The sequence below is a fragment of the Crotalus tigris genome, unplaced genomic scaffold (genome assembly GCF_016545835.1).
Source record: "Crotalus tigris isolate CLP2741 ecotype Arizona unplaced genomic scaffold, ASM1654583v1 scf7180000024318.704991, whole genome shotgun sequence".
NCBI lineage: Eukaryota > Metazoa > Chordata > Lepidosauria > Squamata > Viperidae > Crotalus > Crotalus tigris.
In genome coordinates, this window is record NW_024100490.1 from 70,170 (window position 1) to 208,059 (window position 137,890).

At 41.5% G+C, this 137,890-nt stretch overlaps 1 protein-coding gene across 1 annotated transcript; it reads right to left on the reverse strand.

Annotated features, from left to right (window-relative positions):
- Window positions 1–41,072: 41,072 nt before the first annotated feature.
- On the reverse strand, window positions 41,073–111,880 carry LOC120299885 (cilia- and flagella-associated protein 299-like). The gene is made up of 3 exons (XM_039325164.1): window positions 111,688–111,880; window positions 102,714–102,844; window positions 41,073–41,205 (listed from the first exon to the last, which is right to left on the reverse strand). Exons 1-3 carry the CDS (start codon window positions 111,805–111,807, stop codon window positions 41,088–41,090), a joined length of 369 nt encoding a protein of 122 aa, XP_039181098.1. The 5' UTR covers window positions 111,808–111,880; the 3' UTR covers window positions 41,073–41,087.
- Between the last annotated feature and the right edge of the window lie 26,010 nt (window positions 111,881–137,890).

The following is a 137,890-nucleotide window of genomic DNA, read 5'->3' on the forward strand; positions in this document are numbered from 1 at the left end:
ACTGACATTCTATCTTTACTATTTTTATAAACAACTCAAGACGGCAAACGTATCTAATACTCCTTGTTCTATTTTCCCCACAACAACTCTGTGAAGTGAGTTGGACTGAAAAAGAGTGACTGGCCCATGGTCATCCAGCTCATTTTCATAGGCAATATTTGTGCAGCCATTTTGTGTATTATTACATACCCACACAGAACATTATTAAAGGCACACAGTGAGGGACGGTGTAATACATAATCTCCCAGTAACCAGTCACAGTTTTCATTCTTGCAAATTTTGAATAGGCACAAAGGCAGGTATAAATCAATTGATCTTGTTTATTCGGAAAGAGTGTTTATTCTGAAATAGGTCCTGTGGAATTCAACATGATTAGCTTCTGTGCAGAATTGACTGATAAATGCAATCCATTATATTTAAATTTATTCTGTTCAGGAAGTGCACAAAGCAAACTGACCGTGGGAGGTATATAATAAAATATAAACTAAATGCACAGAATGCAATTTACATAATAACAAAGGGAAAAAGAAAAGAGAATAAAAACACATGGTGACCATCCTTACCTCCAACTGTATCCATCCAACCCAATTATCCTAGGAAAACTGTCTCGTCTTCAGAGCTCCCCAAATGCTATTTATTGGGGGGCACCTCAGTTCAGAGGACAAACACTGTATATACAGGTAGTCCTTGAGTTCATTTAGTGACCGTTCAAAGTTACAACAGCAGTGGAAAAAAGTAACACATGACCCTTTTTCACAGTTACAACCTTTGCAGCATCTCCATGAACATGTGACCCCAAACTGGCAACTGGTTCATATGTATGATCATTGCTGTGTCCCAAGGATCACGTGATCCACCTTTTGCGACCTTCTGCCAAGCAAAGTCAAGGGGGAAGTCAAGTTACTAACTTGACAACTGCAGTGATTCACTTAATGACAGTGGCAGGAAAGATCGTAAAATGGGGCAAAACTCACAACAAATGTCTCACTTAACAACATAAATCTTGGGCTCAATTGTGGTCGTAAATCAAGGATTATCTGTAGTAGTAGGCTATCCTTCACCCAAAGGCTTTCACCATTATGATTACAGGCATTCCTCAACTTACAACCATTCGTTTAGTGACTGTTCAAAGTTACAATGGCACTGAAAAAAGATACTTGATTGTTTTTCACACTTATGACCATTGCACCCCCCCATGGTCACATGATCAAAATTTGGATGCTTGACAACTAGCCTGTATTTATAATGGTGCAGAATCCCGGGACCATGTGATCCCCTTCTGCAACTTTCTGACAAATAAAGTCAATGGGAAAGGGAGATTCAGGTAATAACCGTGTTACTGACAACTGTAGTGATTCAATCGATCAATCAATCAATCAGAATAGACTGGAAGGTCTTCTAGTCCAACCCCCTGCTCAAACAGGAGACCCTGTGACAAGAAAGGTTGTAAAATGGGGCTAAACTCACAACAGCTATCTCACTTAGAACAGAAATTTTGGTCTCAATTGTGCTCATAAGTCGACTATTACTTGTATTTAGATTTCTAAACAACTGCAGTTGTGCAACTCTCCGAGGTATACAAAAAACATTTTAAACCTAATCGCAAAACATCTGTGGCATAAGGATTATTGTATAATGCAACTTTCAATAGCCTAACTCAGGGGTCTTCAAACCTGGCCCTTTTATAACTTGTGGACTTCAACTCCCAGAATTCCTCAGCCAGTCTGCCTGGCTGAGGAATTCTGGAAGTTGAAGTCCACAAGTCATAAAAGGGCCAAGTTTGAAGATCCCTGGCCTAACTACACTAGTATAATATGTATTATAATAGAATAACAGAGTTGGAAGGGACTTTGGAGGTCTTCTAGTCCAGCCCCTGCTCAGGCAGGAAATCCTATAACGTTTCAGAAAAATGGTTGTCCAATCTCTTCTTAAAAACTTTCAGTGTTGGAGCATTCACAACTTCTGGAGGCAGGTTTTTTCCACTGATTAATTGTTCGAACTATCAGGAAATTTCTCCTTAGTTCTAGGTTGCTTCTATGCTTGATTAGTTTCCACCCATTCCTTCTTGTCCTGCCCTATTCTTTGTAGTAATTTTTCATTTCAAATTAACGGAATGCAACTATATATAATCACCTCTGTTTGTTAAATATTCCTATGCTGGGATGAATAATCAAAATGACCTTTTTGTAATTTGTCAGAAAGGAATTATATTGTGGAGCAAAGTCCACGAGAGGGTTAAAAACAATATGGCAGCCACAATCTATTTGGGAGGATAAGTCCTAAACTCTGAGGAAAAAAACACAAGCTCACCTGTCCAATCTAGCTTATGGTAGACTTTGATAAGGGCAATGTGAAAATTAAATGCTGCAAAATAACATTTTTACCGTTCCCCCTCAAAGTGCCTAAACAGCCAAAAGAAATAGAGAAAGATACAATAAGCGGGAAGTCTCCACTGAAGTTCATACATCAGGCTGTTATTGGTTTCCATCCTAAAATATCAATTAAATACCATTCTCTCTTAGCCAGGAATAATTCACTCTCCTGTCAGCATGCAGAAACTGGCAATTACACAGTCCACCTGCTCTTATGCATGACAATGAAATTAAAATATTTGGAGAATTTGCTCGGCCTCCCTTCTCGAAACTAGGCGGATTGTTCTGACAGAGAGCTACACCCAAGGCCACTGGGCCTGTTGGAAGGGGGAAAAACACAGCAGCCAGACGTTGGCCCTTTTGGATAAAAAATATTTTTATTTTAATTTTAATTTCAACCTCCAGTCAGGTGACATGGGTGCTGCTGCTGCAGCGATGGGCCTGCCGCCGTATAAAGAGCAGCGGGGGAAAAAATAGAGGCAAAGGATGCCCCCCTCCCTTGCAAGACACACAGATTGACCTCGATGGGCGAAAGGCAGAGCTGTGTGTTTATTCAGGTGCAACAATACAAATCATTGTGGGCTGCTCCGGCAATGATAAAACAAAGACAGCTCCAAAGAATGTGGCTCGCATGGGACTTGGAGAACTCCACCATGCGCACACTGTATTTGCAAGATCGAGTGACAGCCTGAGAGAGAATTATGGCTGGACGGGGCCCTTGAGCCTCAAGCTGGAGTGGCTGTTGGAAATGGAGAAGCTTAACAGTGCCACAGAGCCTAATTGGAAAAGGGGAGTTGCAGGCAGAAATAATGCAGGGGGCAGGGAGAAGTTGGGGTTGCCTGCAGGACGGATTCAAGGTCTCCTACATCTGTCTTTTTGAAACTTGGCAACTTCAGAATCAGAACAGAGCTTGAAGGGACCTTGGAGGTCTTCTAGTCCAACCCCCTGCGCAAGCAGGAGACCCTATGCCATTTCAGACGGTCTCTTCTTAAAAAGCTCCAGTGATGAAGCATCCTCAATTTCTGAAGGCAAAGCTGTTCCACTGGTTAATTGTCCTCACTGCTAAGTGAGACAGTTAATTTATTTATTTATTTATTTATTTATGAGACTTATATACCGCTTTAGTGCAAGCACTCTCTAAGCAGTGTACACCAGTAAGCAATGTATATATATATATATATATTTACATTGCCCCCAACAATCTGGGTCCTCATTTTACCTCCCCCGGAAGGATGGAAGGCTGAGTCAACCTTGAGCCGGTGAGATTTGAACCGCTGACCTGCTGAACACAGTCAGCTAAAGTGGCCTGCAGTACTGCACTCTAACTGCTGCGCCACCTCGGCTCTTTTTAAGTTAAGTGAGTTTTGCCCCATTTCACCACCATTCCTGCCAGCAGTGAATCACTGCTGTTGTTAAGTTAGTAGCACAGTTGTTAAGCGAACCTGGCTTCTCCAAAGGTCACAAAAGCAGGTCACATGACCATGGGGCACTCCAACCATCATAAATAGGAGTCAGTTGCCAAGCATTTGAATTTTGATCATGTGACCATGGGGATGCTTCAACCGTCCTAAGTGCGAAAAATGATCATACGGTAAAGTCACATTTTCCCGTCCCGTTGTAACTTAGAACAATCAGTAAATGAATGGTTGTAAGTTGAGGACTACCTGCATTCCAGGGTATGCATGCACCTAGTTAGCTCTATGAATGTATTCATAGGCTACATTCATAGGTATGTGCATATGTAGCTGCACTCCAGAAAAACGGCATCCATTTCTGGATCAGAATGTCCCACTGTAGATCACCTTTGCCTTGGTGTCATCCCTTTGAAATGGGTCAGGTTGGGAAAACAGGCCCCACAAGAAACACTAGAACAGTGGTTCTCAACTTTTCTAATGCCGCGACCCCATAATACAGTTCCCCATGTTGTGGTGACCCCCAACCACTTATACATCACCGGTGCCAGGGGCATGGCCAAAGAAAAGGGGGAAAAAATGGTGGACAGCCTTGTTTGGCGACCCCCGTGAAATGGTCGTTCGACCCCAAATGGGGTCCCGACCCACAGGTTGAGAACCACTGCACTAGAACCTTATTTTGTTGCTATAGAATCTAGGAACAGAACCTTGAGAGGTGGAGAACGTTCTCTGTCTCTCTTATACCAAGTAAGCCAATTTTTTTAATGCCTTCTTCCTTTCATGGGCTTAATTCATGTTTTGCTAATTGCTGTGTTTTTTCCCAAGGTTGTTGTTGTTGTTATTATTATTATTATTATTATTATTATTAATAATAATAAAGTTGGAAGGGACCTTGGAGGTCATCTAGTCCAACCCCCTGCTCAGGCAGGAAACCCTACACCATTTCGGACAAATGGCTGTCCAGTCTCTTCTTAAAAACTTCCAGTGTTGGAGCATTCACCACTTCTGGAGGCAGGTGGTTCCAATGGTTAATTGTTCTAACTGTTAGGAAGTTTCTCCTTAGTTCTGGGTTGCTTCTCTCCTTGATTAGTTTCCATCTGTTGCTTCTTGTCCTGCCTTCAGGAGCTTTGGAGAATGGCTTGACTCCCTCTTCTTTGGGGCAGCCCCTGAGATATTGGAACACAGCTATCATGTCTCCCCTCGTCCTTCTCTTCATTAAACTAGATATACCCAATTCCAGCAACCGTTCCTTATATGTTTTAGCCTCCAGTCCCCTGATCATCTTTGTTGCTCTTCTCTGTACTCTTTCTAGAGTCTCAACATCTTTGCAGTTCTCTAGGCTCAGGCAACGCTCATCATTGCAACATGAGTCTACTTAGGGATGCCCTTAAAGACCATGTGGAAGCTACAACTGGTTCAGAAAACAGTGATACAAGTAGTTATGGGCACACCTTGGCATACCCATGTAATACTCTCCAAAAAGCACTTACCACACGGTGGCCTTGCAGATACAATTCATGGTGCTGATGGCCATCTTATACAGCCTACATCAATCAATCGGAATAGAGCTGGAAGGACCTTAAGGGTCTTCCAGTCCAAGTCCCTGTTCAAGCAGGAGACCCTATACCAGTGATGGCGAACCTTTTAGAGACCGAGTGCCCAAAAACTGCCCCCCCTGCTCCACCCCCCTGGTCTGCCCCCGCTCTGCCTCCCCATCCCCCGCCCCACCTGCCTACAGGACCACTCACCGCCTCCAGGGCCCGCCGCAGATCACCCAGGCAGCCCAGCAGCACTATGGCAGCCATGCCCTCTGCCCACGCCCTGCAGCATCAACTGCGTGATGGGATGTGAGGGCAGAGTCTTGTCTACACTGTCTGGCTGCCATGTCCTTGGCTGTGCTGCTCTGTGTGGGCCACGCTCGGGGGCGACTCTCCTCCAGGGGGGCTGCTGGTGAGGAGGGGGTCATGGGCGGAGGCAAGGCTGGGGCAACGGCATGTGTGCCCACAGAGAGGGCTCCGAGTGCCGCTTCTGGCACCCGTGCCATAGGTTCGGCACTACTGCCCTATACCATTTCAGACAAATAATTGTCCAGTCTCTTCTTAAAAATTTCCAGTGATGAAACACCTACAACTTCTGGAGGCAGAGCTGTTCCACCGGTTAATTGTTCTCCCTGTTAGGAAGTTTCTCCTTAATTCCAAGTTGCTTCTTTCCCCTGAGACCTGGATGGCCTCCATCCTCCCTGCCTTTCAAAAGTCTCTGAAGTTCTGTTTCATCCTCCAAGCATTGGATCAGGAAATTTTGTAAGTCCCCTTCTATTGTTTTGTTTTTTTATTGTTCTCAGGTATAATATGCCTAACAGATGTTATAGTGTCAACTTGCTATTTCTTGCTCTTTATTATGCTGCCCTGATCATAGGATGTACAGGGCACATATAGTTTGAATGGAAGAATGCATGAGTAAATGCTCTGGAAAATGTCATTTTAACCATAGCTACTTTTAAGACCTCGGATGCTCCAAACGTCTGCATTTGAGGATAATGGTAGTCATTATTACCATTATTACATTTTCTGAATTCTCAAATTGCCTCACATTATTCTCAGCATGACATTATCATACAGGCAAAACACTGCTGAGTCAATTTTGCAAAATTATGTAGGAGACTGAGAGTGACCTAAAACAATTTATTCTTTTCACAGGGCTAAGTTTCAAACAAGGGCTATGATTCTCAGGTTTCATGCAATTAAGCCATTAAAGTATCAAGCTCTCCAGAAATGCTGCAATAATTTCTGCAAAACACACAAAGACACACACACACACACACACACACAAACCATAGTTGCAGGACCATGCCTGATCTATCATTATAGTCCATGGATATTTACAGCCACACAATTGAACTTGGAATATAGATTGTTTTAACAGAGTAACAGAATAGCAGAGTTGGAAGGAACCTTGGAGGTCTTCTAGTCCAACCCTACACCATTTCAGATAAATGGTTGTCCAATCTCTTTTTAAAATCCTCCATTGATGAAGCACCCACAACTTAGAGAAGCAAGCCATTCCACTGGCTAATGCAGTGGTTCTCAACCTGTTGGTCGGGACCCCATTTGGGGTCGAATGACCATTTCACGGGGGTCGCCAAACAACGCAGTCCGCCATTTCCCCCCCCCCCTTTTCCTTAGCTGTGCTACTCCCTTTTATTCTATTGGCTTTTGAAAGCCAATAGAATAGACTCTCTTGAATAGAGTCTAATTCTATTGGCTTTCAAAAGCCAATAGGAATTGTCCAGGCTGTCTCTGCCCTGCTGAGCCCGCCAAAAGTCCCATTCTGCAAATGGTGCTGCACCAGTTGAGTAGTCCTCGACTTACGACCGGTTGAGTAGTCCTCGACTTACGACCGGTTGGGGGTTGTGGCATTAAAAAGGTTGAGAACCACTGCGCTAATGGTTCTTGCTGTCAGAAATTTGTCCTCATTTTATCCCTGCACCTACAAATAAACATACATTCTTTCAGCACGTGGGAATTGACTGGACTATTTTCTCCAAGGATAGTACAAGATACATTGTGTTGTATGCCCTGGCAGCATCTGACACACGAGACTCTAGAAAGAGTACAGAGAAGAGCAACAAAGATGATTAGGGGACTGGAGGCTAAAGCATATAAGGAACGGTTGCTGGAATTGGGTATGTCTAGTTTAATGAAGAGAAGGACGAGGGGGGACATGATAGCAGTGTTCCAATATCTCAGGGGCTGCCAAAAGAAGAGGGAGTCAGGCTATTCTCCAAAGCACCTGAAGGCAGGACAAGAAGCAACGGGTGGAAACTAATCAAGGAGAGAAGCAACTTAGAACTAAGGAGAAACTTCCTGACAGTTAGAACAATTAACCAGTGGAACAACCTGCCTCCAGAAGCGGTGAATGCTCCAACACTGGAAGTTTTTAAGAAGAGACTGGACAGCCATTTGTCCGAAATGGTATAGGGTTTCCTGCCTGAGCAGGGGGTTGGACTAGATGACCTCCAAGGTCCCTTCCAACTTTACTACTACTACTACTACTACTACTACTACTACTACTTCTTCTTCTTCTTCTTCTTCTTCTTCTTCTTCTTATTATTATTATTATTATTATTATTATTATCATCGCACAGTCAGCCAGATGTTCAGACTGGATTTGGCATTTTGTCTACCTATCGAGTCCTTACCCAGGACCTGGGATAGGCAGATGTGGATGTTTGATGGTATTACAGATATCGTCGCAGGATGGAAGCAGTTCCTAGTAAGGCCGCCTTTTGCAATTGACTAATAGCGAATTTGTCAATGCCAATGGTGTTCAAGTGGTGCTCCAGTTGTTTTGGGATTGCACCCAAGGAGCCTATGACTATTGGTACTACCCTTGCTTGCTTTTGCCACAGTCTTTCTATTTCTATTTGTAGGTCTTTGTATTTTGTTATCTTCTCCAGTTCTTTCTCTTCTATTCTGCTATCTCCAGGCACTGCCACGTCCACTATCCAGACTTTTTTGTCTTTCTTATCGACAATTGTTAAGTCTGGGGTGTTATGTTGCAGGTGCTTGTCTGTTTGAATTCTGAAGTCCCAGAGCAGTTTAATTTTATCATTTTCTATGACTTTCTCTATTTTATGATCCCACCAGTTTTTGCTTACAGGCAAATGATATTTTTTGCAGATCTTCCAATGCACAAGTGTTGCTACTTTGTCATGCTGCTGCTTGTAGTCAGTATTATTATTATTATTATTATTATTATTATTATTATTATTATTATTATAATAAACAGGTAATCCTCAACTCACAATCACAACTGAGCCCAAAATTTCTGTTCCTAAGCAAGACAGTTAAGTGAGTTTTGCCCCCTTTTATGACCTTTTTTGCCACAGTTGTTAAGCGAATCACTGCTTGTTATTAATTTAGTAACACGGTTGTACAGTGAATCTGACTCCCCCATTGACTTTGTTTGTCAGAAGGTTGCAAAAAGGGATCACATGACCCCAGGACACTTCAACCGTCATAAATACAAGTTGGTTGCCAAGCATCTGAGTTCTGATCACGTGACCATGGGGATGCTGCAATGGTTGTTAAGTGTGAAAAATGGACATAAGTCACTTTCAAATGCGAATAAATGAATGGATGTAAGTTGAGGGCTATCTATACTTGGAAAGCTGAGCTTAAATGGAAACTGGATTGAAAGAGACAAGGAAACTCATGGGCATCTTGTTCATCTGACTTCTTTTTCACTGCGAGAATAATCTCTTATAAGACACAAGGGTGTAGCTAACTGAAGAGAGCAAACGAGCTCCAAATGGCCATCTTAGTCTCCCAATTTAATTCTTTAACTCTTTGTCAGAAAAAGAAATTTGGATTTGTAAATGTTTCGCAGTTGCGACTTGTCCACATAATCAGGAAAACAGGCATTTAAAATTTTTCAAAACATTTACATCTATGGGGGGGGGGAGAGGGAGAAATCTGCCGATTGTCCACAGAGAAAAATATACAGTATCTGGGCCTACAATTTTGCAAATTTTAACCTTTCCCCTTGCAAACGGTTCAGCATCCAATAATTAACAGAGAATTGATATCATCCACCTAATTTGTTGTTGGTTCGTGTAGAAATCTATTGAATCTTCAACTGGCTGTAAGGGCGCAGTTAAATCACCAGAAAATCTAAATGCCTCCCCACGGATAAGCGGAGGCAATCCGCATCAAGCTGAAGGCAAGACAAGAAGCAATAGATGGAAACTAATCAAGGAGAGACGCAACCTAGAACTAAGGAGAAATTTATTAACACTGAAAACAGTTAATCAGTGGAGGGTCTTGACTCCAGAAGTTGTGGCTGGTCCATCACTGGAGGTTTTTAAGAAGAGACTGGACAGCCATTTGTCTGAAATGGTACAGGGCAGGGGTCCCCAACCTCTGATCCGTGGACTGGTACCAGGCCGTGGCATGCCAGCAACTGGTCTGCACAAACAAGCAAAGCTCCATCCGTGGGGTGCAGGCAGCACACAAAACCACACACTCTCTGGTCCATGGAAAAACCTTTCTCCTTGAAACTGGTTCCTGGTGCCCAAAAGGTTGAGGACCTCTGGTATAGAGTTTCCTGCCTGAGTAGGGGGCTGGAGTAGAAGACCTCCAAGGTCCCTTCCAGCTCTATTATTCTGTTATATTCTGTTCTCTATAAATAAGCCAACAATTACAGTAAGTTAAAAGCACTTTTATCATTTAGTAACTCACAACCTCGCTCAACTCTTTCATCCCCATGATGATTAGGGTGTATGGGACTGACAGCAACATTCAGCTACTGTAAAGATAACCAAAGAAAGCCACCTTAAAAGGGTTTTCTGACCTTCAGCGCCGTAAAATGACATTCCACCAAAGGGTAGAATGAAGGACCTTTACAGTCTTAAAAAAATCTAGTGTTCTCAGCATTATTGCAGACAAATATGACCCATGCTGGCTCAAGAATTCTGGGAGTTGAAGTCCACGAGTCATAAAAGAGCCAAGGTTGCCTATCACTGACCTAGGGTGACAGTAGACCTGTGCAATTATTGGAACCTTCAGTGGGTCTCATTAAATTGTATTGTCATGTGGAAGACAATGAAAAGGAACCTCATGTTACCCCCAGTACTTTATCCAAAGACTCAGCAACAAAGCAGGTTTTCAACTTTTATTCTTTTGGTTTGCATGAAAAGCTTCACTCTCCCACATCCATTCTTGCTTGCATATCTAACCAATTTATTTAACTGGCCAGGTTTAGTCTGAGTTCCAGAGCAATCAAGGTGAGTCACTCATAATGCATCACCTCATTCTACACGATGGTTCCTAACTACTATAATTCCCAATAACCTCTGAGAAATTCTGGCATCTCACTAAGTCCTAGTTTATCCTCTTCCTAGATCTTTTTCATTTGAGATCCAACATCTCATCCATTTCACATGGGAACCACCTGTTGTTTTGGAAATCTTTCGCATTGTGGAAACCATCTCTCTCTTTCCCTGGTCTCCCCCCCAAAAAAAAATTGGTCTATCTTCTTAGAAGTCTTCATTCTGGTAATTCTCCACACCCTGTCTAAACTAAACTGATATCCATCAGGACGAATATTTCAATCTTTATGGATCCAAATAAACATAGCTGTTTTTATCCTTGCCTTAGCCAGAAACTACATATTAACATAGCATTAACGATATGGGGCGTACAACGTGGCATTATGTACTGGCAACAATATATTTGTCTATGATTGCACAATAACAAAAGGGAGAAATTGAAGTCAGCAACTTGGCAAAGTACTGTGGAGAAAAGGATCACATTTAGCCTCCACTCTGTAATGTACCTGAATATAGATAGTCCTTGACTTATGACCAAAATTTCTGTTGCTAAGAAAGACAGTTGTTCAATGAGTTTTGGCCCATTTTATGACCTTTCGGGCCACAGCTGTTAAGTGAATCACTGCAGTTCTCAAGTAGCAACACGGTTGTTAAGCGAATCTAGCTTCCCCACTGAGGTTGCTTGCCAGAAGTTAGTATTTGCAGTGCCATTGTAACTTCAAATGGCCACTAAATGAATGGTTGTAAATCAAGGACTACCTGTAGTGTATCCATGTTGCCCCTGAACAATTGGGGGCACGTATGAACTCTGTTTATTTTAGCACAGGGACAAATCTTTATATACGTCCACTTGCCAGGTTTCTTCACTCAGCAGAAATAATAGAAAAGCTCATTTTTCACAGATGAAGCCGAAACAACTGTTGGATCACTGTAAAATCGCAGATATACCTGACTATAAGTGCAACCCTGAGGACACAGGTAGACCTCCAAGTGGCCTCAATGACTTTCTAAAAGGATGTAAATGAGCAGCTGTCTGCAAGGAGTATAACTATATAGTCAGAGCTGAAGAAGCTTCTTGGACAAGAAGAGAAACGTCTTCAAAGAAAAAGCAAGAAAGTCCAGGTGCCTCTTGAAAAAGCATCTTTATTATGTATTATGAATTTCCAACTTTCCTCCCCGACATGTGTTTCAAATTAGCACCTGCATACCTCAGTTATTATATATATGTGTGTGTGTGTGTGTGTGTGTACACACACACACACACACACACACACACAAGAACATATCCAGCGGCACTGTGCTCTCCCTTATCAGATATGTGCAATATAACATAATGAAGGAGCAACGGATTGCAATTGGCAGGTATTCAGTTCCCCAGCTCACTGGGTCACGTTTCCCATCAGGCTAGTTTTGTGCTTAAAACAACAAGAACGAATAAACAGCTGGCTCGGCATGGACTGGCTCGTTCAGTTCTTCAAAATGCTGGAACTGAATTGGACATGCCTTCACATTGGCTTGGCGGGATGTGATGGCAGATCCAGAGGAGGAAAAAGCCATCCATGCAGCTAAATCAACAAGAGGTTTAGACCTGGCTAATTGATTTGTAGCATGCGTGGTGTGCGAAAGCAATACTTCACGGGGTGACTCAAGTCCTCTGTGTGTGCCTTATTTTGGTTGTCGCAATGGTCTGGTAAGAGAAGTTAGGATAATTTTCCTTCAATTTAACATAGGGCTTTGGGGAACTCCCTCTCTCTGAGCACAACTCACCTCACACAATTGTTGTTGTGGGAAAAATAGAAGGAGGAAGGTGCGATAGACATTAGCTGCCTTGAATTATTGGTAAAAAGAAGACAGGTAGTCTTCAACTTACAACCATAACTGATCCCGAAATTTCTGTTGCTAAGTGAGACAACTGTAATAATAATAATAATAATAGTAATAATAATAATAATAGTAGTAGTAGTAGTAGTAGTAGTAGTAGTAGTAGTAGTAATATTAATAATAATAATAAAGTTGGAAGGTCATCAAGTCCAACCCCCTGCTCAGGCAGGTAACCCTATACTGTTTCGGACAAATGGCTGTCCAGTTTCTTCTTAAAAACTTCCAGTGTTGGAGCATTCACCGCTTCTGGAGGCAGGTTGTTCCACTGGCTAATTGTTCTAACTGTTAGGAAGTTTCTCCTTAGTTCTAGGTTGCTTCTCTCTTTGGTCAGTTTCCATCCATTGCTTCTTGTCCTGCCTTCAGGCGCTTTGGAGAATAGCTTGACTCCCTCTTCTTTGTGGCAGCCCCTGAGATATTGGAACACTGCTCTCATGTCACCCCTCATCCTTCTCTTCATTAAACTAGACAGACCCAATTCCTGCAACCGTTCTTCATATGTTTTTGCCTCCAGTCCCCTAATCATCTTTGTTGCTCTTCTCTGTACTCTTTCTAGAATCTCAATATGTTAGGTGAGTTTTTCCCCATTTTATGACCTTTCTTGCCAGTGAATCACCGCACTTGATAGATTTAAGCAAATTCCTTTTCTTTGTTTTTTGTTTGCTTTTGTGTAATATCTAGAGTGATAAAGAATTTAAAACGTAAAATTTCAGGGTACGTTCATGCTAATTTTGCTTGTTCAAATAAAGTTATTTCCCTTTATCTTTAAGGTATGATTATTCTTCCAGGTATGTACATTCTGGAATATTATAATGACGTGAGAACCAAGTGAGGATTTAAAACCCCAATTTTAAAATCTGCTTTTAAGAATAAGCACTGAGTAGTAAAAAGGTAGACTCATGTTATTCTTTATTTTAGAGAAGATCAGGGTCAAAAAACGTACAATGTTAGCCTATCCTGGGATTTTTAAAAAAATTGTAGATGTTACGCATCATAGCTCAACTTCCCTAAATCTATATATTTTACAGTTCCCAATACTTCTAACCAGCAAGCTGGTTGGGAAGGATGGAAGTTGCAGTCCAACATATCTGCAGAAAAGACATTTCAGTTATAAAGTTGCAAGGTTTAGGTTAGTGAATTCCATGCCATTCTTCATCCAGTAATTTGAAACAGATTTTCTTGCCTTTAACCAGTACGCTTCAATTCAAGACATGTTCAAGTCTAACTGCTTATCTATCCAAGAACTATTCAAAGTTCTAAAACTTCCTTCCATCAGCACTTTACAATGTCAACTCAAGCACTTTGCAAAAAAAGGAGCAGGAATTTGCACAGATTTCATTCCCCCCCCCCTTTATTTCCTCCAAGGACAAACTCTGAGATATTTTGGATTAAAGATTAAACTTGTTCCCTTTCATCTGAGTGGAACACCAGCCAGGGCACGCTGATCATGGTGTTGTAGAATTCTGCCCAGCTGTTCACACTGTAGTAGGTGAGAGGACAAATTCTTTCAAGAAAGCCATTTCCAATCTCTTCCACATTGGAAGAGAAGAATGGAAGGATGGTTGAGAGATCCGGAAGAGGATCAGCTGCTTCCAAAGCACGGGCCAAGGGATGAATGGATTCATTAAGGAGCAACTAACAACTTTCTCCCCAAACTCCATGTTTACAATTCCAGTAGCCTGCATTTACATAATTGCAATTCTCTCCTAGCAAATATTTGGGCATGAGGTTTTCATGCCCAATTTTCTCAACAGCTGTGCTATGCTGCTGAAATCTGTGCTAATTATTTTGGACCCTGAATGGGAAAATGCAGGACATAGCTGGTTATAATTGTTACATCTTTAAATATTCATGGTCTTGGAAGACAGTGGAATTTGGGGAGGCTTTCCTTTGCATCTCCCCCCCACCACCACCTTTTGTTTTTTATTTGCTCTTGAAGAATGGCACTTGCAAAATATTTCCAAAGCCAAGACAGCTGCAGAGGCTATTCACCAGACCCAAACTGTCTGTTCAGTATCCTTCTTAGCTTTTTATAGGTTCACATTAAAAATACCATGAAATTTATTTCCTGTGATGATCCCAAAATGTTTGTCTAAGAAAGTCAACATTTCAGCAAAAAAAATTGCCCAAGAATGCGTGGCTTGGTTGGTTCCATTGGGTGACATAAAGTCACCTAGCCCTCAATTTGATTCAAGCTTCTCTCTTTTTCAATTCTTTGCATGAACTTAGAGTCACCTTTTGCAAACTCCATTGACCGAATCTACGGAAAATATTTGTGCCAGTGATCAAGACAAAGGAGCAGCCAAGCAGACACATAGGGGAGAAATCCAGATAGTTACTGGGGTCAGACAATCTTCTCAGGCCAAGTGGTTCCATTACTGCATACAAATCAGATAATTGCACATGTTGTACTGTCGATATCAAAAAATAAAAAAATATCCCCCACCTAAGATGACTCTTTCTTTTCCATATTTCTAGACAAAGACAGAATGAGAGAGGTTTTCTACAGAAACTATTTCAAACTACCTAACCCTCTGTTAGCAAGGCAACATTTTGCTCTTTTTAAAAGTTATTTTCATGGGCATATAAACCAGCTAATTGACTTTGGGCCAATCACCAGGAGACTGTGAGTTCTAATCCAGCCTTAGGCATGAAAGCCAGCTGGGTGATTTGGAGCCAGTCACTCTCCTTCAGCCCACACCTGGCTGAGGTGACAAGCTAGTTATAGGGTTTCCTGCCTGAGCAAGGGGTTGGACTAGAAGACCTCCAAGGTCCCTTCCAGCTCTATTCTATTCTATTCTATTCTATTCTATTCTATTCTATTCTATTCTATTCTATTCTATTCTATTCTATTCTATTCTATTCTATTCTATTCTAAGTCTAAGTCTAAGTCTAAGTCTAGTCTAGTCTGATTCTGATTCTGATTCTAATCCTATCAATTCCTGTTGCAACCAATGAATCAACATTTGATTGATCCCCCAAAAAGCAGACCCTGCACTTTCAGGAAAATGCCAGGAAGAAAAGAATAAAGACAGTCAGTGAGAAACAACATAAAAGCAAGCCTGCAAAGATCAAAGGATATATAGAAACAATCCAGCACATTCAAAAAGAGGGTTGACAGCTAGGTAGGGTAGAAAGGAATATATATATTCATTCTGAGGTTTTCGCGGGTGTTTATATGTAGGTCTTTGTTATTCGGGTTTTCTCCCGCGTAAAATTGGAAGTGTCTTGGTGACGTTTTGACGAAGTCCCATTCGTCATCTTCAAGGAGCACGAAGCTGAAAACACCAGCCTGAAGATGACGAATGGGACTTCGTCAAAACGTCACCAAGACGCTTCCAATTTTACGTGGGAGAAAATCCGAATAACCAAAGACCTACATATATATATATGTATGTATGTATATATACAGAGGATCTGAACACTTGTATTTGGACTTATATTCTTTTGATGATGCCCTCTTAACTTTCTTTAATAAAAATTACTTATCAGAAGTTTTTGCATTTTTGTGTGCCTGCCTAAGCCAATGCAGTTTGCTTTCTATCAGCTTAGTGTATTGTGGCAACCAGTCAAAGACTTACAGGCCAGGGATTTCACTTTGCTAAAATGTATACAAACCACTAATAGTTTGTGTACAACCCAGGCTTGGACTTGGATCAACAGACCAAGATCTTTGTCCTCACATGACCACTAAATGGGTTTGGGCAAGTCAGGCTTTGGCTAAGAGAACAAAATTTGGAAGGATGCCTATGGATTCCACCTTGAATTTACAGAAGAATGGTACCATAATAACAATAATATCAAGAACTGTATACAACTGATATCATTACTCAACCTGAGTAATAAGTGAACTCAATCAGATCTCCAGGATTAGATCACTGGATATTTTTTGATCTGGAGTCCTATGAGCTTAAAACAATATCAAACAAGTAGCACTAAGGATCACCACTTATATAACTCATAAAAGATGACGCAGCGGTTAATGTAGCTCCCTGTAAAACCCTGTCACTCTCATTCTAGTCTTGAGCAAAAGTTTCAGTGAGCGTTTTGGCCATGTGAAGAGGGATAGGTCAGTCCTAAATCCATTAATTAAAACGAACAGTAGGCCCAGAGAAAGAAAGATCATTTGAACCCAGTATCCGCTGGAAAAGTCCTGCTGTTCTCATTCCCATATCCATAAAAACAAGTCCAGCTGGGGGAAAAAAAAACCCCATTTTAAGAGTTTAAATTTTCTTATCATTTTAATTTTTGTTTTCACTTATAATATAAAATGCAAAAATACGAAAGCAAATAATAGAGAACAAAGGAAGGGAAGGGGAAGGAGAGTAGTGTGGAAAAGGGAGGGGGAGGAAAACAAAGGCGTTGATTTCCGACTCCCTCTGTTGCTGTAAAACAGAGCATTAAAATCGAACCTCAACTTTTTATGTTTCTATATCAACCAATCAATCTAATTAGTAAAACCCAAAACCAAAGTATCATTTCCACACACCCCCCACCTCAAGCACAAAGTCCAGAAGCGGTTTCCAAGTAGAAACAAAAGTACTTATATTCTTTTCTTTTATCAAAACACCATTTTAAGTTTTGATAATAGAGTTCCATTTTTTGCTTAACAACTACAATAAAGATTTGCAACACATGGATATCAGGATTTGATTGTCCATGGCATGGGGGAGACTTTTTTTTTTTTAAATGCAATGGTTAATTTTTTAAAAATAAACGTGAACGAAAGTCTACAGCAACATAGCAGAGATCATTTATCTACCATTCAAGTTTGCTGGAACCATATGGAACTGCTTTCCAAAACAGACATCCACAGCACAAACTGAATATATAAACAAGTGTTGCATCCAATTTCCACTCAAACTTTTTTTTGTCTCTGGAAGAACATCTGTAGCATCCTTCAAGCATCTTCTTACAATGTATGGCTGAGCAGCACAGCTCACTGGCAAGTTAGTCCTGCTGTAAACAGAAAAGCAATATTCCTAAGCTGTCAACGACGCTTCAGAGAGACCATGCAAAGCAGCTGTCATTCAGGATTAATAACTCGGTTAGACAGGGTACACAGATCTCACTCGAGATAGCCAGCAGGTTTTCCAAGGTCTTAAAGTTAAGTTAGAAAGTATTTCCCAGCAGCTGAATAAATCACAATATAGTCTGCATTCAGCCTAAGCCAGCTAGATGGTAACACCCAACTAACCTTGGCTAATCTGAAGATGGAAAGTCCTTGGATGGAAGAAATCTTAAGATCCTTAGTTACATCAGGATGGAGGGAGAGAGGGACAGAGGAAAAAGGGAGTAGAGGAAGGAAGCAAACAAAAAGCCTGGCAGAATGCATCCATGAACACCAACTGGCAGTCAAAAGGCATGATGAAAATGCTTTAATTTCACGACATAGTTTCAATAGGGAAAATGTGACAATCCTAGACCAGGCCAAATCCAAAAATGTCAGGGAATTTCTGTTGATCAGCCATTGATAGACACATAGACATTAGCAACATTTATAGATCATGCAAAAGAGACACTCAACCAGCCAGAAAGAGAAAAAAAGACTCCAGTAATTTTCCACCAGTAATCAGCATTTAGATCAGCATAGATTAGTTCTAAGGTCACCTTCAGACCAACAGTCAAGGAAAAGTCTTCATCATGGTTCAGTCCAAGCTGGGAATAAACAACATGGAGACTGCTTTAGAAAGAAGGTTGCAGTTTATTGAAGAGGAGAGCCAGACAGAAAGATGGTTCTGGAAGAAAAGAGAGTGAGCACATGTAGGGAGTGGGCTTTTATACCCTCTGGAGCCTTTTGTTTGGAGTTGTTCCTGTGGCATGAACTTTGACCTGAGTCTGAGTGTGCCTTTCTGGTATTCTGGTGGTGATGGGTTAATCCTATTATGTCCCAAGGGTCATATCTTGCTGCCCTGGGGCTGTGGCTGATGAGCGTTGGATTTTTGGTGTGTTGATTCTAGGGATCTTTCTTCCTAATCCCAGTTTCCTGACTCCAGTCTGACAAGATTATCCAATCTGCATTCTGCAAACTTGGTTTCTGTTTGGGACAGAGAGACTTGTGGGGGGGGGGGGTTTCTGCCTTTAAATTCTTTAAGGAAATATATTCTGCCTTTTAAACATTTCTTTCTCTGGTGGGGCGGGGCTGACTTCCCACAAAAGTAAACAATACCCCAATGAAGAAACTGCCAAAGAGCCATTTCTAAACAATCCAACCAAAGAATCCCTAAGACCACCCACCCACCCACCCAGACAGGCAAGACATCAGAATATAAACTGACAGCAAACAGTACCTCCTTACTAGCACTGATGATGTTACCTAGTTAGGGCAATGAAACGTCTGCAAGAAAACAAGCCAGCTCAGAGAGCACCAAGGATCCCTCATTTCAGCCCTGAGCTACAAATATTCCCCTTCCTTGAAACAAAAGCCTGCAAGCTACTTTTGTACAGGAGATCCTCAACTTGTAACTCCCTCTAAGCAAAAGAAATAATTGTTTGTGTTTTTTTGCTGGCTCAGAATTACAGAAATCTAGCCATTTCATTTAACAACAACAACAAAAAAAAGTGCCGGGGAAAACAATCCACTACAGTGAGGTCATCCTCACTTTATAACCATTCATTAAGCATGTAATAGTAGTAAAGTTGGAAGGGACCTTGGAGGTCATCTAGTCCAACCCCCTCCTCAGGCAGGAAACCCTACACCATTTCGGACAAATGGCTGTCCAGTCTCTTCTTAAAAACTTCCAGTATTGGAGCATTTACTGCTTCTGGAGGCAGGCTGTTCCACTGATTAAAGCGATCATTTGAAATTACAATAGTAACGAAAAACCTGACTTAGGACCGTCACAGCATTCCCACAATCACATGATCAAAATTTGGATGCTTGGCAGCCAGCATGTATTGATGATAGTTGCAGTGTCCCAGGGTCATGTGATCACCATTTGCAACCTTCCCAGCCAGCTTCTGACAAGCAATGTCAATGTGGGAAGCTGGATTTGCTTAATGACCAGATGATTCGCTGTAACAACTGCAGTGATTTGCTTAACAACCGTGGCAAAAAAAAGCTTGTAAAATTGGGCGTGATTCACTCAACAACCAGCCTAGCCCTGGGAATTTTGGACCCAATTCTGTTTGTAGGTTGAGGACTACCTCACAAAGATTAATATGTAATAAACAAGGACATACATTCAATTTTGCAGCTACTAAGATTGTTGGATGAGCAGGTACAAAAACAGCCAGGGAGATCATTGAAGCCTGGGAAACCGACCCCTTTTTAGTCAGCAGGAGTGCTGATTTACCACCAGCTTATTGGGTACTTAGGAGCCGAGGACTTGGCAGCACAAGGAAACAACAGCCAATCGCCAGCCATCAACACACCGATCAACCAATAGGAAGGCGCCGTATAAATACGACTCAAAGAATAGCCGAAAGCACACACTCTGCTAGAGAGAAATTCCCTGAGGATGGGTTCCAGCAAAAGTCCAAAAGCTCAGAAGAGCTGGTCCCGGTGACAGACCCAGATTGGTTCTTCCAAAGAATAATTTGTCCGAGTAAGGAATGTACATGCCCCAAAATGCAAAGATTAGAATAATCCTCAAGACGTACGTGTCGTTTTCTTGCCTTGCTCTTTGTTTTACTTTCCCCACATTCACTCCCACAATCAGGAGAAATCTTTGCAACCTCTCAGACTCATGACAAGGATGTAGCTTTAAGTAAAAGAAGATGAAATATTCTCCACAGGGCCTGAAATGGAACAACGCTGGGAAGTCATCTTCCATTTCAACTGTTAAATCTGATCTCTGAGTTGCACGAAGACGGGACTTATTATTCCCTCTACTGAACAGCTTCATCCATGGTGAAAATCACAGCTCCGTAGCCTCAAAACAAGCATAGCTATTGTATGACACAGGGTGACATGACAAGGAAAATAAGAAGCCTTGACAAGCCATTACCTTCCCACTGCCAAGGAGTTTTGATGAAAGAAGTCTGCCTGGTTTTCATTTCCACCTTCTAGCATGAATTATATCATATCCATTACTAGCTGTTGACAATGATTTTTTTCCCCCTTGCTTATAAAGTCCTGACATTTTACCTGAAATCTTATGCATGTTATAGGACAAAAAAGGCCACTGAGGCTGATGGGTGATTCTTGAAGAAAGATTCCAATTTGGCATTTAATTCATGGATGGATGGATGGATACATTTAGGCAAGAAAAATCAAAGGTACAAGTATAGTATAGGGGGTACCTTGCTCAATAGTAGTAACTGTGAGAGGGATCTCGGAGTCCTAGTGGACAGTCACTTAAATATGAGCCAGCATTTTGCTGCAGCTGCCAAAAAGGCCAACACAGTGCTAGGCTGCATTAACAGAGGGATAGAATCAAGATCACGTGAAGTGTTAATACCACTTTACAATGCCTTGGTAAGGCCACACTTTGAATATTGCATCCAGTTTTGGTCACCACGATGCAAAAAAGATGTTGAGACTCTGGAAAGAGTACAGAGAAGAACAACAAAGATGATTAGGGGGTTGGAGGCTAAAACATATAAGGAACGGTTGCTGGAATTGGATATGTCTACTCTAGTCTAATGAAGAGAAGGACGAGGGGGGACATGATAGCAGTGTTCAAGTATCTCAGGGGCTGCCATAAAGAAGAGGGAGTCAAACTATTCTCCAAAGCACCTGAAGGCAGGACAAGAAGCAACGGATGGAAACTGACCAAAGAGAGAAGCAACCTAGAACTAAGGAGAAACTTCCTGACAGTTAGAACAATTAATCAGTGGAACAACTTGCCTCCAGAAGTTGTGAATGCTCCAACACTGGGAAGTTTTTAAGAAGAGACTGGACAGCCATTTGTCTGAAATGGTATAGGGCAGTGATGGCGAAACTTTTAGAGACCGAGTGCCCAAACTGCAACCCAAAACCCAGTCATGCATCATCGGGTGCTGGGTGGGTGTGGCCCATTGGCTGGGTGTGGCCCATTGGGTAGGTGTGGCCCATTGGGTGGGCATGGCTGCGGTGGTAACAGCAGGCTGGGTGGGACTAAAAAGTTCAATCAATCAATTCCAAAAAGATCTTTGCAAGACCTTTTTTTTCCCCGCGAGAAGTTGAAATTGACTGACTGATTGAACCTTTTTTTTTTTTTTTTTTTGCACATGGCGGCGGAGGCCTAAAGCAAAAAAGTTTTATAAAACCGAGCTGAAGGCCTAGGACTGGGGCGATGGCGCGCGTGCCCACAGAGAGGGCTCTGAGTGCCGCCTCTGGCACCTGTGGCTGAGCAGGGGGTTGGACTAGATGACCTCCAATGTCCCTTCCAACTTTATTATTATTATTGTTGTTGTTGTTATGGATGGGGAGAGAGATACAGGTAGCTCTCGATTTACAATCATTTGTTTAGTGAACCACTCAAAATTCAAATGGTACTGAGAAAAGTGACTTACCACTATTTTTCACACTTATGGTCATTGTAGCATCCCCATGATCAAGTGATAAAAATTTGGATACTAGGCAATTGTCATGTATTTATGAATGTTGCAGTGTCCCAGGCTCATGTGATCCCCTTTTGTGAACTTCTGACTAGCAAAGTCAATGGGGAAGTCAGATTCACTTAACAACCATGTTGCTAACTTAACAACCGCAGTGACAAGAAAGGTCATAAAATGGGACAAAACTCACCTAACAACAACAGAAATTTTAGACTCAATTGTGATAATAGACAGGCAGACAGATGACACACAAAAGGTGCTTGACAGTAAAGGAGAGAACAGTTTTCTATCCCCCCCCCAAATAAAAACATAAAACTATATGACCAATGCAGCAATTGTGTAATTGTTTCACTTCACTTTATGTTTGCAAAATAAATTGATCTTGTTTTCTCCCTGTAATTTAAATGCTACAAACAACACAACTGGCTTTCTTTAAGGGAGCCTGTAGCAGTTATGCTTGGGAGATATCAGAGTATCTACAATCCATGGTTTTATTTTCTACTACACCTGAAATAGACAGATCAGCGTAGAAAGGAATCAATATCACCATTTAGGAACCAATCAAATGAATATAAACTGGCCTCTGGAGCTGGATGAATCAGGAAGATGTTCTTGATTATTCCTGACATGAACATCAAGCTCATAATGGCATCATGAAAAACCGGGTAATTCACTATATTGTAGAGCAATCTCTTGTCTTCTTCTGTGCTGCCTCTCATCCCCCTATTTCCAACAACTGGATAGTGATTGCCTTAGTTGTTGGACAGCTCCTGTCAAACATTGCAATGGACTCCAGGTCAAAGATAACAATACCATGTCCCCCCCCCCCAAAAAAGACCCAGTTGAAAAATAAGCCCTAGCATGATTTTTCAGGATTCTCATAATATAAGCCCCACCCCAAAAATAAGCCCGTTAAGATCGTCAGCCAGACGGATGCATTTAGTACCGTATTTCCCTGAATATAAGCCCTAACCAGAAAATAAGCCCTAATGCGTCTTATTTTCGGGGAAACATGGTAGTTCCAACCCTGAGCCTCTTAACCCTGAACAAATTAAAAAACAGGGAAGAAAAACCTGTTAGCTACAATAGCTATCAGGCCATCATGTTCTAGAACAGGGGTAGGCAACCTTGGCTCTTTTATGACGTGTGGACTTCAACTCCCAGAATTCCTGATTCAGCATGGCTGATTCAGGAATTCTGGGTATTGAAGTCCAGAAGTCATAAAAGAGCCAAGGTTGCCTACCCCTGTTCTAGAAGCATGACTGACTACAGAGAGTCCCCCACTTACGACCACAATGGAGCCAAAAAGTTCCATTGCTAAGCAAGATCGTTGTTAAGTGAGTTGTCCCGCCTTTTTTGCCACAGATGTTAAGCAAATCCCTGCATTTGTTTAAGTGGATCATGTGGTTGTTAAGTGAATCAGAGCCGCGCAACTGTCATAAATTCACAGCAGTTGTCACGTGCCCAAATTTTGATCATGTCTGCATGGGGATGCTGCAACAGTTCTTTAGTGTTGTTGTAACTTCAAACAGTCACTAAATAAACAATTGTAAGTCAAGGATTACTTGTAATGGAGAAAGGTGGACAGACAAAACTGGAAATAATCTAGCAATGAGAATGGAATTGTGACACAAGTAAGGCCTTGTTCTAAACACTGTGTAATCATGTATGTCAAAGAAAAAGATTGGTTGCAGGAACCCAAAGGTTCTGTCTTCCTTCAATATGTCTATAAATCACATATATATCACATTCCTTCAATATATCTCACTTTCTTTCATGTTATTTAATGATGAAGTATATGGATTTTGGATGCACAATGATGAAAGTACTTTGTTTTCTCAGCTTTCACGGATCAGAATCCAAAGCAAACTCAGCAAGATATTGTTGGAAAAAAAATTAGATCTATGCTGAACACCAGCCCATTAAACAAGAAGTGACTTGGCAATCAGCTGACAAAAATTACTAAGATATCCAGAATACCCAACTGTATGATTAAAGCAGAGACTCCAGGTGAGTATCAAAAAAATCCTAATAGGACCCAAAGTTGAGATTTGATGTGATCTACAAACTAAGAGATTAAAAGAGGGAAAAACTTCTATGGCTTTGAGAGAAATAAAAATTGAGGCAATCGTTTTAGCAGAAGTTCAAAAAGGGGGAAAAAATCCTCAGTGGGATTCACACAATTGCCACCTGCCAGAAATAACAGAGTTGGAAGGGACCTTGGAGGTCTTCTAGACCAACCCCCTGCTCAAGCAGGAAACCCTATACCAGTGGTGGGGAACCTATGGCACGCGTGCCAGAGGCGGCACTCAGAGCCCTTTCTGTGGGCACACGCGCCATGCCCCAGAGAGAGCAACTGTCTCTCTTCAACCAGCTACCCGCTAACTCGCCGAGGTCCCACATGGCCGGATGCATCCCAGCACCCATGCGCTCACTGGCCTTTGTGTGCAGGGGCCAATGGTGTCAGGCAGCAGCCGCCCCGGCCCCTGCCTCACCTTGCCCTGTGACAATGGCACCTCTGCCCTGCCTTGCCTTGCCTCACCCCGCAGGACAAGCCTCCTACCCAACGCCCCACCTGCCAGAGACCCCCTGGATCTCCCCCAACCCTGCCCGGCTCCCACAGACATCTCTCCCCAAAGCAACATCGAGGTGATCATGCCCACCTTGGCCACAGCCACCCAATCTGCCATGACCACCACAGCCACACCCACCCAGTGGGCCACGCCCACCTGGCACCTGGTGATAAATAGTTTGCAGTTTGGGCACTCGGTCTCTAAAAGGTTCGCCATCACTGCCCTATACCATTTCAGACAAATGGCTGTCCAGTCTCTTCTTGAAAACTTCCAGTGTTGGAGCGTCTACAACTTCTGCAGGCAAGTCATTCCACCGATTAATTGTTCTAATTGTCAGGAATTTTCTACTGAATTCTAGGTTGGTTCTCTCCTTGATTAGTTTCCCTCTATTGCTTCTTGTTCTGCCTTCAGCTGTTTTGGAGAATAGGTTGACTCCCTCTTCTATGTGGCAGCCCCCTAAATATCGGAATACTATTATCATGTCACCCCTAATCCTTCTTTTCACTAGACTAGACATACCCAATTCCTGCAACCGTTCTTCCTATGTTTTAGCCTACAGTCCTCTAAATATCTTTGTTGCTCTTCTCTGTACTCTTTCTAGACCAGTGGTTCTCAACCTGTGGATCGGGACCCCATTTGGGGTCGAACGACCATTTCATGGGGGTCGCCAAACAACGCAGTCCGCCATTTTTTTCCCCTTTTCCTTAGCTGTGCTACTCCCTTTTATTCTATTGGCTTTTGAAAGCCAATAGAATAGACTCTCTTGAATAGAGTCTAATTCTATTGGCTTTCAAAAGCCAATAGGAATTGTCCAGGCTGTCTCTGTCCTGATGAGCCCGCCAAATGTCCCATTCTGCAAACAGTGCTGCAAGTTGTCTGCAGCGAAGGCGACCTGTCTGGAAGCTTCCACCCCTCCCTGCTGAGCAACTACTAAAAATGTAAGTAAAAGAGGGCCAGGGGTGGGAGGTGGGACGCAGGCGGGCGCAGGGAGGGTTGCTCATGCACATGGGGTCCGGTGGGCGCCTTACTTCCCTTGGGCTGGGCCAGCTGGTGGCCCAGCCGGTGGTCGGCCTACGCCGTCTCTGCCGCTTGCCAGCTATACCTCGGCCGGTGCAGGGGGTGGCACCACGCATGCGCGGCACTCCTGGGAAGGGAAAGTCCTCGACTTATGACCGGTTGGGTAGTCCTCGACTTACGACTGGTTGGGTAGTCCTCAACTTACGACCGGTTGGAGTCGCGCCATTAAAAAGGTTGAGAACCACTGTTCTAGAGTCTCAATATCTTATATTGTGGCAACCAAAACTGGATGCCAGAAAGATGAACTCTTTGGTTCAAAAGCCTGAAAGGGTTGTGTGAACCTATTATGTGAAAAATATAAAAGCTAATAACCCAACAAGGCAAGTTCTGTGACAGAAACTCACCCATACATAGGACTGATTTAAGGTACAGCCGGCACCAGCCTAAACCAGGAACAGAAGGAAATCCTCTGGATGCTGAATCCAGTTCATTGAACTGCACTGCTTGTGATTCTTGAACCCAAACAGTGGCGTGTGAAGCTTGTTGATGCAACGGTTCCAATTCTTTCCATGTTTTCAGCTGGAAGCCCCAAAATATTGGATGGGACCAAGAAGTGTTGAGGACATCAAATGAGCATGAAGTACTTTTTGAACTGTTTTCCTCCTTCATTCCTTCCACTTCAGCAGCCATTTTCTTTCCAGGAAAGGAGAACAAAACAAAACCCAGCATATCCAACATGTTTTGAGCAAGAAAAAGGGGAAAGAAGATGTACAACGAGAGGGGAGGGGGGGAGTGAGGGAATCAAGGGCTGGCTGATATTTGGAACTGTTGCTTGTCCAGAAACTTGCCATCTGCTGGCAGATCTGGGTATTTTACCATTAACCAAAGTAGATCACGAACGAAGGCAAATGCCGTACCCATCTCCCAGGATATGTTGCAGGATCCAGTCTGAATCAGTCACCAGGACCAGAGGTGACCCACCCAGATTGGATCCTGCAAACTAAATCACACTGCAGTATATTTTATTCTCCAATCTCCCAGAAAAAAATTCTCAGAATAATTGATCCATTCCAGCACTGCATAACTTGATGCAGGCAAGTTTGCCCAATGCTAAGCCACAGTAGGGAAGAGATGGGAGAGAGATATATAAATTTTGCATTACTGGTAATCCTTGACTTACAGCCATTCATTTAGTAACTTGGAAGTTACAACAGCACTGAAAAAAAGTGATTTACGACCTTTTTTCACACTTCTGACCATTGCAAGGTTTGTTGTTGTTAGTTGTGAAGCCGTGTCCGACCCATTGCGACCCCATGGACAACGTTCCTCCAGGCCTTCCTGTCCTCTACCATCTTCTGGAGTCCATTTAAGCTCACGTCTATTGCTTCCGTGACTCCATCCAGCCCCCTCATTCTCTGTCGTCCCCGTCTTCTATTGCCCTCAATCTTTCCCAGCATCAGGCTCTTCTCCAGTGAGTCCTTCCTTCTCATTAGGTGGCCAAAGTATTTGAGTTTCAACTTCAGGATCTGGCCTTCTAAAGAGCAGTCAGGGTTGATCTCCTCCAGGACTGGCCTGTTTGATTGATTTGCAGTCCAGAGGACTTGCAGGAGTCTTCTCCAGCACCATAGTTCAAAGGCCTCCATTCTTTGGCGCTCAGCCTTTTTTATGGTCCAACTTTCACATCCATACATTGCAACTGGCAACTGGCCTGTATTTATAATGGTTGCAGTGCCTCGGGATCATGCAATCACTTTTGCAAACTTCTGACAGGCAGAGCTAATGGGGAAGTTGGATTCCCTCAACAAGTGTGTTACTGACTTAACTACTGAACTGATTCATTTAACAACGGTGGGAAGAAAGATCATAAAATGAGGCAAAACTCACTTAACAATAGTCTTCATTAGCAGCAGAAAATTTTGGGTTGTAAGCTGAGGTCTGCCTGAATTCTCCTTGCCAGTGTGTGTGTGCCTAGAATGATATTAGCCTGTTAAACAAGATGGACTTTGCAGGTCTAGGAATGGGTTCATATATTGGAGGGCCAGACGAGTCGAGGGCAAACCCCTTCCAGTGTATCTGCCAAGAACTTTGCAGACCTTCCCTTCCCACTTCAGTTGACAACCAGAGATTATATCAAGACATGGTTTTTTTTCTGTATACCAGAAATCTTTTCATGCAGAAAATTAGCTTAGCACAGCAAGGAGAGACAGGCAGGCAGGCAGGCAGGCAGGCAGACAGACAGACAGACAGACCGAGTCTAACCTTGTTGTATTCATTTTCTATATCTAGGTTTAGTTCTGTATGAAAAAGCATTTGTCATGAGATTCTCATTCCCTTCAGTCTGAAATGAAATATTCTAACCATGTGATTTCAATATTAGGTGGGTCCTAAATCTATTTCTAAACATATTTATCTCTCTTCAACAAGCTATGTTCAAACAGGAAGCTGCCCAATAAAATAGATTCCTTTAAAATCAAATTGTTGGCTGGAATGTTATAAAATGATAGTGCCACCCTCTATCAAACCTGGCTGCATATTTATAAAATGGGTGTAACTTGTAAAGTTCTGAGAAAACAAACAGAAGAAGAAGCAAGTTTCGGGGTGAAGGTAAACGATGCAATGAGCCCTTTGCCCCAACTGCAAGTCTTAATTCTTCTTGATTTTGCAACATGAGTAAGCTGGACAGTCATTTGTCTTGTCCTTTTCTTTAGGCAAACCCTACTTTAACTTTTCTAGATCTTTATTCCATCCATCCATCCATCCCTTTCTCTGTTCCCTTCAGGGCTAGCAACATTAACCAGAGCACAGAAAAGAAGTAAGAAAAAACAAGCCACATAAGTAAAATGCACAGAAAAAGACAAGGACATAGATTTAAAAAATGACTAAATTCACCGTTTGGCTTATTTTTAAAAACATAATAGCATTATTGAAAGCGGGCATTGGCCAATCAACCCTACAATAGCAAGAGCAATAGTTCTTGGCTTATATACCGCTTCACATTGTTTTACAGCCCTCTCTAAGTTTACAGAATCAGCATATTTCTCCCAACAATCTGGTTCCTCACTTTACCGACCTCGGAAGGCTGGAAGGCTGAGTCTCTATGGGATGGGGGGGGGAACCATCAGCAGGAAATAATTCTGCATGTTTAATAGGCCTAGAAATGACTCTGGTGGGGCTACATTAAAGTCCAGAGTCATGTCCATGATTTCAATAGATCAAAGACTGGGGTCAGGTGGCCTCCAAACGTGGCTGAGCCACAATTCCAAGCAGCACCAATCAGAATGGCCAACACTCCCGTATACTCGGCGTTCTTACCAGGGGTATCCACGTGGGAGGTGCAAGAGAGGACAAATTAATTATCATGCAAGTGCTGCAAGCCATCAGACATCAGGATGCAACTATATCCTAGCAGCATTGGTGTGATGACATCCTTGTCTCATCATTTGTGTTTTTTCTATAGGTGATGCTACCTACTTCAGTAACATCTGGAGATGTCCCCTGCTCCTGCCCATATTTTAACCTTTGGGAAGCTGTTGAGGGTCACTGATGAGTGGGCAGCCTTAAAAATCAAGGAGAGGAGGAGGAGGAAAAAGGGAGGAAGGGAGGAAGAGAGGAAAGGAAGGAAGGAAGGAAGGAAGGAAGGGAGGAAGGAAGGAAGGAAGGAAATGGACTCCTTACACAATCTCCAGTCAATTCAGAACTGCTTCAGTAAGGCTGTCCAAAGCAGGCATTTTTTACCTGTTTTTCCACTGTGTGCGTTGGCACAAAAATAAAACACAAACCTCATCTTCACATTAATGAGTTCTGACTGGCAATGTCTCCCCAGGAAAAAGAGCTTGCAGTCAAGGTGGGCATGTCAACAAAAATATCAACCAAGTGTGCAACTGCTTTTTTTTTTAAGGGCAAATTTCATGCTTGGAAACTTTTGGAAGGGAACTGAAAATAGAGCACCTGATATAACAGTGCCCTTTTACAAATCTTTACAGTGTGCAATACTAGAGTTTGCATCAGGAAGATTTTTCAGAGCTGGAAAAGCTTTTAACAAATCAAACAATGAGGTGGGCAGCATGGATTTGTTAAAAACAAATTTATTTATTTATTTATTTATTTATGAGACTTATATACCGCTTTAAGTGCAAGCACTCTCTAAGCGGTGTACACCAGTAAGCAATGTATATATATATATATTTACATTGCCCCCAACAATCTGGGTCCTCACTTTACCTACCCCGGAAGGATGGAAGGCTGAGTCAACCTTGAGCCGGTGAGATTTGAACCGCTGACCTGCTGAACACAGTCATCTAAAGTGGCCTGCAGTACTGCACCCTAACTGCTGCGCCACCTCGGCTCAAATCATGCCAAACCAATCTTATTTCATTCTTCGACAAAGTGACTAAACTAATAGACCAGCGAAACGCTGTGGACGTAGTATGCTTAGACTTCAGTAAGCCGTTTGATAAAGTAGACCACAACCTACTCCTTGATAAGCTAGAAAAAGGTGGAATAGACAACATCACCACCAGATGGATCTGTAGCTGGCTGGCAAACCGAACTCAACGAGTAGTCCTCAATGATACTATATCCACATGGAGAGAAGTAAGCAGTGGTGTACCATAAGGTCTCATCTTAGGCCCAGTACTCTTCAACATCTTCATCAATGACTTAGATGAGGGAATTGAAGGGGAACTCATCAAATTTGCAGATGACACCTAACTGGAAGGAGTGGCCAACACCCCAGAAGACCAACTAAGGATCCAAAAAGATCTTGACAAACTTGAACAATGGGCCCTATCCAACAAAATGAGTTTCAATGAGGAGAAAAGCAAAGTTTTACATTTCGGCAGGAAAAAAAATCAAAGGTACAAGTACAGATTGGGCAAGACCTGGCCCCAAAACAGTAACTGTGAGAGGGACCTTGGAGTCCTAGTGGACAATCACTTAACCATGAGCCAGTAGTGTGCAGCAGCAGCCAAAAAAGCAAATACAATCCTGGGTTGTTATAATCAGAGGCATAGAATCGAGATCACATGAGGTGTTAGTACCACTTTATAAAACCTTAGCAAGACCACACTTGGAATAATGCAGCCAATTTGGGTCACCATATCACAAAAAAGATGTTGAGAGTTTGGAAAAAATTCAGAGAAGAGCAATTAAGATGATCAAAGGCCTGGAGACTAAAACATACGAAGAACAGCTGCGGGATTTGGATTTGGCTAGTCTAAAGAAAAGAATAAATAGGGGAGACATGATAGCAGAATTCCAGTATTTGAGGGGCTGCCACAAAGAAGAGGGGGTCAGGTTATTCACTAAAGCACAGTGGGAAGGACGAGAAACAATGGTTAGAAACTAATCAAAAAGAGAAGCAACCTGGAATTAAGGAGAAACTTCCTGACAGTGAGGACAATTAACCAGTGGAACAGCCTGCCCCCAGAAATCGTGGGAGCTCCATCATTGAAGATTTTTAAAAAGAGACTAGACAGTCACTTGTCTGAGATGGTATAGGTCAGTGATGGCGAAACTTTTAGAGACCAAGTACCCAAACTGCAACCCAAAACCCACTTATGCATCGTTGGGTGCCGGGTGGGTGTGGCCCATTGGATGGGCATGGCCCATTGGGTGGGCATGGCTGCGGTGGTAACAGCAGACTGGGTGGGACTAAAAAGTTCAATCAATCAATTCCAACTTTGCAAGATCTTTTTTTTCCCCACAAGAAGTTGAAATTGACTGATTGAACCTTTTTTTTTTTTTTACACAGTGCCACCTCCGGCACCTGTGCCATACGTTTACCACCACTGGTATAGGTTCTCCTGCTTGAGCAGGGGGTTGGACTAGAAGACCTCCAAGGTCCCTTCCAGCTCTATTCTATTCTAAAAAGGGCAAGAGAAATGGTTAGGGGCTCCCTTGGGAGGACAGGCTATAAAAGCTGGAACTACTGAAAGGACTGTGTTGTAGACTGGAGATAGATGATGTTGTATCCCCCTTCCCTCTCTTGAGAGAGGGCTGTTCAGTTTTGATACAGATGGTCTCTTTGAGCCCTCTTTCAAACTAGCAGTCCTCTCTGTCCAAAATGTGCATTGTATTGCATATACCACATTGCTCAGTATGTGTCTGGCTGTTTTATCCTTGGGTTGGACAAGTTTCTGTCTTAGTGTATTCTTGGTTTTGAAGTGTGCACGTATGTTGTGTAAGCTAAGGATCCTCCTGAGTTTTTCCCATATCATCTCTGGGACATCGGAGTCTGATAATTTCAGGTTTTCTTTTCTCAAATATGGTTCAAGAAGCTTGCAAGTTCATTTCAGTTCAACTCTGCAAATCAAGAATCGACTGAAACGAACGTGTCCTAGCCTACTTTTTCCTTCAGGGAGCATGTTTTTAAAAAAATCATTTTTAAAAAGTCAGAAAAGGAAAACAAAATAACATTGGGTCAGGGGGAGAGAGTGGGAAGGAGAGAAAAGGAGAGAGATTGCAAGGAAAACATAATTTTTAAAATAAAACTTATAAACAACCTTCTGGCCAAGGTAAGATATTTGAGCTGGTGAGACGCCATTTTTTGTCAAAGCTCCTTGCTACCTCTACAACTTGAAGCAAGGAGAGGGGGAAGAGTTATTTATACACATTCCAGTTATTTCCAGGAAATACAAAGTTTAATTACATTTTACACTATGCGGAAAACTGGAATCTAGTCTATCCTTTATATTTCAGGCATAAAAGTTATTTGTTTGAAATTAAATTACGATTAGCCACATGACTGACATAAACTTTGCACGGAAATCATTCATTTCAGCAATATGAGTTAAATCAAAAAGGGAAATAAACATTTTGGGACTGTTTCCTTTTTTTCTTCTTCTGCAGCAGCTCCCATAAAAACTTGATGAAATGTGGAAAATAGCAAAACAACACAATGACACATCAGCACAATTTTTGCAATGTAACCTTTTGCTTTCAAGGCATTTCAGCCCAGGAAATTCTTGATGTTATATATAACCTGATTCACACATTCACTTTCTTCCCCCAATGCCAGCAACAGTAGTTCAATAGGAAGGCACTTTTCTAGACTTTCATTGACACAATGCCAAGACGATACTGCTAATCAGTTGTGAACACAGCGAACTTTCAACGATAAATATGAACATTGCGTAAAGTGAGAATTAAGAAGCATTTGACCAAATATCTGTAAATCAATTTATTAATTAGAGGAGAAAGGTATTTGTGAAATGCTTCTCTTCTGGTTATCTATGGTATGTTTGTGTTAATCCAGGGGTCTTCAAACTTGGCCCTTTTATGACTTGTAGAGTTCAACTCCCAGAATTCCTCAGCCAGGCACGTTGTCTAAGGAATTCTGGGAGTTGAAGTCCACAAGTCATAAAAGGGCCATGTTTGAAGACCCCTGCCCTATACCATTTCAGAGAAATGGTTGTCCAGTCTCTTTTTAAAAGCCTCCAGTGATGGAACCCATAAGACCCCTGTGTTAATTGTTTGATTAGACCACATATTATTTGGGAATAACTTAAATAAGGTAGATTTTGGATATACCATATAGTATAATAAACTGCACTCTTAATTTTTGATTCTTTACCATACCAACCATTTGTCTCACTACAACACCCTCTCCCATTATTTTTTAAATATTAGGGTACATAGTAGATTCCTTTATTTAATAATTGTAGGGCTGTTTACCCCAAAATATATTTATTTTTTAATGGAAACAAAAGAAGGCATTTCTTATGAATTTGAATTTTAAAATAAGACTGTTAGAAGACAACGCTAGGATTTTATATGATTATTTTATTTTAGGCTCTTTGCTGAAGAGGCATTTAATGCTGTGTTAGGAATAAGCTGCTGAAACACAATAAGCTGCTGAAAAAAAAATGAGATTTTATTTTTATTTTTAAAAAATCGGTAAATATTTAACTACCATCTGCTGAGATGATGGGTCCCAGCAAAGGGTCCCAGCAAACAGGCAGCTTTTTCAAAAGATGCCAAATATTTTGAATTTGAAAAGCATCTTAGAAGGGCGATCATTTTCATTCTCTATCTCTGAAAGTAGAACTCACAATTCAGCAACTACATCTAACACACTGGAAAGGCTACAAAATAGTCTCCGGCAGTTTAATGTAGCCATTCTTTATACAGTATCAAGGATTATATCTATCTCTACCTACCCAAGCTCAGACTAATCTTTTAATTATAGTTGTGGTTAAGCGCACAGAAGATTTAATTTAGATTATTTCCTAAACATTCAAGCAACATCATTGGTAATTTTCTCCCTTTGATCTTATTGCCATACAAATTCATTAACCGGTCAAACTAACAAATGAAAAGCTAGATGTCAACCAAAGATTCCACTAGCATTTTATTAACTCTTGAGATTGAAAAAGACTAATTACATCCATCTGCAAATACCCATCATATTATTCCTTTTAGGATAAGCAATGCAAACCAAAGAAATTAAAGGCCTGAGATAAGAACATGTAAAAGAAAAATAGATAACATTCGGATAGACTGGCACCATTCATTGGGTCCCCCCATATTTTTCTGCCCATGCTAATAATATACCTATATGTTAGCATTGTCTTCATACATTGCTTTCTTTCTCTTTAAATTCCTAACATCTGTCTTTTTTGAGACCTGATTAAATCCACCAAAACACAATCTTCTCAGCCTTCCCATTCATTTCAATCAATTCATTCCATCTTTGCATATTTGTTGTCCAATTTGTTCCACTTTTATTCTCTTGATATAGTCAAGCCACCTCAATATATTGTGTTCATACTGCTTATTCGCTTTTGCATTCAAATCCACCTTCACTCAGCACTAAGATACTTTTTATCCTATCTGACTACACACATCAAGAGTGTTCTGTTCCCACTGCAGCAAACTTACTTTTATGTTTCTCCGAGTATATACAATTTGATTAAATGGGGAGAAATGTACAGGAACTATTTTCCCTTCTATTAACAAATATTAATTCTTGGCAACAGATCAAACATTTTTCACCACCTTCCTGCCAACATTCACAAATCTTAAGCTTTTCCTATCCATTTTCACCTGTTTAGTTAACATTCTGCAAAAATACACACAGGTTCGTCAACTCGTAGTTTTTTCACCATTGAAAAAGAATCTATAACCAATCCTTCATTCTCTGTCAAACACAGCTCCCTAAGTTTCTGAGACATTTTCAGTCCTATCGCTTGTCAAATATTATACCATTGACTGCAACCATTTGGGCTCTTCGTCAACATGGCTTCACCAGCATACAAAAGTGCATGTAACTTTCACACATCTAACAAAGACACGTGTAAATTGACTGCATGCATTCTTTATATATTTAGCCATAAACCATTTTAAAACAGTGGCCCCCGACCCTTTGGGGACCAGGGACCGGTTCCGTGGAAAGAGGTTTTTCCGTGGACCGGAAGGGGAGTGGTTTCACGTACTGCCTGCATCCCGCGGATGGGGCTTTGCTTGTTTGCGTGGCCCGGTTTCTGGCCTGCCACGGCCGTTGCTGGTCCACAGATTGGGGGTTGGGGACCCCTGTTTTTAAAAACACCAAGAGACATCACACTTTTTTGCATTACTCTATGTCCTCTTCCGTACCATTTAGTAAGCATTCCATTTATTCTCACATATGCTTTTTATCCATTATACGCAGATGTTCCCTGACTTACTATCATTGGTTTCATGATGATTCAAAGTTATAATGGCATTTTTTCCAATCCCTCAGGCAATACGTTGTTTTCATACCGATATTAAAGAAGCTACCCAGATATTCCTTAAGCAAGCGGCTTCTATGGGAAGCCAGCCCCCCTCCCATAGAAAGAAATATTCTTGAAAATATTTAAAAGGGTAGAATATATTTCCCTAAAGGATTTTAAAAACAGAAACAACCCTGCCCCCAAGTCTCTCTGTCCCAAACAGAAACCAAATCTGTAGAAATGCAGGTGATAATCTTGTCAGAAAGACTGGAATCAGGAAACTGGGATTAGAAAGAAAGATTCCTAGAATCAACACCAAAAATCTAAGAATCATCAACCACAGCCCCAGGGAAGCAGGATATGACCCTTGGGACATAATAGGATTAACCCACCACCATCAGAATACCGGAAAGGCACACTCAAACTAAGGTCAAAGTTCATGCCACAGGAACAACTCCAAACAAAAGGCTCCAGAGGGTATAAAAACCCACTCCCTACATGTGCTCACTCTCTTTTTTCTTCCAGAATCATCTTTCTGTCTGGCTCTCCTCTTCAATAAACTGCAACCTTCTTTCTAAAGCAGTCGACATATTGTTTATTCCCGGCTTGGACTGAACCATGATGAAGACTTTTCCTTCAACACTTCCTTATAGGTAGTCCTTGACTTACCACCATTTGTTTGGTGACCATTCAAAGTTATAACAGCACTGAGAAAAGTGACTTAGGTCTGGTTTCCATACTTACGATGTTTGCAGCAGTCTCCATGGTCACGTGATCAAAATTAGAACGCTTGGCAACTGGCATGTATTTGTGATGGTTGCACTCATGTGATCACCTTTTGCAACCTTCTGACAAGCAAACTCAATGGGAAAACCAGATTCGCCTTATAACTACATTGCTAACTTAATCTGCAGTGATTTGCTTAACAACTGAAGGAAGAAAGATTGTAAAATGGGGCAAAACTCACTTAACAAATGTCTTACTTAGCAAGGAAATGTTGGGCTCAATTATGGCTGTAAGTTGAGGACTACCTGTATTTTAATCTTTCTCTAGTTATACCACTTACATCTGCAGCCTTATTATTTTCCAGGATTGTCACAGCATGTATAATCCTCCTTTCATCAAGTTTTTCTTTAATCCTAATATTTACTGTATAACATTAGTCTCGGTTCTATTATCACAATCCTTACCATGTAAATCTCTAAAGTACTCCTTCCAGCATTCTCTCAATTTAGTTTCATCCTAAATTCCACCGCTGTTATTTTTACTTCCATTCTCTTTGCTGGAGGCTCCTTGTTCTACTTCCTCACTAAAATTAATCATACCAAGACTAATTTTATGACTAAGGTCATAAAAGGGGGCAAAACTCACTTAACTGTCTTGCTTAGGAACAGAAATTTTGGGCTCAGTTGTGATTGTGAGTTGAGGATAACCTGTTTATAATAATAATAATAATAATAATAATAATAATAATAATAATAATAATACTGACTACAAGCAGCAGCATGACAAAGTAGCAACACTGGTGCATTGGAAGATCTGCAAAAAATATCATTTGCCTGTAAGCAAAAACTGGTGGGATCATAAAATAGAGAAAGTCATAGAAAATGATAAAATTAAACTGCTCTGGGACTTCAGAATTCAAACAGACAAGCACCTGCAACATAACACCCCAGACTTAACAATTGTCGATAAGAAAGACAAAAAAGTCTGGATAGTGGACGTGGCAGTGCCTGGAGACAGCAGAATAGAAGAGAAAGAACTGGAGAAGATAACAAAATACAAAGACCTACAAATAGAAATAGAAAGACTGTGGCAAAAGCAAGCAAGGGTAGTACCAATAGTCATAGGCTCCTTGGGTGCAATCCCAAAACAACTGGAGCACCACTTGAACACCATTGGCATTGACAAATTTGCTATTAGTCAATTGCAAAAGGCGGCCTTATTAGGAACTGCTTCCATCCTGCGACGATACCTGTAATACCATCAAACATCTACATCTGCCTATCCCAGGTCCTGGGTAAGGACTCGATAGGTAGACAAAATGCCAAATCCAGTCTGAACATCTGGCTGACTGTGCGATGATTGATAATAATAATAATAATAATAATGGACGTGGCAGTGCCTGGAGATAGCAGAATAGAAGAGAAAGAACTGGAGAAGATAACAAAATACAAAGACCTACAAATAGAAATAGAAAGACTGTGGCAAAAGCAAGCAAGGGTAGTACCAATAGTCATAGGCTCCTTGGGTGCAATCCCAAAACAACTGGAGCACCACTTGAACACCATTGGCATTGACAAATTCGCTATTAGTCAATTGCAAAAGGCGGCCTTATTAGGAACTGCTTCCATCCTGCGACGATATCTGTAATACCATCAAACATCCACATCTGCCTATCCCAGGTCCTGGGTAAGGACTCGATAGGTAGACAAAATGCCAAATCCAGTCTGAACATCTGGCTGACTGTGCGATGATCGATAATAATAATAATAATAATAATAATAATAATAATAATAATAATATAATAATAGTAAAAGTAGTACCAATAGTAATAGGCTCCTTGGGTGCAATCCCAAAACAACTGGAGCACCACTTGAACACCATTGGCATTGACAAATTCGCTATTAGTCAATTGCAAAAGGCGGCCTTACTAGGAACTGCTTCCATCCTGCGACGATATCTGTAATACCATCAAACATTCACATCTGCCTATCCCAGGTCCTGGGTAAGGACTCGATAGGTAGACAAAATGCCAAATCCAGTCTGAACATCTGGCTGCCTGTGCGATGATCCAAAATAATAATAATAATAATAATAATAATAATAATAATAATAATAATAATAATAATAATAATATTAGTCAATTGCAAAAGGCGGCCTTATTAGGAACTGCTTCCATCCTGCGACGATACCTGTAATACCATCAAACATCTACATCTGCCTATCCCAGGTCCTGGGTAAGGACTCGATAGGTAGACAAAATGCCAAATCCAGTCTGAACATCTGGCTGACTGTGCGATGATTGATAATAATAATAATAATAATAATGAAGTTGGAAGGGACCTTGGAGGTCATCTAGTCCAACCCCCTGCTCAGACAGGAAACCCTATACCATTTTGGACAAATGGCTGTCCAGTCTCTTCTTAAAAACTTCTGGAGGCAGGTTGTTTCACTGATTAATTGTTCTAACTGTTAGGAAGTTTCTCTTTAGTTCTAGGTTGCTTTTCTCTTTGATTAGTTTCCATCCGTTGCTTCTTGTCCTGCCCTCAAGTGCTTTGGAAAATAGCTTGACTCCCTCTTCTTTGGGACAGCCCCTGAGATATTGGAACACTGCTATCATGTCCCCCCTTGTCCTTCTCTTCATTAAACTAGACCAGGGGTAGGCAACCTTGGCTCTTTTATGACTCGTGGACTTCAGCTCCCAGAATTCCTGAGGCAGCATAGCTCAGCTTGGAATCTCTCCCTTTCTCCTCAGCATGGCTGGCTCAGGAATTCTGGGAGTTGAAGTCCACGAGTCATAAAAGAGCCAAGGTTGCCTACCCCTGAACTAGACATACCCAATTCCAGCAGCCGTTCCTTATATGTTTTAGCCTCCAGTCCCCTAATCATCTTTGTTGCTCTTCTTTGTACTCTTTCTAGAGTGTCAACATATTTTTTACATTGTGGTGACCACATGTTACTAATAAAACAAGTTGTAATCTATTCAGTTCCATTTACCCAATTTCATTAGAGAACACTTTACCCCTTTTATCAATGCTAGTAGTCCCTGCCTTAAATAGTTCCTTTATTGAGAGTTCAAAATTACAACTGCACTGAAAAAAGTGACATGGCCGTTTTTCACACTTACGACCAATGCATTATCCCCATGATCACATGACCAAAATTCAGACGCTTGGCAATTGACTCATATTTATGACGGTTGCAGTGTCCTAGGATCACGTGATCTCTTTTTGCAACCTTCTGACAAGCAATGTCAACGGGGAAGCCAGATTCATTTAACAACCAGGTTACTAACTTAACAACGGCACTGATTCACTTAACAACTGTGGCAAGAAAAGTCATAAAATGGGGTCAAATTCACTCAATAAGTGCCTCACCTAGCCACAGAAATTTTGGGCTCAATTGTGGTCATAAGTCGAGGACTGCCTATATATGGAAGTGTGTGCCAGGTTTGTTCTGGGAAACAAGACTGAAAAATCAATGTGAATATAATTTGAATCATTGATCATTTACGGTGGACATGTGATAAAACAAAGAAATATTGGAGTAGGATTCATATTTTAATGCAGGAAATTCTTAAAGTGAATATAAAGATTAAACCAGAAATTTTCCTTCTGGGTTTAATGGAAAAAGACTTGGAAAAAAATTGGGAACTCTGATTTTATACAAAATATGTTGACGGCAGCAAGACTACTCTATGCTCAAAAATGGAATTCTCACCATGGATGAATGGCTACAAAAGTTGATGGAATTAGTAGAGATGGCTAAATCGACTATTTGGATAAAAGGAAAGAATATATGCTGAGGAGAAAGGGAGAGTTTCCAAGCTGAGCCATGCTGGCTCAGGAATTCTGGGAGTTGAAGTCCATAAGTACTTTTGTTTCTACTTGGAAACCGCTTCTGGACTTTGTGCTTGAGGTGGGGAAAAATGATACTTTGATTTTGGGTTTTACCAATTAGATTGATTTGTTGACATAGAAATGACTAGTTCATATGACTATAGAAATGTAAAAAGTTGAGGTTTGATGTTGATGCCTTATTTTACTTATTTACTTATTTTACTCCCCCCCTCTTTCTTACACTTCTCTTTTTCCCTTCCCCTTCCTTTGTTCCCTATTATGCTTGCTTTTTTATTTTCGTACTTTATATTATAAGTGAATAAAATATTTTTTTAAAGAAGAAAGTACATGTAGAAAATTTGCAAGCCGTACTGATTCTTTACGTGAAAGTACTCTCCACGAATTATTTGAAGTACAAATGGGCAGAATTCAAATTTGACTGATCTATTTTGGTTGGGGTTTTAATGAGGCCCAACGATGCCCCAGTCGGAACCCTGAGCAGAATAAATTTCTAAGCAGATTTTCTAAAGGTTGGATTTCAGCACAAAAACACACCCGCACATCCAGGTAGCCCTTGACTTATGGCCACAAATGAGCCCGAAATTTCTGTTACTAAGCAAGACAGTGTATTAAATGAGCTTTGCCCCATTTTACGACCTTTCTTGTCACAGTTGCTAAGTGAATCGCTGTAGTTGTAACACTGTTGTTAGTTGATTGTGGCTTCTTCACTGACTTTGCTTGTCAGAAGGTCACAAAAGAGGATCACGTGACCCTGGGACACGGCAACTGTTCTAAATACATGCGAGTTGGCAAGGATCTGAATGTTGACCACGTGATCACGGGGATGCTGCAACAGCCGTAAGAATGAAAAATGGTCATAAGTCGTTTTTTTTCAGTGCCGTTGTAACTTCGTAATTCACCACCGTTAAATGACTGGTTGTAACTCGAGGACTTACTGTGCAATCTCTTCTCATGAAGCTGCATTGCTGGTGGCGCTTGTTTTCTTCCTTCCAACAGCCAAATTTAGGTAGCAAAAATATACTATACTGTTGCTAGGGGTTATTCCAAGGGGAGTTAGAAACGCCTCCCTATTTATCACAAACCCACTAGGCTATTTTAATAGAGCCCAAGCTATTTCCTGCCCATTTCTGAAGTTTCATGTACGATTTTGGCATGTATGTATGTATTCCCATGCAGATGTGTTCAGAAATATGGTCCGGTTTTACATTCTCACATTGACAGTTCATAATTCCAATACTCATCATAGAATTATAGATTTTTTTCAAATTTACTCACAGACATTTTCCCATTACGGTTGGCTTCCTCCCTCTCTGCCAAGGCTTTCAGAAAATTATCTTTCAGCTCCTTCCCAGCGCTCGACAAAATTCTAGAAATGAAAAAGCAGAGCAAGTTATTTTATTTTGCTTTCTTCTTGATTCAAACAACCCCCTAAGGGAAAATAAAAATTGATTAACATTTCTTGGCGGAAGATGCATCAACGCCAGGATTCCAAACCAAGTTAACGAATTTGGTTTTCACGTTGCATTGAAGCCTTAAGATTGTTTCTGGCATATGCCTAGCCGTTATAGTTACTATGCGAACTCAACCAAACATTAGAATTAAAACAAAGAAATGCTGACTGTAATATGTGGGACATCGATTAAAAGGGCTTTTCTAGATTTGCTTGATCAATAAACTTAATCCCTATTTCTTCTAAATAAGATTTTGCAAGCTGCACTTAGAAAACAACTGATCAGGTCACCCAAGTTATTGACTTATCGGTTTACACGTCCCACCTTAAACCATTCTAGGAAATAAAAATATTTTTAAAAACCATGAAATAAACTTGTTTTGTGAAGGAAAGGACAGGACTTTCTAAAGAGTTCCAGAAAATTGGCCCCTAAGTTTCTTCAAGATGAGTTTGGGTAGCAAAGTCCACTAATGCTTAGTTTAAAAAAAAAAGTATGTTTGTTTCATCTTAAATAGCAACTGACCATTTCGAATTCCATTTTTAAAAGGAAACCAGGCCGCTAAAGAACAGGATGGCTGGACACCCTCAAAGCTGACACCAGCCACAACATGGAGCAACTCAGAGAAGCAGTGCAAGATCAGAAGATGTGAAGAGATCTGGCCCATAGAATCGCCAAGAGTCAGACACAACCATCATTGGAGGACAATTAACCAGTGGAACAGCTTGCCACCAGAAGATGTGGGTGCTTCATCACTGGAGGTTTTTAAGACGAGACTGGACAACCACCTGTCTGAAATGGTATAAGGTTTCCTGTTTGAGCAGGAGGTTGGGCTAGAAGACCTCCAAGGTCCCTTCCAGCTCTACTCTGATTGATTGATCACCTGTACACATACAAGAAAACATAAACATAAAGAAATTTGCATTGACTAATTCGCATTTGGTCATTTACCTATTTCTAAATGGAAAATCCCCTAAAAGTTTACCTTTGCCCCTGTGCCTAACAGTGGCATTTTCACAGCAAACTGCTACAAGGTTTGTCCCGTTATCTATAACACGGTTGTTTTGAGCGTGGGTTGTGGCGTTCAGTTCCACCACAACCCAACTGCGCCCCTTGCACCTGTGTAAGCTTAATAGCCATTTGCTTATCTATCCCATGCTGCTTCAACTAACTTTGCATTCCAGCAATTCTGTTTGGCTAGAATTCAATTTTTTTATTAGGACAAAATCCTTATAAAACCCCCACATTCATCAGATTCATCTCAAATAGGAAGTAGTTAGTTAAGTAGATTAGAAGTTCAGTAAGAGCAGTAGATCGCAAGGAATATGTGGATGGCACTCGGATAATTTTGGAGATCCCGGTCTTCTCAGATTCTTTGGAGTAAGTTCAATGATCAGAATTACATTATGTATAAGACTTAGGCTGCTGATGATAGAAATCACAAATGATCGAAGCTACAGATGGTTACAGTGGAGAGATAGAGGAACAAAGATGATCAGCAGGCTGGAGGCTAAAACATATAAGGAACGGTTGCTGGAATTGGGTTATGTCTTGTTTAATGAAGAGAAGGAAGAGGGGGGGGGTATAATAGCAGCGTTCCAATATCTCAGGGGCTGCCACAAAAAAGAAAGAGTCAAGCTATTCTCTAAAGTGCCTGAAGGCAGGACAAGAAGCAACGGATGGAAACTGATCAAGGAGAGAAGCAACCTAGAACTAAGGAGAAACTTCCTGACAGTTAGAACAATTAATCAGTGGAACAACCTGCCTCCAGAAGTGGTGAATGCTCCAACACTGGAAGTTTTTAAGAAGAGACTGGATAGCCATTTGTCCAAAATGATATAGGGTTACCTGCCTGGACTTGATGACCTCCAAGGTCCCTTCCAACTTTATTATTATTATTATTATTATTATTATTATTATTATTATTATTATTATTATTATTATTATTGATCATTGCACAGTCAGCCAGATGTTCAGACTGGATTTGGCATTTTGTCTACCTATTAAGTCCTTACCCAGGACCTGGGATAGGCAGATGTGGATGTTTGATGGTATTACAGATATCATCGCAGGATGGAGGCGGTTCCCAGTAAGGCCGCCTTTTGCAATTGACTAATACAGTGGTTCTCAACCTGTGGGTCGGGACCCCATTTGGGGTCGAATGACCATTTCACGGGGGTCGCCAAACCATGCTGTCTGCCATTTTTTTCCCTTTTCCCTAGCTGTCCTAATCCTTCTTATTGGTGGCCACACCCACTTGGGGGTCACCACAACATGGGGAACTGTATTATGGGGTCACGGCATTAGAAAGGTTGAGAATCACTGGACTAATAGCAAATTTGTCAATGCCAATGGTGTTCAAGTGGTGCTCCAGTTGTTTTGGGATTGCACCCAAGGTGCCTATGACTATTGGTACTACCCTTGCTTGCCTTTGCCACACTTGTTCTATTTCTATTTGTAGGTCTTTGTATTTTGTTATCTTCTCCAGTTCTTTCTCGTCTATTCTGCTGTCTCCAGGCACTGCCACATCCACTATCCAGACTTTTTTGTCATTATTACTATTATTATTATTATTATTATTATTATTATTATTATTATTATTATCCACTTTCCCACTTTCCATATAAAACATATATAAAGTAATCCCAAAGGTGCTTTTTCAAAAGGCAACTGGGCTTTGTTTTTTGTTTTTTTCCTTGAAGACGTTTCACTTCTCATCCAAACAGTGACTCTCAGAGAGAGTGCTAACACCCAGATGATTGCAAGGAATTTAAATCCTTCCATTCTCCACCATCCAGTCAGAACTGAAGAAGCTTCTTGGATAAGAAGTGAAAAAATCTTCAAGGAAAATCAAACTCCAGTTGCCTTTTGAAAAAGCAACTTTAGGATAAAAGTTGCCAAATTTGGGGACCCCGGCAAAGGATCTAGTGAGCTGGGTCAATTTTGACTGGAGGTACAATTATCAAGCACCAAGCCCTGAAGAACTATATAGATCAGTGATGGCCAACCTTTTAGAGACCGAGTGCCCAAACTGCAACCCAAAACCCATTTATGCATTGTCGGGTGCCGGGGTGTGTGGCCCATTGAGTGGGTGTGGCTCATTGGGTGGGGGTGGCTGTGGTGGTAACAGCAGACTGGGTGGGACTAAAAAGTTCAATCAATCAATTCCAACTTTGCAAGATCTTTTTTTTTTCCCCGCAAGAAGTTGAAATTGACTGATTGATTGAATCTCTTTTTTTTGTACATGGCGGCGGAGGCCTAAAGCAAAAAGGTTTTATAAAACCCAGCTGAAGGCCTAGGATTGGAGCGACGGCGTGCATGCCCATAGAGAGGGCTCTGAGTGCCGCCTCTGGCACCCGTGCCATAAGTTCGCCACCACTGATATAGATCAATACAATCAGCTTAAGTAATAAAGACAGTAAACAAAAGAAGACACTGCTTTATGTGAATTTTATAAACTAACACCGAGGCTACAAGGAATGGTGTGTGCATGCTTGTATGTGCATAAAGTGTTCATACACACCTGTACAATTTAGCCTGAGTTAAACATTTCAATTGTGGCAAGTGAGATTTTGACATATTCAAGAACACTTGCCACAAATATTATGGCCTAACAATTGTATAGCCAATTAGCCTGAGCCGAGACTGACTTAATTTGTAAGGTCCGAATTTCTTTGTTATGTGGTGAGGAAATTAAGGGGAGGAGGAGGAAAATGAAGAGGAGCTAGAGCACACATTTACAGCATAAAAAAGACACCACAAAAAATGACCCTCAGTTAATGCTACATGGAAAAAAAAACTCCAGGCGTGACTGATCAGCTCACGTCTTTGTCAATTTCTTCTTTGCAATTTCGTGTTTTCATGTCTTAAATGATTGATGTATGCATACAGGTAGTTCTTGATTTTCAACCATTCATTTAGTAACCGTTCAAAGTTATAACGACACTGAAAAATGTTAATTTCTGACTGTTGCTCACCCTTATGACCATCCCCATGGTCAAGTGGTCAAAATTCAAGCGCTTGGCAACTGTTATGTATTTATGACAGCTGCAGTATCCTGGGATCATGTGATCCCCCTTTGGGACCTTCTGACCAGCAAAGTCAATGGGAAAACCAGATTCACTTAACAACCGTGTTACTGGCTTAACAACTGCACTGGTTCACTTAACAACTGTCTTGCCTAGCAGCGGAAATTTTGGGCTCAGTTGTGGTAGTAAATCAAAGATGGTCTGTACTGGTTTCCACAAGCATTTCCACAGCTTTTTTTTAAATGCAATTTATTTTTAAAAAGAAATCCTGTGATATATTTCCAGCTTCTAGAGCAGTGGTTCTCAACCTGTGGGTTGGGACCCCATTTGGGGTCGAACGACCATTTCACGGGGGTCGCCAAACAAGGCTGTCCGCCATTTTTTTCTCTTTTCTTTGGCCACACCCCTGGCACCTGGTGATGTATAAGTCGTTGGGGGTCACCATAACATGGGGAACTGTATTATGGGGTCGCGGCATTAGAAAGGTTGAGAACCACTGTTCTAGAGGAACAGTTCTGAAACAGTCCTCACCCCACTAGGCCGTAGGTATTCACTGCTGATCTTCAAATGAGATCAGCAGGGCACAGACTTAGAAGCCGAGAACAACCTTTTGCACCCTGCTGGAGATCAGTGGTTGGCCGGATGGAAAACAGAACTCACAAGCAAAATTTGCTAGAATTATCAACTGCTGTGACACGGGATGCCCAAAGACTTACAGATGAGCTGGGGAAAAGGAGAACTGGAGCTGCTTCTTTTACTTTCAATATCAGTCACTGCCAAAGTGATTGCTTTTTAATGAGCTTTCCTTCCTTCCTTCCTTCCTTCCTTCCTTCCTTCCTTCCTTCCTTCCTTCCTTCCTTCCATCCATCCATCCATCTATCTATCTATTATACATTATCTTTCTAAGCTATCATCTATCAATCAATCTATCTCTCTATCTATCATCTATCTGTCTATTATCTATTATCTATCATCTATCTCTCTTTATCTCTCATCTATCTATCTATCTATTATATATTATCTTTCTAAGCTATCAACTATCAATCAATCTATCTCTCTATCATCTATCTGTCTATTATCTATTATCTATCATCTATCTCTCTTTATCTCTCTCTCATCTATCTATCTATCGATTATATATTAGCTATCTAAGCTATCTATCTATCTATCTATCTATCTATCTATCTATCTATCTATCTATCTATCTATCTATCCATTCATCCATCCAGTGGTGGGATTCAAATATGTGAACAACCGGTTCTCTGTGTGGATGCTGCTTCCAGAAGTCCATTCTGGACCTGGGCAACAAAAAATTAGCTACCGGTTCTGCTGAGGTAGTGCGAACTGGCTGAATCCCACCACTCTATCTATCTATCTATCTATCTATCTATCTATCTATCTATCTATCTATCTATCTATCTATCTATCTATCACAGGTAGTCCTCGGTTTACAACAGTTCATTTTGTGACCGAAGTTGTAAAGGCACTTAGTAGTAACAAGGTCGTTAGTAACACGTCCGTTAGATGAATCTGGTTTCCCCATTGACTTTGCATGTCGGAAGGTCGCTAAAGGTGATCACATAACCCTAGGACGCTGCAACTGTCAAAAATATGAGTCAGTTACCAAGCATGTGATTTTTGATCATGTGACCATGGGGATAGTGCCAAGGTCATATGTGTGAAAAACGGACATTAGTCATTTTCAGTACCATTGTAACTTTGAACGGTCACTAAATGAACTATTGTAAGTCGAGGACTATCTGTATGTGTTTCTTCAACCAAGCTTCACTGTCCAATAACTGTTTCTCTCATGTTTGATGAAATAATTACACTTATTTTTTGAAATCACACTTATCTACTAAAAATTCACTCCATTGAAGTTTTTAAAAAGTACACCTTGAATGTAGAGGAATTTCGCACATCTGAAGCAATGACCGCTTGTCAGATACAAGAGGTACAGAATATCATTGTTCAAACGCCCTTCTAGTGTATGGATCGGGTCAAGAAAAGCTACTCCTCGTAATGAATAATTGGATCAGGAAGTTACCTTTTAAAAGAAAGTTAAACTCTTTGTCAATGCTGCAAATACTGTATATTCTTGCTTTGACAATATGCAAAACTGTCTGGTATTTACTGGGTTAATACATAGCTTAGAGTGGGGGGGGAAAGCCCGGGAAAGAAAGAGGAAGTAAACTTTTGACCTTCACACTAATTGGATAATGTGACTTGTGACTGCAAGATAAGGGAGGGGTTTAGCAAGAAAAGATTGATCCCAGCGAGAGGAAGTCAGATTCTGGCATCATAATGTCCATGATGGTGACCAGCAATTTGTAGCTCTGTAATAAAGACTTTAGGAAACATGCCTGAAAGTTCTTTGAAGTGCTTCATTAGTTGGAACCTCTGACACTCTTACCATTTGACATTTTTTGGCCCAGGTTCAATTGAGAAAAGGGCTTGGAAACTTTTGATTGTTACTTACATAATCTAATGTGCAGGAAATACTTTGGAAGGGGGCTTAATCCTATGTACTTCGTTCTTTCATAAAACGAATGGTAATTGTAAAAATTACACTTACAACTTCATAAGTAAAATTCTTAAGAAGTCAGGACTGGTATATATTTTTTTTTCTCTTTTGGGGGGGTTGTTTTTTTTAAGATACTTCAGCTGCTTATGTACTTTATTTGAATAGTTTCCATGGTTATCACAGATTTGGCTGACAAGGAGAAATCTACACCTGACATAATATTGGCAACTGCCTCACAAACAGTTAACAGCAAGCTAACAGCAATGTGGTCCTGTCATTTCTCCAATATTCACAAAATTTTAAAAGGTTACTTTATCAGCTCTAGGCTAACTTCATTAAAAAAAATGCTACAGTCACATCGTTTGCTTTCAAAGGGAGGAGATTTTTTTATTCTTTCTTACATACAAATAATCAGAGGAAAAAAGGAGAAAAGGCAAAGTTCTTTAAAGCAAATACTATTAGTTTCTCTCTCTCTCTCTTTCTCTCTCTCTCTCTCTCTCTCTCTCTCCCTCTCTCTCCTCTTTCTGTTTCTCTCTCTGTCTCTCCCCCCCCTCTCTCACACACACAGAGGCACCCAGCAATTCTACAATTGAATTATTAACATTAAATCCAGCTTCTTTCACAGCAGGAATTCATCCATAAAATAGTGTGTGCAGTCCTAGCGGGTCTTCTGGAGAAAATGATTATTCAAATATAAAAAAGAAAAATTAGTTTCTCATACAATTGTATCCTTGATGGTGGAGGAATGTCATTTTAGTTCTGTAGTATATTTCATTTTAAAAAAAAGTACAACACCCACTTATTTCCAAAACCATCCTGCATATAATTCAAGAAGTATGTATTTGTAGTTTGCTTCTTATTCTAATTTTTGTAATCTTTTAAAGGGATTAAATAAGTTGCCCGGAATAGTTAGCAACTGAGCAGCCTTAGAAATTGACCAAATGAGGTAAAAAGCACAAGCAATCCCAAAAATCAATACTGACGATCCTCAACTCACAGCCATTCGTTTAGTGGCCGTTTGAAGAGAAAAGTGACTTATGTCAGTCTTTCCTTAGTTAATGACCATTGCAGCGTCCCCATGGTCACGTGATGAAAATTCAGACGCTTGGCAACTGATGCATATTTACGACCATTTCAGTGTCCCGGGGTCCTGTGATCCCCTTTTGTGACCTTCTGACGAGCAAAATCAATGGGGGAAGCCAGGTGTCATGTTTCCGACATATGAAACTCTTCAAAAGAACTTCCAGGCATTGTTTTCCTTAAAGAATCTTTATTTTGAGTAGCATAACATCGGCACTGCATAACTGAAGCCAAAAACTGAATTCTCCTCCCCTGAGCCCATAGTATCAAAGCCCAATTCCCTCCTCCAATTAAAGTCATAAATCACATTCCCCAATTAGCTTGAAGCGTGGGCTTCCCCTCCAGTTCTCCAGCCCGCCAAGTCCTTATCAGCTCTGGTTACAATAACCTTGATTATCACACTAAGTTTGATGTTGTTATGTCTAGCTGGACTTTCGTTCAAGTTCCCCCCCTCCCAGCATCATCTAACTCTAAAAGCAAAAGGTAAAAGATGGCTACATTTCCATCTGTTGTCAATGCAAAAACATCTGAAGTTAGCAGCATTGACATCAGATTCACTTGACAGCTGTGTCACTAATTTAACAACTGCAGTGATTCATTTAACAACTGTGGCAAGAAAGGTTGTAAAATAGGGCAAACTCACTTAACAAATGTCTCACTTAGCAACAGAAATTTTGGGCTCAATTATAAGTCAAGGACTACCTGTATAAGCATACAAGCAATGCTACTATAACTAAGATATTCCCAGATACAAATTTGCCCCCGAAATAAACCGATGACTGGATATAAGCAACAAGGGGAAACTGTTTTTCATGTTCACTCCCCCCCCCCCGCCCCTGCCACTGGAGCTGCCAAACCACAAAACTTTGACTTACCCTTACTGGAAACAGAATGTTGGGTTAGCAATCTGGCATGATTCAGAAAAATAATTGTTACATAAAACAAGATACCACCATAGTTGTATATAATATAGATGCCATTCCTGGAAGGCATTCTCATTAAAAGATACTTACACGGTATAAATGACAAGACAGCTAACATGTGCATTTTGGAAAAAGGATATTTTTAAATTATCCAAAAACAAAATAAAACAAATCAGGAAATGACATGAAAATTCTGACCATTCATCGTTTTCCAGAACTGAATCCAATTTCTTTGTGACATTTTGATAGATAGGTTAAAAGGTGACATTTTAAAGATTTTATTTTAAGATACCAAAATGGACCCTCGGCCATTACCCCAGTAAGTCATCTTCAGATTTTTTTTTTTTCTGGCCACTGTTAAAGCCCTCTCAGCTTTGAAACACACTTTTAAAGAAAATAATAATAAATTGGGATGTGGTTTGCGGAGCCTTAGAGCTATAAATATATACTTTCTCAGCAGTCTGGAAGAAATAACTAAGCAAATATAGATATATAAAAAATATAGAGATCAAAAGTATATGAACCTTGGATCACACCATACAAGAGGCACTTTTAAAAATAAACATCTTTAGATCAAGTCATAATATTAGTCTACTTTTGGGCGGGGACGGAAAATATCTGTTATATTATCACACACTTTTGCTACACAAGATACAATGTGCCTTTACAACTAAAAGGTACCATATATCGATGAGTAGTAGATGAAAGTAAAAACTAGTGATAAACCTAAGCAATTTTCAAATTTTTATTCTAATGGAAGAGTTTCTAACAAGCTATGAAAACAAACAGCAAGCCTTCCTTTAAAAAATGCACAAAGATTACTTCTAAGAGATTTGAAGAAAAATAAGACTTCTGCATCTTGGCATTTTCTCTTTAGCACAAGATGTTCCTTGGATAATATGCACCTGAAATGTTTGTTTTGCTGACCACAAATTAGGAAAAAAGAGGGATTTTTTTCCCCCCTAATTTGTAGAGAAAGCTGAAAAAAGAAACGTTTTTGGGAAGCAAAGGGCACACACAGTTAAAAATTGGGGAAAGTAAGCCCCTGCTCGTATAGGAAGGCCTCAACGTATGACCACAACAGAGCCCAACATTTATCTTGCTAAATGAGTAATTTGTTAAGTGCAATTTGCCCCCGTTTGCGACCTTCTTTGCCACAGTTGTTAAGTGAATCATTGCAGTTAAGTTAGTAACATGGTTGTTATGTGAATTTGGCTTCCCCGTTGACTTTGCTTGTCAGAAAGTCATAAAAGGGGATCACGTGACCCTGGGACACTGCAACTGTCATAAGTACCTGCCAGTTTCCTTTTTTTTTATAAGTACATGCTAGTTTCCAAGCATTTGCATGTTGATCACGTGATCATGGGAATGCTGCAACGGTCATAAGTGTGAGAAACGGTCATAATTTACTTCTTTTCAATGCCATTGTAACTTCAAACCATCACTAAGGGAATGGTTATAAGTTGAGGACTTCCTGTCCAGGTAGTCCCCAACTTACGACCACAATTGAGCCTATAATATCTGTTGCTAAGTGAAACATTTGAGTTTTGAGTTTTGCTATGTATCAGCTGTGTTAAGTTAGCCAGGAATCAAATATTGTGTATTTAAAGAAGTGGTTGTAAAGGTTGGCCCTTTTCATTTTTCATATACAGGTGGTCCTTGACTTATGAATGCAACTGAGCCCAAAATTTCTGTTGCTAAACAAGACAGTTCAGTGTATTCTGCCCCACTTTATGATTTTCTTGCCACAATTATTAAGCAAATGATTAATATTTATATATTACTTATATGTAAGGGTGTAGGTCTATACATAAATTGTATATAGTATGTTTAAATGTGTGTTATGTATGTGTACACTTAGAGAGCAAGCAACTAAATTTCATTTTTAATGTGTGCCATTGTGTCCATAGTAAAAAATGACAATAAAGGTTATCTATCTATCTATCTATCTATCTATCTATCTATCTATCTATCTATCTATCTATCTATCTATCTATCTATCTAATCACTGCAGTTATTCAGTTAGTAACACGGTTGTTAAGTGAATTTGGCTTCCCCACTGACTTTGCTGGTCAGAAGGTCACAAAAGGTGATCATAAATATGAGTCCATTGTCAAGTGTCCAAATGTTGATCATGTGACCACGGGGAGGCTGCAAGGATCGTGTGAAAAAGTCATGTCACTTTTTTCAGTGATGTTGTAACTTTGAACAGTCACTAAACAAATTGTTGTAAATTGAGGACTACTTGTACAGGATGTCCTTGCTTAACAGCCAGTCACTTAGCCAGTTTTAGAAGTTACTATGAACTCAAAAAATAGTACTTACGACCTGAAGTTACAATGTCCAGTTATCCACAATTTGGCAACTCAGCAACTGTCCCACATTTAGGGCTGTTATGCAGTGTCCCTCAGTCATATGACCTGGATTTACATCATTTTTTTTGCAAGAAATTGGCGTTTACTTCCAGTTTCTGGCAAAAATGGCTCATTATGGACAACGGGTTGACTTCCATTCACTCTGCAACTACCATAAAAATGGTTTTAAAATGAGGCACGGTCGCAAGACCCGCTTAATGACCACCATGACTTACAATATGAAAAAATGACAATAAAGGTTATCTATCTAAAGGTTATCTATCAGTAGTAATTCCAGGATCAAATCAAGGACTATCTGTATACAGACCTCATTCAAACATTTAATCAGAGTTTTCATCCATGGATCACACAAGAGCAGATATCAATAGGTTCTTTAGTCCTGGATTCTATAATCTTTAACATAATATTGATGCCTTAGATAAGGAAATGAAGGAAATGTTTATCAAATGAGCATATGAACAAAATGAGGCCATTTTTATTCTACGGGATAAAAACAAAACTCAAAATGATCTTGATAATTTCAAGAAATGGGGGTGAAAATAAAATAAAAATTAACAAACACCAATGTGAATAGGTCTTAAGAACAGGGAATCAAACACAGAAGGGGTGATAAATAGAAAATTTTTTTGGAATAGTAGCTGATTACAAATTAAATATGAGTCAACAGGATGATGTGACAGCAAAAAAGAAAAATTGAATTATCAGGCTGCATCAACTGAAGAAATCGCTATTCCGTTATATTCTTGGTCAGATTCCATCTCAAATGAAAAGTTGGATTCTGTGCACCACAGGTAACTAGGATAGAAGAAAACTAAAACAGTTTTAGGGCTACAAAGTAAAACAGTTTTTAGGGCTACAAAGTAGAACAAGTAACTGGAAATAAAAATTCAATGAAAAGAAATGGAAGAAACTGGATATGTCTAGCTATGAAAAGAGAAAACTACAGGAGAATGTAACAGCTACATCCAAATTCCTGGATGTCAAGACTTATTCTCTATCTTTCTAGTGTGCAGGACACAAGAATTTAAGTTACAGGAATGCAAATTCCAGTTGAATGTTAGGAAAGATTTTCTAATAACAAGAGTGCTTAAAATGTGGAATCTTTGATCTAAGAAAGTTATGTCCCCCCCCCTCAAAGGGTGTCTTCAAACAGAGGCTGGATAATTATCTTTGGGGATACTTTAATTTGGTACTTCTGCACAATGAATTTCTGCAGGGTGCTCAAAACGGCCTCAGCCTCCTGATTCAAAGCGTGCAGGTGGATAGGGTCCCCTGCTGCTGGACCACAACTGAAGATCCACACTACAATTCCTGAATATCATGAGATCTAAACATCCCCATCTTGTCTGGATCACAGTCAACACAACGGAGGGTTTGTTTTTTCAGCTGCTGGAGGGTTTAAACAAAAGACGACTGCCCATAGCTTCACTTAAATACTATCTTGGCAAGGCAAGCGGGGGTGGAAGAAACCACATACCTGTGCAATTGAACAGATGGTGCAGTTAGCAATAATGAATGAACACAGCACTTCTAAGTGGGGAAGGGGGCTTAAGCCAGTATGCACTTTTGCACTTTACCACAAGACTCTGATCTCTTTGTGCTTGGCTGACTGGCCATTCTCTATTTCAATTATCAAGGCCCTGTTATGCAAATGAGAGCAAGTCAGAAGATGCACACCTGTGTTTGCCTCCATCTTTAATATTCCAGAGAAGGTCTTAAATCCTGTTTGGAGGCAGGCAAGCATGTAGTAAGTTCAGCTCAGGTTGCAAGCAAGCTTTTCAACTTTACAACAGTTTGCTGCATAATAATAGCCCTGCTCTCAGGGTTGAGGCTACTTGGTCTAATTAATGTCTACAAACTCTTATTATGCCTAGGCACAACTCAGTGGCTCGTGGCAATTTCGGGCCCCAATATCAGAAGATTAAATACAATTTAAAAATTAAGCCATGGTAGAGCAACAGCAGAAAACGTAGGGAAACGTTTGCAGCCGATATTAAGCAATCGAAAGGTGGAGGAATTTAAAGGAATGTCCAACCTTTGAAAGACAGAATAAGAGTTTTCCATTTTTCATGAGGCAAGGAGTTCCTCTGGGAAGGCCCTCTCTTTGCTTGTCTGTATTCTTTCACTCAAATGGGACACAGTGTCTCTTCCTGCGACAGTTCCTTAGGACAGTGTTTCCCAAACTTGACAATTTTAAGGCATGTGGACTTCAACTCCCAGAATTCCACAGCCAGCAATGCTGGCTGTGGAATTCTGGGAGTTGAAGTCCACATGCCTTAAAATTGTCAAGTTTGGGAAACACTGCCTTAGGATATGAAAGGAGGCCACCCTGTGGCATTGTGAGGAAAATACAATTCATATGACATAACATAAGCAGCAATGCAAATAATGGCAATAATTATGCTCTTGACTCCTGACTGTTGGACATTGCCATCACACTGAAGGTAGTTCTCGACTTGCGACCGCAAGTGAGCCCAAAAGTTCCGTTGCTAAGCAAGATGTTAAATGAGTTTTGCTCCATTTGATGACCTTTCTTGCCAAAATTGTTAAATGAATCATAATCAAGGACTACCTGTAGCTATTTTGTTGCAGTGTGAGGCTCCTCCTTTAAAAAAAAAAAAAAAAAGTACTCAATCTGTTGAATTCTTCTTGTTGTTGTTGTGCCATATCCGTTATCGGACATTGGCGATCACGTTGGCGATCCTGTTTTTATCAGCAGCCGCATGAAAAAGTGCTGCTGAGTTTTGTCCAAACCAGTCCCTTAGATTTTGAAGCCACGATGTTCTTCTTCTGCCTGGACCTTGTTTGCCTTCAATCTTTCCCTGGAGGATTAAATGGAGTATGCTGTATTTTTCTGGGTGTCGCATCACATGTCCGAAATATTCTAACTGTTCAATTGGCATTTTATATATTTATTTTGCACATAGTTGCACATTAACTCTTATTTATGCAATTAATATGAGATGAGTCAATTTGCCTTAATTCAGGAATAAAGAGATCAAGTCAATCCTGATTAACATACTTTTACAGAGCCTTCACCAACATATGTTGCTGCTGCTTCCTTCTAAACTACTTTAGGATGAAAGCATAGAAAATCACTTGCAATTAGTATTGTTGTTAGTTATGAAGTCGTGTCCGACCCATCATGTCCCTATGGACAACGTTCCTCCAGGCCTTCCTGTCCTCTACCATCTTCTGGAGTCCATTTAAGCTCAGGCCTTCTGCTTCAGTGACTCCATCCAGTCACCTCATTCTCTGTCATCCCCTTCTTCTATTGCCATCCATCTTTCCCAGCATTAGGCTCTTCTCCAGTGAGTCCTTCCTTCTCATTAGGTGGCCAAAGTACTTGAGTTTCATCTTCAGGATCTGGCCTTCTAAAGAGCAGGCAATTAGTATATGATTATTCAATTGATGGATTCAGCTCCTTGATAATTGTATATATTAAGGAAAAGAAAAAAAGACCAAGTGACATGTCTTTCTAAGAGAGGCTGACACAGTACTGACAAAAGTACTGACAAAAGTGACCTAATGACCATTTTTCACACTTATGACCCTTGCAACATTCCCATGGTCATATGACCAAAATTGAGACGCTTGGCAACTGGCTCATATTTATGACCTCTGCTGTGTCCCAGGGTCACGTGATCCGCTTTCGCGACCTTCTGACAAGAAAAGTCAATGGGGAAGCCAGATTCACTTAACAACCGTGCTATTAACAACTGCAATGATTCACTTAACTATGGCAAGAAAAATCATAAAATGGGAAAAACTCACTTCACCAATGTCTCATTTAGCAACCTAAATTTTGGGCTCAGATGTGATTGTAAGTCAAGGACTACCTGTACTCTGACCACTCAAGTAACTGCTCAAAAGCTTTAAAGTTGTGCACCAAAACACATGGAACACATAAGTATAAAATTAAAACTCGCACCCCGCAAAGAAATTGGGTGCAAAACACATCCATTATAGGATGACACCGTAGAAATATATTAAAACTGTGAATCTCAAGACACCAACAGGCATATCCTATTCTTATGGTTTCCCTGAATGGAATTTTATAAGCAAACTCCAGATATAAATCTAGGAAATGAGACCCATGTGTGAAGGAATACAATCTTCCCCAAATGACAGATCTTAAAAAACGGGACCAACCGAGCAGAACATTTGAACAGCAGTCAAGCAGTTGTCATCAAAAACAGCTGGAGACTGTGATAAAGTTCTCCGGCTAGCAGTGTTTTATCAAGCAGTTGTCCGGGTGCAATTCCAGGTGGTTCTCAAACCAGAGCAAAAAAAGAAAAAAAAAAGTCATAAGACCCAATGTTTCTTGAATGCTTCTGCTGTATATGTGCAACCAGTGCAGAATCTCTGGTAAAAATACATCGGTCAATGGCTCCACCTGTACTTACAGAGTGTCCAGCTGACATCTTTGAAGTTATGTGGTGACCTCTGACCACCTTCCATTTTCGTTCGCCTGAATGCCTTTGAGACCCACATGGATCCAAAGACATTCGTACAAATAAGAAAGATAACAGATGGCTGAAGCCACCATTCTATTTTGAAGTGGCCCGACAGGGGAAAAAAAAAAAAAAAAAAAAGCAGAAGGGATTGCACCACAGAGCAAAAAAGAAAAAAAAAATCTGGAGAGAGCATGGTGGAATGGGGAAGTGGAAGCAGGAAGTTTTCCCATTTCAGTGTGATAAATTGTGCCAAAACATTCAAACTGCCTCAGCCCAAAGTATACTCAACCTCTAAGGCGGGGGTCTTCAAATGTGACCCTTTTATGACTTGTGGACTTCAACTCCCAGAATGCCTCAGCCAGCATGCCTCTGTTTAAGCAGGAACCCTATACCATTTCAGTCAAATGGTTGTCCAATCTCTTCTTAAAAACCTCCAATGTTGTACAATTGTTCCATGACATCATCGGCAAGATCCACAATATTTCAGAAGAACCGCCCACTAATCATACAGATCGCCCTGGGACTCCTGCTTGCTTCTCTAACCTCTAAATATTTTGAATATTCAAATTACATGCAATGAGAGCAGTCCATATGAAGCCTTGAGCTGAATGGGAAAACTGAATATATTTCTCAGAGAAGCAGTATACCTTAGGACAGGGGTCTGCAACCTTGACAATTTTAAGACTTGTGGACTTCAGTTCCCAGAATTCCTCAGCCAGCTATGCTGGCTGAGGAATTCTGAGAGCTGAAGTCCACAAGTCTTAAAGTTGTCAAGATTGCAGACCCTTGCCTTAGGACCTTCATTTAAACTATGGTTCATTAAGGCATAGTTAGTGGGCCCTTGTAATCTATTCCACACAAAGACCACGAACACATATATGCCTTTGAGTAGCTTACATGAAACATAGAAAAGACGCTTTAAAAAGCAGTACAGTTGACGCTGTGGAGTCAGCATCATTGCCCTTGAAGTATCAACAGCTAAGATTTTTGGAAAGCATTATTTATTTTATATATGAGTCCCACTAGCAATATCAGACTTGAAGCCAGAACAGATTGTGGTCTAATATATCTACTGAGATCAATAGCTGAGAAAATGCTGAATCAGGTTCACATTCCATGTATTCCAATATAAGTATCACAATGCACGACATGAAAGCTTTGGGCCCTGTTATTTATCCCCATCTTGAGATGTTAAATATTGGAAGTCTTCAGGAAACTAAACTTGCTAGTAGCCTGAGATAGATTTAACTTCTTTTTTTGGAGTGGGAGAGAGTGAGAGGTTGCCTTTGTTGATTCCCTGGTGACTGCCTAGGCCAGGGGTAAGCAACCTTGGCTCTTTTATGACTCGTGGACTTCAGCTCCCAGAATTCCTGAGCCAGCATGGCTCAGCTTGGAAACCTCTCCCTTTCCCCTCAGCATGGCTGGCTCAGGAATTCTGGGAATTGAAGTCCACAAGTCATAAAAGAGCCAAGGTTGCCTACCTCTGGCCTAGGCCTAGGCCACTTTATGACTCGTGGACTTCAACTCCCAGAATTCCTGAGCCAGCATGGCTCAGCTTGGAAACTTTCCCTTTCCCCTCAGCATGGCTGGCTCAGGAATTCTGGGAGTTGAAGTCCACAAGTCATAAAAGAGCCAAGGTTGCCTACCCCTGGCCTAGGCCAGTCCCTACAGTTTTCTTGGCAAGCTTTTGGGAAGTGGTTTGCCCTTGCCTGCTTCCTAGGGCTGAGAGGGAATGACTGCCTCAAGGTAATCCAATTAGTTTTATACCAGGGGTCCCCAACCTGTGGGTCACGGCCCACTAGCGGGTCGTGGCCTCTTGGCCACTGGGCCAATGCACACGTGTGCGCGCATTCGCCCCCTACTTGTGCTAGCGTTGCTGCAGGCACCGTGCGAGTGCTAGCATCTCTGTGAGTGTCGCATGCTAGCATCGCCATGAGCCTCATGCTCGCATGCTCATGGCCCTGTTCACGTGTGCGCATGAGCATGTAAAGGCGCCTCCTCCTCCCTTTCCCTCTGGGACGTCAACCCATTTATGCCTACAGTGGAACTACAACTCCCAGTCTGTCTCCCAGTTTCTACCTGATGCCTTAGCCCAGGGGTCCTCAAACTTGGCCCTTTTATGACTTGTGGACTGAATGTTTATAAGTCGAGGGCTACAATAAACAGATCAGGATAGCCTTAGTCATCTTTCAGTATTTACTCTGGAGATTCCACTATCAGCTGAAAAGATGAATTCTGTAGGTCTGATCAGTGAATTCATTTAACTTAATTTTAAAACCTTCAATAGCTATAAGAAAGCATTAATATGGAACTTGCAAAGATCACATATATCACGTTTCAGACCAGAAAGCCTTCTTGCCCTGTAAAAGAAATTAACCTCTAAATATGTTTTTAAAATTATAAGTGAAGTTTCTCTGCATTCCACTGGCAGAAAGATACTGACAAGCTACATCATTTCTGACATAAAACAGGTGCGATGGGTTTAAAAAAATAGATTATAAAATAGGTTTCCAAACTTCTTTAAAGGAACTGCAGTAAAGGTAAAGCACTAATTAACTAGGCCGGGTAATTAAACTGGGTAAAACCTCTTATCAAAGGCTCCAATATCTAAACTAGTTGTTATACTGAAGTTTCAAAATTTTGCACAAAAGACACTGAGGTTTTGGTCGTTATTTTAAACAGTTAATTAGGAAACAGAAGTGAAAAGAGTACTGACAGATATTTAGCTAATGAAGCAGCAGCAAAGGTGGCTGGGTAAACATTCCCATGAAAATCCAATTTGCCCATTTTTGGCTCATTGTATATTGCAGGTAGTCCTCAACTTACGACCATAAGGGAGCCTGCCCATCACAGTCCAAAAGTGATGGTTATAAAGTGAGTCAGTCACATGCTGCTCCATTTATAAAGTGACTGCCGTTGTCATTAAGTGAATGCCACAGTTGTTAAGTGAACCCATCGCTCACTATGGGCCAGTTTGCCAAAAATCAGAAGTAAATACCAGTTTTGGCAGAATTGTTGGAAAATGTGGTCATTTGGTGTTGTTTGTTGTCGGTGTGACTGGTAATCAGGGACTTCGGGTCTTGCTGTTTGACCGCCAGCTGGTGTTCATGGTTTCTGGTTTTAAGAAAATAATATTTTCAGTTTTAGTCTCCCTGTTGCTAAAACCAGAGAACCTTTGTTAAATGAATGTGGGCATGGAGAAGTGCGTGTCTTTTTGGCAGCTCTTATTCTCCAAACTTCTCTGAAAATTACCTTGCAAGATGAAATCGACAAATTAGCATGCCAAAACATTCATAAAATGTACTGCTTCCATGTCATTTAAGCTTGGCGAGATCCAAAAGCAGAGATAAAATGTTAGGATGTCTTGGCTATCTCCTCAAGCTCCTGGGATAAAACCATATTGAAAATGCGCTCTGCTCTTCAATCGTTCTGTAGCTTACTTTCCATGGTCTGGATTCTGTCTTTTTGGTGTTGGATCCTTGCCACCACAAGCATTTCCTTCCAAGCCACCTGGCTATCAAGTGCAAATGCAAAACTCTGGAAATTCAAATATTTAATCTTTGCCTCCTAATAAATTTCAAGGCAGCTCTTCTGGAATGTGAAGTCTTCATCATTGTGTCTCTTTTTATTAATGTGAAGCCCTGCAGGTAATGTTAATGCAAAGGACTTTTGTTTTTCAAGTTTTCGTTCCTTAAAAAAAAAAGAAAGCCCCAACTGTTATAAAAGATCATTTCTGGATCTTTTTAATCTCCACTTTCCTTCACCAAGTTATCTTAAGACACATGTTTTCACCTTGCTGGGTAAGGAATAAGGTCAGCCAGAGGCCAGGCTAATAAGGTTATCATGCGTACTGTACTGGGAAGACACCAGCAGTAATTTTTCTTCTTCTCTTGTAGGAAGCAGGAAACCCTACATATGGTATGTATCAGCAGAAATAACCTGCTTTTAATGTGAAATCATCCCATGCAATTAATTACAATTATAGTTTGTTGAATTCTTTTTCGTCTCATTATACTACTCCCAATCAAGGCTAGCCACTGGGGAAAAAGGGCATGTATGTGTGCCTGGAAGAAAATGCTAGAGCAGGGGTGGGCAATGATGGCCCCTTACTGACCTGTGGACTTCAACTCCCAGAATTCCTGAGCCAGCACATCTCAGGAATTCTGGGAGTTGAAGTACACTGGGCCATAAAGGGGCCACAGTTGCCCATCCCTGTGCTAGATTCTTTCATTAAATACACCTGCTTTAATCACTCTAAAAACCAGGGTGAGAATTCTCTATCTTGTTTTTTTTAAAAAAAAAAAAAATCTATAATATGGGTAGGCCTTGACTTACAACCACAATTGGGACCAGAATTTCTGCTGTTGGGCAATATGGTTTTAAGCGAGTCTCACTTAAAAATCAATCATCACAATCCCCAAAATTCCGATAACTCAGGCCCTCGTTTTTGTTGGATTACACAAAATACATTCTTATCTCTGAAAATAAAAAAAAAACTAACTGTAAAGAATAATAATGAACCACACAAAATCCAGATATTTCAGGCAAACTATAATAATTCCTCTGCAAGGAACATTTATTCGTACGCCCGGTACTTTAATTTATTTTGCTACATGTCTATTGAAAAGCCTCTTTCTCTTTTATTCTTATTTCTCTGCAATTGTGAGGCACTGTGCATGCTGTCAGACTGTGCTCCAGATTTGTCTCTACAACAGTTCGTTTAGTGACCATTCATAATTATAACGGCATTGAAAAAAATGTGACTTATGACTATTTTTCACTTATGACCATTGCAGCATCCTCACAGTCACATGACCAAAATTCAGACATCTGGCAACTTACTCCTATGTATGACAGTTGCAGTGTCCCAGGGACATGTGATCCCTTTTTGTGACCTTCTGACAAGCAAGGTCAATGGGGAAGCCAGGTTCACTTAGCAATCATGTTGCTAATTTACTGTGAGGGACCTCGGAGTCCTAGTGGACAATCACTTAAATAGGAGCCAGCCGTGTGCTGCCAAAAAAGCCAACCCAGTGCTAGGCTGCATTAACAGAGGGATAGAATCAAGATCACGTGAAGTATTAATACCACTTTATAATGCCTTGGTAAGGCCACACTGGAATACTGCATCCAGTTTTGGTCACCATGATGTAAAAAAGATGTTGAGACTCTAGAAAGAGTACAGAGAAGAGCAACAAAGACGATTAGGGGGTTGGAGGCTAAAACATAAGAAACGGTTGCTGGAATTGGATATGTCTACTCTAGTCTAATGAAGAAAAGGGGAGGGGGGGCATGATAGCAGTCTTCCAGTATCTCAGGGGCTGCCCCAAAGAAGAGGGAGTCAAGCTATTCTCCAAAGCACCTGAAGGCAGGGCAAGAATTAATGGATGGAAACTAATCTAGGAGAGAAGCAACCTAAAACTAAGGAGAAACTTCCTGACAGTGAGAACAATTAACCAATGGAACAACCTGCCTCCAGAAGGGTGAATGCTCCAACTCTGGAAGTTTTTAAGAAGAGACTCGACAGTCATTTGTCCGAAATGGTGTAGGGTTTCCTGCCTGAGCAGGGGGTTGGACTAGATGACCTCCAAGGTCCCTTCCACCACTACCCCCACCACCATCATCATTATTATTATTATAAATGTGGCAATAAAGATCACAAAATGGGGCAAATTTTCACTTAACTGTCTCACTTAACCACATAAAGTTTGGGCTCCATTGTGATCGTAAGTCAAGGAATACCTGTATTCTGCGGCACTAGCAAAACTCCATCAATTACCAAGTATTCCTCTGTGGTTTAGTGAACGACAGAGATTTCTCTTCCATGATAGAAAAGTCCCACGAGAACCTCACGCTAAAAAAAATAATCTGTTCATTACTAGAATAAAGAATTAGGAAAATTAATTTTACATTATCCTATCTTGACAGCTGAAGCTTTAAACATAACTGAATGATGTTTATCAAATCAAAATTACTTTATTCCAGCTGATTGCCAAAAAGGCTAACTCAACAAAGATGATAACTGTTAGGGATAAAAAAAAGGGGGGCTCTCCTAATCTCTGAGCAGTTCTTACCAGTCGATGCAATAGACAATGAGCCAGATGGAGCAAAAGCAATTAATACATGAAGCTGTCTTAAACAGTGAATAAAGAAAAGAGGCACAAGAATCTAATTCCAGAACAGCTGTTAATTTGCATAATAGGCTAGCTCAAGTTTCAATAAACACAGCATTTGTTAGTAGCCATTGATACAGCTTACTCACAGCTTCTAAGCCAAGTCTTTCTCAACTTTGAGCACTCCAGATGTATTTAATTACAATTCACCCAGATCCCAGCCAGCATTGCTTTCAGGAGATTAATCCATTTGGACAGCATCGTGTTGAACAAATCTGTTTTAAACTATCTTGAAAACTGAACGAGATCTGAGAAGATCTATGCTGGTTACATTGTCTTCCCAGGGTTAACCTTCCCCGCCAAGATACATGTATGCCTTTGGTCTTCAGACAGATCTCAACCTTCAAAATTTGGCTCCCGTTGCTTTGCTGCTTATCCCTACAAGGTTGTGTGCCCACATAGGGCTCCAGCAGTTGCTATCACAGGATCTCTCTGGCAGCTGGGACCAAGGAGTGTGCCCAATCACTTAAATAGGAGCCAGCCATGTGCTGCAGCTGCCAAAAAAGCCAACACAGTCCTAGGCTGCATTAACAAAGAGATAGAATCAAGGTCACATGAAGTGTTAGTACTACTTTATAAAGCCTTAGTAAGACCATATTTGGAATACTGCATCCAGTTTTGGTCACCACAATATAAAAAAGATGTTGAGACTCTAGTAAGAGTTACAGAGGAGAGCAACAAAGACGATTAGGGGACTGAAGGCTAAAACATAGAAAGAACGGTTGCTGGAATTGGTTTTGCCTAGTTCAGGGGTAGGCAACCCAAAACACTCAAAGAGCCACTTGGACCCGTTTCCCACCAAAAACAAAACACTGGGAGCCACAAAACCCTTTTGATATCTAAAATGAAGATAACACTGTATATATCCTTTTTTACCTTTATTATAGGTGTGTGTATGTGTGTGTGTGTATGTGTATGTGTATATGTGTATATATATATACACACACACACAGACACACATATACACATTAAAAATAAAAGTAAAAATATGACTCTTGGGAATATCCATACTATTAAAACAATGATCACCAAGAGAATGCTTTAAGAGAATAAAATTACATACACACACAGGTAAAAAAAGGATATATGCAGTGTTATCTTCATTTTAGATGTCAAAAGGGTCTCTCTCTCCCTCCCTCTCTATCTGCCCTTGTTGGTCTGCCACTCCTCTTTCCCCACTCTCTCTCTCTCCCTCTCTCTCTCTTTCTCTCTCTCTCTCTTTCTCCCCCCCCCCTCCTATCTGCTGCTCACCTGGCAAGCTTCAAGCTGTTGTCCAACAACCTCCGGGGTAGGCAACCTCGTCTCTTTTATGACTCATGGACTTCAACTCCCAGAATTCCTGAGTCAGCCTAGCTGGGCTAGCTAGCTCTCTCCTGCCCTTCCTGCTTCCTGCTTCCTTCAGAGACGCAGCAAAGGGAGGATCTCTGCCCAGAAAGCTTTTCAGCTCCTTGGAGAACACTGTGAGTGCACTCTCTTTTACATATACACACACACACACAAAAAAAACACACACACAGAGACACACACAGAGACACACACACACACACACAAACACAGAGAGAGAGAGAGAGAGAGAGAGAGAGAGAGAAAGAGAAGCAGGGAAGTGCAATTGCCTCTCTCTGTCTCTGTCTCTCTCTGCAAAGGCAGAGGAGGCTGGGAGCCACGGGGGAAGGCTCAAAGAGCCGCATGCGGCTCCGGAGCCGCAGGTTGCCGACCTGTGGCCTAGTTTAATACAGAGAAGGACGAGGGAAGACATGATAGCAGCATTCCAGTATCTTGGGCTGCCACAAAGAAGAGGGAGTCAAGCTATTCTCTAAAGCAGGGCTTTCCAACCAGTGGTACGGGTACCACCTGTGGTACATTGGCATCTGGCAGGTGGTACGCGGATATCCTAGAAAAGTGGTAGCTAAGGAGGGGAATGAGCTGAACCGGTGGCAGCACCGCACAAGCCTGAGCGAGAGATGACTGGAGCGGAAGAGCTGTCAGGGCTCAGCAGAAGCGCCAGGATCAGTGCCGCTTTCCAACTGATCGGCACTTCTTTGGGCTGTCAGGGCTCAGTGAAAGCGCCAGGATCGGCGCCAGGCTCCAGCTGGAGCTCGACACTGATCCTGGTGCTTCTGCTGAGCCCTGAAAAGTACCAATCAGCTGGAAAGCAGCGCAGATCCTGGTGCTTCTGCTGAGCCCAGAAGAAGCGCCGATCAGCTGGAATGTTGCAGCATCTCCAGAGTCTTGTGATTTACATTCAGATGCTTGGCAACTGATTCATATTTATGACGTCACAGTGTCCCAGGGTCATGTCAAGTGCAACCACCCAGAAGATGGGGGGAATAAAAACCAAACACCCCCCTTCTTCTTCGGGGTTGTCAGGGCTCAGTAGAAGCGCCAGGATCAGCGCCAGGCTCCAGCTGGAGCTCAGCGCTGATCCTGGAGCTTCTGCTGAGCCCAGAAGAAATGCTGATCAGCTGGAATATTGCAGCATCTCCAGGGTCTTGTGATTTACATTCAGATGCTTGGCAACTGATTCATATTTATGACGTCACAGTGTCCCAGGGTCATGTCAAGTGCAACCACCCAGAAGATGGGGGGAATAAAAACCAAACACCCCCCTTCTTCGGGGTTGTCAGGGCTCAGTAGAAGCGCCAGGATCAGCGCCAGGCTCCAGCTGGAGCTCAGCGCTGATCCTGGAGCTTCTGCTGAGCCCAGAAGAAGTGCTGATCAGCTGGAATATTGCAGCATCTCCAGGGTCTTGTGATTTACATTCAGATGCTTGGCAACTGATTCATATTTATGACGTCACAGTGTCCCAGGTTCATGTCAAGTGCAACCACCCAGAAGATGGGGGGAATAAAAACCAAACACCCCCTTCTTCTTCGGGGTTGTCAGGGCTCAGTAGAAGCGCCAGGATCAGCGCCAGGCTCCAGCTGGAGCTCAGCGCTGATCCTGGAGCTTCTGCTGAGCCCAGAAGAAGTGCTGATCAGCTGGAATATTGCAGCATCTCCAGGGTCTTGTGATTTACATTCAGATGCTTGGCAACTGATTCATATTTATGACGGTCACAGTGTCCCAGGGTCATACCACCTGCCAGGTGCCAATGTACCACAGATGATACCCGAACCACTGATTGAAAAGCCCTGATCTAGACTATGATCATTAGGAGATAACTGTAACAGAAAAACTGGATTGTAAGCTCTAATCCAAATTGGTGTTATATGAGGCCTGTAGAAAAGGGAGCAAGGTATATAGAGAGATCCTAGATGAGTGCTAATCAAGACCAAGAAGAAAAATAGAGAGGGGAGGGGGGAAGAGCTGCAGGAGATCAAACCACCTCTTCCCTTTTTTAAAAAAAAAATCAGGAAACTGGATATATAGTGCCTGCTTCCAAATTACAGGTATTCTTCGACTTACTTCCATTTATTTAGTGACCGTTCAAAGTTGCAACGGCTCTGAAAAAAGTGACTTATGACCATTTTTCACACTTATGACCCTTGCAGAATCCCCATGGTCACGTGATCAAAATTCAGACGCTTGGCAACTGGCATGTACTGATGACGGTTGCAGTGTCCCAGGGTCATGCAAACAGCTTTTGTGGCCTTTTGACAAGCAAAGCCAGATTCATTTTAACAACCATGTTACTAACAACTGCAGTGATTCACTCTGGCAAGAAAGGTCATGCAATGGGGCAAAATTCACTTTACTGCCTCGCTTAGCAACAGAAATTTGGGGGTCAATTGCCATGGTAAGTCGAGGACTACCTGCATTCCACATTTCACAGTTTTGCATATTAAAGTTTTGTTTTGTTTTTCACCAAGAGGGTGAGAGATATGGAATCGTCACCAAAATGCACTGTTTCATATCACAAATCAGACTCCACTTTGCAGTTTTGTTGCTTAGCAACTGAAACATTGGGCTCAATTGTTATCATATGTCGAGAACTACCTGTATGATTCTGAATGTTAGCTGTAGTGAGAACAAGGATAAGAGGTCACCCTGGCAATCTAGAATTATCCCTTCAACAAGTAACCAACATTTCGTGTCATTGCAGAGCATAACTCTGGAGATTTCACAAAGAAATGAATTAAACACAGCCCTTTGTTTATTACAAAATCCAACCTGGATTAAAGTTATTTGTAGAAAATGAGTAGGTGCATAAGGAAAAAAGAGAAAGACATCTGGAATTCATTCACTACCTTGCTTTAGAGACAATATTCAAACATCGCTGATGAATAACTTTCCATCAATCTGACAACATTGCAGAGGCAAATACATTTCAAGAATTCGGCTGTTCCAGGAATGAGAGATGAGAAGAACCAGATGAAGAAGTAGCCCAACATGAAGGGGCTACTCTTGTTGTTTTTAAATTGACTTCTTGGAATAGACACACTTGGGCTAACCCAAGGGTAGGCAACCTTGGCTCTTTTATGACTCGTGGACTTCAACTCCCAGAATTCCTGAGCCAGCATGGCTCAGTTTGGAAAGTCTCCCTTTCCCCTCAGCGTGGCTGGCTCAGGAATTCTAGGAGTTGAAGTCCACGAGTCATAAAAGAGCCAAGGTTGCCTACCCCTGCCCTATACCATTAATGCTAACCAAGGCTTTTAACAAGCTGGGTTGCATTTATCTGGTTGCATATATCAGCCAGACAATCTCAGAATTTGGGGGGGAGGGACAGACAATTCTGTGACAATGAGATCCCATTATTGGGATGTAATGGTTGCCCACCTTTCACCCTTATCACATTTCTGCAATTAGAACTGGAGTTTAGACCTTCCTGTTTCTGTTTGTAATCTCTGAAAACCACACACAGGATGTCCCCAAAGAAAGCACCTGTGCTTTGACCACCCGTACGCACATTAACTATTACTAATTACTAATTACTACTGTTAACTTTCCAAGCTGTTTGTTTGCTGCAGAGCTGCTACCTCCGCCATAGCTTCAGACCAGCATCCTGTATCACACTTAAATCTATTTATTTTTACAGCCATCCCATCAATGTATTCCTAACCCCTGGAACGCCCTTGCCAACCACACAGAACTGCCCTCTCCAGGTTAAGAAAATACATTAGGGATAAATTTAGTTACAAACAAGGCCACAGATGGAAAATGAGCAAACAGAAGATTGTGCTCATTGCGAGAGCTGGGCAGGTTCTCGTGTTACACGTCGCCCAACACAACAGCGAACGGGACGTGGGCCGCTTTTAATAGAAAGGACTGGAAGGCTCAAACGGAAGAGGTCTTTTACACCTGCTCCTTCCAAGGGACAGGATATTTCCCCAACCATTCAAAGCACTGGAAGTTGCAAGAAATATAAATCAATCCGCTTCTGCTGGTTGGTAAACCAGACACAACAAATTGACACAGCTGCCTCGGGCCATACAAGGAATTCATAAAAAAAATACATGGGGCTTACAGGCCCCTGCCCTGGATGAAATAGATAGTTTAAGGGTGAAAATGACCGTGCTTTGGGAGAGGGTCAGATGTGATACTCTCTGATTTGTTTGGGCTAAGTTGTCCTCATGCAAAAACAGGACAATACAGGTAATCCTCCACTTATGACCAGAATTGACTCATGATCATTTTTCACACTTATAACCGCTACAGCATCACCATGGTCATTAAGCCCAACATTTCTGTTGCTAAGACAGACATTTGTTAAGCGAGTTTTGTCCCATTTTGCGACCTTTCTTGTCATTGTTAAGTGAATCCCTGCAGTTGTTAAGTGAGTAACATGGTTGCTAAGTGAATCTGGCTTCCCCATTGACTTTGCTTGTCAAAAAGGTTGCAAAAAAGTGATCCCATGACCCTGGAACATCGCAACCATCATAAATATGAGTTAGTTGCCAGGCGTCTGAATTTTGATCATGTGACCGTGGGGATGCTGTAATATAAGTGTTATAAGTTATAAGTGTGAAATATAAGTGTTGTACGTTATAAGTGCTGTAATATAAGTGCTGTAATATAAGTGTTATAAGTGTGAAAAGCGGTCACAAGCCACTTTTTTCAGTGCTACTGTAACTTCGAACAGCCAATAAACTGTTGTAAGTCGAGGACCCCCTGTATTGAGAAACGAGAAGGTCACGTGGTGTAAAAAAAGAATAGCAAGAAAGTTGCCAGCTGGTCCAGATTCTAACTGTTGCCATCCCAAAATTACAGAGATTTTTGTAGTTCAAATCTCCCAGCATCATCTTACGATATGTCTAACCTCATTAGCTACCCATGGTTGTGAACGTTGTACCTTAAAAGAGCACAACAAGAAAAAAATTAACTTGTTTGGTGATGGAGAAGGCTCCTGCATATTTCTTGGACAGCAAAAGTGACCAGTCTAGGAGATGACCAAGCTGAGCCTGAGGGAAGGGTCAAGCACATCACAAGTCACGAGTCCCTGTGCGCCCGCAAGAGATCTAAATCCAGCCCACCTTGAATGCCTTTCTTATGAGGGTGAAGGTTCGTTCCCCGAGCTTGCGGGTTGGTTTCTGAACATTTCGTTACCAGGCTAGGTAACATCTTCAGCGGAGTTTAGGGGACATCTGTGTCAGTGCTCTTCTGTTGATAAGGGCTTCAGGTGTGGGTTTGTCAAGTGAGGGTCTTGTGTCGAGTCATCAGAGAGAGGCTTGTGATGCCTTTCTTATCTCCCGCTTATTTCTCTTGAATGTTAGTGGGTAAGGTTTTTGCGATAAATCTTTCCTCTCATTTAAACGGCCTGAATCTCCTGATTTCCCTGGCGTTTGACAACCAACAAGGAAGTACTAGAGTGCATAACACCAGACATATCACTGGAAGGCAGAAACCACAAAACTGTGTCTCACTTCACTAGAGAAAGCAATTATGTTGGGAAGAGTTAAAAGGAAAGCAGGCTGCCAAAGAACAGGGTGGCTGGGTGGCTGGTCACCCTCAAAGCTGACACCAGCCAGAGCATAGAACACCTGGTGGAATCAACTTCCCCCCGAGATTCGAACTACTCCCACCTTGCCGGCCTTTAAGAAAGCCATTAAAACTCTCCTGTTCCGGCAGGCCTGGGGTTGATGTCCCCGGGGGGGCCGGGATACGATTGGGACATGCTGTATGAATGCACTTATTTTATTGTTTTATTGTTATATTTATTGTTTTAATTTTGTATGCCGCCCTGAGTCCCTAGCGATTGGGCGGCATATAAATTTTATTAATAATAATAATAATTCAAAGAAGCAGTGCAAGATCAGAAGATGTGGAAAGACCTGGCCCAGAGAGTCATCAAGAGTTGGAAACGACTGAATGGATAACATCATTCTTCTTCTTCTTCCTCTTCTTCTTCTTCTTCTTCTTCTTCTTCTTCTTCTTCTTCTTCTTCTTCTTCTTCTTCTTCTTCTTCTTCTTCTTCTTCTTCTCCTTCTCCTTCTCCTTCTCCTTCTCCTCCTCCTCCTCCTCCTCCTCCTCCTCCTCCTCCTCCTCCTCCTCCTCCTCCTCCTCCTCCATGCAGTTGCAAAAGGAACCACTTAGGTGGACAAAAGCAGGCAGGTTTTCAGATGGTTGCCCTTGTGATGAAGTCCCTTATATTTCTGCCCCTGTATGGCTTAATAAAGCCAGGTGTGGAAAACAGCCATCCTCTTCCCCTTTCACACTTCATTTAACAGGGAACTCTGACCCCAGGCCAATCAAGGTATGAAATTAAGGCTCTCAGCATCAAAGCAGTTCACCGAAATATTCACTGTGAAATTTGCATCAGCAAAGCTAATTTTTCACACCTGCATAATGAGCTGTGAGGTTTCCCAAAATAACCAGGTGCCCAAAGGGAAAAAAGATCCCACCTCCTGGCCTCTGGATATTGTCTTTCTTGATGCTAAGGAAGGAGTGCTCTGTGACAAAATCCTGGTCCCACCCAGGCTAAGGGCTTGATAAACGAAGCTCAGGGAAATGAGAGAGAAAGGACCTCCAGGTAAGTTAACTGTACCATTTAGTGACAGTTCAAAGATTGGACAAGCATTTGTCCGAAATAACAGCAACAGAGTTGGAAGGAACCTTGGAGGCCTTCTAGTGGAACTCCCTGCTCAGGCAGAAACCCTATTCCATTTCAGACAAATGGTTGTCCAATAGGGTTTACTGCTTGAGCAGGAGTTGGACTAGAAGACCTCCCAGGACCCTTCCAACTCTGTTATCTTTCAGCAGACATATACGACCTCCTCCCCCACCCCCCAAAAAAAGAGAAATCAGGCAAAGGATCAACCGATTATCAAGGCTACTTTCATTATGGCTGATCCTAGTCTTGATCTAGACCAGGGGTAGGCAATCTTGACTGTTTTATGACTTGTGGCCTTCAACTCCAAGAATTCCTGAGCCAGCATGGCACAGCTTGGAAACTCTCCCTTTTCCCTCAGCCTGGCTGGCTCAGGAATTCTGGGAGTTGAAGTCCACGAATCATAAAAGAGCCAAGGTTGCCTACCTCTGGCCTAGGCCTAGGCTGATTTATGACTCGTGGACTTCAACTCCCAGAATTCCTGAGCCAGCATGGCTCAGCTTGGAAACTCTCCCTTTCCCCTCAGCATGGCTGGCTCAGGAATTCTGGGAGTTGAAGTCCACATTTTAAAATGGCCAAGGTTGAGAAACACTGTTATAAGGGACTACATCAGGGGTAGGCAACCTTGGCTCTTTTATGACTCATGGACTTCAACTCCCAGAATTCCTGAGCCAGCCATGCTGAGGGGAAAGGGAGAGGTTTCCAAGCTGAGCCATGCTGGCTCAGGAATTCTGCGAGTTGAAGTCCATGAGTCATAAAAGAGCCAAGGTTGCCTACCCCCGATCTAGACTATGATCACTAGGAGATAACTGTAACAGAAAAACTGGATTGTAAACTCTAATCCCAATTGGTGTTATATAAGGGAGCAAGATGTATAGAGAGATCCTAGATGAGTGTTAATCAAGGCCAAGAAGAAAAATAAGAGCCGCGGGAGATCAAACCACCTCCTCCCTTTTTTAAAAAATAAATAAATCAGGAAACTGGATGTATGGTGCCTGCTTCCAAATTACAGGTATTCCTCGACTTACTTCCATTTATTTAGTAACCATTCAAAGTTGCAACGGTACTGAAAAAAGTGACTTATGACCATTTTTCACACTTACAACTGTTGCAGCATCCCCCCCCATGGTCATGTAATTAAAATTTGGATGCCAGGCAACTGATTCATATTTATGACTGTTGGTGTGTCCTGGGGTCACGTGATCCCCTTTTGTGACCTTCTGACAAGCAAAGTCAATGGGGAAGCCAGATTCACTTAACAATTGTGTTACCAACTTAACTGTAGTGATTCACTTAACAATTGTGGCGAGAAAGGTCATACACCGGGCAAAATTCACTTAATAACTGTCTTGCTTAGCAACAGAACTCTTGGGCTCAATTGGGGTCATAAATTGAGGATCATCTGCACTTTGCTTCTCATTAGCCAAAGTGCAAGTATGCAAGTACAGGTTATTTTTTACTGAATTGCTCAATAAGAAATTGTTGTATTGTTTTTGTTCATCTGGAAGAGAATAGGTTAACAATTTGAAAACTATTTTTGTAAAAAAAAAAAAAATCAACAAGAAAATACCAAGGGCGGTACAGCAGATCTCTATCAGATAGATAGACAGATATAGATAGATATGATCCCATTGTTTTTTGTCATATTTGGTAAACAATCCGTGCGTATAAATTTTTTAAAAGAAACTTTTGTAATCACATCTGTTTGGGATAATGGGAAAGGGGAAAAAAAGAGAAGCACGAAGTAAAACAACAAATCCTAAAACAAAACAAAAAAAACCCCACCAGGCATATATAAAGCACATCCTATGAACTTAGCAAATAAAATAAGTTCTGCCATGTTTATAAAAGAAGTTTGTATTCCCATCCGAGGTTTCTGGACAACCTGCGCCAACGAGAAGCAGCTTCCAGCAAATTGATTGATATCTGATGTTAGAGCAAAGGACCCCGAAATTAGCACACCAGGTTTGCTCCAGAATGAAAGTGCACGGCCAGCATTTCTTGTCATTGCTGAAAGCTGCAAGTGAGGAGCTGTGAATGGCCCTGGACTGCCAAGGTCTCAATGTAAACACAGATGTTGTGGAAGGAAAGTGACTGAGGCTACTTTATTCAGCAGCCGAAGAAATGCTGGCGGCCAACAACCTGAATTTGAATACGTTGTCACCGCTGCTGTTGCTCAGAGGAAGATGGAACAGTGTTAAAATCTTGAATCTTGTATAAAAATCCCTTTTGATACAACAACCTTAATAATAATAATAATAATAATAATAATAATAATAATAATAATAATGTTGGAAGGGGCCTTGGAGGTCATCTAGTCCAACCCCCTGCTCAGGCAGGAAACCGTATACCAGTGATGGCGAACCTTTTAGAGACCGAGTGCCCAAAAATGGATCATAACCTCCCACTTCTCAGCCAAGAACAGAACATCAGATTAACCCAAACAAAAGACTGGTACATCAGAAATTTCACCAGCAAAAAGTGGGGGTATGGGAACTTGAAGGTAAATAATAATAATAATAATAATGATAATAATAATGATAATAATAATGTGAATACATCAAGAGAGTGAAGAAGATCTTAAAGTCCAAACTCAATGGAGGAAATACCATAAAGGCAATCAACACCTGGGCAATTCCAGTCATTAGGTACACAGCTGGAATAGTTGACTGGACTCAAGCAGAACTAAAAGCAATGGATAGGAAGACCAGAAAAATAATGACAATGAATCACACCCTTCATCCACGCAGTGACATTGACAGACTTTATCTACCAAGGCAAATAGGTGGGCGTGGAATGCTACAAGTACATCAGATGGTTGAAGAAGAAAAAATGGCTTTGGAAGAATATCTGAAGAACAATGATGAAGATGCACTGAAATTAGTATATCAGGAAGGCTTACTAACTACTGGAGAGACCAACCTGGCCTACAAGAAAAGACCAAATGAAGAACAGAATAGAGGCATGGGAAGACAAAGCACTACATGGCCAATACATGAAAAAAATAGCTGGGAAAGCAGATAATAATAAAACCTGGCAATGGCTAAGAGCAGGAAAATTGAAGAAAGAGACCGAGGGACTAATTCTGGCTGCACAAGACCAAGCCTTAAAGACAAATGCATATAAAGTCAAAATTGAGAAGACAGCAACAGACAGTAAGTGCCGCCTATGCAAAGAAGCTGAAGAAACAGTGGGCCACCTGGTAAGCTGTTGCAAGAAGATTGCACAGACTGACTACAAGCAGCGGCATGACAAAGTAGCAACAATGGTGCATTGGAAGATCTGCAAAAAATATCGTTTGCCTGTAAGCAAAAACTGGTGGGATCATAAAATAGAGAAAGTCATAGAAAATGATAAAATTAAACTGCTCTGGGACTTCAGAACTCAAACAGACAAGCACCTGCAACATAACACCCCAGACTTAACAATTGTCGATAAGAAAGACAAAAAAGTCTGGATAGTGGACGTGGCAGTGCCTGGAGATAGCAGAATAGAAGAGAAAGTACTGGAGAAGATAACAAAATACAAATACCTACAAATAGAAATAGAAAGACTGTGGCAAAAGCAAGCAAGGGTAGTACCAATAGTCATAGGCTCCTTGGGCGCAATCCCAAAACAACTGGAGCACCAATTGAACACCATTGGCATTGACAAATTTGCTATTAGTCAATTGCAAAAGGCGGCCTTATTAGGAACTGCTTCCATCCTGCGACGATACCTGTAATACCATCAAACAGCCACATCTGCCTATCCCAGGTCCTGGGTAAGGACTCGATAGGTAGACAAAATGCCAAATCCAGTCTGAACATCTGGCTGACTGTGCGATGATTAATAATAATAATAATAATAATAACAACAACAACAACAACAACAATATTAATAATCCACATCTGCCTATCCCAGGTCCTGGGTAAGGACTCGATAGGTAGACAAAATGCCAAATCCAGTCTGACTGTGCAATGATCCATAATAATAATAATAATAATAATAATGTTGGAAGGGACCTTGGAGGTCATCTAGTCCAGCCCTCTATTCAAGCAGGAAACTCTATACCATTTCAGACAAATGGCTGTCCAGTCTCTTCTCAAAAGCTTCCTGTGTTGGAGCATTCACCACTTCTGGAGGCAGGTTGTTCCACTGGTAAATTGTTGTAACTGTCAGGAAATTTCTCCTTAGTTCTAGATTGCTTCTATCTTTGGTTAGTTTCCATCTGTTCTTCTTGTCCTGCTTTCAGGTCCTTTGGAAAATAGCTTGACTCCCTCTTCCTTGTGGCAGTCCCTGAGATATTGGAAAACTGCTATCATGTCCCCCTTAGTCCTTCTCTTCATTAAACTAGACATACCCAATTCCAGCAACTGTTCCTTATATGTTTTAGCCTCCAGTCCCCTAACAATGCATAGTAGGTTTTGTAAATGCATCCTAATGTGGCATGTGGTCATCCACATGGACATGGTGGGGATGGTCAGAAAGAGTAAGACATTTTTACTAGATTGGGCAAGTAGGGAAATTTATATATAAAATCTTGTAATAATTACCAGAAGGTGATGAACAGCAAGGATGAAATGAAACATCTCTACCATCCTTGCATGTCATTGAAAGTGGTAGCAGAACACCTTAGGTTTCTGTCCACTCTGCAATGATACCACCAAATCTTTTAGTCTCTTTAAAAAATATGGGCAAAGAAAAATAAAAAAACAAACCAGGGGTATTCCAAAATCACTAATACAGACAGAAGGGGTGTGATGCTCAGTGGTTAAAGGCACTGAGCTTGTCAGCTGAAAAGCTGACAATCTGGGTTTGAGACCCAGGCTCCAAGCAATGCTCCCTTACTTGCCCCAGCTCTTGCAAAGCTAGCAGTTCCAAAGCATGCAATTTTGAATAGATTAATAGGTAGCCCTTTGATGGGAAGCTAGCAGCGTTCTGTGCACCTTGGTGTATAGCAGGGGTCTTCAAACCTGGCCCTAGCTGACTGAGGAATTCTGGGAGTTGAAGTCCACAAGTTATAAAAGGGCCAGGTTTGAAGACCCCTGGTGTATAGTCATCTCTGGCCAGAAAAAGAGATGAGCTAAGAAACAGAGATCAGCCTTGACCCACCCCCAGAGTCAGACATGTCTGAACAGGGGAAACTTCTACCTTTATCTTTATAATACAAACAGATTTTGTAAGCACCTTCTTAAAAAAAAAAAAGCTAAAACTCTGTTGTATCTAGAGAAGAACAAGCCAAAGTGAAGTGTTTGCCAAGCCAAAAGTTAGGGAAAATAAGTTCTTTATCAGTGGTGGTTCACAAGATGAGTAGAATTGGCTCACTTGTCCAGGGCGGTTGGTTAATTTAAAACACACACAAACACACGCACACACTCACACGCATAAGAGTTTCCAGGTCATTTCTGAGAAGTTTAACATACATGAAAGTGAGCGATTAATAGCACTGGCAGGTGATCAGGGATATAGCAGGCAGGTGTCAAGGAACATTCTCCACGCATACAAAGGATGCCAATTCTTTCTTTGCTGAAAGGCCTTTTGCGGAATGCCCTGGAGGACTCTATATTTCAGATTCCCCTGGACTTGTCTTTCTCTTTGGAAAAGGAGTTTATGACATGAAATGTTGTTCCTTGGCTTCTGCAGTTCCTAAAGCTTATGGCCCATCAACTCTCTCCACTATTCTGCATCTGATGGGGACTCATTGTTTATTTCCTTAACTTTGTGCATTGAAGGCAGAATCCTTGGAGTGGATGAGATCAGCTGCCCCTTTGGGGAAGCTTATAATGGGAAATGGGAGAGAGAGAGGGGAAAGGAGATAACTTTATTTCTTTTTAAGGGCATTACTGTAGTACAAAATTATCAATACCCAAGTTTTAAAAATAAAGTCAATTATCCAGCCGGCTGCCAAGTACACTGGAAAAAGAGAAACCACTAAACTAACAGCATTAGATGAGTCAGAGAGTCCTTTCCTGACACTTTCTAACATTTAAGGCAATAAAATTGACAGAGATTGCACTATGTATACATTTCCAAATGTTAAAGCTTTGCCACATTTTGGAAGCTCTGCCTTTTAGAAAACACCAGGGCCGCAAAAAGGAACTCTTGAACTTGGGTAGGAGAAACCAGATACCGCTTTTCACTGAGCATAGGCTACTCTGTGGGATGTCCAAGACAAATCCTGTAAAAGAAGCCAATTTATTTCAGAAAAGGTCAATTTGGTGGCCATTTTCAAAACTGGGTAAGGTGCACTAAGCAATATAGGACAAAACATCTTCAAATATCTTAAGGGCTTTTTAAACTGGTCAGTTGTCCCTTGTTTCATTGTTGGAATAATACAAACCAATCTAGTTTGTATTATTAGTGAAGAGAAGAGCAACAAAGATGTTCAGACTCTAGAAAGAGTACAGAGAAGAGCAGCAAAGATGATCAGGGGATTGGAGACCAAAATATGTAAGGAACGGTTGCTGGAATTGGGTATGTCTAGTTTAACGAAGAGAAGGACGAGGGGGGGGGACATGATAGCAGTGCTCCAATATCTCAGAGGCTGCCCCAAAGAAGAGGGAGTCAAGCTATTCTCCAAAGCGCCTGAAGGTAGGACAAGAAGCAATGGATGGGAACTAACCAAAGAGAGAAGCAACCTAGAACTAAGGAGAAACTTCCTGACAGTGAGAACAATTAACCAGTGGAACAACCTGCCTCCAGAAGCAGTGAATGCTCGAACACTGGAAGTTTTTAAGAAGAGACTGGACAGCCATTTGTCTGATAAAAAGTCTGGAGGCTAAACTGTACTATGAACAATTAAAGGAACTAAGTATGTCTACTCTAAAGAAGAGAAGGATTAGGGGTGATATGATAGCTATCTTCCAGTACTATCACAGAGAAGAGGGTGATGACATTCTCTAAAGCAGAGGTCACCAACCTTTGTCAGTTGGTGGACTGGAGGAAAAGAGAGGGGAAGCATTTTACATGCGTGCCTGTGCACGCCTGCGCACGGGGCTGCAAGCATGTGTGCGCTGCAAACGAGGCGGGGCTAGCACCTGTGTGATACTAGCTAGCCCTGCCCTGTTCTTGCATAGTGCAGTGCCTTGTTTCTGTGCCCCTCGGTGCAGCGGTGGCCATTTTTGCACCTTGCAGCGCGGCAGTGGCCCATTTTTACATCCCAAAGTGCAGCAGCGTCCCATTTTCATGCTCCAAGGTGCAGCAGCAGCCCATTTTTGTGCCCCATGGCGTGGTGTCCTGTTTTTGTGCCCTGAGGCCATGGCGCTAGCACAAGTGAGGGGGGTGTGCATGCTTGTCCCAGGGCCCGGTGGCCAGCAACCCATGGCCCACAGCTTGGGGACCCCTGCTGTAAAGCACCTGAAGACAGAATAAGAAGCAATGGGTGGAAGCTCAATAAAGAAAGATCCAACCTGGAAATAAGGAAGAATTTCTGACAGTGAGAACAATTAATTAATGGAACAGCTTGCCTCCTGGAGTTGTGAGTGGTCCGTTGCTGGAGATTTTCAAGAAGAGATTTGTCCAGGATGATATAAGGATTCCTGCCTTGGGCAGACGGTTGGACTAGAAGACCTCCAAGGTCCCATCCAGCCCTATGATTCTGTGGTTCAATTATACAGCTATATTGGGCTGGGAGGAAATATTTTGCATAGTAATTAAAATAATGAATTAAAACAATAGATTATTTAATTTCACTAGATCAGGAATGGAATCCTGTGAATCATACAGTAAATGTTTCTCAAGTACAGCTCCTTGCAATAGCCATAACTATAGAATAGCCTAACACTAACCCTAATCTTGGGAATGATAGATAATACCACAACTGCTTCAGCCCTTCAAAACTTTGGGTAAGTCATTTAGGATTTAACTCTTATTAAAGCCAATCAGTTATCCCACCTTTATTACTTTATAAGTAACTCAATGTAGCAACACATACTTTATACTCCTTCCACTTCGCTTTTTTCCCCACAACAACCCCGTGAAGTTGATTGCACTAAAAGGGAGTGACTTGCCCAAAGTCATCCAGCTAGCTTTCATAGCTAAGGCAAGATTAGAACTCACAGTCTTCTGGTGATTGGCCCAAAGTCATCCAGCTGGCTTTCACAGCTAAGGCGGGACTAGAACTCACAGTCTTCTGGTGATTGGACCAAAGTCATCCAGCTGGCTTTCACAGCTAAGGCGGGACTAGAACTCACAGTCTTCTGATGATTGGACCAAAGTCATCCAGCTGGCTTTCACAGCTAAGGCGGGACTAGAATTCCCAGTCTTCTGGTGATTGGCCCAAAGTCATCCAGCTGGCTTTCACAGCTAAGGCGGGACTAGAACTCACAGTCTTCTGGTGATTGGACCAAAGTCATCCAGCTGGCTTTCACAGCTAAGGCGGGACTAGAACTCACAGTCTTCTGATGATTGGACCAAAGTCATCCAGCTGGCTTTCACAGCTAAGGCGGGACTAGAATTCCCAGTCTTCTGGTGATTGGCCCAAAGTCATCCAGCTGGCTTTCACAGCTAAGGCGGGACTAGAACTCACAGTCTTCTGGTGATTGGACCAAAGTCATCCAGCTGGCTTTCACAGCTAAGGCGGGACTAGAACTCACAGTCTTCTGGTGATTGGACCAAAGTCATCCAGCTGGCTTTCACAGCTAAGGCGGGACTAGAACTCACAGTCTTTTGGTGTTGGCCCAAAGTCATCCAGCTGGCTTTCACAGCTAAGGCGGGACTAGAACTCACAGTCTTCTGGTGATTGGCCCAAAGTCATCCAGCTGGCTTTCACAGCTAAGGCGGGACTAGAACTCACAGTCTTCTGGTGATTGGACCAAAGTCATCCAGCTGGCTTTCACAACTAAGGCGGGACTAGAACTCACAGTCTTCTGGTGATTGGCCCAAAGTCATCCAGCTGGCTTTCACAGCTAAGGCGGGACTAGAACTCACAGTCTTCTGGTGATTGGACCAAAGTTATCCAGCTGGCTTTCACAGCCAAGGCGGGACTAGAAATCACAGTCTTCTGGTGATTGGCCCAAAGTCATCCAGCTGGCTTTCACAGCTAAGGCGGGACTAGAACTCCCAGTCTTCTGGTGATTGGCCCAAAGTCATCCAGCTGGCTTTAACACCTCAGGCAAGACTAGAATTCACAATCTTCTGATTTCTACGCCAGCAAGGACCAGCAGTAGTAGCAAAAAGAAAATAACTGTGCTCTAAAAGAAGACATTACTTTTCTTTGTAATTCCTCCTCTGACTTGGCAAGATATGCTCAACTGCAAGTCCCATAATTCCTAGCTGCAAATCTCATACAAGTAGTCGTAGACAAGTGAGTTTTGTTCCATTTTATAACCTTTCTTGCCACAGTTGTTAAGTGAATCACTGCAATTGTTAAGTTAGTAACATGGTTGTTAAGTGAATCTGGTTTCCCCATTGACTTTGCTTGTCAGAACATTGCAAAAAGGTGGTCCCATGACTCCAGGACATTGCAACCATCATAAATACAGGTCAGTTGTCAGGCATCCAAATATTGATCACATGACCACAGGGAGGCTGCAACAGGGGTAGGCATGCAAAACGGTCCTAAGTCAGTTCTTTTCATTACTGTTGTAACTTCGAAATGGTTGTAAGTCAAGGATTACCTGTAGTTGTCTGTCAAGTCATGCAAAATATTTCCAATTTGAACTGTTCAGATCCCAAAATGTTCTGTTTCAAGTGCAAAAACTCTGATTTTGAAGAATACAACAGCTCTTTTAAGCACAAAATGTGGAGTTTTGAGCATTTGGAGCCCTGTTTCAGTTGGAAATACTTTGTGCCAAACTTGAAACTCCTTCAGACCTCAGTGTCTGCGTGCTGAATGAGAAGAATCGGAGATCAATATCTATAATCTAACATGAAAAATACACAGATCCACTAAGAAGTTAAGGTTTGTTCATTAGGGGTCATTTCCTCGTACAAATTTCTCTATATAGCTTTGCTGCGCTGTTACTTTTGTTCCATCTGAGGGACTGAAAAGGTATGTTCAGATCAAACAGGAGTTAGGAATTGATTGCAGTGGCTTGCCAAAGAATTCCTGCAAGACGTATCCTTTAAGGATCAGAGGAAAGATGGTAACATTTTTCTACAAAACCACTACTGTTTAGATACTTAGGAAGAACCATATGTTGCTTCAGGAGGAAAGGAATGTTTAGGAAGGGTTCAATCCCCACAAAAATGCACAGAGCAGCTGATGAATACACATAAACCATAAAAGCTTGGTATGCAAGAAGAGGAAACGGATATGGCTGCAGACCCATACTGATAGAGACGAACAACAGATATCTTGTTAAAAGGAAGATACAGATCACTCCTCTGAAGCACATGTGGCTGCCAAAAACAGCAAAGATCATAATTATGGAGGAATCTCACTGTTTATTGATTCCATGCTGAAGAATATATATACAACTTCTGCCTTCCTCCCTCCAATGTGGCTAGTCTTTGAAATCCTGAAGGCATCATCTGGCATCAATGTGCTAATCAATCTGTTGAAGTATAGAGAATCTGCATGTTCAAATCGCATTTTAAGACTTTGATGTAGGATTACATAATTCATATGAACAGCCTACAGCTCAACTTGGCACCATATGTCCTTGAACCCTCCTATTCATTTCCTGCTTCTCTGTGGAATTCCTACTTTTCATCTTCCCAATTTCTATAAAGTATTCAACATGCACATTCACCCCCACCTCTGAAACTAAATTGTGAGATGCTACTTTTAGAATTGGTTTGCAACTTAAGGATATGCACTTCACAAAAAGATGGCCCAGCACAGGAGATCAAATCCATCAAGGCAAGATTCAGTGGTCCATCTGCATTTGAAAGAAAAAGGTCACTCTTTTGAAGACAGCAAGGTCCATCTTTTGGATAGAGAGAACCATTGTTTTGAAAGAGGGATAAAAGAATTCATCTTTGTTAAAATTGAACATCCCTACCTCAATAGAGGGGAAAAATAAGACACCACCTCTCTCCTACCTACAAGGCAGCCCTTTCAGCAGTTCCAAGAATATTCCAATCAATTGCACCCTGATTCAGGTGATCCTGAGGACGTCCCCAAGTGGCCTCAAGAGCTAAATCAGAGAGAGTGCTCACAACCAGATGATTGCAAAGAAATACAAACCATCCATCCCACCACCACCATCCCAATTGTCAATATCTATCCTTCCATCCCCTTGCCATCAGAACTGATGAAGCTTCTTGGATGAGAAGCAGTACGTTTTCTTCTTCCTCCTCAAAGGAAAACAACAGTCCAGTTGTCTTTTGAAGAAAAAAGCACCTTTTCAGAAAAATATGACCTGAATGACTGAGAATCTCCACAGAATAAGTGGTAGCAGAACATCTACCGCAGAATAAGACCGTGCTGTGGGAGTTACTGTTTAGCAGAGTGAGGGCACAAGGGGATAAAAAACTGTCCTTGTGTCTGGTTGTTTTAGCATGCAATGCCCTATATCACCCTCCTGAGGGGAGCAGCTGAAACAGTTTATGTCCAGGATGTGAGGGGTCTGAAGATATTTTCTCAGCCCTCTTTCTGGCTCATGCAATATACAGGGCCCAGTGCTCTTCAACATCTTCATCAACGATTTGGACGAGGGGATAGATGGGGAACTCATCAAATTTTCAGACAACATCAAGCTGGCAGGAATAGCCAACACTCCAGAAGGTAGACTTAAGATACAGAAGGATCTGGACAGACTTGAACACTGGGCAGTATCTAACAAAATGAGATTCAATGGTGAAAAAAGCAAGGTTCTACATTTAGGCAAGAAAAACCAAATGTACAGGTATAGTATAGGGGGTACCTTGCTCAATAGTAGTAACTGTGAGAGGGATCTCGGAGTCTTAGTGGACAATCATCTAAATATGAACCAGCCGTATGCTGCAGCTGCCAAAAGGCCAACACGGTGCTAGGCTGCATTAACAGAGGAATAGAATCAAGATCACATGAAGTGTTAATACCACTTTACAATGCCTTGGTAAGGCCACACTTGGAATACTGCATCCAGTTTTGGTCATCACGATGTAAAAAAGATGCTGAGACTCTAGAAAGAGTACAGAGAAGAGCAACAAAGATGATTAGGGGACTGGAGGCTAAAGCATATAAGGAACGGTTGCTGGAATTGGCTATGGTTAGTTTAATAAAGAGAAGGATGAGGGGGGACATGATAGCAGTGTTCCAGTATCTCAGGGGCTGCCACAAAGAAGAGGGAGTCAAGCTATTCTCCAAGGCTCCTGAAGGCAGGACAAGAAGCAACGGATGGAAACTAATCAAGGAGAGAAGCAACCTAGAACTAAGGAGAAACTTCCTGACAGTTAGAACAATTAACCTGCCTCCAGAAGCGGTGAATGCTCCAACACTGGAAGTTTTTAAGAAGAGACTGGACAGCCATTTGCCCGAAATGGTATAGGGTTTCCTGCCTGAGCATGGGATTAGACTAGATGACCTCCAAGGTCCCTTCCAACTTTTTATTATTATTATGGATCATCACACAGTCAGCCAGATGTTCAGACTGGATTTGGCATTTTGTCTACCTATCGAGTCCTTACCCAGGACCTGGGATAGGCAGATGTGGATGTTTGATGGTATTACAGATATCGTCGCAGGATGGAAGCAGTTCCTAATAAGGCCGCCTTTTGCAATTGACTAATAGCGAATTTGTCAATGCCAATGGTGTTCAAGTGGTGCTCCAGTTGTTTTGGGATTGCACCCAAGGAGCCTATGACTATTGGTACTACCCTTGCTTGCTTTTGCCACAGTCTTTCTATTTCTATTTGTAGGTCTTTGTATTTTGTTATCTTCTCCAGTTCTTTCTCTTCTATTCTGCTATCTCCAGGCACTGCCACGTCCACTATCCAGACTTTTTTGTCTTTCTTATCGACAATTGTTAAGTCTGGGGTGTTGTTGTTGTTGTTGTTGTTGTTGTTGTTGTTGTTGTTGTTGTTGTTATTATTATTATTATTATTATTCCTCAATGGAAGGCAAGTTGGTTGCAATTGTTATTTCTGCAGTCCTAACCATCCACTGAACTTTGTACCTGTCCTGTTTGGTTGCTGGGATAACCAGCACCTTGAATTGAACTTGGAAGCAAATCAGTAACCAGCACAGCTTGCATAACAGTGCTGTTACATGAACCACTCTAGGAGCGGCTAGAACTGTCTGCGCAGTTATGTTCTGTGCCAAACATAGCTTCCAAATACTCTTCAAGGGTAGCCCCAAGTAGAGCGTATTGCAGTAGTCCAAACGCAAGATGACCGGGGCTTGAGTGACTGAGTACAGGGACTCCAGGAAAGGGTATAACTGTAGCACAACACAAGGCTTTCCAAGCCACAACTGCCACTTACTCTTTGAGCAGGAGTCATGAGTCTAAGAGAACCCCCAAGTTACACACCGGGTCTATCTGGGGCAGTATGATCCCATCCAGAATTAAAGATGTTAAATTCCCAGGTCCCAAAGCCATATCCACTCAGTCTTACCAGGGTTCTAAATTTAAATGTCATGTTACACAAGGGTGCAGAAACACATGCTCTTTAGACAAAAACATGATTGCAAGTGAAATATAACAGATAATTTTTCTCAGGACTCAACCGAACCCTTCAAAGTGTAAGACATATGCTGGTACTTCAAAAATGCTTTTTGTGCTCCACCGGGATAATGTCTTATTGCACTGACAAGTCTGTTTTGCAAATAATCCTTCACAGCAATAAATCTGCACAGAGAACCTGTCATTTCAATCTGGCATCCTGCAAAGCATCTCTGATGTGAGTAACAAATTGCCAGTCTGAAATTAATTTCACTAATCAGTTTAAGAAATGACCTGCTGTTGGAACTCCTTGCATTAAATTCATATGTTTTGTAAAACCACAGGAACTCTGGAAAGTGAATTTGTCCAGATGCGGCTTTAAAGAAACTTCACAGAGCTTTCATAATACAACCACAACTGAGCCCAAAATTTCTGTTGCTAAGCGAGACAATTGCTAAGTGAGTTTTGCCCCATTTTATACGACCTTTCCTGCCACAATTGTTAAGTGAATCACTGCAGTTGTTAAATTAGTAACACGTTTGTAGAGTGAATCTGGCTTCCCCATTGACTTTGCTTGTCAGAAAGTCGCAAAAGAGGATCACATGACCCCTTCATAAAACATGAACCAGTTGCCAAGCATCCAAATTTTGATCATGTGACCATGGGAATACTGCCGCCGTTGCAAGTGTGAAAAGCAGTCATAAGGTCAAACAGCAGGGAAATCAGGAGATCCAGGCAGTTCAAATGAGTATAAAGGTTTATTGTAAGCTTAAGCTCTCTACAAGAATCTGATCTACTAACAGTCAAAGCAATTTGGTGGTAGATAAGAAATTCAAGGTGAGCTGGACTTGGGTCTCTTGTGGATGTGAAGGACTTCTTGGAAATCAGCCCCCCAGAGAAGGAAATATTAAAAGGGCAGAAAAATATATTTCCTCAAAGGATCTTAAAGAGGCAGAAAAGCATGCCCAGTTTTCTTAATAGCCCCAAGTCTCCCTCCTCCAAGCAGAAACTAGCTCTGTAGAAATGCAGATGTAAATAATCCAGGAAGGCTAGAAGATTAAGAAGACAAAGACACCTAAAATCTACATACCCCACCCAAACTCCAAGACAGGACATTAGGATTAACCCACAGATGCCAAAGGGCACACCTAGACTCGGGTCAGAGTACATGACACAAGAAATACAAAGCCTCAAACATGAACAGGAAACAATTCCAAACAAAAGCCCCAGAGGGTATAAAAACCCACTCCCTACATGTGCTCTCTCTCTTTTCTTCCAGAGCCATCTTTCTGTCTCCTCTTCAATAAACTGCAACTTTCTTTCTAAAGCAGTCGCCATGTTGTTTATTCCCAGCTTGGACTGAACCATGATGAAGACTTTTCCTTCAACAGACTCATGAATGATAACATGTTTGACCCCTCCCCTGGGCTCAGCCTGGTCATCTCCTACACATAAGTCACTTTTTTCAGTGCTGTTGTAAGTTTGAACGGTCATTAAATGAATGTTTGTAAGTTGAGGACCGGTATCAAAAAATACAATAGGACAGGGAGCAGAGGACCACAGACTTCTGAAAAGCCTCAGCCCAAACATGTCCCTCCATTTGAGTGTAAGATGTCTATGGAGATTCTCAGTCATCCAGGTTAGGGGTCCTCAACCCCCAGTCCGTGGACCAGTACTGGGCCGTAGCATGCCAGCAATTGGTCCGTGCAAACAAGCAAAGCCACATCTGTGGGATGCAGGCAGCACGCAAAACCACATACTCTCCGGTCCATGGAAAAACCTTTCTCCACGGAACTGGTCCCTGGTGCCCAAAAAGTTGGGGACCTCTGATCCAGGCCATGGTTATCCCAAAGGTGTTTTTCTTAGGAGGCAACCGAACTTTCTTGTTTTTCTTTGAAGATGTTTCGCTTCTCATCCAAGAAGCTTCTTCAGCTCTGACAGGATGGTGGGGAATGTAAGATGGATGAAAGATGGTGGGGAATATAAGATTGAGTGTAAGATGTTTATAGAAGGATCATCTGCAGTTGTGCCTACCAAGCCTTTCCAGTTATGGCACCTCATATGTATAATGTCCACTTCCCAGAAGTTCTCTTTGTTAATAATTTTATCATCAGCTGACAAATATTTTTATAATTTTCCCACACATTTAGAGACTAGCCAAAAGTCTACTCCAGAAGGACTGGAGCTGCAACTCTCTAAACTAAAAGCAAAACAAAACACTTCATTTGTGTAAGATTCATTGCGACACATCTGGAAAGGATCACATTGGAAGAAGTTGAACAACTAGAATCTTGTTCTTTGCAGTATTAGGATTTGATGTGCTCAGTGATGGGATTCAGCCGGTTCGCACCACTTCGGCAGAACTGGTAGCTAATTTTTTGTTGCCCAGGCCCAGAATGGACTTCCAGAAGCGGCACCCACACAGAGAACCGGTTGTTTACATATTTGAATCCCATCACTGGATGTGCTGCATTTATTGCTTCTGCTGCTTCACTAGAATGTCTATAAAGGGAAAAACTTCCTCAGATTAGGCAGTGCAAAAATTGCAAGCAGACTGAACACAATCTAGCCTGAAATTTTCTCTGTACAGGCAATCCTTGACTTACAGCCACTCATTTAGTGACTGCTCAAAGTTTCACTAGCATTGAAAAAAATGATTTATAACCATTTCTCACACCTACGACCATTGCAGCAGTCCCATAGTTATGTGATCAAAACTTAGACGCTTGGCAAGTGGCCTGTATTTATGACGGTTGCAGAGTCCTGGGGTCATGTGATCACCTTTTGCAACCTTCTGATAAGCAAAATCAATTGGGAAACCAGATTTACTTAACAACCATGTTACTAACTTAACAACTGCAGCAATTCACTTAACAACTGTGGCAAGAAAGGTCGTAAAATGGAGCAAAACTCACTTAACAACTCTCTTGCTTAACAACAGAAATTTGGGACTCAGTTGTGGTTGTAAATTGAAAACTACATCTGTTCTGCCTAGTAAAATGGCAATCACCTAGCAAATCTAGGAGCAGCATTACGTTCTCCCAGTGTTTCCAAAGAAAGTTATATCAGAACAATATCAACATTTCTCCTGTATTAAATATCAACCTCAGATTCTCTGTCTATGCCTTTTGCTTATGCACAAATACCCCTAGCTTGTGCTCTGGAGTAATTCACGAATTATGTCACCGAAGCCTTCCAAAATTTATGCTACTATTCATTACCTGAAATGAAATCTGAAATGAATTTGAGCATTTCTCCTTTTACAAAGTAGTTGAGGGATTTGAAGGGAAAGCCATATACAATTCTGTAAAATAGCAACAAAAATATTTCCTTGATGGTCCACTTTGAGAGGTAAAAGCCTGTTTCAAATCCATCCCCGCCTCCAAATCCTATTTTAAAAGGCAAAAACAAAGAACTCAAGAGCCGAGGTGGCGCAGCAGTTAGAGTGCAGTACTGCAGGCCACTTTAGCTGACTGTGTTCAGCAGGTCAGCGGTTCAAATCTTACCGGCTCAAGGTTGACTCAGCCTTCCATCCTTCCGGGGTAGGTAAAATGAGGACCCAGATTGTTGGGGGCAATGTAAATATATATACATACATTGCTTACTGGTGTACACTGCTTAGAGAGTGCTTGCACTTAAAGCGGTATATAAGTCTCATAAATAAATAAATAAATAAATAAATAAATAAATAAATAAATAAGATGCAGAGCTATTTCTTTTTTTTTTTTTTTTTATGATGCCAGAAAGCAACCTGCTAAAAAATCCTTTGAACTGCGCTCTGATAGCTTCAAAGAAGCAATACCCTTGACTTGTTTATTTGGTTTCCAAAGAAGCCACATGTCACACTGCCCAAAGTAAATTATTTATTTATTTAGGAGACGGAACACTTTTTAAAGCTCCACTTAAGCAGAGGTCAGTCATTTGGATCAATCCAAAGCCCCACTCACATGGATACGGGAAAAAAAGCCAATGGCTCTATAAACTGGATTTCAGGATTCAAATAAGTCGTGGTCAAAATCCTAGCAACAGAAATTTGGGGCTTAATTGTGGTCGTTCGTGGAGAACCACTTGTAATTAAAAGTAGGCAAAGTCCATCCTTCATCCCCCTTGCAGCTAAAGCTGACACTTTGCAATTTCTCCTTATATGCCCTGTATGGTTTTTAAGCTTTTTAAAAAATGCTGTTACACAACGTGCCATGATTTGTAAAAAAGAAAAAAGGCTGCAATATGCAAATGAAAACTTATTTTAAAAAGTGCTGAAGGCAAAAAGGTTGGAAAGGACACAGTGCCCCCCTAATCGTCAGCCAAGAGATGAAGCCTAGTTTGTTTGTTTAGACTTGATGAGCAATTTGAACTGGTGAGTTTTTTTAAAAAAAAAAAAAAACCCTTTCCAAAAGGATTTGCATCTAACTTCCTTGGCAGCTACTGGAATCCACTGGTAAACATCCTTGAAATGGTTTTTGAACACCTGCACCTCTGGAGTGGTAGTTCAACTGTTTTGGAGAATTGTTTATGCCATTTCACTTGATTTCCCCTAAGGAGGAAATTAATTTTACAACGATGTCAATACGGGGGTGGGGGTGGGGGGCTCTCTCCATGCTTTTCTCTCCTCTGGCATGTTCCCTACCTTTGAAATCCTTGGAGGGGGAGGAGGGCAGGTGCATAAATAGAACAGCTTTTAATCAACTGCAAGTTTGCCCACAGCATCGCTTCAATTGGGAGTGCACCTGTGGTAATAAAATCCTGGAGAAAATAACTCACTGAATTTGCAACGAGGGGCTGCTTGGTTAATCAGCAAGCAACTTAACCAAAGCCATTTGTAAAAGGCATTGCTAGATATGCAACAAAGGTTTCCTAGAAAATGCAGAGGTCAGTCTAACACCACAATACCCCCCCCCAAAAAAAATACAGCTTCCCCAATAGGTGTTTTCTGCCAGAAATCAGCAAAAAAGATCACAAATTGCAATCCTGTGACTGCGGGATGCTGCAGGTTGTCATAAATGCAAGCCAGTTGCCAAGTGCCCAAATTGCAGTTACATGAATGCAGGGGTAGTGTAACAGTCATAAGTGCAAATTCGGGTTGTAACTTTCTCCAAGGCTATAGTAACTTTGACCTATCGTTAAAGGAATGGTCATGAATCGAGGACCAATTTTATAAGGAGCTTTGGTCACAAATTGGTCATGTTTTACAGGTCTTTACTGTAACCTGTGCTGATTTTTCGGAGGATTTGCAAGCACAGTTAGCCACAGGCAAGTTTCTAGGTTCATTTAATTTGCAGAGCTTCTACAGGTAGACCTTGACTTAAGACCATGACTGAGTCCAACACTTCCTTTGCTAAGTGAGGTAGTGGTTAAGTGAGCTTTGCTCCATTTTACAACCTTTTTGCCACAGTTATCAAGTGAATCACGGCAGTAACACCATTGTTAAGTGAATCTGGCTTCCCTGTTGATTTTGCTTGTCAGAAGGTCACAAAAGGAGATCCCATCACCCCGGGACAGTACAACCATCATAAATATGAACCAGTTGGCAGGTTTCTGAATTATGACCATGGGGAAGGTGCACTGGTTGTGTGAAAAAATGGTCATAAATCACTTTTTTCAGTGCCATTGTAACTTTGAACGGTCACTAAATTCGAGGACTAAATGTACACTACACAAAATTTAGTTTGCAAGCAGTAGATTTCCAGCTGATTAAGGTAATAAGGATATCTGGAATGCTGAGAGCTGTTAGAAATTTTTCCAGAAATGGCTGTTGAAACTGGTGGGTTTTCTCCTTTCACCCCCTCTAATCTCACACATTAGTCCAGACGCCTAAGTTTATTTGTTCCGGAGAGAAAAGGCATGTTTTCAGACAAATCTCTGGCCTGTATTTAATCATCATTTTTATTTTTTAAGAATGCCTCTTGGTATTACAGGTAGTCTTCGACTTACAACAGTTCATTTAGTGACCGTTCAAAGTTACAACAGCACTAAAAAAAGTGACTGATGATCATTTTTCACACTTATGATCATTTCAGCATAGAACAAAATTTGAACACTTGACAACTGTCTCAAATTCATGACAGTTGCAGTGTCCCGGGGTCATGTGATCAACTTTTGTGACCTTCTTATTAGCAAAATCAACGAGGAAGGCAGATTCACTTTACAACTCTGTTACTAATTTAACAACTGCAGCGATTCACTTAACAACTGTGGCAAGACAGGTCGTAAAATGGGGCAAACTCAGTTAACAAATATTTCACTTAGCAAAAGGGCTCAATTGTGGTCGTAAGTCGAGGACTATGTGTATTGAGGACCCACAGAATCACCCTTAGAATAAAAAAAATATCCTTGAGGCTGATGCTTTGTTTTACAGCATCTTCACTTTCCAGGAATTTTTAAAATATTTATTAAAACAGGGGACACCCAGACAACCATGGATTCAGCCTGGGGATTAAAAGGTACCAAATCAGTTTCAACACCTTTGAGACAAATTGACCAATTCTGGGAGAAGTGAAGGACTTCATTATTTTTTTCCTTTTGGGTAAAACAAGACTGTCACAGTATGCAGAACCAGGTGGGCATGGCTGCAATAACCTGCGGCGTTTTCATGTTTAGGTTTGCCTGGATAGCTGCAGGTGCTTATTGGGGCAGACAGCTCTGCCATTAAGCACACCTGCTTTGGAGAGAATCTGGAGCTTACTTCCAGTAACTCATTTGGAAATTGGAAAGATGGATGAGAACCGGAGCATGTACTGTATAAGGTCATTGTGCTGGATGGCACACTGATAGCTTCATCTCATATTATAAACCTTGGCACTCCTCTGCCTTCCCTTATTTATGTAAACTGTAGGTTTCAGCACCAGCCAAGTTAGCTGTGAAAACAAGGAAAGGATTATGCTGCCCAACAGTACAGGGACCAGAATTTTCATTGTTAAACAAGGTAGTTGTTAAGTGAATGGCACATGATTTTACAACCTTTTCTGCCATGGTTGATAAGTGAATCACATGGTCGTTAAGAGAATTCAGCTTCCCCACTGACTTTGCTTTTTGGAAGCTAGCTGCGAAGGTTGCAAATGGTGATCATATGACTGGCTGTATATGTTTTACTGTAAAGGGAATGTGGAAGGGAAATAGATGTAAATAGATGTAAACAAGTACAGAGATGGGCTTTTTAAAAAATTGTGACCACCAACTTAGCCCAGGAAGGAAGGGAAGAATAAGAAACAAACTCAAGATGGCCGCTTGGGGGGGAGAAATTCTATGTCAGCCATGCAAGATTCTGTTATTAAACCCTATAACGGGTGTCCAACCTTGACAATTTTAAGACCTGTGGACTTCAACTCCCAGAATTCCTCAGCCAACCGTTCTGGGAGTTGAAGTCCACAAGTAATTAAAGTTGCCAGGTCAGACACTCCTGCCCCATAACAACAAACTAGGTTACCAGTAGTCCTTATGAAGTCTGTTTCTTGGCCAGACCTACTACGAAGGACTGACAATGGGAGACGAAAGAAAACTAGTAAATACTTTGCTAAATAAATAAATGGCTTGATAAAGAGAAATCCCCACGAGGTTTCAACTGTAACATATGCTTCTGTGTTAGAGATCTGAAAAATAATATCTGACGGTTAAGCCTGCTCTACTGTTCGATTTAAGATCACTGTCTTCTCTCCCACAACAGCACTTGGAGAAATGTCTTGAAAAGGAGAATAATTTTGTTTCATCGCCCATCATCTAAACAAGATGCCTGGAGCACTGCAAATGGAGCAGAGGGGCAGAACGGATAGTTTTAAGCTATCCATCCCATGATACAATAGCCACCACTCAATGCATTTCCTTCCCCTTGGGGGAAAATTTAACACACAACCATAAGAAATGAAAAAGAAAATAGTTATCATTAAGAATAATTCCGGCAAATATTAAAACAATATCCTGATAATAAGACGTTATGATATTTAAATTTAGTAGTTGGAACAGTAAAGTGTACAATGGGCCAGAGCACACAGTTGTAATTGATTGGTTGGAGAGTGCTGGCAATCTATGAGGCAATCTACGCTATGATTGGTTGTTGTGGGTGTAAAGAAGGAGTTTCCTTTTCTTCCCGCCTTTTTCTTCTGTGTGCTCCGTGTGCTCTGTGATTTACCTCATGATGTTCCTGTATTCCTGACTACCTTGTCTGCTATAAATACATTTATTTATATAAAAGCTACAAGTTTGTGTCAGCATCTCTGACTTCATTTAGACACCTGCTGCGTGATTCCTTGATACAAAATTTGTAAGAAATACCAACAGCAAAACACGTTTTTCAAATAACAAGTCTATTCAAATGAGCTATTACTGTACAAGTTACCAAAAGAAAGAATCCACTTGAAAATAAAGAAAAATAGGCACAGGGTAACACTAAGTGTACTTACCATTGTTCATTTAGCAACTGTTCAAAGTTACAACGGCACCAGAAAAAGTGACATACAACTGGTCCTTACTCTGAGGACCAGTTCATAATTCCCACCGTCCTGTGATTAGAATTTGGGTGCTGGGCAACCGGCATGTATTTAGTTATTTTTATTTTATTTATTTATTTTATTGGCTGCCCATCTTACCACAGGGCAACTCTTTATGATGGTTGCAGCCACCCGGGGTCACATGATCAACATTTGTGATCTTACCAACCGGCTTGCAACGAGCACAAGTCAATGCAGAAAGCTGGATTGACTTAAAGACTATGTAATTTTCTTAGCAGCTGCTAAGAAACATGGCAAAAAAAGAATGTTAAATTGGGTGAGACTCACTTAATTATCACTTTGCTTAGCAATAGAAATTCTGGTCCCAATTGTGATTGTAAGTTGAGGACTACCTGTATAGGTTTGACAGCAAACAGATGAATTATGTAGTATGCAGTATTACAGGATAATTTTGCCAACAACCGCTGGCAGTTCGAGTCTCACCAGCTCTAAGCTGACTCAGCCTTCCATCGTAAAATGAGGACCCAGGTTGTTGGGGGTCAATATGCTGACTCTGTAAACCGCTTAGACAGGGCTGTATATAAGTCTAAGTGCTATTGCTATCTGTCCATATTAGATTTTGTGTTGGCAGATCATGCCATTTTACCTCAAAAGAAACACCAAAAGTTTGTTTGCATTTCCTATTTCACCTTTCATTCTACAATACATTGCTGATTAGAGTTAAGAGCCATCTGTCTAGTTTTCACCCTGTCTTCTCCCAAATGCTCTGAGCGTGTTACATCATTTTCAGTATTTTTTTATACAATTACAGGAAGACCTTGGTTTTTAAATTGTAGAGTAACTTGTTAGAAAGCTATTATACAAATGTACACATACCAACGGACAGCTCCCAAGCTCGTTCTTTGCATTTACAAAAGAACAAAAAAATATTTTTGCAAGACCTATTGAGATAAATTCTTTTATTCCCAAGGCATTTCCACCAAATCATTCAGAACTATAAAGCTGAAGCAGAGAGAAAGAGAGGGAGAGAATATTTATTCTTAGCACTGAGAAAGTTGGTTATCGCTGCCCCTTTCCAGGTGCAAAAACATTTGCATTATTGTAACAAATTCACTTGTGCTGACTGAAAAGCTACACAAACACACCTGGGGCTTTAAAAAAAATGGACTTAATCGTGTATTAAGGTAAACATGTTAAGGACAGGAACATTATGAGTCATCAAAAAGGGTTCGTAGCTCTCCATTTGTTATTTAAGTAAATGGCCTTTTCTGTTTGTTGGATGTATACTGTTTGTGGGGGAAGGGTGTGAGAATGCTACAAACTGAAGAATGCCCTCAACTATATGATAAATAGCAAACCAAATTTTAGTTTACTTTCCTCTATTTGACATGGACATAAGGCACTTTACCTTCCTCTGATCACTTTCAGCAAGCAACAGATGAATCTTTAGGAATCAATACAAAGGCAAAACACTTGAAGATTTCTTTTGTAGGTTTTTGTTTTCAAAATCAAGTAGTTTTTATCTAACTTCCATGTGTCAAGACTTCTCTAAACATCTTTAGGAAAAAGAACGTCCCATTTACTGCTACTGGACAGTTGGCCTAGTAGTTAAGACAACAGGATAGAAATGGGGAGACCATGAATTCTAATCCCACCTTTGGCATGAAAGCTGCTGGGCCAGTCACACTCTCACAGGGTTGTTATTGTGAGGAAATTAGGAAGAAGGAGAGAGAGAGAAAGAAATCTTAGATGTTTTATCTAAAGTTGTTTTCCTCTTTGCCCCCCTTGATAGCATTTTGGAAGATGGGCCAAGAGCAAATCAAATTAAGAGCTACAGAGGAATAATGAAAAATAAGAAAAGCAACTCCTTCAACCAGAAATACATGGAATATGTAGAATTAATAAAACACAACTTTGGGAGATCTAAGAGAATGTTTTTTTTTTAATTTAGGGGCTCACAAACCTAATAATACACCTAAGCATTTCAAAGCAGCTATGCATCTTAAACTGAAGAAAGTGTTAGAGTCAACATCAATATTTGTCCATTTTTTGGAATTATTTCTGATCTATGGAGAGTATTGTGGTTTGAGTTTAACTAGAAACCAGGGGCCTGCAGGAGTTCTAGTCCCCTCTTTAGATACAGAAGCCAGTTGGGTGACTCTACGCTAGTTACTCTCCCTCAGCACAACCTACCTCACAGGGTTATTGTTTTAGAGAAAGAAGGAAAGAGGGAGCATCACTGAGTTATGGCATTTAAATGTAAATGATAGTGGGCAGCACCACCTTTGCAGAGAGCCAATGCTTCTGCAGCAGCAACAGCGAAAGATAGGATCTGAATTTTGATTTTTAAGTGCTGCATTAAAAATGCTATAATGGAGTTCTGATGCTCAGCTATAAGCTGAATGATTTTTAAATGATGAAAACAGGTGGGCTCAGGGTAGCCAAACACCCTGTAAAGAACATTTTTGTGTTATAGTAGTTAATCATAAATATGCTTTTATATATATATATAATACAATCTCTCTCTCTCTCACGCACATATGCACGTAAGATGCGTGGCTAGCTCTCCCTGTCACAGGACTCATGAATCAGCTGCTTATGTCAACATTCTTGCATTTTTCTACATGCCTGGAGAACACCTGGATATCTGTGTTGCCTTCACCCTCATTTGTGTTGTCATTTGCTGAAACCATGGCACTTGACATACTTGCCAAGGACTCTAGCTGGGAAGGCTTGTTACAAAAGCAAAGAAGTGGATGACCTTTTTCTGATCCAGCTGATGACTGATCCTGTGCCAGTCAATTGCCCAGGAGAGGATTCTTTCAGAACTTCTGATGAGTCTTTATACTCGAGTGATCAGCTGGAGAACCAAACATTTAAAGCACAACAGTTGTTGATTTCAAGATGAGGCCCTGGGCTCTTGGCTTGAGCACATTCCCCTCTGCTAAAATGTCTGTCTTGACTCACATGCAGGGGTCTTCAAACTTGGCCCTTTTATCACTTGTGTACTTCAACTCCCAGAATTCTTCAGCCAGTGTGCCTGCCTGAGGAATTCTGGGAGTTGAAGTACACAAATCATAAAAGGGCCAAGTTTGGAGATTCCTGACTCACAGTTACTTGCCAGGGTAAATCCATGTAGATTTCTTGGCAACATTTTTAGAAGTGGATTGCTCTGGCCTCCTCCTTAGGGCTGAGAAAAGGCTTGGGCCAAAGCCACTCAATTGGCTTCATGCCTAAGGCAGGACTGGAACTCATTGTCAGTTGGTTTCTAACCTTAAACCAATTCAAACAGTGGGGTCGAAGTCCAGGCATCTTAAAGGTTGAGAAACACTGATATAGGGCTATATATTTTATTTTATTTATATCCCTCCTTTATTATTTATATAAATAATTCATGGCAGCAAACTTAAACAAAACTCCTTCCTCTTTTTCCCACAACAACCCTGTGAGGTGGGTAGAGCTGAGAGAGTGTGATTGGCCGAAAGTCACCCAGCTGGCTTTCATGTCTAACGTGGAACTAGAATTCACAGTCTCCTGCTGATTGGCCCAAAGTCTCCCATTCAGGTTCATGCCTAGGCAGGATTCGAACTCACCGTCTCCGGGTGATTGGCCCAAAGTCACCCAGCTGGCTTTCATGCCTAAAGTGAGACTAGCACTCATAGTTTTTTGGTTTGTAGCCTGGGGGCTTAACCATTAAACCAATCTGATTTTGAATTAGTTGTTGTTTTCTTTTTCCTTAGCAAAAGCACAGAATAAAGACAGCCTGAGTCTCCCAAGTTCCTTTTTTTGTGCAATTCAGAACCTTCACTGATCCTTGCGCCCAAAAAGTGAAAGCAGAGCCCTGAAGCTTTGAGAAAGAAACTATAGTTTTACACTCTAAAACTGGTGTATCAGATAAAGACAACCAAACATCAGTCTCTCATAATGTTATGTGGTCCCATACATTTTGCAGTCCATTCAAACACATACATACATATTTAAAAAATGGCCACTGATCACTTGGATCTATCAGGGAGGAAACTAAAAAAAAAAAAAAAGCACACAAGATGGCCGCTACAACAGTATAACAGAGGCCCCAGGCCTTTGCTTGTGCATGCAAAGAGGATGCATATAGAAAAGGGCAGGGCTTCAATCAGATTGCCGATTGCCATCTTGACTTTTTTGACTTCTCTGTGGATGCAGCTGCTTTAGAACAGCTACAAAACTGGTGTGGGGAGTTGCTTCCCATCTGTTGCCAGAACATAAAAGATTTCCTGTGATTTTGAGATGTGTAAATGACTGGTCGCAAGTTAAAGAATTCAGGAGCTGCAATTACTCTGGCCATGTCATGAGGGGGAATTCACTGGAAAAAACAATTATGTTGGGAAGAATTGGCGGTAAAAGGAAGACAGACCGCCAAAGAACACGATAGCTGGACACCATCACAGCTGACACCAGAAAAAAACTCAAAGAAGCAGTGCAAGACCGGAAGATGCGGAGAGACCTGGCCCATAGAATCGCCAAGAGTCAGTCACGACTGAACGGATAACATCTTCACCATCATCACTGTGTCCATAAAAATAGGATGCAGCTGAATGAAATAGGGGCCCTGGCTCAATTCAAAGAATGTATGTACTCAAAGAAGAATACTGTACAGTGGCACCTTGTTACTCAACTCCTTTGAAACTCGGTGAATTTGGTACTCGACACATTTTGATGTGAAAATTTTGTCCTCCTTTTTTATTTGGTACTCAATGCATAAGCCAGAGCTTGTCAGTGTTGACTGCCTTGTGACTCATTACAGGTAGTCCTCAACTTACAACAGTTCATTTAGTGACCATTCAAAGTTACACTGAAAAAAGTGAATTAGGACCGTTTTTCACACTTACGACTGTTGCAGCATCCCCATGGTCATGTTGAAGGAAAAGTCTTCATCATGGTTCAGTCCAAGCCAGGAATAAACAACATGGTGGCTGCTTTAGAAAGAAGGTTGCAGTTTATTGAAGAGGAGAGCCAGACAGAAAGATGGCTCTGGAAGAAAAAAGAGTGAGCACATGTAGGGAGTGGGTTTTTATACCCTCTGGAGCCTTTTGTTTGGAGTTATTCCTCTGGCGTGAACTTTAACCTGAGTGTGAGTGTGCCTTTCTGGTATTCTGATGGTGGTGGGTTAATCCTATTATGTTCCAAAGGTTATATCCTGCTTCCCTGGGGCTGTGGCTGATGACTCTTAGATTTTTGGTGTGAGGGGTTGTTGATTCAAGGAATCTTTCTTCCTAATCTCAGTTTCCTGACTCTAGTCTTTCTGACATCTGCATTTCTGCAGACTCGGTTTCTGTTTGGGACAGAGACTTGGGGGGGGGGGGTTGGTTTCTGCCTTTAAATCCTTTAGGGAAATATATTCTGTCTTTTAAATATTTCCAAAAATATTTCTTTCTCTGGGGGACAAACTGACTTCCCACAGTCAGATGATCAAAATTTAGATGCTTAGCAACTAACTCATATTCCCGAGGGTTGCCAGTGTCCTAGGATCATGTGATCCCCTTTGGTGACCTTCTGACAAGCAAAGTCAATGGGGAAATCAGATTCACTTAACAACCGTATTACTAATGTGCAGTGATTAACAAATGTGGCAGGAAAAGTTGTAAAATGGGGCAAATTAACAAATTTCTCACTTAGCAACAGAAAGTTTAAGCTCAACTGTGGTTGTAAGTTGCAGATTATCTGTATGTTATTCCTTATGGGAAATATTTGTTTGGTATTCATCCTTTTTGGTACTAACTGTCCCTCCCAGAATCAATTAATGATGAATACCGAGGTACCACTGTAGCAATGGGGCAAGTTGTCTCCTGTGAAACGCTTTACCAATTCTACACAACAACTTCTTAACTTTCAGGCCAGCACTCTTCTTGTTGCAAGAAACTAGCAAGTGAATTGAAATGGCTAATCCAGGATTAGAAGACATGGAGCCAGCAACTGCCAAGGGAACACCCCTTCATCTTTGAAAAACAAGTTTAACATCAAAAGAAAAAAAGGGGGGAAAAATCCTCAAACTGCTAGTTCAAATGAAAAAAATATTCCTCAGCAGCTGAGAATTTGCAACTTTTCCTCTCATTATCTTCCAAAAAAACATACGAAAGGCAGAGGTCAGTGGTTGATTATGCAAAGCTGGGGATAAAGAAAAGTGAAGCATGTTTTGCCCCAACCTGTTTCACTTTAAATTTGACAGCCAAGGGGACACCATATGTCTGACAGCTGTCTAAGCAAAGAAAGACTTCCAAAAAGAAAAATTAAAAAAAGAGGAATATAAATCCCCCAACACAGGACCCAGGGATCTGGATTTTCAAGATGGGTGGTTAGCAGGAAGAAGGCAGCAAGTGTCAAAAATCCATTCAAGAGTTCATTGCTGGTTCTAACTAAGGTACAAGTAGCTCTTGACTTAACAACCATTCAAAGTTACAACAGCGCTGAAAAAAGTGACTTACAACTCGTTCTAACACTTGCAGCCATTACAGCATCCTGGAGGTACCGTAATCTTGAGGTGCTTGGCAACTAGTATGTATTTATAATGGTTGGAGTATCCCAGGATCACATGACCGCCATTTGTGACCTTCCCAACGGGCTTCTGACAAGCAAAACTGAATTCATTTAATGACCGCTAAGGCAAATAAGGTTGTAAAATCAGATGTGACTAACTAGGCCTCAGAGTTACCCAGTGGTACAATGGCCGACCAATAAATTGGATAAATAAAATAAACTACCGCATTGTTTAACAACGAAGTTCCTGCCCCAGTTGTGTTCATAAGTCAAGGACTACCTGTATACTCCCAACACAGGGAGAACACAAATCTCAGTACGCATTCAATCATCTGCAGTTAATGATACAGAACTACAAAGCAAGTAGTGAAAAGGAAAAACATTCTAGTATCTTTATGGATAATGCTGCAGTTGGTCTGTTATCCAGGGCAAGACCTTTTCCTTATGCACTCGCTGACATTTCCTGTTTCATGAAACTGTTCACCAACTTCTGCCAACAGACTCTTACAACCACATGGATTCAGCATAGCTTGCAAGCCAACTAAAGCCCTTCAAGACATTCTAAGCAGACCAAAGACCCAACAACCCCAGAAGAAAAAGCAGGAGTCATCTACAACATACAATGTAAGGACTGCAACCACCACTATGTAGAACAAGCAGGCAGAAGACTGACAAAACGCACCCATGAACACCAACTAGCAGTCAGAAGTCATGATGAAAATTCTTTAATTTCACAACATATAGACAGAGTTAACCACAGTTTTAATTGGGAAAATATGACCATCCTAGACCAAGCCAAGTCCCAAAACACCAGGAAATTTCTAGAAGCCTGGCACTCTGACAAATTAGCCATCAACAGACACACAGACATTAACAACATTAATGTCCTGGAGGCAGGACAAGAAGCAACGGATGGAAACTAACCAAGGAGAGAAGCAACTTAGAACTAGGGAGAAACGTCCTGACACTTAAAACAATTAATCAGTGGAACAACCTGCCTCCAGAAGTGGTGAATGTGCCAACACTGGAAGTTTTTAAGAAGAGACTGGACAGCCATTTGTCCGAAATGATATAGGGTTTCCTGCCTGAGCAGGGGGTTGGACTAGATGACCTCTAAGGTCCCTTCCAACATTATTATTATTGTTGTTGTTGTTGTTGTTGTTATACATCTATAGACTATACAAAAGAGACTATCACCCAGTGTCAACGCTTTTTAATACTGGACCTACTGTGTGAACCAAGATTAATGAAAGAAGAGATGATAAGAATTGGTGGGCTGAGGAACTGGAGGGAGAGCCTGCATTTCAAACTAATTAGAGAATGTGATTTATGACTGTTAATTGGAGGAGGAAATTGTGCTTTGATACTTTGTGCTCAGGGGAGGGGAATCCAGTTTTTGGCTTCGCCTGTGTTAGTGCCGATGCTATGCTTCTCAAATAAAGATTCTTTAAGGTAAACAATGCCTGGACCCATGGAATTCAGCTCCAAAAGGGAACAAAAATACCCAACCCAAGACCCAGTTAGCACCCAGATCAGCATAGATTAGCTCCAAGGTTAACATCAGACCAACAATCAAGCAAACAATACCCCAATCAAGAAACTGCCAAAGAAGCCAACAGCAAGCAGCCCAACAAAAGGACATCTAAGACCACCCCCACCAACACTGACGGGCAAGCCACCAGAATATAAATTGACAGCAAACCCCACTTTTTACCAGCACTGATGATGTTACCTAGTTTGGGTAATGAAATGTCTGCAAGAAAACAAGCAAGGTCAGAGAGCACCAAGGACCACTCAAATTCTGCTTCTCTTTGTCAACATTCAGAGGCTGCTGTAAAGTTGGAAACAACAATTTTGGGGTACAGCCCTACATGTGTGTAGAGAAAAGCACTGACTATACTGATAAACTCTCTGCTGTTATTTGTAAGACAAATAATGGAGTTCTCCTTTGATTGGTATACAGGTAGTCCTTGGCTTACAATGGTTCACTTAGTGACCATTCGAAGTTACAATGGCACTGAAAAAATGACTTATGACTGTTTTTCACACTTACATCCATCGCAGCATCCCCGTGGTCATGTGATCAGAATTCGGATTCTTGCCAACTGGCATGTATTTATGACTGTTTGTAGTGTCCCAGGGCCATGTGATCACATTTTGTGACCTTCTGACAAGCTAAATCACTGAGGACACCAGAGTCACTTAACAACCATGTTGCTAACTTAACAACTGCAATGATTCACTTAACAACTGTGGCAAGTAAGGTTGCAAAAGGGGGCAAAATTCACGTAACAACTGTCTCGCTTAGCAACAGAAATTTTTGACTCAATTGTGGTCGTAGGTCGAGGACTACCTGTATTTCCATCTCAGTTATTGGGTTCTTTAACCTTAGAATAAGGGGAAAGTTTCCATTCTTTTTTTTTCCAGCGCTAAAACGAGTTTGCTCAATTCCCAAGCTATGTGATTTTTTTCTGAATTAGAGATGCATTTTGTTTTGGGAATGTAAACAGTTGTCCTTTGGGGTGAATGAAGAAAGTATCTGATTACCGAGGAGCCCTATTTGGTGTTTCTTCAACAGTCGCCAATATTCATGGAAAGAAGCAAACCACACACATTGTGTCACATGTCTTCAGGGGGAAGAATTTTGCCCAGGGTGTCCAGTAGAGAAATATGGCCAAATTCCTGCCTGCATCTGGAAGGTTGGAAAGAGGAAAGACCCCCAACATCAACCATGCAGACATACTCATAGGCAGTCTCCCTCATGGAGAGCACTTTCCTTTTATGAAAGCCTTCAGCCTATTGACGGACCTTCAGAAATGGAAATAAATAGCTGAGCTAGAAATTCTCCAGCTAAAAAACATGCACTAGGAGTTACGAATATGAATTTATTTAAGACAGCTTTCTCTAACCAGGCGCTCCTTAAATAAACTCATCTTCAACTCCCATAATAGCCAATAAGCATGACTGGAGAATTAACTCCAACTCGTTAAGAAAACCATGGTTGGGGAAAGCTTCTTCAGATTCTTCATCTAGAAGACTTCATGATGCACACCGTTTCTTCATTTTTGAACAGCTATGCTTTAACCAAACTGGGCAACTTTAAGACTTGTGTCTATGGAGATTCTCCGTCACCCAGGTCATGGTTGTCCAAAAGGTGTTTTTCCAAAAGGCAACTGGACTTGAGGAACTGAAGAAGCTTCTTGGATGAGAAGTGAAACATCTTCAAGGAAAAGCAAAGTCCAGTTGCCTTTTGAAAAAGCACCTTTGGATTTAAGTCTTCTGGGCCTGAGTTGAAGTCCACAAGTCTTAAAATTGCCAAGTCGGGAGACTCCTGCTTTAACTGATAGATTTATTCATCTTCAATTACCCTTCTTCACATCTTCTGAGATGGTCCTTTAGTACCAAGTGGTTGCTTACTTCTGCTGTTGTCTCTCTGAGATCCTGGATGCTTCAGCAGCTATTTTCCTGGCGATAAAATCTTCCCTTTTCAGGACTTCTCCACTTCCTCGAAAACCCAGTTCTACCAGTTGGCGGGCCATTTCTTCATTCTGGAGAAGCAAATAAGAATTCAGGAGAACAAGTCCATTCCAACAACTCTCTGACTCTGCCTAACTTAGAGTAAATTTTTCATTTTGGCTGAAGAAGTTACTTGGATGAGTAATGAAAGGTCTGAGTTTAATAAACTTTGGTCCAGTTGCCCTGATTTAACCTTTTTAGATGAGGTGAACCAGTGGAACACTAGGACTTTAATATTTATAGACTAGCAGAACATATCCATAAATGCCAACTGGCAATCAGAAGACATGATGAAAACTCTTTAATTTCACAACATGTATATAGACTTAACCATAGTTAACTGGAAAACTGTGACTCTCCCAAACCAAGAAAAATCCAAAAAATGCTCGAGAATTCCTGGAAGCCTGGTCCTCTGACAAATCGACCATCATCGGGCACATAGACATACTCGAAGGCAGGGATCTTTAAACTTGGCCCTTTTATGACTTGTGGACTTCACTTCCCAGAATTCCTCAGCCAGCGTGCCTGGCTGAGGAATTCTGGGAGTTGAAGTCCATAAGTCACAAAAGGGCCAAGTTTGAAGACCCCTGCTCGAAGGAGACAACCAACAAGCCAACAAGGGAACAAAAAGACCAAAACACCTCCCCACCAGCAATCAATATCCAGATGAGCATGGATTAACACCAAGATTAACATCAGACCAACAATCAAGAAGTGAACAATGCCCCAATCAAGGTACTGTCAAACAAGGTAATAGTAACAGTCCAGCCAAGACCACTCCCATCAACACTGACAGAGTAACCCACTAGAGTATAAACTAAGAGCAAAGCTCTTACTAATACTGATCATGTCACCTAACTGGGTATCGAAATGTGTGAAAGAAAACAACTAAACTCAGCAAACACTAAGGACCCCTCACTTCGATTTTTGTAGAAGAAACACATGTACTCATGGACAAGCCATTTTTGTCATTAGGCCTTTTCAATGAAAGGATGCTTCCATTGCTCTCTTAGTTTATTTGCACTATTTTTAGAGCATTTTATTCAAAATAAGAAAATAAGTAATATGCATCTTCACCGGGATAGCCTACAACCTGCAAAATTATTTATTTACAGGTAATCCTTACCTAACAGCCAGTTGTTTAGACTATTCAGAGTCACAGCAGCCCTTCTCCCAAAAGTATGTGACCAACACACATGATGACATGATCACATTTTGGGTGCTTGGCAACCGACTCACCTTTTACAGCAAGGGTGGGGAACTATGGCCCTTTTATAACCTGTGGACTTCAACTCCCAGAATTCCTGAGCCAGCATGGTTGTCTCAGGAATTCTGGGAGTTGAAGTCCACAAATCATGAAGGGGCCATAGTTCCTCACAAAAAATGCCCATTAGATAAAACGGATTTGCTTCACAACTTCACATTCGCTTAACGACTGCAGATAATGAAGGTTGCCAAATCAGGTGTAGTCATGTGGTGATTCGCTTAACGACTGTAACAATTTACTACCATAATTCTGAACACAATCACGGTCATAAGTCAAGGATTACCTGTATGCACTTGATCACACATACAAGCAAATATATTTTTGCTACGAAACCTCAGTAATGAATTGTTGTTGTTGTTAATTGCGAAGTCATGTCTGACCCATCGCGACCCCATGGACAACGTTCCTCCAGGTCTTCCTGTCTTCTACCATCTTCTGGAGTCCATTTAAATTCACACCTACTGCTTCAGTGACTCCATCCAGCCATCTCATTCTCTGTCGTCCTCTTCTTCTATTGCCCTCAATCTTTCCCAGCATTAGGCCCTTCTCCAGTGAGTCCTTCCTTCTCATTAGGTGGCCAAAGTATTTGAGTTTCAACTTCAGGATCTGGCCTTCTAAGGAGCAGTCGGGGTTGATCTCCTCCAGGACTGACCGGTTGGATCGCCTTGCAGTCCAGGGGACTCGCAGGAGTCTCCTCCAGCACCAGAGTTCCAAGGCCTCCATTCTTTGGCGCTCAGCCTTTCTTATGGTCCAACTTTCACAGCCATACATTGCAACTGGGAAAACCATGTCCTGGACTATGCGTACTTTTGTTGGCAGGGTGATGTCTCTGCTTTTTAGAATGCTGTCGAGATTTGCCATAGCTTTCCTCCCCAGGAGCAAGCGTCTTTTAATTTCTTGGCTGCAGTCCCCATCTGAGGTGATCTTGGAGCCCAAAAAAATAAAATCTGTCACTACCTCCATTTCTTCCCCATCTATTTGCCAGGAATTGAGAGGGCCGGATGCCATGATTTTGGTTTTCTTAATGTTGCGTTTCAAGCCAACTTTTGCACTCTCCTTCTTCACCCGCATCAAGAGGCTCTTTAGTTCCTCTTCACTTTCTGCCATTAGAGTGGTATCATCTGCATATCTTAGGTTGTTGATATTTCTCCCGGCAATCTTAATTCCAACTTTGATTCATCTAGCCCTGCCTTTCTCATGATGTGCTCTGCATATAAGTTAAATAGGCAGGTCGACAGTATACAGCCTTGCCGGACTCCTTTTCCAATTTTGAACCAATCAGTGGTTCCGTGTTCGGTTCTCACTGTTGCTTCTTGACCCGCATATAGGTTTCTCAAGAGACAAATGAGATGGTCTGGTACTCCCATCTCTTTAAGAACTTGCCACAATTTGTTGTGATCCACACAATCAAAGGCTTTTGCATAGTCAAGGAAGCAGAAGTAGATGTTTTTCTGGAACTCCCTAGCTTTCTCCATGATCCAGCGTATGTTGGCAATTTGATCTCTAGTTCCCCTGCCTCTTCGAAATCCTGCCTGTACTTCTGGTAGTTCTCGATCCACATACTGCTGGAGTCTAGCTTGTAGGATTTTAAGCATAACTTTACTAGCATGTGAAATGATTGCAATGGTGCGATAGTTTGAACATTCTTTGGCATTGCCTTTCTTTGGAATTGGAATGTAAACTGACCTTTTCCAATCCTGTGGCCACTGTTGAGTTTTCCAAATTTGCTGGCAAATTGAGTGTAGCACTTTTACTGCAGCTTCTTAATAAATAGTTTCAACAGTCATTTGCTGATCACAGATTGGCATCTCCCATTAAAAGCAGTTGGACTTCTGTCTCCAAGGAACAGAAGCAGCACAACTCCACATCTGTCTGCTCAGAATTAGGGTCCTATGAGTGAAAAAGGTTTTGTAGCTTAGCAAGGCATAAAGCCCAGCCCAACTGTGATTTGTTCAATAAACCATTGTTTAGCACATCCTGGCAGTCAGCTAGTAAATCTCTCAAAAGTGTCTGTTTTAGAAAGCATCTGAAGAGCTTTTTAGAAGATTTATTAACAGCTTATCCTTCAGGATATTCTTTTGAGCTCTTGGGTATGTTTCTGAACTATGTGGCTTTTTAACTATAAGGTGGGTTTTTTTTCCCTACAAAGTCCAAAACTTAGTGCTAAAATATCTCTCACTTCCATGTGAACCTACCCAGAGTAATAATATAATATAATATAATATAATATAATATAATATAATATAATACAATACAATACTATACTATACTATACTATACTATACTATACTATACTATAATATAATATAATATAATATAATAATAAATTTGGAAGGGACCTTGAAGGTCATCTAGTCCAACCCTCTGCTCAGGAAGGAAACCCTATACCATTTCAGACAAATGGCTGTCCAGTCTCTTCTTAAAAACTTCCAGTGTTGGAGCATTCACTGCTTCTGGAGGCAGGTTGTTCCACTGATTAATTGTTCTCACTGTCAGGAAAGTTCTAGGTTGCTTCTCTTTTTGATTGGTTTCCATCTGTTGCTTCTTGTCTTGCCTTCAGGCGCCTTGGAGAATAGCTTGACTCCCTCTTCTTTGGGGCAGCCCCTGAGATATTGGAACACTGCTATCATGTCCCCCCTAGTTCTTCTTTTCGTTAAACTAGACATACCCAATTCCAGCAACCGTTCCTTCTATGTTTTAGCCCCCAGACGCCTAATCATTTTTGTTGCTCTTCTCTGTACTCTTTCTAGAGTCTCAACATCTTTTTTACATTGTGGTGACCAAAACTGGATGCCATATTCCAAGTATGGCCTTACCAAGGCATTATAAAGTGGTATTAATACTTCATGTGATCTTGATTCTATCCCTCTGTTAACACAGTCTAGCACTGTGTTGGCTTTTTTGGCAGCTGCAGAGTCTCAAAACTATGTCTAAAATCATAAAGAGGATGAGACAGACAAAATTAGGGTGCCAGCAACCGTGACAGATTCACAAAGTCACTGGGAGTCAGGTGACATTTATAGTTAAATAATAATAATATTATAGATAGTCCTCAACTTACAACCACAACTGAGTCCAAAATTTATGTTGCTAAGTGAGTCCTCTGTTAAGTGAGTTTTGCCTCATTGTACGACTTTTCTCGCCATAGTTGTTAAGTAAATCACTGCAGTTATTAAAATAGTAATACGAGCATTAAGGGAATCTGGTTTCCCCATTGACTTTGCTTGTCAGAAGGTTGCAAAATGTGATCACATGACCCCGGGACATTGCAACGGCCATAAATGTGAGCCAGGTGTCAAGCATCCAAATGTAAATCATCACAATGGGATGCTGCAATGGCCGTGTGAAAAATGGTCGTAAGTCACCTTTTTCAGTGCCATTGTAACCTTGAATGGTTACTAAGCGAACTGTAAGTAAAGGACTACCTGCATTAATAGGAACTGCAATCTCCTTTGGGCAGAGGTATGGTTTTCCCCCTTCTGTTACTTCATAAAGTATGATATGTACATCAGATAACAATACCACTATTAATATGAATAATAATAACAGGGGAAAACACATTGAAGCATAAGGCAACTGGTGTTTATTCCTTTACACATCAGCAAAGGAATAAGGCCCTTGGGTCCTTTGCATCAAATACCCATTTTTGCAAACAGACAAAGTAGATTTGATGGGCAATCAACTACAAAATTGCTGAGTTAAAGATGCCACAGCTCTTTGTGTCATCTGTTGTACATTTTATTTCTCTAGTCTAGGAATAGCAACACATTTTAAACAAAAGTGAAATATCTCCACCTAGTGGCAAACCTGAAGAACTACAGTCCAATTTCATGAGTCCACATCCATCAGGAGGTTCCAGAAAACACTGAGTTGTCACAGGTTTCAAGGAACAGCGTTTTAAAAGGCAAACATCCGCTTTCAAAGGACAATATGGAAAATAATGGCCTTCCCTTTATCAAAGGATTTCAATAAGGCCAAGCTGGTTGTTGCAGGAAAATGCTACAAGCCATCATCGGAGGCTGAATCATGAATTGGCAAAAATAATAATAATAATAATAATAATAATAATAATAATAATAATAATAATAATAATAATAATAATAATAAAGTTGGAAGGGACCTTGGAGGTCATCTGGTCCAACCCCCTGCTCAGGCAGGAAACCCTATACCATTTTGGACAAATGGCTGTCCAGTCTCTTCTTAAAAACTTCCAGTGTTGGAGCATTTACTGCTTCTGGAGGCAAGCTGTTCCACTGATTAATTGTTCTCACTGTCAGGAAGTTTCTCCTTAGTTCTAGGTTGCTTCTCTCCTTGATTAGTTTCCACCCGTTGCTTCTTGTCCTGCCTTCAGGTGCTTTGGAAAATAGCTTTATTCCCTCTTCTTTATGGCAGCCCCTGAGATATTGGAATACTGCTATCATGTCCCCCCTTGTCCTTCTCTTCGTTAAACTAGACATACCCAATTCTAGCAACCGTTCCTTATATGTTTTAGCCTCCAGTCCCCTAATCATCTTTGTTGCTCTTCTCTGTACTCTTTCTAGAGTCTCAACATCTTTTTTACATCGTGGTGACCAAAACTGGATGCAGTATTCCAAGTGTGGCCTTACCAAGGCATTAAAGAGTGGTATTTTAGGGGATGTTGCATTGAGCAGAGGGTTTGAGCTAGATGACCTTTAAGGCCCCTTCCAAATTTATTAGCCTTCCTTAATCCCCTAGAATTAAATGCATGCAGCTTCAACACCAACAATCACCAGTGGAGAGATAGAGGAACAAAGATGATTAGGGGGCTGGAGGCTAAAACGGTTGCTGGAATTGGGTATGTCTATTTTAATGAAGAGAAGGATGAGGGGAGAAATGATAGCAGTGTTCCAGTATCTCAGGGGCTGCCCCAAAGAAGAGGGAGTCAAGCTATTCGCAAAAGTACCTGAAGGCAGGACAAGAAGCAACAAATGGAAACTAACCGAAGAAAGAAGCAATCTAGAACTAAGGAGAAATTTCCTGACAGTTAGAACAATTAATCAGTGGAACTACCTGCCTCCAGAAGCTGTGAATGCTCTAACACTGGAAGTTTTTAAGAAGAGATTGGACAGCCGGAAATGGTATAGGGTTTCCTGCCTGAGCAGGGGTTGGACTAGATGACCTCCAAGATACTTTCCAACTTTATTATTATTATTATTATTATTATTATTATTATTATTATTATTATTATTATTATTATTATTATTATTATTATAGCTGGGAAAAACAATGGCCACCCATCCAGTCTTATTTTTTAGCATATTTCTCAGGATCATAAATCATAAACTACCATCAAGCCATTACAGATAGACCTCAACTTATGACCACAGTTGAGCTCCAAATTTTCATTGCTAAGCGAGACAGTTGTTAAGTGAGATTTGCCCCACTTTACAATCTTTCTTTCCACTGTTGTTAAGTGAGACAGTTGTTAAATTAGTAACACGGTTGTAAAGTGAATCTGACTTCCCCATTGACTTTGCTTGTCAGAAGGTCACAAAAGGGGATCACGTGACCCCTTCATAAAACATGAAACAGAACGCACACTATTGCACAACCCCCACCCCACCCAAAAGAAATACACATACACATATCAATCATATGGTATGAATACAACACCACACAAAATGTGATTTGGCTTGGAAGGGCAAGAAGACTGATAATAAGTAGGATGCAAATAGGATTGAGATTGAAGGCAATAGAAGAAGGGGACGACAGAGAATGACATGGCTGGATGGAGTCACGGAAGCAGCAGGCGTGAGCTTAAATGGACTCCAGAAGATGGTAGAGGACAGGAAGGCCTGGAGAAATGTTGTCCATGGGGTCGCGATGGGTCGGACACGACTTCACAACTAACAACCACAACAACAAAATATGATGTGTGAATGGATTTCAGGAGGAAACAGCAGACATGAGATCTTTTCTTGACCTGCTTCTTGAAAAATGGCCTTCTTTGACAGCCACACTGCTTTATCCATTGTTCTACTTCAGTCCAAACCAAAAGCATCTGGCAGAAGCCACAGTAACATCATGCACCTCGTGAAGTCATTGTCCAAATACAGCTAATGTCAGTTAAATGTCAGTCTTTCCAGGAAGTCATAAACCAGAGGCCTAGTCCAGGGGTAGGGAACCTTGGCTCTTTTATGACTTGTGGACTTCAACTCCCAGAATTCCTGAGCCAGCAGCTGGTTCAGGAATTCTGGGTATTGAAGTCCACAAGTCATAAAAGAGCCAAGGTTGCCTACCCCTGGACCTAGTCCCTTTGGAAGTGCAAACTTAAATGGCCAGAGAAGCAGTGCCCAGCCACCGGACAAGGAGGAAGAGTTCCCAGAGCAGACCTAAGCACCTAATGGGAGCTGAGCAAGTCTTTGACCAGAATGATATGATTTCCGGCTTTCTCACTGTGGTCCTCAACTTACAGCTGTAGTCCTCAGCTTACAACAGTTCATTTAGTGACTGTTCCAAGTCACGATGGCACTGGAAAAGTGACTTCTCACCGTTTTTCACGCTTACGATCACTGCAGCAGCCCCACGGTCATGTGATCAAAATTCAACTCTTAGCATTTGACTCGTATTTATGATGGTTGCAGTGTCCCAGGGTCACGTGATCCCCTTTTGCAACCTTCTGACAAGCAAAGCCAATGGGGAAGCCGGATTTCAGTTAACAGCCGTGGTACTAACTTAGCACCTGCCGTGATTCACTTCACAACTGTGGCAAGAAAGATTGTAAAATGGGGCAAAATGTCTCACAATTGGGCTCAGTTGTGTTTGTAAGTCGAGGACTACCTTTACAACAAATCATGTAATCTGCTTCAGGCATGCTGCAGGCCCTAAAGCGTGTGTGTCTGTAGTGTGTGTGTGTGTCTGTGTGTTAGGGGGGAGGAAGGGAGGGGGAGAGAGAGAAAAAGCACAAGTGTAAATTCTACTTTTAGGGCAAATTCTGTGGCCGCTTGTCAAGAATATTGGCCAAATTAGCTGACTGTGTTCAGCAGGTCAGCGATTCAAATCTCACCGGCTCAGGGTTGACTCAGCCTTCCATCCTTCCGGGGTAGGTAAAATGAGGACCCAGATTGTTGGGGGCAATGTAAATATATATATATACATTGCTTACTGGTGTACACCGCTTAGAGAGTGCTTGCACTTAAAGCGGTATATAAGTCTCATAAAATAAATAAAATAATAAATAAATAAATAAATAAATAAATAAATAAATAAATGTTGGTCACATTCAAGCATGTGTTTCCAGCTGTGAAATATAAGAGGCTTCGCCAGTTTATTTTTAGGACAGTATATCCATTTGGGCAACAGGCTAAAAACTCGGTTAGTGTTAACCTTGGTGGGTTTGTGATGGGATACTTTTGTGTAAACCCGACCCACTTGATCAGCTTACGATTCAGTAAATTGTGCAAACTCAACCAAAACATCAATGATAAAGTCCTTGTCGAGTGGGACAAATCTTTAACCCTATCAGAGGCTCTGCTGGCGAGTTCCGTTCTGCTCGCTTTCAGAGACGAGTGTTGCATTGTACAGGTACGGAAGAGCCTGTACTCAGTCCATGCTCAGAGGCACTTTATGCAAGGGAGGAACACTCACCTCCAGATAAAAGAGGTCCTGCGTGGTGATCTGAGAATCCAGATACTCCTCGTAAGTGTTAAACTGGGTGACGATGTGATCCAAGACAGCGCCGGCATCGTCGCCCTCCACGCCCGCCATCCCGCAATGCCGCACACGCTCGTGGGGAGCCGGCTAGCCGCGTCCCTAGCAACGGCCCGCCGCGTCCCTAGCAACGGCCCGCTGTCTAGCTACTGTCATCCCGAGCCCCGCCCCCTCCCCTGGCGCAGCCAATCGCTCGGAAGCATCATGCTCTGACTCCTCCCCCCTAGCCCAGCTCACCAATCGCACAGGGAAACCACGTTACTAAAACCTAAAAACAAAGCTGCGCCCCTCCCGCCTCCACGAATCTCCTCCGCTCCTGAGGAAAATAATCTGTGAAGAATGAACCTCACCATTAACTAGAAGACCTCCAAGATCCCTTCTATTCTATTCTATTCTATTCTATTCTATTTTATTCTATTCTATGCCATGCCATGCCATGCCATGCCATGCCATGCCATGCCATGCCATGCCATTCTATTCTATTCTATTCTATTCTATTCTATTCTATTCTATTCTATTCTATTCTATTCTATTCCTAATCATTCTTAATTCCCTATTCTATTCTATTCTATTCTATTCTATTCTATTCTATTCTATTCTATTCTATTCTATTCTATTCTATTCTATTCTATTCTATTCTATTCTATTCTATTAATATTCCCTTGCAGAGCCTTGCCGGAATCAGTGGCCGATCCATCCCCCTCCCCGGCATGCTTATGGTCACCACGATATAAAAAAAGATGTTGAGACTCTAAAAAGAGTACAGAGAAGAGCAACAGAGATAATTAAGAGACTGGAGGCTAAAACATGTAAGGAACGGTTGCTGGAATTGGGTGTGTCTAGTTTAACGAAGAAAAGGACATGGGGGGACATGATAGCAGTGTTCCAATATCTCAGGGGCTGCCCCAAAGAAAAGGGAGTCAAGCTATTCTCCAAAGCGCCTGAAGGCAGGACAAGAAGCAACGGATGGGAACTAAGCAAGGAGAGAAGCAACCTGGAGAAACTTCCTGACAGTGAGAACAATTAACCAGTGGAACAACCTGCCTCCAGAAGCAGGGAATGCTCCAACACTGGAAGTTTTTAAGAAGAGACTGGACAGCCATTTGTCTGAAATGGTATAGGGTTTCTTGCTTGAGCAGGGGGTTGGACTAGATCTTCAGCTCCCATAATATCCCATAATAACACTTCAAGGTCCCTTCCAACTCTGTTATTCTGTTGTTCTGCAGGTCTATTCAGAAAGAACTGTCTTACAGTAATTGTCTTAATCTATAGCATTTATTCATAAATAAGAGTGTTGAGGCTGCCCGTGACTGTGTTTGCTCTACCAGGCTTATGCATCATTCATTCATTCAGGGTTTCTCCCATTCTTTCAATACTTCTTGAGTTTCAGGGTTATTTTAAGCCACAAAACCTTGTTTTGTCAGGCTTGAGGATCCCTCAGAATGGCTATACAGATAATTCTTGACTTACAACCTTTTGTTTAGTGACTGTTCAAATTACAAGAGCACTGAAAAATGTGAGTTATGACTGTTTCCGCACTTACTGCATTCCTATGGTCATGTGGTCAAAATTTGGAAGGTTTGGAAAATTTGGAAAGTTCATATTTATGATGGTTGCAATGTCGTAGGGCAGTGGTAGCGAACCTATGGCACACGTGCCAGAGGCGGCACTCAGAGCTCTCTCTGTGGGCACGCACGCCATTGCCCCAGCCCCGCCTTCCCCCGCAGCCCCCTCCTCACCAGCAGCCCCAGCAGCACAGCCAAGGACATGGCAGCCAGGCAGCGGGGACAAGACTCCACCATCACGCCCTGTCACACACAGTTGATGCTGTGGGGCACGGGCAGAGGGCATGGCCACCATGGCACAGCTGGGCCGCCTGGGTGATCTGCGGTGGGCCATGGAGGCGGAGATTGGCCCCGCGGGTGGGTGGGGTGGGGGTGGAGCGGAGCGGAGCAGGTGGGATGGAGCAGAGCAGGGGCGGAATGGGGCAGAGGTGGTTTTGGGGCAATGGTCTCTAAATGGTTCGCCATGACTGTCCTAGGGTAGGGGCAGGCAACCTTGGCCCTTTTATGACTCGTGGACTTCAACTCCCAGAATTCCTGAGCCAGCCATGCTGAGGGGAAAGGGAGAGTTTCCAAGCTGAGCTATGCTGGCTCAGGAATTCTGGGAGTTGAAATCCACAAGTCATAAATGAGCCAAGGTTGCCTACCCCTGTCCTAGGGTCATGTGATCATCTTTTACGAACCTCTGACAAGCATAGTCAATGGGAAAGTCAGATTCACTTAACAACCGCGTTACTAATTTAACAATTACAAGAATTCACTTAACTGTGGCAAGAGATGTCGAAAAATGGGGCAAAATTCAACAGAAATTTTGGCTTCAGGTGTGATCATAGGTCTAGGACTACCTGTATTGTATGTGAGATGATTATTGTTACATTTTTCTCTTACCATACATAGATGCCAATTCAAGGTGGCGAGCATCTATATCAGGGGTGTCAAACTCAATTTCATTGAGGGCCGCATCAGCATTGCGGTTGCTCTTGGGGGGCCAGGTGGGTGTGGTCAGGGTGGGTGCAGCCTACTGGGTGGGCGTGGATGGAGTGGGTGTGGCCTACTGAGTGGGCATGGCCAGCTCTACATCATTCGCGTCAAGGGTGCCTGTGGGGGCCTGGGCAGGAGTGGGACAGATCTGAGGGTCTCTGGCAGAAGGGGGTGGGACCAGGGCAAGCACCAAGGCATGGCCCATTTCTTCATTCCTCACAAAGGGTGACACCTCCCCAGCATGTACCAGGGGACGGGGCCAACGCGGCAGGGGCTGATTCCTCGCTGTTTCTGGACAGCCTTCTGGAGCTAAGACTGAATGCGTTTCAGCATAGATGGCCACCACAAAATTGTACATTGGTTCCCGGCCGGCCTGGGCCAGGGCCAAGGCACTGGGGGCCATTCCCTCACTGTTTCCAGGATGGCTTCACGGGCCACATGAAACCACTTCGTGGGCCGCATCTGGCCCCCGGGCCTTGTGTTTGACATGTCTGATCTATATTGTTCCTTCATCTTAATTTCCCAACAACAGGTCTGTGAGGTAGCTTAGGCTGAAAAAGAGTGACTGGCCCAAATCTCTCTCCTATAGCTTTGTTTATATTTATAGTTATTTCTTGGCAACTGTCATATATGTGTCAGATGAGGAGAGCACATCTTTCTCCTTCTGTCCTGGCCACTTTTTACAGAGGCACGACTAACAAACTTCATCATTGTCTGGTTTGGTGGCAGCAGTGCCTCAGATATGCTGTGCAGGTTCTGAGGTTTTGCTTGATAAAAAAAAAATACAGGAAACCGAAGCTGCCTTTAAGCTTTACATTTTTATTCAGCTGAACTAAGACGGGCTCCTCTAAAAGAGAGAAGCCCCGAATGACAAGAAATCCTTGTATTTATTCTGTCTGATTACATAAGCAATCCACCCAGCAAAGCTGACACACATAAGATAAAGATTTCACCCAGTAAGTCTGGCACACTGTAGATAAGAAGGGGGGGGGAGCAGAAATAGCTAAAAATGTTCTCTTTTGGGTGTTTCCCTAAAGACATTGTACATTCCCGGGTGGGTGTTTTCCTTGTTGTCCTTTCATGACCCTGCATCCATGACTCTGCAAGTGCCCAAAGACAGCAGGACCATCTGCACATATTCACAATTGATACTTCCTATGCTGTCTCCTAATTCTGGGTCAACAGATGAAAGGTCCATGTAGAAGGTGGTAAGGACAGCTGAGAAGATCATAGGAAGCTCACTTTTCGTTATTCAGGATGCTGCTTATAAGCGCTATGTGCTTAGAGCTCAAAGCATTGTTAGAGACCCCACACATCCACTTAACGGTCTGTTTCTGTTGCTCCCCCTCTGGGAGGAGATTCCGAAGTATTTCTAGCAGGACTACCCGATTCGGTAATAGCTTTGTTCCCTATGCCATCCTTCCGGTAAACTCGCAAAAGTAGTTTTTCTCACCATGCACGTGTATACATAATCTCAACTAGATTGTGGTGTTTCTCTGTGTCATATAATATAGGTGGGTATATGCATAATTCTGTATTTATTTATTTATTTATTTTTGACATATTTATGGAGTGTATATTGGAGGTGGTGATCCTCTGAGAGATGTATGTAATGAAATTTCATTTTAATATATGCCGATTAGTCTACATTCAAAGTGACAATAAAGTTATTATTCTCTATTTTCTCTATCTATTTATGATGACTGCAATAGCCCAGACTGTTTCCATCAAGCACAAGTCAAGGGAGGGAAATTGGATTTGCTTAATGACCATATGATTCAGTTAACAACTGCAGTGATTTGCTTAGAACTGTGACAAAAAAAAGGTTATAGAACTGGGTGCAACTCACACAACAGCTGTGTTGTTTAGCAGCAGAATTTTTGGTTCCAACTGTGGTTGTAAGTTGAGAACTAACTATATGATCTGAATCTGCCATGGCAGAAACCTGTATTTTCTCAAATCGCACTGGGACTCTTGGCTGTTTATTTACTAAAGTTATTTTTATGTCTTGTCTCAAATCATAATGATTGCTAACGCAGGCCACAATTAAAATTGATTGTTGATTGCTTGCATTCAAGTGTAATTGAACCTTCTTGCAATTTTCCACTAAGCAATTTCAATCCAGTTCATCTGTTTGGTAGCTGTTGTGTTACAGCAGTTATTGAAGTATATAACATTTAGTTTACCAAGAGAAAATGCACTTGCTGTAAAAATCATAACACCATTTTCTGAGACAGAAAATTTATGCAGTAATCAGACACATGAATGTGAGCATGTAATTGATGTTAGGTTTATTAATTGGGGAAGATGAGGGATTTTTGTGGAGAAGATGGGAAATCTCATTCTGCTTATGAGTTGCTGGGATTTTTTTCAATAATTACATATTTGCAGGATCACAGTTTGAGCTAGGAGCAGCCTTTTGAGCTTTGAATCAAGATTTGCAAACCTGAAGAGAGCAATACAAACTAAGTCTGCCAAAAATAGGGTTTCTCAATCTTGGCAACTTTAAGATGTTTGGACTTCAACTGTCAGAATTCCCCAGTGCCTTTTGATCAGATGACCATGGGGACACTGCAATGGCTATAAATATGACCAGTTGTAAAGTTATGTTTTTCAGTGCCAGCATAACACTGAACAATTGCTAAATGAATGGTTATAATGAATCAAGACTATCCTATTGTGGGAAGTCAGTCCCCCCCCCCCAAAGAAAGAAATATTCTGGGAAATATTTAAAAGGGTAGAATATATTTCTCTAAAGGATTTTAAAGGCAGAAGCCAACCTTCCCCCAAATCTCTCTGTCCCAAACAGAAACCAAGTTTGCAGAATACAGATGTGATAATCTTGTCAGAAAGACTGGAGTCAGGAAACTGGGATTAGGAAGAAAGATCCCTAGAATCAACACCAAAAATCTAAGAGTCATCAGCCACAGCCACAGGGAAGCAGGATATGACCCTTGGGACATAATAGGATTAACCCACCACCATCAGAATACCAGAAAGGCACACCCAGACTCAGGTCAAAGTTCATGCCACAGGAACAACTCCAAAGAAAAGGCTCCAGAGGGTTTAAAAACCCACTCCCTACATGTGCTCACTCCCTTTTTTTTCTTCCAGAGCCATCTTTTGTCTGGCTCTCCTCTTCAATAAACTGCAATCTTCTTTCTAAAGCAGTCGACATGTTGTTTATTCCCAGCTTGGACTGAACCATGATGAAGACTTTTCCTTCAACACTCTAATAGACAATGGCAATAGGGCTAGTTTTGCTGCACAGAGGCAAAGCTCTTTGGGGACTTAACTGAAAGTGCCCAACGTTGATAATTGCTGAGCAACCTACTTTTCACGCCCCCAGGAGCTCAGCTGAGCATTTCCCATTTGCTTTCCCAGGAGAGACCCCCAAATGGCATCATTGCCAGGCAGCTCCATCCCAGCTGATTGGAACAAAGAAATGGCCTTTTCTGGCTCTCAGTAAATCTGGAAGCCAAGCAAGAATCACCTGATATGACTGCTCCTTTTCTAACTTGCTCTTCCTATGATCAGCAGGCACAATGACCCCAATGTCTGTTTTCTTTGTCTTTTTAAAGACCCAGCTAGCTAAACACATATAACTAGTAAGCATGCCCCAAGCATGCCACCTTCAAAGAAAAGAGACAGAAAATGCAAATCCTTTTGTTGAAGGGCTAGATTGAGGGTTTACTCCAACATCCCTGCCTTTTCCAGAAAGAAATAGGTCACACACGTGTGTACACAAAATAGGCTGAGTAAAAGAAGGAGGGGGGAAAAAAGAGCTGTTAAAGGACGTGAAGTATAGGCGGAACACAGATGGAATTATAAAATGAGAGCCATATTGCTAGATATGAGTCTCTCCTAGTTTCCTTAACTCCTCTGTGGTTTCCTTTTGAGGCCACCCAGGTGTTCAGTCACGTTCAGATAGGCCTGGAGTGGCGTATTGGCTATATACATGTTTTGAAAATCTCAGTTATTTTCCTGTGGCTGTGATCTTACAAGGAATCAGACAATTGCTGTAAATTTTTGCTTCTGATATTTTCAAGATGCTCAATCACTACAGAACTCTGAGCAGGACGTGGGCATCTTTCAAATTTCAAATTTCAACGGAACGGCTTGCCTTCAGAAGTTGTCGGTGCTCCAACCCTGGAGGTTTTTAAGAACAGCCGCTTGTCTGAAATGGTATAGAGCAGGAGTCTTCAAAGTCGGCCCTTTTATGACTCGTGGACTTCAACTCCCAGAATTGATCAGCCAGGCATGCTGGCTGAGGAATTCTGGGAGTTGAAGTCCATGAGTCATAAAAGGGCCAAGTTTGAAGACCCCTGGTATAGAGTCTCCTGCTTGAGCGGGGGGTTGGACTAGAAGACCTCCAAGGTCCCTTCCAACTTGATTATTCTGTTATTAAATCATTTCCAAAGGAAAACAGAACTGAATAAGGTTCAGGTAAAACTGACATCAGGGAAAACCAGTGTCCTAAGGAATAAAAAAAAACACTGAGAGGATTTTGTCTCTTTTAGGCCCTTGGTTTTGCTTGATGGGATAAAATGCAGGCAGTCCTCAATTTACAACTGGTAACCTAGCAATTGTTCAAAGTTACCACCAATCCAAAAAAAGGGATTCACAACCTGGATCTGAAGTTCTGTGAGTCCCCCTTGCCCACCGTCACGGGTTCACATTTTGGGCAGTTGGTAACATGGGTGCCATTTGTAGCATCTTTGCAGTCACATGACCACGTTTTATGATAGTTTTGCTGAAAACCAGCACTTACCTCTGTGGGAAGTCACCCCACCCCCGAGAAAGAAATATTTTTGGAAATATTTAAAAAACAAAATATATTTCCTTAAAGGATTTAAAGGCAAAAACCAACCCCCCCCCAAGTCTCTCTGTCCCAAACAGAAGCCAAATTTGCAGAATGCAGATGTGATAATCTTGTCAGAAAGACTGGAGTCAGGAAACTGGGATTAGGAAGAAAGATCCCTAGAATCAACACCAAAAATCTAAGAGTCATCAGCCACAGCCCCAGAGAAGCAGGATATGACCTTTGGGACATAATAGGATTAACCCACCACCATCAGAATACCAGAAAGACACACTCAGACTCAGGTCAAAGTTCATGCCACAGGACATACAAAGCCTCAAACAGGAACAGGAAACAACCTTAAGAGCCCCAGAGGGTATAAAAACTGACTCCCTACATGTGCTCACTCTCTTTTTTCTTCCAGAGCCATCTTTCTGTCTGGCTCTCCTCTTCAATAAACTGAAACCTTCTTTCGAAAGTAGTCTTCATGTTGTTTATTCCCGGCTTGGACTGAACCATGATGAAGACTTTTCCTTCAACACTTCCAATTTGGCAAAACTGTGCCCATAGCAAACCCTTAGTTTGTTTGGCAGCCATGGTGTTTGCTTAATGACCACTGCAAAAAACAATGTAAAATTGGGTCACTCACATGACCATTACAACTGATGATCATAATGGGCCATCTCCATTATAGTCATAACTCAAGGACTGCCTTACAGTAATCATCAAATCATGTCACTCAGACAAACCAGTATACAAGGAACAGCCATGGTGGCACAGTAGTTAAAATGCAGTATTGCAGACTAACTCTGCCTACTGCCAACAGTTCAATGCTGACCGGCTCCAGGTTGACTCAGCCTTCCATCCTTCCGAGGTCAGTAAAATGAGGACCCAGATTGTTGGGGGCAATAAGCTGACTCTGTAAACCGCTTAGAGAGGGATCTAAAGCACTGTGAAGCGGCATATAAGTCTAAGAGCTATTGCTATCTGCTAACTGCATCGTCGCAAGTCAAGACAAGGGCAGAGAAAATGCAAACCAAATCCTACAGACATCATTGGCATTTTCAGTGTATACGTCCAAGCAGAGTGTTTTCGTTTGAATGTCTGATCCTGTCATTTGCCACCCTGGAGTCAGAAGTGAATCATTGCAAACACTGAATTCATTTTTGTTTCCAGCTGTGTGAAGCAGCAATAATGAGAACCCATTAGGGGAGACATTCAAAAACAGACACCTCTGATTTTTCCGAGAAGGATGACTGCACAAATTTTTTGCAGAGCATGAGCTGTGATCAAAAGCTGGAGCTGAGAGAACAAACTCTTTCCGCTGTTATCACATTTATCCTCAAAGTCAGACAGATTGCCAGCCTTGCATTATTTAAGGAACACACGGAACTGAGATAAAGTGATGAGAAATTCAGAAAACGAAAAGCTGGCATGAAAAGGCATGAAAGGTGGGTCACTAAAGACATGTGCTCTTTGGTGGGTTTAAAATTAATTTCCTCTTCACACAAATGAAATGTCTTCTACATTGTTTTACTTTACATTGTTCTACCATCACAATTTAGCTCAAAATTTATGTGGCTAAGCAAGACATTTGTTAAGTGAGTTTTGTCCTATTTTTGTAACCTTCCTTGCCACAGTTGTTAAGTGAATCACTGCGGTCTTTAAGTGAACATGGTTGTTAAGTGAATCTGGCTTCCCCATTAACTTTGCTTATCAGAAGGTCTCAAAAAGGAATCACATGGCCCCGGGACAATGCAACGGTCATAAATAAATGCTAGTTGCAAAGTGAATTTTGATCTTGATTACAGGCATCCTGCAATGATCCTAAGTATGAAAAACGGTCATAAGTCATTTTTTTTCATTGCTGTTGTAACTTCAAATGGTCACTAAACAAAGTGTTGTAAATTGAGGACTATCTGTATTCCAAATCTGTTATTCCAGGGTATATTGTTCTTTACCATGAAGGTTCAGATCCATTGGTGAGATTCAGCCGGTTCGCACCGGTTCGGCAAAACCAATACCTAATTTTTTGTTGAGTTCGGCAAACTGGTAATGATAAATCTGTGTTTTCCGGAATGTGTCTGGTTTTCATTCGACTTCCTTCCATGTGGGGAAAAAAACCTCCCCAAAAGTCCAAGAGAGGAGCAACAGAGACCAAACAGAGACACGACACCTTTGATCACATCAGCTTCCTACCCGCCTCTTCCCTTTCACTTCCCTCCCGATGTTCTGTCCCAGTCTACATGAGTCCTTATTAAGCTCAAAAGGAGAAACCCCTCTTCCAACAAGCAGTCTGGAACCGCAGGAAAAAAACAACCCCTTTTATTATTCACAGACCTGAGTCAATGTCCAAGGCAAACAAACACAGTTCACAGAAACTCGATCCTCAACACGAACGGTTGCCTTTAGCAGCCAGCACCTCCACACCTTCCCTTTTATTATGCAACCAAGCCATGGTTTCCTAATGCCTTCTCCTTTGCCTTGGGAGCTACCCCATTGCATTCCTCTGTCCTACTCTCTTTTCATGCCAGCGTTTTCGTTCATCCTGGATATCTCCCAGCTGTGATTCATTACTGTCCAACTTAGACTCCCAGCACAGCTGTGTCTCGCCCTGAGCGCGAGTAGAGGGGCCAGGCTCCTCGTCAGACTGTAAGTCTTGGAGCTCCTCAGAGCCTTCCTCTGACTCTGATGTCACTCCAGGCCCCTCCTTCTCTGATTCCTCAGACTGGGTGGCAAGGAATCACAACACCCGAGCTGGACTGCCATGCTATGGAGGATGGGCCTTACCTGATCCCCCTCCACCATTTCAGAGCCAGGGGGGAAGTGATGGCGAAAGGCTCTGTGGCCGCTGCACAACAGCCGTGTCTGCCACTGGAGGGGCTTTCTTCAGTCCCCTTCGTATGGAAGGACGCTAGGGTAAGCTCTGGGAAAAGTATGCCAGCTGGAGCTGGGCGAGAAAGGCAAGGCTCCCCTTCACTGATGGTTCGGCAAAGCCCTTGAGGAGCAGATCAGGCCAGCCCTGCAGGAAGTGGATCCCCATTTATTTAGCATATGAGGAGAACATGACAGAAAGAACATACACACACAACCCACATAATGTCATGGCCCCATTGGAACCTGGTTCGGAGGAGGAGGAGTTTGAACTGGGATTGTCTGACAGAGATGGCACATCTCCCTTGGCAAGTTTGGGGAGGCCATGGGCTGAGGACGATGCTATCCCAGGCTCCTCAGGCATTGGGGGAGCTGCCTGCCTTCACAGACACAGGGGAGGTTCGGCTGCTGACAGGCAGTGGTGCTGATAGGCCGCAGATCTTTTCTGATGAGGAGCAGCTGCCTCCCCTACTTGATCCAAGGGCACGGAGAGCAGAGCTTAGGCAAGCTCAGAGAAGGGCTGCAAGGCTACTTGGGAGAAGGTTGCCCCACCCTTCCTCACAAGAAACACCTGTAGGGGAGTGAATTAAGGAGAGGCCATGGAACAATTGTTTGTTTTGCCTTTCAATCCCCGGGCTTTGACTCGTGCCTTTTGCTTTTTTTGCCTTGTGCTTTGCCCTTGCCTTGAGGATTGCCTTTTGTCTTGTGTCTTGACTTTGCCTCGTGGACTTGTTTAGCCGGATGGACTGGACTTGGGACCCTGGACCTTGCCCTATGAGAATGCTCCTACCCTGTGGAGTTTCTTTGTTATATGTGGGCTGCTGTTTGGGGGACTGAGGGTGCTGCCTTCCGGGTAGCGTGAGGATGGAGCCTTATTGGTAGTTGGAGGGCCATTTGTTGGATCAATAAAGGACACTCTGGAGGCCTGCCTTACCTTGACAACCTAGGTCATAACATATGTTGTTGTTGTTAGTTGCAAAGTCATGTCCGACCCATCATGATGCCCTGGACAACGTTCCTCCAGGCTTTCCTGTCTTCTACCATCTTCTGGAGTCCGTTTAAGTTCACGCCTACTGCTTCAGTGACTCCGTCCAGCCACCTCATTCTCTGTCGTCCCGTTCTTCTGTTGCCCTCAATCTTTCCCAACATTAGGCTCTTCTCCAGGGAGTCCTTCCTTTTCATTAGGTGGCCACAGTACTTGAGTTTCAACTTCAAGATCTGGCCTTCTAAAGAGCGGTTGGGGTTGATCTCCTCTAAGACTGACCAGTTTGATTGCCTTGCAGTCCAGGAGACTCGCATAATTTTATACAAAACCTCTACCAGGTACGGCAGTGGCCTCATAACTGGATGTCTAATTCAGCTATCCAGGCAATCACCTCTGGCGTTGCTTCATGCAGATCTTCTAGGGCAGTGGTTCTCAACCTGTGGGTCGGGACCCCATTTGGGGTCGAACAACCATTTCACGGGGGTCGCCAAACAAGGCAGTCCGCCATTTTTTTCCCCTTTTCCTTAGCTGTGCTACTCCCTTTTATTCTATTGGCTTTTGAAAGCCAATAGAATAGACTCTCTTGAATAGAGTCTAATCCTATTGGCTTTCAAAAGCCAATAGGAATTGTCCAGGCTGTCTCTGCCCTTCTGAGCCCACCAAAAGTCCCATTCTGCAAACGGTGCTGTACCAGTTGAGTAGTCCTCGACTTACGACCGGTTGAGTAGTCCTCGACTTATGACCAGTTGGGGGTCGCAGCATTAAAAAGCTTGAGAACCACTGTTCTAGGGAACCAGAGAATGCACGTCACGGGCAACCTTGCACAATATGATCGATAGTTTGCCTATCAGCACCACAATCGCAACAAGGAGAATCTTTCCATCCTCACTGATACAGGGCAGAGTCACTTCTTCCAGTATCACACCTAATTCTGTTCAAATTTGACCAGACAGAGCGAGGCAGGTTAAAACCAGGTGGTTTGGCAGAGAGATCACTAATAGTCAGGACACAAAAAAGTACCTTGGACCATTCCTCTCTCCAGGCGTTCTCGGGGTTAAACTGGACAGATGTTCAGTGAGTTGAGTTTCCATGCTGGCTTATGGGATTTCAATCTTGTGATGGACTGTGCATTATCCTACTGAACAGAGAGGGCCTTATTCACTACCCCAAGTAATATCAGTATCAATTATAATACCCCAAGTAATATAAGAGCCGAGGTGGCACAGTGGTTAGAATGCAGTATTGCAGGCTAACTCTGCCGACTGCCAGCAGTTTGATTCTCACCGGCTCAAGGTTGACTCAGCCTTCCATCTTTCCGATGGAAACGAGATCCCAGATTGTTAGGGGCAATAGGTTGATTCTGTAAACTACTTAGAGAAGGCTGTAAAGCACTGTGAAGCAGTATATAAGTTCTGTTGATATTGCTATCAGACTATAAGACAACTCTAGAGATTATACAATGGGAAAATAAGACGTTCAGAATAGATTTATAAATGTTAGCTCCAGATAAGTGGCTGTCCAGTCTCGTCTTAAAAACTTCCAGTGTTGGAGCATTCACAATTTCTGCAGGCAGGTTGTTCCACTAGATTAGTTGTTCTCACTGTCAGAAAATTTCTCCTTAGTTTTAGGTTGTTTCTTTCTTTGGTTCGTTTCTATCCATAGCTTCTTCTCCTGCCTTCAGGTGCTTTGGAGAATAGCTCTACTCCCTCTTCTTTGTGGCAGCCCCTGAGATATTGGAAGACTGCTATCATGTCCCCCCTCATCCTTCTCTTCATTAAACTAGATATGCCCAATTCCAGCAACCATTCTTTATATGTTTTAGCCTCTCTAATGAACTTTGTTGCTCTTCTCTGCACTCTTTCTAGGGTCTCAAGACTTCTAGTCAGTCTTGACTCTGGTAATTGTCTGGACTTCTTCTCTTGGCAAACATTTTTGGCAATAGCTTGACCTTAACTCCTTCCTAGGGCTGAGATGGGGAGCGGCAGGCCCAAAGTCACTCACAGGGCCTCATGCCTCAGGCACTGTTAGCTTCTAAACTGGTGCCTTTAACCTCTACATCAAACTGTGTCTCAACAATTATCTTAATCTATCCTTAATCTGGTCTAGTTTATAGAAATACAAAAGGTTTCCTGAGGGATCAGGGCAAAGATCTACGTACAGATAGTTAATTAATCAGTGGAACAGCTTGCCTCCAGAAGCAGTAAATGCTCCAACACTGGAAGTTTTTAAGAAGAGACTGGACAGCCATTTGTCCGAAATGGTGTAGGGTTTCCTGCCCGAGCAGGGGGTTGGACTAGATGACCTCCAAGGTCCCTTCCAACTTTACTACTATTATTATTATTATAGTCCTCGACTTACAACAGTTCATTTAGTGACCGTTCCAGGTTACAATGGCAGGGAAAAACCATGCCATTGTATGACTGTTTTTCACACAGCCATGGCGGCCTCCCCATGGTCACATGATCAAAATTCAGACACTTGGCAACTGACTCAGATTTATGACGGTCGCAGCGTCTCAGGGGGAATCACATGATCCCTGTTTGCGACCTTCTGACAAACAAAGTCAATGGGGAAGCCAGACTCACTTCACAACCGTGATACTAACGATTTCAATGATTCACTTAACAACTGTGGCAAAAGGTCGTAAAATGGACAAAACTCACTTTACAAATGTCTCACTTAATAACAGAATCTGTGGGCTCAATTGTGGTCGTAGGTCGAGGACTACCTGTATTAGTCTTTCTTACACAGTAGCCAGTTAGATGCATCCAGGAAGGCATGAAAATAATAGCCCTCTTCCACTGTAATCACTTAGCTGTTGAGAAGATCAGTAGTGACTGATAGCTGTCCTCTAGGTTCCTCGTACTGTCCAGAGGACCGTAGCACCTGCCCCTTTCTGTCAATTCTCAGGAATAACAATGGTCTAGGAATGTCCTCTGTTGTTACTTAATTATCTCCAGATTTAGACTCCACAGGCTCGCTCACTGCTACTTAGCTCAAAATCTGATTGAACAGGGACAGGTGCCAAAAGTCTAGAGCTTTTTCTGATAATAGCTTCAATCCATCAAGCAGTTCTGTTGCCTTTTGCAAATAAAACCTATATACTGGTGAGAAAAATTGGAGAATGTCTACAGTTCCAGTAGGCTCTCTCCTATAATATAGAATAGAATGGAATGGAATAGAATAGAATAGAATAGAATAGAATAGAATAGAATAGAATAGAATAGAATAGAAGCTGGAAGGAACCTTGGAGGTAATAATCATAATAATAATAAAATTGGAAGGGACCTTGGAGGTCATCAAGTCCAACCCCCCCGCTCAGGCTGGAAACCCTATACCATTTCGGACAAACGGCTGTCCAGTCTCTTCTTAAAAACCTCCAGTGATGGAGCACCCACAATTTCTGGAGGCAAGCTGTTCCACTGGTTAATTGTCCTCACTGTCAGGAAGTTTCTCCTTAATTCCAAGTTGTTTCTCTCCTTGACCAGTTTTCAACCATTGTTTCTCATCCTTCCCTCTGGTGCTCTGGTGAACAACCTGACCTCTCTCTGCCTTGTGGCAGCCCCTCAAATATTGGAACACTGCTATCATGTCTCCCCTATTTCTTCTTTTCTTTAGACTAGCCCAGGGGTAGGCAACCGTGGCTCTTTTATGACTCGTGGACTTCAACTCCAAGAATTCCTGAGCCAGCATGGCTCACCATGGAAACCTCTTCCTTTCCCCTCAGCATGGCTGGCTCAGGAATTCTAGGAGTTGAAGTCCATGAGTCATAAAAGGGCCAAGGTTACCTATCTCTGGCCTGGGCCTAGGCCGCTTTATGACTCGTGGACTTCAACTCCCAGAATTCCTGAGCCAGCATGGCTCAGCTTGGAAACCTCTCCCTTTCCCCTCAGCATGGCTGGCTCAGGAATTCTTGGAGTTGAAGTCCACGAGTCATAAAAGAGCCAAGGTTGCCTAGCCCTGGACTAGCCAACGCAAGTCCTGCAGCAGTTCTTTATACATTTTGGTCTCCAGGCCTTTGATCATCTTAGTTGCTCTTCTCTGAATTTTTTCCAGTCTGTCAACATCTTTTTTGTGATATGGTGACCAAAATTGGCTGCAATATTCCAATCTCACTAGGTTTTATGGTCTTGGGCTCTTCATAACACTATTTCTTCTATGGGCAAGTAATTCCCATCCTCTTTGAAACCCAACCTGTGCTTGTCCTACTTTGCTCTCAGGATCCACGGATTTCAAAAGCCTGTGAGCCACCAAGAACTGTCCTACAGAGCAAACTAAGGGTAACTCCTCAACTTACGACCATTTGTTTAGTGACCTTCTGACGTTACAACGGCATTGAAAAAAGTGACTTAAGACCGTTTTTTTCACACTTCATGCTCATTGCAGAAACCCTCATAGTCAGGTGACCAAAATTAGGACTAGTTGGCACCTGGTTCATATTGACGATGGTTACAGTGTCCCACGGTCATGTGATTCCCCTCCTTTGTGATCTTCTGACAAGCAAAGTCAAGGGGGAAGCCAGATTCACTTAACAACCGTGTTGCTAACTTCCACAATTACAGCGATTCACTTAACAACTGTGGCAGCAAAGGTCGTAAAATGGGGCAAAACTCACTTAACAATTGTCTTGCTTAGCCACAGAAATTTAGAGCTCAATTGTGGTCGTAAGTCGAGGACTACCTGTAATAGGAATCAGAACCAAATATGTTTTGTTTCCCTTGTTAACTTTGAAGATGTTTGGTGTAGTGTCAAAAACTTGCACTCCCACTGAATGTATTTCAGTTCTATAAAATTGGCTTTTTTAAAGCTTTTCAGCACACAGATCCCCAGTCATAAAACTCTTTCAGTCATTCGATCAATCCATGGGATATGAAAAGAAATGTATTTTAATAATACTCTTTATTTTCCATTGCATTTCATGGGTCAATTCTAAATTTCAGCGGGATATATGAACTTGCATATCACAATGTATTTCATCCATGAGATTTGTTCCAGAAAAATCTTGGGATCGGTAAGGTCTTGGGAATATAAAGGATGGCTCCTGGGCACGAGATGGTTTGTCCTTCAGGAGGACATATGGTGAAAATATGTTTCATCAAAACAAGGTGAACTATATCAGGACACTTAAAAATGAATTCTTTAGAAAATGAAAATAGAAACCCTGCAGTAAAGTGCACTGTAGAAAGAAACGGGAGCTTTTTTTTGTAATCAGATCTATTAAATCACTCAGTGAAAAATCGGGAAGGACATGAGCTCATAAAATTCATACCCTTCAGTACCTATCCACAAAGGCTCACAATTATACAATTGTACAGGTATAGTATAGGGGGTACCTTGCTCAATAGTAGTAACCGTGAGAGGGATCTCGGAGTCCTAGTGGACAATCATTTAAATATGAGCCAGCAGTGTGCTGCAGTTGCCAAAAAAGCCAACACAGTGCTAGGCTGCATTAACAGAGGAATAGAATCAAGATCACGTGAAGTGTTAATACCACTATACAATGCCTTTGTAAGGCCACACTTGGAATACTGCATCCAGTTTTGGTCACCACGATGAAGAAAAGATGTTGCGACTCTAGAAAGAGTACAGAGAAGAGCAACAAAGATGATTAGGGGACTGGAGGCTAAAACATATAAGGAACGGTTGCTGGAATTGGGTATGTCTAGTTTAACGAAGAGAAGGATGAGGGGGGACATGATAGCAGTGTTCTCAGGAGCTGCCACAAAGAAGAGAGAATCAAGCTATTCTCCAAAGCGCCTGAAGGCAGGACAAGAAGCAACGGATGGAAACTAATCAAGGAGAGAAGTAACCTAGAACTAAGGAGAAATTTCCTGACAGTTAGAACAATTAACCAGTGGAGCAACCTGCCTCCAGAAGCGGTGAATGCTCCAACACTGGAAGTTTTTAAGAAGAAACTGGACAGCCATTTGTCCAAAATGGTATAGGGTTTCCTGCCTGAGCAGGGGGTTGGACTAGATGACCTCCAAGGTCCCATCCAACTTTATCATCATCATCATCATCATTATCATCATCATCATTATTATTATTATTAGTTTGGAGAATAAAAGCAGGTGTACTTGAATTCTCAACACAAAAAGACACACACAATTTAATAGCTATCCTGGAAAAGTGGGTAGGGCAATTCTCAAAACTGGAAGATAGCAACTGCGGGATACAATTCGTTCAAAAGGAAACGAAGCAATGGAAAGAGGAGCAAGATGTAGCACAGAGTCTACATCTGCTCCTAATGAATGACAGAACATCTGGGTTTTAAAATGATTTTTTTTAAAAAAAAAGCAATATCTGTTGTTGCCCAGGATAAGGCACAAAGTAGCAGAGAGGAAGGGCTTTAATTATTCCAACGTATGCCAGAATACAAATCTACCAGGCATGATCCTTCTAGGAAATTCTTGGCTTGGCTTGTTGATAAATGTCTCCTTTAGAAGGTTAGAAGAAGAAGGTATATTAAGGACACTATTCACATAAATAAAAATAGACCTAAGTTACAGGACAGCAGATTCCAACGGAGTGTTAGTGGAAACTCTCCAACAGGAAGAGAAGCCTGAGAGTATGACATACTATCAAGATAATGATTGGCTTCCATTCCCTGGATGTGTTGTTAGTAGAATTTGGATGGCTCCCTTCACAGGCTGAAGGAACATTGCATCCAGTTTTAGTCGCCACAATATAAAAAAGATATTGAGACACTCGAAAGATTGCAGGGGACAGAGAAGAGCAACAAAGATGATCAGGGGACTGAAGGCTAAAACACGCAAAGAACGGTTGCTGGAATTGGGGCATGTCTAGTTTAATGAAGAGAAGGACACGATAGCAGTCTTCCAATATCTGAGGGGCTGCCCCATAGAAGAGGGAGTCAAGCTCTTCTCCAAAACACCTGAAGGCAGGACAAGAAGCAAAATAGGTGGAAACTAATCAAAGAAAGAAGCAAGCTAGAACTAAGGAGAAATTTCCTGACAGTTCAAACGATCAATGGAATGACTTTCCTCCAGAACTAGTGAATGCTCCAACACTGGAACTTTTTAAGAAAAGACTGGACAGCCATTTGTCTGAAATGGTGTAGGGTTTCCTGGCTGAGCAGGGGGTTGGACTAGATGGCCTCCAAGGTCCCTCCCAACTCTTATGTTATTCTGATTCTGTTTAGATTTCTACCTGAGGCTGCTCTCTCACGCGTGAAATAGCCCTTTCCAATTCTGTGATTCTGATAAGAAGCTTTCGTCCCAACTAAAGCCATAAGAAAGAGCTAAATCTCTTTTGGGTCTTCACGGTTTTCTGCCTCAACTGAATCTTAACACACAGAGAGAATTTACTTACTTATTTATATATTTATCCCCAGCACTTTTCTGTTCCCTAGTTGGGCAACTTTAAGCAGCTTGCCATATGCAGAGGAAAAACAATCATAAAACACTTCATCATTAAATGACACAATCGTTGCTGGTGCCTACAATAATCCTTGACTTGCAACCATTCGTTTGAAATTATAACAGCACTGGAAAAAGGGATTTACAACCTGTGCTCACACATACAACCATTGCGGCGTCCCGCATGGTCACATGGTCAAAATTCAGGTGCTTGACAACTGAGTCATATTTATGACTAAACTGGTTCTATTAAAGCATCAAAACAGTATCTCTAAAAAGTTAAAACTTAAAAAGAGGCAGGGATGATTATAAACACTGTTAAAAATTAATTGAAACACGAAGAGAGGGCTGTATCATACTGAGACACCTAAGTACGGTTTTTAAGGGAAAGTAATTGATATCAAGTTGATTTTTAGAAACAATTTCAATGTTTATGAATAACCTGTTGGGTAAAATGGGAGAGAATTTAAAATTATTTACAGTGGTTTCCAAATATAGCTTTATTGGTTTATTATTATTATTATTATTAGTAGTAGTAGTAGTAGTAGTAGTAGTAGTAGTAGTATTTCTACTACAGTTTATTTTTCATTTTCCCCCCTTCTCCTTCCTTCTCCTTTTTACATGGCTGCATACATCTTGGGTACAATGACAAATAGTGGTAACTATCATTATTAATATTATATTTCTTATTAATAAAACTTTCTAGTTATTTCTTGATGACATCATGAACATAGTCCTATACAATTATTAATTAATCGATTTGTAATAATTCTAAATTATTTGTTTCATGACTGATACTTTATTCATTACCGTATGAATATATTTATCTAACTTCTGGGTCTTTTTTTTTCTTTTATCATGTTGCTTTAAATTTTTTAATAAACAAATTATAACAAAAGGGGGAAAAACTTCCAAACATACAGCGCTCTTTCCAAACTGGCACAGTATGCTTTTTTATTATATTATGTCATTTTCAATCATTCTTAATGGTTGATGAGCTTGGGAAAATCTCTTTTCATTCCTTTCTGAACTAAGAAACACTGAATAGCATTTTTGACCCTGGCTTGCGTTCCCAAGAAACTTTGTGCTTTAGTAGGTCACTTAAAGACCTACCAGATGCTTTCACACAATGTGTTAGGCTTCTTCTGTAGATGTTACGCAGACAAATCTGGTCAGTCTGATTAATGAGTCAGTATATTGCATAAACCCAGAAAAGGGGTTAACTTAGCCACCACATTAAATGCATAATGTGAATAAAACCTCTCTGAAATTAGGCAGTATCAGAAAAATATTGGGGGGTGTCATAACTACTTAGAATGAGAAAATGGAAGATGAAAGTGCTTCCCCCAAATAATGTGTGGTTAATTCTGGAAAGAGTGCAGAAAAGAGCAACAAAGATTATTAGAGGGCTGAAGGCTAAAACATATGAAGAATGATTGCAGGATTTGGGTTTGTCTAGTCTAATGAAAAGAAGGACCAGGGGTGACAGGATAGCAGTGTTCCAATATTTGAGGGGCTGCCACAAAGAAGAGGGAGTCAAGCTATTCTCCCAAGCACCAGAAGGCAGAACAAGAAGCAACGGATGGGAACTATTCAAAGAGAAAAGCAACCTAGAACTAAGGAGAAATATCTTGACAGTAAGAACAATTAGTCAGTGGAACTGCTTGCCTCCAGAGGTTGTGAGTGCTCCATCACTGGAGGTTTTAAAAAATAGACTGGACAGCCACTTCTCTGGAATGGGATAGGGTTTCTTGCCTGAGCAGGAGGTTGGACTAGATGACCTCCAAGGTCTCTTCCAACTCTGTTAATCTGTTATTAGTTTTTAGGCAAGTTGATAATTGAATTAATCAACATACATATAATAGAACTATATAGAAATGTAAATAACCAGAGAAAAACAGGTTGTTTCCTGCTACATGTTAAGTCAAGTCTCTTTATTGTGGTCAAAAGCCAATACAAAATAAACCTCAATTGTAAAAATAAAAATAATGAGAGAGCGATATTACATATAAAAAAGATAGTAATATTAACTGGGCTGATCAATAGGTTGCCTGTACATTCTGCATACGACAGAACAGAATTTAGCTGCACTTAAGGTAACCGAGTCATGTTACTTGCAATTTGCCAATTATTAAGCAGGAAAAAAGGAGGAACCAAAAAAAAAAAAAGGTTTTAATACACAAAACCCAGCAGCAGGTGAATTTTATTTTTATGGCATGAAGCTTAATATTATTGTCTGATACTTATCTGAAGCATACTTTCAAAAATCTATTCAGGACCAGCTGATGGCGGCTCCATTTTTCGGATCTTAGCCTTTAAGCAACATCAATGCAAGTGGATGATATTTCTGCTTAAAGTTAAAAACTACAAAGAGTGACTATGGGCTGGAAGGGTTTCAAAGATGTGTTCCCTCATTGGTTGTGACTTTTAAACTCAAGTAAGCCCTATTTTTGTGGACTGCTGTAGGTAAGAAAACAATGATAGAAATCAGCATGCTAATACATTTTTCCTGGAATAACATCCCAGTAAACCTGCAGTTAAGCAAAAAAATTCCCACCATAACCAGTGTTCTCATCAAGCATTTGATTTCACCTACAGTGGACAATCATGTGTTTCTGAGTATGAAGGCATCCTCATCCCCTTCTACCAAACTGTTTCTTTCATAGTGCAGAAGAAAGGAGGGATCACCCAGTGTCCTACTTTCCATCTTGATTCTGCTCCTGCTTTGTATATAAAAGAGTTAAAATTGAATAACCCATGGTGGGAGAGCCAGCTTAATGTAGTGATTAAGTCACCGAGCTAAAAATTGGGAAATTGTGAGTTCTAATTCCACCTTAGTCATGGTCAGCTGGATGACTTTGGGCCAGTCCCTCTCTCTCAGCCCTAGAAAAGAAGCAATGGCAAACCACTTCTGAAATCTTGCCACGAAAACTGCAGTGACCAGTCTAGACACTCACCAGGAGTCAACAATGACTTAAAGGCACCAATTAACCACCACTATCCCCAATTTCAAAACTCCCCCTCTAGTAACTATTTGTGCTAGTTGCCCACCGCATTCTTTTCAGTGGCTCTTGAAAGTTCTACAGATACAGGAACATGGAGATATGACTTTGGGGCACCTTCACTCTAGGCCAGGGGTAGGCAACCTTGGCTCTTTTATGACTGGTGGACTTCAACTCCCAGAATTACTGAGCCAGCATGGCTCAGCTTGGAAACTCTCTCTTTCCCCTCAGCATGGCAGGAATTCTGGGAGTTGAAGTCCATGAATCATAAAAGGGGCAAGTTTGAAGACCCCTGCTCTTAATCTTCATCCTATGATAGGGGTAGGCAACCTTGGCTCTTTTATGACTCGTGGACTTCAACTCCAAGAATTCCTGAGCCAGCCATGCTAAGGGGAAAGGGAGAGGTTTCCAAGCTGAGCCATGCTGGCTCAGGAATTCTGGGAGTTTGAAATCCACGAGTCATAAAGCGGCCTAAGCCTAGGCCAGGGGTAGGCAACCTTGGCCCTTTTATGACTCGTGGACTTCAAATCCCAGAATTCCTGAGCCAGCCATGCTGAGGGGAAAGGGAGAGTTTCCAAGCTGAGCCATGCTGGCTCAGGAATTCTGGGAGTTGAAGTCCACCACTCATAAAAGAGCCAAGGTTGCCTACCCCTGGCCTAGGCAATGTTTCTCCACTTAAAGATGTTGGATTTCAATTCCCAGAATTTCCTAGCCAGCATGCTGGGAATTAAAAGTCCACATATCTTTAAGTCAGCAAGATTGAGAAATACTGCTCTAGGAGAACAAGCTAACTTGTATTTAACAGGACAATGAGTTAAAAAGAAATTGTCTTATGCAGAATCAAACCATTCATTCATCTAGGTTAATATTATCTCATTGTTCTTTCAGTACAGCTATGGACACCTATGGGTGGGTGTGTGTGTGTGGCAAGAGATGAAATGTGCATTGCAGCATCACAATGCAAATCTGCAAATGATAGCAATAGACTTATTTCTTAGACTTATATACCACTCCATAGTGCTTTACAGCACCCTCTGAGCAGTTTACAGAGTCAACATATTGCCCCCAACAATCTGGGTCCTCATTTTACCAACCTTGGAAGGATGGAAGACTGAGTCAACCCTGAGCTGGTCAGGATCAAACTCCAAGCTGTGGGCAGAGTTAGTCTGTAATACTGCATTCTAACCACGGCACCACCAGGGCTCCTGATGCATTTGTGTTAAGACAATTAGCCTTTAGGACATATCTCAATTGTCTATAGATGTCTCTGAAGATGTTATTGCTACAGAGGTACCAGAATCCCTTGGCCTATTGTAGGATCTAGACATGGGGTTCTCACACACCTAGATACCACAAAAGCAATTTAAACTGAGAAACTATTGGTAATATTAGATCAAAATATTTCTTACGTGAATCTTCTGGATGCAAAGTGCATCTTCTGCTATCAAGGGTGATCATATTTAAACGCTCATGTATTGCAAAACCTGTGGTGGGATTCAGCCAGTTCGCACCACTTCAGCAGAACCGGTAGGTAATTTTTCATTGCCCAGGCCCAGAATGGACTTCCAGAAGCAGCATCCACGCAGAGAATTGGTTGTTCACATATTTGAATCCCACCACTGTGCAAAACCATTGCTACTGAAACAGAACTTGGGGTAGAGTCCAGGATGGTTTAACTCTGCAATGAGCCCAAGCTCATTGGGGTGCTGAGAAACAATTTGCAAAAAAAAAAAAAAAAAAAAAAAGTCTTTCCACCCCACCCAACAGAGAGAAAATTAAACTTTTGGGGTGGATGGTGTCATTATTTGATTTAACCACTAGGTGGCACTGGACTGAGCTGTATTTAGATTAGGCTGGTTTTGTTATTTTGTTGTTGATAAAGGACGAAGCCTCATTTAATTTTCTGGGTTCTAATTTCCAATCTTTATTTTCATATTTAGGGATGCTGAATTTTCCTTTGCACTGAGGTAGCAACATGTGAATCTCCGTTCTCTATTCTGGGCAACCGCTGAGGTCTCGCCACCAGAACGACCAAATTTCAGCCAGAGAGGCAGGTCTAAAAGAAGACAAAAATCTCCTTTAATGTCAGCATTTCTTTTATTTTTAACAAGAGGAACCATTATCCCTGCCCCATTTTTATATAAAAATAACTAAACTTTCTAGCCTACATGGATATCTACCGAAATTTCAGAAGCAAAGAATTAAAATGGGGTTTAACTGGCCAGAGAGACAGTTTTAAAGAGGCAGGTACTCATATTTTGGGGCATGGTTGGATAAGATACAGGTAGTCTTCAACTTACAACAATTCATTTAGTGACCGTTCAAAGTTACAATGGCATTGAAAAAAGTGACGTACGACCATTTTTCACACTTATGACTGTTGCAGCATCCCCGTGGTCACGTGATCAAAATTTAGATGCTTGGCAACTGACTCATGTTTATGACAGCTGCAGTGTCCCCGGGTCATGTGATCCCCTTTTGTGACCTTCTGACAAGCAAAATCCATGGGGAGGCCACGTTCACTTAACAACCATGTTACTAATTTAACAATGGCAATGATTCAGTTAACAACTGTGGCAAGAAAGCTCATAAAGTGGGGCAAAACTCACTTAACCACTGTCTCACTTAGCAAACATAAATTTGGGGCTCAGTTGTGGCCGTAAGTCAAGGACTACCTGTACCAAATTTTTATTTTGTTATAAATGAATAGCTTTTCTTGCTGTCAAGTTTTTTTTTTTTGTTGTTGTTGTTCAATGCCATTATCCTTTCTTTGGTGCAGATCATATGTGTCCCTAGCTATGAGTTTGTCAAGAAAATCACTGGAAGCTTTCAAGAAGAAGCAGGTAGGGTCTCCTGCTTGGGTGGGGGGTTGGACTAGATAACCTCTAGGGCCCCTTCCAATTCTGTTATTCTATTCTATTCTATTCTATTCTATTCTATTCTATTCCATTCCATTCCATTCTATTCCTTATTCCTTATTCCTTATTCCTATCCTATCCTATCCTATCCTATCCTATCCTATCCTATCCTATCCTATCCTATCCTAATTTCTATTCTATTCTATTCTATTCTATTCTATTCTATTCTATTCTATTCTATTCTATTCCTTATTCCTATCCTATCCTATCATATCATATATTTATATTCTATTCTATTCTATTCCATTCTATTCTATTTCATTCCATTCCATTCGTAATAATTCTCTATTCTATTCTATTCTATTCTATTCTATTCTATTCTATTCTATTCTATTCTATTCTATTCTATTCTATTCTATTCCTTATTCCTATCCTATCCTATCCTAATTTCTACTCTATTCTATTCTATTCTATTCTATTCTATTCTATTCTATTCTATTGCATTCCATTCCATTCGTAATAATTCTCTATTCTATTCTATTCTATTCCTTATTCCTATCCTATCCTATCCTATATTTCTATTCTATTCTATTCTATTCTATTCTATTCTATTCTATTCTATTCTATTCCTTATTCCTATCCTATCCTATCCTAATTTCTACTCTATTCTATTCTATTCTATTCTATTCTATTCTATTCTATTCTATTCTATTCTATTCTATTCTATTCTATTGCATTCCATTCCATTCGTAATAATTCTCTATTCTATTCTATTCTATTCCTTATTCCTATCCTATCCTATATTTCTATTCTATTCTATTCTATTCTATTCTATTCTATTCTATTCTATTCTATTCCTTATTCCTATCCTATCCTATCCTATTCTAATTTCTATTCTATTCTATTCCATTCCATTCCATTCGTAATAATTCTCCTATTCTATTCTATTCTATTCTATTCTATTCTATTCCATTCCATTCCATTCCATTCCATTCATAATAATTCTCTATTCTATTCTATTCTATTCTATTCTATTCTATTCTATTCTATTCTATTCTATTCTATTCTATTCTATTCTATTCTATTCTATTGCATTCCATTCCATTCGTAATAATTCTCTATTCTATTCTATTCTATTCCTTATTCCTATCCTATCCTATATTTCTATTCTATTCTATTCTATTCTATTCCTTATTCCTATCCTATCCTATTCTAATTTCTATTCTATTCTATTCCATTCCATTCCATTCGTAATAATTCTCCTATTCTATTCTATTCTATTCTATTCTATTCTATTCTATTCTATTCTATTCTATTCTATTCTATTGCATTCCATTCCATTCCATTCCATTCATAATAATTCTCTATTCTATTCTATTCTATTCTATTCTATTCTATTCTATTCTATTCTATTCTATTCTATTCTATTCTATTCTAACATCACAGTGGAAAAAGACTTACTTCTTTATGGAGCATTTACCCCTGACTTAGAGATGGCGGCCCACACCAGGTTTTCCTCACAGCTCTCCACCTGAATGATCCATCTGCTTGGACGCCATGAGGGGCCCACACGAGTTACTAAATGGAGTTCGGCATGACTGGCCTTGAATTGAGACATTGGTATAGTAAAAAAAAAAAAAAAATCCCTCCTCTTGTCTTTCTAGTGTTTTTTTTTTTTTTTTTAATGTGAAAGGGCCT

Excerpts from the sequence above, each read along its gene's own strand:
- LOC120299885 (XM_039325164.1), bottom strand. The coding sequence starts at position 111,807 with ATGGCGGGCGTGGAGGGCGACGATGCCGGCGCTGTCTTGGATCACATC. Across the intron at positions 102,845-111,687 it reads AGGACCTCTTTTATCTGGAG|AATGAAGAAATGGCCCGCCA; the intron begins GTGAGTGTTCCT and ends TTGCTTCTCCAG. Across the intron at positions 41,206-102,713 it reads TCAGAGAGACAACAGCAGAA|AATTTTGTCGAGCGCTGGGA; the intron begins GTAAGCAACCAC and ends TTTCATTTCTAG.